A 144179-nucleotide genomic window follows, 5' to 3' on the forward strand; every position below is an offset into this window, starting at 1 on the left:
TGTAAGAGCCAGAGGAAACAGGGAGTTGGCTGTGAGCTTGTATCTCCTAGAAATGTCAGAACCCAGGAAGTCTCACCAACATGGCCGCCTAAACACAGTCTGAACAAGGACAACACCAATAGGCAGAGTAACTTGGGTGGGGAAAACCTTATGGCGCCTCTGGCCTACACAAAGAGCTATAGACAACTAAGAAACTCTGAGAATGGGAGAGACTCTTCCCCACAGAAGAGCACACCAATTGGATATGCATTACCAAATGGTCAGCCCTGAGAAAATGTGCACACAAGTAATGCCAATGAGATTGGGCAGGCTGTATTTATGTGTTTAGGAAAATATTTAGGAATATGTGCATGTATATACACACTTATAGATATGCATATCAACAATTAAAGACTAAGAGGTCATAAATTTTAAAAAGAGCAAGAGGGTCAACTGGTTGAGTTTGGAGGGAGGAAAGGGGAAATAATTTAATTATATTTTCAAAAGAGAAAAAAATTAAAATGTAAGGATCACAAGAGAAAAATATTAACTTCTTTTTTGCTTTTGTTTCTGTTTGTTTTGTTTTGTTTTTTGAGACAGGGTCTCTCTGTGTAGCCTTGGCTGTCTTGGACTCACTGTGTAGGCCAGGCTGACCTCAAACTCAGTGATCCACTTGCCCTCTGCTTCCCAAGTGCTGGGATTAAAGCCATGCACCACCACGCCCTGCGGGTATGTATTACTTTTATAAGAAAAAGGGTAAATTATTGAAGACCCCTTTTCTTAATTTTGTTAAATGATTATTCTCATATTGTTTAAGTATGTGCATTATGTTTATGACTCTTATTACTTACAAAGGCTGAATACATTTATATAAAGTTTAAAAAATTATTACACAAATAGTAATCAAGTTAAGCCAGTTTTTGGTTTTAGATTGTAGAAGCTTTCCTCTTTCTGGAAACCAAATCACTGGTGTCAGACTTTACATGCCATCAACAGTCTACCACCAGTGTAGGCTCTGGCCTGCGGGTAACAGGGAATTCCTGCTACCCGTGCCTGGTGGAATAATAGCGAAGTTTATGTTCAGTGTACTCTGGAGTTCCTTGATCTACTCATGGAAAAACTTTAACACTCATGTGTTATGTTGACATATGTCCTTTCTGACATCATTACTTAAAGCATCACAGCTTTTTGCTAATTAGATAAAACTTGTGTGGTGAAACAAGGTGGTTGTATTCTATTGTAATTGTATGTTATAACTTTAAAAGGGGACAGTTTATCATTGGAAAGAAAAATTCATGTTAAAAAATTTTTATAGCGAGTTAGGAAACTAAGCCCATTGTGTAACTCACTTGTAAAGGTATCAGTTGGGGGGGGGGAGGGTGGTCCCCTGTGAGGTCAATTGCTGTGACAAAATCAAATTCAAAGGTCATTTTTATTACCACAGCCTCTGAAGTTTGAGTTTTCCGTAAGCACTACTTTTTAATCTATTTTATTTTGGTTTCTTATGTCTTTATCTCCCTTCTAACTCCCCCAACCCCCACCCCCTCACACCTAGGTAGGAAGGAAAGATTAGAAGGGACATGGGATGTAGACCTCTTTAGACTTAGTTCTTTGGGGGCAATTCCAATTTAGTCCAGCTAACAAGAAAACCAGCAAACAGCCAACAGCAAACACAGCAGCAGAATGAAGCAGAAGCCTTTTTTCTCCTCTGACTGTCTCCTTGAAGTGCTCTCTCTTCTCTCTCCTCTCTCTCTCTCTCTCTCTCTCTCTCTCTCTCTCTCTCTTTCTCTCTCTCTCTCTCTGCTCTGATATTTAAGACCACGCCCATCTCTGAGCTGCAAGAGGCTGTTATCAGTTGTGGACAAAGTAAAAGCAGCCCCATATCCCACACTTGGGATTAAAACAAACACATAACATCACTGGGCTTTGAAGAAACCAAAACTTTCACTACAGTTTTCAATGTGCCAAACTAAGAGTTAAGAGATCAAACATAGAAGGTTTATTGGGGAGTGGGGTTGGAGAGATGGATCAGTGGTTAAGAGTACCAACTGCCCTTCCAGAGGACCCACGTTCAATTCCCAGCACCTACATGGCAGCTCACAACTGTCTGTAGCTCCAAGATCTGACATCCACAGACATATGTGCAGGCAAAACATCATTGCACACAAAATAAAAATAAATAAATTATATTTTAAAAAAAGGTTTATTGAAACATTTTTGCTCCCACCAGGGAGGTGAAAGAAAACTTTTCCTGTTCTGCTAACAACTCTTTTTTTGGCTTTTCGAGACTGGGCTTCTCTGTGTAGCCTTTGCTGTCCTAGACTCACTTTGTAGAGCAGGCTGGCCTCGAACTCACAGCAATTCGCCTGGCTTCCAAGTGCTGAGATTAAAGGCGTGCGCCACCGCACCCAGCTCATCTGCTAACAACTCTTAACCACATTCTTTTTTTTTTTCTAGCCCCACTTCTCCCTGACTGCTTCCTTTAATCTTGCAGTCTCCCACACAAGGGCTCACACTATAGAACTGCCTGAACCATAGCATGGCTTTCACAGTCAACGAGGGTGGAAATTACATGTTATCACACATGAAACACATATCAGAAATCATGTCTATGTTACTTCAGCAAGACAAGAAAGAGGCGATGCCATCATGCCATGTCTTATTTTAAGCAAAGAGGTAAACACTTTCCTACAGGCATGTCCACTTCACTTCTAAGGTGCTGGTGTAAGCTATGGAGAGAAAGTATTCATATTTTCTATTTCTTGCAATAGAGGTGGGCAATAGCTAAGGTGCTGGTGTAAGCTATGGAGAGAACGTATTCATATTTTCTATTTCTTGCAATAGAAGTGGGCAATAGAGGAGATAGAGTTTGGTAGTGACTATTGCCAGCCAACGTGTCTGCATTAGATAGGGACAAATAAAATTGCTGAATCACAGCAGTTCCCATCTCTATACAGAGCACAGACTTTCAGGCTCTGCAGAAGATGGAACAATAGCTAATGCCTAGAGGCAGGCAACTGTGATCCCATCTCTGCTGGAGAACGCCTGATCTTCCAGTTAAGAAAACAATAACTTCTTTGGTGGCTAGCAGAAGAGCCTAAACTTATTAAAAGTAAAGTTGCTCAAAACCTGACACACACATTGGGGTGGTAATGCACTTTCCACAATCCTAGGGAGACACCATTTTTATCACTCATCGAGGAGGCACACAACCACTGTGAAGTGGGGACCAAATTTTGAGATTTAGCGTTTCTTTCAGTGTCAATGATCTTGCTGGTTTATTTTAGAAGGGGGGAAAAAAAAATCCAAAGATAAATCTAAGAGTGGGTATGAAATCTGGCCCAGTCATCAAACAATAGAGTTTTAACGACCTCTGCGTTCCATTTCCCAGGTGTACCGGCAAGAACTAAAAACACCAGCTGTCACCCTGAAAAACTATCTGTTCTGTTCAACATTTCCTTTTTGTTTACCAAGTAAAGGTAAGCTAATAGAAAAAAAAAGTAATTAAAAATAAAACAAAACAAAACACACTGTTATATTTTGTTTTGGAAAAAAAAAAAAAAGAACAAATTCAGGGACTGAAACCTAACTTCTGGATGATGAGACCTGATTGTGAAATCTGTGCACGTTGCAGACTAGCATATTCCCTCCAACTGTATCTTCAGATGTAACAAATAACAAAAGAAGAACGAGAATATTGAAAACAATGCTACTTTTGCCAAAGAGTGGATCTATGCAAAGTGAGGACAAAAAAATCAACACTTTGCCTCCCTCCCTGAGCTCAGAGGGTAAGAACATTATATAAGAGTGGGAGGGTAACCGAAAAGACAGCCTCCAGCGCTAATTAGCAGGCCTTATGATTCACTGAGCTGGCACAACTACTGTTCACCTAATTTCCAACGAAAACAAAATGCTGTTGGCAAGGCATGTCAAAGGCCTAATGACACTTTCAAGTGCACATGGTATAAATAAAGATTTTTTTTTTTTTTAAATAACCATCTACTTGGAATGACTACAGAGGAATCTTGTACTGAACAGTTCCAACTAAGAAGAATTAATTATCTGAAAAGCAAGTGAAAACACGAAAAGGTGAGTTTTGAGTCACAGAAAATCATTTAGGAAATGACTGATATTTCTAAAATTTCTGCTCCTTGTACCATTATCCAAAAGTGAATGCTGAGAGGTAACATCAAAAGTATAAAGAACACGCTGCCAGGAAAAGGAAAGGAATCCTTAGGTTTCAGTAGACAACACTTGATATATCAAACAGTGGTTTTGAACCATAATCTGGCCTGCAAAAACACCAGAATGTTCTGACATTCTATCCCCATGCCTGGCAGGGACAAATGCTGAACACCTGTACTCAAGCCACAGCGCTCTGAGGGGAGAAAGGCTTGATCCCGGGAGCCCCAGACTAGCCTAGACTTCAGTAAAATTCTACGGCAGACGTCTCAACGAGGAAATAAGGGCTGAGCAAGGATGCTTGCAATTGCTGGGAAGAGAGGTGACACCTAATCAGAAACTACACCTCAGTAAGACAGAGCTCCTGCCTGTGGCAGAGGGAAAAGTGGAGAACTTGTTCCCTGCCCCCCAGCCCAAAGCCTGGTTTGCTGTTGGTGCAAACCCCTCTCTGTGTTCCCTGGTTTCTCCATCTGCACGCTCCTGCTGCATACTCAGAGCTGGAAAGATCGCATGCGCTTCCTTCACCACCACCTGTTCCGCGGCACCTTCCGTTTTCCTTTTCCTTTTCTCTGTCCATTTAGAGCGTTTTATTTTTCTTTTAAACCAGATTGTGAAATGCCACTGAACAGGCAATGTTGGCAAAACAATGTTTGTTACAATAAAAATACGTTAGACAATTAAATAGATAACCTTAAAAAACTAAGCAAAGGGTCAGAAACCAGGTGGATTGAATCTGGAGCCATGTTTTTCTGCACAAGCGAGAACAGGCAAACCTCTAGTGAAGACGATGTCAACCAAAACATCAGACCTACAGAAGAAGCGGTGGGGATGGGGGTTGGTTGGTTTTCACCACGGCGCTTTTCATTTAGCAAAACCTGTGCATGACCTCCCCGCACCCCCTCCGTTGTCTCTCTGTAGAGCCCACTTTGTTCACAGAAGCTCTCCTTAGGACCCCAGGTCTCCACTCCCCACAGACTTCCCAGTGTTTGTACTTGGTGCTCCTCTGCCATCAGGAATTTCCACCCACCCTCCTGCTGTGCTTTATTGTGATTATGTAACTTTGTCTCTTTCCAGCTCACAACTTTCCACCCACACCCCACCCCACACCCCCGGTCTTTAATTTCACTAGTGTATCGCTAGTGCCTGTTGCTGGGCCTGCCTGGCAGCTGAGAAGGGTTCCTCAGATACCTGGCGAGTGCGCGGAACCAATACAACTCCTTTTAAACTGTTTGCTCTCAAAAACCGAGTAGCACGTGGATTAGGTAGACTAAGAATATACAATATTTTGGTTCCCTGAGAAACATGTAACCATTTTTTATTTCATTAAAAACAGACCTCAAATCCAACTCTGGAACATTTGATTATATGACACCTATGATGTTTCTGCAACAGCTTTAACCCAGAGTGTCCATTATCCCCTCTAAGCTGTATAGGATAAATGGCATAAAATAGGCCTACAAAATTACACTCTACTTCTAAACAACTATCCCGAATTTGAATATCTGTACCTGTGTTTCTGCTCACTTAATTTAAACTTATTTGCTTCCTCCTGCTCAAACTATAGCACCAGCCAAGGACAATACGTGCTGTAAACTTCCCAGATCTAGCCAATGGACAGGACATTCTTCACAGTTGAGTGAAGAGTAGGGTCTGACTTTCACACAAATTCTGGTGCCCTATTTTTGACCACTTCCCCTGGATGGGGAGGCCTGGTGGCACTCAGAGGAAGGATAGCAGGCTACCAAGAAGAAACTTGATACCCTATGAGCATATACAGGGGGAGGAGGTCCCCCTCAGTCATAGTCATAAGGGAGGGGAGTTAGGGTAAAATGGGAGGGAGGGAGGGAGAAATGGGAGGATACAAGAGATGGGTTAACAATTAAGATGTAATATGAATAAATTAATAAAATATATGAAAAATTATATGCATATGCATTTCTTTTTCTTTTTTTATTATTTTTAAAATCAGGCATGAAATCCTTTGTTTTCTCTTTGCCTAGTTTATACTTTACCCTGAATCTGTAGCATTTTTAGCATATCTTTAAAAAGCAATAGCTTCTGGTTTGGACTAAGGAGCCTAATGAAGAGGCTTTCTCTCTCTGTATCAGGTACCCTGTGGTAGAAGTAAATGATTAAGTGATAAGGTCTCTTGGGAAAACTGCAAGTTGCTCCCATTTGACATAGTGAGAGCAGAGGCTGTGGTTAGCAGGAAGGTTAAAGATTAACATGGCAAGGTCCGAACCACCGAGAAAAAGTAGTAACAGGTCTTAGACTTGGATGTGGAATAACCAGACAGACAGATACGAGGGACAAGGGGTTCTGGGCCAGTGAAAGTAGACCAGCTGCCCCATCCCCCTCTGCCCTGCCCTGGCTAGTTTCTTGTCAACTTGATACAAGTTCAAGTCATTTGAGAAGAAGAAACCACAGCTGAGAACATGCCTCCATCAGACTGGCCTGTATGCAAGCCTGTGGGTCATTTTATTAATTAATAATTGATTCGGGAGAGCACTGCCCACGGGGGGGGGGGGGGGTTATGTCCTCTGGACTGATGGTCCTGTGTAGCTTAAGAAAGCAGGCTTTGAGCAAACCCCTGGGGAGTGAGCCAGAAAGCAGCTCATTCCGTGGCTTTTGTTTCACCTACCTCAAGGTTCATACCTTGGGTTCCTGTCTTGGCTTCCCTCAATAGACTGTGACTCAGGATATCTAAGCCCCAATAAGCCCTTTCAACCCCAACTTGCTTTGGGGCATGGTCTTTATCACAGCAATAGAAACCAAACTAAGACGTTCCCCAAGCCCTTGAGAGACATATATAAACCACTACTGGTTTCTCTTATACTCTTGCTTGGAAGAGTCTGTAAAAGACTAAAAATTTAAAGATTGTTTCCAACAACAACAACAACAACAACAAAAAAACCCTTCAGCTACAAGACCTCAGACTACACCATGGACAAGGAACTAAACGTCAGGGAACTGAGAAAGACTGCAGCTACTTTGGTGGTGGTGATAGAGTTAACGCTGCCACAGTAAAACTACAAGCTGCTCATTTCACTGTGAGCACAAAGGAAGCTTAGTTTAATTAACAGTACTGGAGGTATCTGCAGGGTCAGATGGTATAAACGCTGGCCAAGTGACTAATAGTTACCAGTCGATAACTAACACAGTTGGAGCCAGAGATGAAACAGAAGGTTTCAACCACCTCTACCTGGGTGAGCACCACTTGAACTGCTCCTCAAGGCCCACCTCTCCCTGGTTGGCTGGGTGGGCAGGGCGTGTGTACAGCATCTAGTTCCTGTATTTGCTCAGCCTATGACTGCATAGAGAACGTACCCATTTCATTAGTGACTACTTGAGCTTTTGTCCAGATTCTGCTGTGGCCCTAAGAGAACCCCTAGACAAAGAGTTCCCTGCCACCCCCCCCATCTTTTGGAAGTCCCTCCTACTCTCAGAGATTTCTCTCACTTTCCCTTAATTTATTCCTTTTTTTTTTTTGTAAATCATCTCAATAAAAGTTGAATCCTCCTTGCACAGTGCCATGAGAGGCCACATCTTTGAGTTTCATTGCCTTGAGATGAAGAACCATAGTCAGTGTCCCAGAGTCATCTACCTTTAGTGACTATGGGGTGCCCATCTCTGCTTCATGACAAATGGATTATGAAAGGTTCCGTGGTTCCCAGACCCCACATCAATCCAATTCTGAAACACTTTTCACCCAGCTCAACCCCCAGCCCCATGTGTTAACCTAAGTGCCTTTAAAAAACCTGATGGGATTATAGTAGAGAAAGTTAAGTGTGACAATAAAGGTTTTGAAGTTTCTAAATAAAGGTCTTTTCTTAATAGAGGAACATTAAACTATATTTGCTGGAATTTAGCAAACTGAATCTGGTAGAAGTTAAAATAATGACCTTAAATTCATATGACTTAGTCTACTAAAATGCATTTATGGCTAGGATAAAGACACAAAATGGAAATGAAAAAAATTCCAAAACTATACGCTTGCCCATTTATGCTCTCACTACTGTTTCCAAAGATTTTCCTCCTGTTTCTTTGTGGTGCTGGGAAGGAAACCCGGGGCCTCGTGTACACTAGTTTAATACAATACTACTGAGTGGTACGCCTAGCTTAGCTGTATGCCTAGCTTAGCTGTCTCTTTCAGTTTTCATGTTCACTTACCATTCCTAAAAGCACACAGTTCCAGTTCTGATTTCTCCATGATATTCAAACTCTTTGCTGGCCACATTTTTAGTTAGGTTCTCTGCAGGAAGTTATTATTTACTATATCCCTAATCAAGTACATTAAAAGACGTTTATAAGGCTGGGCATGGTCCCAGCACTTGGGAGGCAGAGGCAGGCAGATAGCTGTGAGTTCAAGGCCAGCTTAGTCTACAAAATGAGTCTAGGGTAGCCAAGGCTACACAGAGAAATGCTGTCGTGAAAAAAAAAAAAAGAAAAGAAAAGAAAAGAAAAAAGCTGTTTATGATGGGCATTAAAGGCAACTTTGTGTGTATGAGTTAATGTTTTCATACTAGACAAATCACCTTTAATTTTTTATTTCATTACATTAAATACTTTTCCCTGTATGTTATAATTGGCCCTCAAACTTTGGGTTCTCTATGTTTAGAAATCCAACTTTATCACCAATCTGCCGCAGTGTAGTCTCATCTTTCAAACATTTTATAGCATATCATAGTGGGTTTCAGTACCACGTGTCTGTAAAGGGACTTTATAATAATTCAAAATTCCATTAAGCCAGGTGGAGCGATGTATGACACCGCAGTTCCAAGTACATGGGAGGCTGGGGCTGGACAGCACTTGATTACGTGAGTTTAAGGCCATGCTGGACCACACAGCAAACTCAACCTCTCAAGTAAGAGTAAAGCCTAACTTTCTAACATTTAAATCCATTTCCTTAAATAACGTTCCGCTATCCTTTAAACTTACCCCACAAGAGTGAGTTGGCCGACTTGGAAGAGTTATACCCAGATTCCTGAAGGAGGAGTTTAGTGGGTAAAACTGGACTTTCTACATAAAGACGTCTTTACCAGGTCAAAGGTCACCACCAATATTTTTTTATACGACACAAGGAAGTTTAAATCAAGAAAAGATTTCTCGAAATGAGGTCAATTTCAGATGAATTCAGGGGTTTTAGCCATTCTACAGAGAATCGAGAAGCCAAACCCTTACAACTGAACAGAATATTCCATTTTTTTCCTCTTCCTGTACCATTAAAAAGTCCTAGAATTGGTCAACAGCCCTGACTCCCAGCTCTGGAGAACACTGATAACACTTTTTATAGAGTTTCATTCTTTCTTTCTGAAGTCCCTTGAAAAACCATGGTGGACAGGAGGATACCTGCCATCGCATTCAAAGAACAGCTGAGTTTGAAAATAGAAAATGAGCCATCTGTTTTGTTTGTTTGTTTGTTCCTTAACTGCGAAGCAAACACATGTAACCTCACACCATGGGTACAGTTAACCCTATTTGAAATAAAGTAGCCCTGCCAGTCTCCACACTTGTCAGCCAGATTCCACCCAAGCCTCCTTTCAGCGTTCCGCCTCTCCAGTGGGGGTTGGGCCGGAAGGGCGAGAAGGGGCGGGACAGGGCGGGGGGCGGAGCAGGTGGGCGAGGGGGCGTGGCTCGGAGGAGGCGGAGACAGTATGGCCGTGCCCAGAGCTTGGAGGACCTAAGAGGCGCGGCCGGGGCCACGCCCCAGGCGGGAGGGCCGCTCTGTGCGCGCCCGCTCTATGATGCTTGCGCGCGTCCCCCGCGCGCCGCGCTGCGGGCGGGGCGGGTCTCCGGGATTCCAAGGGCTCGGTTACGGAAGAAGCGCAGAGCCGGCTGGGGAGGGGGCTGGATGCGCGCGCACCCGGGGGGAGGCCGCTGCTGCCCGGAGCAGGAGGAGGGGGAGAGCGCGGCGGGCGGCAGCGGCGCTGGCGGCGACTCCGCCATAGAGCAGGGGGGCCAGGGCAGCGCGCTCGCTCCTTCCCCGGTGAGCGGCGTGCGCAGGGAAGGCGCTCGGGGCGGCGGCCGTGGCCGGGGGCGGTGGAAGCAGGCGGCCCGGGGCGGCGGCGTCTGTGGCCGTGGCCGTGGCCGTGGCCGGGGTCGGGGCCGTGGCCGGGGCCGGGGCCGGGGCCGCGGCCGTCCCCAGAGTGGCGGCAGCGGCCTTGGCGGCGACGGCGGCGCGGGCGGCTGCGGCGTCGGCAGCGGTGGCGGCGTCGCCCCCCGGCGTGATCCTGTCCCTTTCCCGTCGGGGAGCTCGGGGCCGGGGCCCAGGGGACCCCGGGCCACGGAGAGCGGGAAGAGGATGGACTGCCCGGCCCTCCCCCCCGGATGGAAGAAGGAGGAAGTGATCCGAAAATCAGGGCTCAGTGCTGGCAAGAGCGATGTCTACTATTTCAGGTACCTCTCTGAGGGTGCGGGGGTGAGGCGCTGTGTCAGGTCGGGGTCGGGGTCAAGAGCCGGCCAAGGGCAGGGGTTTGCTGTATGTGAGCAGAGTCCTGGAGGTCTGTGACAAGGACCGGGCAAAGTGGTGTAGGGGGTGGGGGGTAATGAAGCCCTTGGCAGAGGTTAGACCTGAGTGGAATGAGGGGGCACAAGTATCTGCAAGGTAAGAACACATTCAGGAGAAGACTTCCGGGAAAATGGTGTGCCAGGAAAGGGTTAATGGGAGGTTTGGTTAGTCAGTCCGTGAAAGGGTTAAAAGAAGGTGTAATTCATCGAAACTATAAAACCCAGTCACTGTTGGCGCCTGTCCCAGCATGTCCCAGATTCATCATCAGAAGTGCATTTAGGCTTGCACTCGTGGAAGAATTAGCCATCTACAGGAACAGAGTTTCAGTTAACTTTGTAGGATCCAGGGAGGTTTCACACAAGTAGGCATTTGTAACTCCAGAAACTGGAACGCTTTAGCCCAGCAGTACATTTTTTTTTTCTTTTTTGACAACGGAAGTTGTCAGGCTCCTAGGCCAGCATTTATTCCCCAGTGACCATGTGGCAATGTCTGGAGACTTGTGCTTCTCACCTGGGGAAGAGGGTGCTGTTGGCTTCTGGTTGAGCAAAGGCCAGAGGTGCTGCTGCTGCTGCTGTAGTTCGTAAGCAGCCCGTGCAGTAGTTAATTATCTTTCCCCAAGTGTCAACCAGGACTCAAGTTAAAATAAACGTGAAATGTTTCAAGGCTTTTCGCTTGGATGTGATCTTGCAGTACTGTGTTTATGCTGCTCACGTTCTTCATTCGTGATCGGTGACGACAAGCTCGGGAAAGGGTCAGTGGCCATTGATATCAGTGGGAGTATAAACAAACGGACTAAATGTACCTCTAGGACTTCCCATTCACAGGACGGCACAAACATGTCATATGCAGTAGTTTGGAGGTCCCTGCTTGTGGATAGATCGAATAATTCTCAGCCTGTGTAATATCTGAGTAAAATTTGGGACCTAGTTGTTAGTCATTCAAAAGTTGGAATAATGTGAAAGATTTCCTATTGGTCCTTGGACGAGGCAGGGGAAATGTGCATACTATTTTCAATTCATATATGAATATATTTAAGTTGAAAAGTTAAAAAGTTGTTACAAGCACATGCACCAAAATGAATGTAGTTACTGCTGGTATAGATGTAAATATGAACACAATGCTTTCCCCTCCTTAGTTCTGTTGGTCACACTTAGGGCTTGGTGCATCTGCAGGCCAGCAGCATCCCCAGATGCTGAACCCATCCTTGCTGGCTGCTGGAATGATTGGTTGACTCACTTTCAGCTCTTGAAGTAAAAAAAAAAAAAAAAGTGTGGCATTCCAACTCATATTTTCACTTTGTTTGAGACAACTTATTTTCAGTGATGGGGGTTGAATCAACTCCTTGTACTCACTGAGCAAGTGCTACAAACTGTGTCATATCCTCCCCCCCCACACCCCCCCCCCCATACAATTTTGTGACTAGAGCCCTAAGTTTGCTGGCTTTGAATTTGCCTTGAGCTCATGATGTTCTCGCTCAGTCCCCTGTGTAGGTGGGATTACCGCCAGGCCTGGCTGGGAACGGCTGTGTGAAAACTGTGAAGGTGATGGTGTGTGTTCAGCTCAGTGCTACGATGGTGCTAAGAATAAAATGCTGCTACTCCCAGGCCCATTGCTTTCATTTAGAGCCACTCACGAGGCTTCCTCACTTTACATTCCATTTTACTGCTATTGCTTCTCAGTAGGCAGTCTGCATAGGCTTTGCCTGAACTGCTTCTGATGTCCTGGAGGCAGATACATTGATGTATTTGACAAGGGTGTGTGTGTGTGTGTGTGTGTGTGTGTGTTGTGTGTGTGTGTGTTGTGTGTGTGTGTGTGTGTGTGTTTGAATCCCTTGCAGACTAGCTCCATCCCCAGTTGAGCACTGTGGGATTTGTATTTCATTGCTTATGGATCTTGGCTTGGGATACGGTTTGTTTGGTTTTGGAGTGCTGTATTTATTCCAACCAACTTCGCATTATAGCAAAGCTTGTGCTCTACTTTTTCTGGATATGTAGCTGGAAAAGCTATTGATTGAAAACTGGGTGTGGTTGCACATGCCTGTCGTCTTAGGGACTCGGGAAATAAAGGGACAAGATCACTTGAGCCTGGGGTTTGAGCCAGCCTGGCCAATGCAATTAGACTCTTGTTTGTAGAAATACAGCATTAGAGGCTGGGGAGGTGGTTGGGCAGGTAAAGGTGTTTGCTGTCAAGCCCCATGACTTGAGTTTAATTCCTAGAACCCACGTGCTGTAAGGAGAGGACTGATAAGGTCCTCTCACCTAGTCATGCTGTGCATACTGTCCACTGTACATGCACACCAAATAATAAATGCATATATGTAAAAAAATTAGAAACCAAAAAAATTTAAACTTTTAATTGTTTTTAGGTTTTTTTTTTTTTTTTTGAGACAGGGTTTCTCTGTGTGACTTTGGCTCTCCTGAAACTTTCTTTGTAGATCAGGCTGGCCTTGAACTGACAGAGATCTGCCTGCCTCTGCCTCCTAGTGCTGGTATTAAAGGCGGCAGCCACCATGCTCAGTTTAAAATTTAAAAATAAAATAAGCAGAGCTTAGGACTGGTGTAGAGCTCTTGTTTAGCATTTATCATTATTGTTATTGTTGTTGAAATGGAGTCTCACCATGTACACCAGGCTGGTCTTGTACTCTCAAAGGTCTACTGTTTCCGCCTCCCAAGAACTGGGATTAAAGGCCTAAGCCACCAGTAAAACATCTTTTATGCAATGTATGTCTGTGTGGTGTGTGTATGTATGTATGTGTGTATGGAGGCCTCAGACTGTATGAGGTTTCTTCTTCCATATGTAGTGAGAGTTTCTGCCAGAACCTGTCCCTTCAGAGCTAGTCCCTTCATCTGGGGTAGCTAGAGCTAGCCCCTTCATCTGGTGTAGCCAGAGCTAGCCCCTTCATCTGGTGTAGCTAGCTTTTCACCGTTTGCTGAGACTCAGCCAGGACAGTTGCCTCCTGCGTGGACCCTAGGGATTAGAGGATAGTCCTCTCACCTGTCTTCAAGTTCCCCACGTTCTGAGCTGTGTCCTCAGACTTTGCCTGGCATCTCCAGGCTCCGCACTGGATCCAGCACTACAAGACAAAAGTAGACAAAAAGAAACTAGTCACGCTGCACAGAACTCCCTTCTGTTCAGGGTCACATTTTCCTGCTTGTTGAGAGTAGAGTTGCCTTTTTTTTTTTTTAAAACAAATTTAAATATTAATGATTCTTGGTAGATAATCCCAGTTCAACCAGTTGAAAACCAACTTTCTGTACAAATTCATCTCTAGGAAGGTCATTGAGCAATATAGTGACAATTACATCTTTTTGTAGACACTACAGTATCATTTCTTGTACTTTAAAATCGAAAGGACATATAGAACAGGTGTGCCACACTTGCCTATTTAGGGCTACAAGGAGAGCTTTCTGTGGCTTGTTAGCTTCTCTCAGGGTAATAGTTCCAATGTAGAGCTGCTGGCACCCTGCTGTGACCCTCCTCTGACTGGCTTTGCTCTGAATCACTAAGGAAGCACAAAGTACTTTGTGAAGCTTGCAGTGTATTTTTCTCTTCGATTTGTGATAGTGATTTTCTGTGATGGATTACGGCGTGTAACTGTGTAACTGTGTTCAGATTCCTTTTCAGACTCAGTTTTAGACATCATGCTCCTTACTGTACTTGCCTTTAAATCAGAAGCCCACAAAGCCGTATCCGTTAGCGGCAGGCTAAGGTGACCGCTCCTGTGGTAATGTGAACACCTGTGCCCAGCCATTCACACAGACTCTAGTAATGGTAACCCCGAATTAGCCCGCTCCTGGGGAGATTAATTTAAACTAAACCATGCCTATTAACAGAGGGTGTGCCTGACACTTATTAATTGGGCTGAAATTAAACACACAGGGAAAGCCTTAGGTTTGGTAGAATATGTTTTGGCTCTATCCTGAAACTGCCAGAGTTGTAACAGAAGCACCTCTGGTTGCCAGTTAAGCACTATAATTATGCCTTCTGTCAGGATTACTGAGATAGTGCTGTGGCAGTTCATATCTTATCATCTGAAGCAGGTTTAAAAGAAGGGTGGGGTCTGTTAAACTATAGGGTCCATTGGTACAGTTTCTGAAAAAAATTTATTGCCACATTTGCATCCATAAAACAGTATTTGTATATTTATTTATTTATTTATTTTTACTGGCCTTGACCTTGTCATTTCCAGTATTTGGCTTTTTGTGTAACACTTGCTGGTTATACTTTCCTCTTCATAGGATTCTTTAGGAGCTCGATTTCTCTTGGCTTTTCTTTTCTTTCCTTTTTTTTTTCCTGTGCAGCCTTGTTGGGCCTGGTATTTGCCTGCCATATAATCCCAGGCTAGCTTTGAACTCATGAAAGTCCCTCTATTTATATTCCAGGTGTAGGAATTGCAGGCACAACCTACCTACCATGGCTGGCTTCACTTTCTTGAACTAGAAAGAACAGGGCTCAGATGTTGAAGCCCATAAATTCACAAGTGATCTTAGCAGCAGTAGGAGTCTCCACAGGAGGCAGCTAGGTAGAAGGTTCGAACTGGAGATGGTTCTCCAGCTCTTGGGCTTCCCAGGAGGCACTGTGAGCATGCCACAGCATCCTCCAGGCTTGTTTGCCCACTCATTGGTGGGGTCTGATTGTCACATGTACCTCATAATATTTGGCACAGAGATTAATACTGTCCTTGCTCAGGTAACCAGATAGGCCCCACATTCAGTAAGGAGTGGCCTATGGGTTTAATTTTGCTCACAATTCCAGGGATGTAATCCCTCACAGCTGGGAAGGCATTACTGTAGTCGTAGCCCAGGTTATTACCCTGGACCCAGCCTTCACTATTTGAAGCAAATTAATATGTTTATTTAATTCATAAATAACTACTTCAGTAGGCTGCTTGTGGAGATAAGATTTAAACGTGGAAATTCTGTCACCACACAGAGCTCAGTATTGCAGATGTAGAAGAGAAGTCGGCAGTCAGGTCATGATTATTTTCCTGTCACAGCTGTGCTTTTGCCAAGCATTCAGAGAAGGGAAACACTTCTTTTCCTAAGCGTTGTAGGGGACTTAGTACAGGATACTAAGGAAAGTAGGAGTCTCCAGAGGAGATTTTGGAGATTGGAGCATTGCGTTATGGTCCAGGTAAAAAGATGAGTCATTTAAGAAATTCGTTATAGAATGAATCAACCAACTTGGTTGGAACAAAGGTCACTAGGTTAGAGAAATAGTTGAAAGGTTAAAGGGAGCCAGGCTAAAATAAAAAAAGCCTCAAATGCAGAGCTAAGGCATTTGACTCTTCTGCTAATGGGAGGGAAGTCCACCAAAAGCTATTATGTTTATTTTTAATTCTATTTTAAACTTACATAAAACATAAAAATTATCTAACATATTATGTTAACTAATATATATTATAAACATATTTTATATAACATATGCTACATTATATACACATATATGTATATAAATACATACATACATATATTCATATTCTAAGAACTAAATTTACATTCAGGGCTTTTAAGGAGGAGCTAGCTGCATTTGGTGTGCAGTTTCAGGAAGAGCACTTGGCTCCTTTAGAATGCAGAGCCAGACAGCAGATCAGTCTGTCACATGACCTGACGTGATTAAGACCATTTTGGCTGTGGTCATGTGCAGGTTGTGTTCAAAGATGATTATTTAGTAACTGGTCAGACATCAAGGTAGAAATAATATACATGGGTAATAAAAACCCACTGGAGCATATTGGACAGAGGCTTTTGAATGTGCATGGTAGGATCGCTTACATTACAGGGGAGCGGGGGTGTTGTGAGGAATCGACCTGAGTCATTCTCCTGCCAATGCACACTGGTTTTTGAAGAAGGGGTGTGCAGTTTTAAAAAGTTGATTTGGTAGTTTCCTGCTGACAGGGCTTGTATTGAAGTACAAAAAGATAATTCTAATTTTACAACTTAGCCTCAGATAAAATTTAAAAGTTGTATTTAATGTTAAGGAACTCCTTTTTTAAAAAAATATATATTCAAACTTAATATAAAGGGGTAAAGAAACAATTTAAAAAGTTTAAAAAGTTAGAGAGATGGCTCAGTGGTTATGAGCACTGGCTGCGCCTCCAGAGGACTTGAAGTTTCATTCTTAACATCCTCATGGTGACTTACAGTTGTCTGTAACTCTAGTTGCAAGAGACACAATGTCACTGCACACATGTAGTACTCGGACATACATTGAGGCAAAATGTCCATACAAGTAAAATGTCCATAAAGTAAAAAAAAAAGTATTTTTTTTTTAAAGAAGTTGGGGTTTTGGCTAGTTTGAACCTTTCCAGTGTTAAAGTACATAGATTTTTTTTTTCCCCCTGCGTGAGCGTTCTTTTTAATTCCTCTTACAGATCTTCCTGATAGTGATGGGCAGTGCTGTACTTCTGAGCATGTTCTTTATCAGTGTTACTAGCCCTCTGCCTTCTGAGGTGCCACTGTCCCTCACAGGTTGCTGCATCTCAGTCCACTGTAGTGGCTGCTACACTCAGAGCCCTGTCAGAAACTGGCTTGAGGAAATCTTGTCATCAGGATGTGCCCTGTGGTAGTGAAGAGCTTCACACATATAGCTCAGGGAGGCTGCCAGTGAGCTCACAATGCGGTAACAATGTAAGCAGAGCTAAGTGTTCTGGTGTGGCAGGTGCAGCTTTTAACTTTTCTTTTACATATTGTTTCTTTTGGGTAATTATGTTAAGATTCCTTAAGGTGGAGTTAGGTTTAGCCGTCACTTTAATCAGTTTGACAGACATTAAAGGAGACTCAAGAGATGAAATGCCATCATATGAACTGAGAAGTTCAACCCATGACTTTGATGTCTATTTAAATAGTGGGTAAGAGAAATTAAAGGCATGATTGCAAGCTAGTTCAGGCATAGGGGCAGTTGACAGGGAATTTTCCTATGTGGTCGAAACTGAAAGAGTATTGCATTACTGGATTAGCTTCAGTTAGAGCAAGCTGAGAATGACTAATAGTATTCACAGTCTGCTAGTGGTAAGAAAGCAACACGGCAAGCCTACGTTATGAATTGATACTTGGAGAATGTAAGTTTAGTTGGCATTCTAGAGTAAAGCTTAGTTGCTTTGCAGGTCCTGGTTTTTCTGAGATGGGGACCACTAGCAGCCATCTTGGAGGGCAGATGGGAATGCAGTCAAGTGCGCAGTGCTCAGCCAGACCCTGCCGGGGTCAGTCGCTACTGAGCAGATGGTGCCAATCTCAGGAGTCCATTTCCTACTTTACTGTCTCTTGGGCCTTGTCTTCCAATTGCTTGCCTTTCTGTCCTGCAGAGGAAGGTCTTAACATGTCCTCAGCAGGCAGGTATACTTTCTTGATGCATGTTACAGAAAGGACCTTGGTTTGTCCTGCTATTTTCTGTGGGGCACATATGTGCGAGATAGCTTGCAGAGTCCCATCGCGTGACGGGAGTGAAGCGGAACTTATCGTCACCACTTGGTATTTTGAACATTGAAAATGTCTGCATTTTACTCTTCGTGGATTATATAGTTTAGTGGAGTTTTGTGAGACTTTAAAAAATTATAATTAACAGTTGATACTTGCTTTTTAAAAAATTAACGTTGGAGGTGTTTTAAATCATGTTACTCTAGGCGTACACTGATGCAGTCAGAATTGCTCCTTCCTGTGCGAGAGGCCGGCACTGGGCCTTGTGCTTGCTGGCCCCACACTGGACACCTGAACTGTGTCTTGGGACTGAGTCCTCAGGTATTTACATCTTCTTGGTCTGAGGAGAGAAGTGTTTAGAGTAAAGCCTCCTGAATGAGTTTTGCTCTGTAGATGAGTGACACTGAGATGATGGCATATTTTCAAGGCGACTTAGCACATAAAGAAATAATACCTCTTGCACACTCAATTTTGAAATGTATTGGTTCTTTCCCAAATGACTTTGTTATTATTTCAGCCACATGCTAAGCACACTGGTGCTTATCTTTTTGGTAAAAGTTACCGCCCGAATATTTTCAAGTTCTGGAAAGTCAGTTGAAACAAAGTCCATATAGAGCTTAACTTTTTATTCCATCAAAAAGATCTTTAGGAGGAAATCTGATTAAGAATTTTTATTTTATTTTGTGGAAAGAAATTTTCTTGTTCATTATCCTGTACTGGAGTTTTTTCCCCCCCAACATAATATTTTTATTGATTCTTTGGGAATTTCACATCATATACCCCTATAACATTTGCTTCCCTTTTCTGTCCATCCCCGCTCCTCCCCCTGCCCTTGTGACCCTTCCACCCCAGAAAAACAAAAGTCCAATTTGTGCTGTCTGTATATTCACCGGAGCATGGTCCAACTCTTAGTGGCCTGCCCCTTAAAGAGAGCTGAGTCCGTCCCCACCCGCACTCCTGCTGGAAGCCATGCTTTGTGGAGAGCTACACTCCAGCATCCTATCACAGCTTTTAAAAGTTCTCTTCCGTGGCTTCCTGTTTAGGCTGTTACTATTTGAGGGTGGGGGATGTTGAGGTGGGGTTATTCCAAGTCTTTCTGAACTGTGTGTCTGAAGTCATTGGTATCATTGCCAAAGTAACATATTTGCTTTCCTCTTGTGGATAGATGCTAGGTTAGCATCCTGCAACTGAGCTATATCACCCGCACTCTTTACTTCCTCAAAACTACCCAGACTGGGCTTGAACTCTCTCTTGCTTCAGCCTCCAGGTAGCTAAGATCACAGCACGTATTTCCAGGCCTAGCATCCTCCCTCCCTCCCTTCCTCTCCTCATTCCCTTATTTACTCCATGTTTTTTATCAGTCACATGAGTATTTGATTATAGGAGATACGTGAGTATTCTAGCTTAATTAAAACTGTGATCATATAAATGACTGAGCAGTATAAGTTTTGTAACTTTTCAAATTAACTTGAGTGATTTAATAAGACATGTAGTAAAACTGACTAAACATGAAAAATTTAAAGTTTTATCCCAGCGTGCTTACAAAAGAAAATTACATTCTTTTTCAATTGATAAGACTTGTGTTGTCAGAAAGTTACTTTGTTCAGTGACCTTTGTGAGTTTTAGAAAAAGGAGTTTATAATATTTGGTTGTTGAAAATATATAGGAATTGAGGAAACATACAGGAATTGTAATGAAATAAAATTTTAGAGGATTCTACAATTATTTTTAATTTGGATTGGAGAATAACAAGGCTACCTAAAGGGTGTGGCAGTCTAGGTGGACTTGGAGGATTTAATAACTCATTGACAGGTTTATCCCACCTCGAAAGATAGACTGCGAGGAATCAAAGGTACATGGCATATTTCAGTCACTGAGTTTGGAATTCAGGATATCAAAGTTGACAGGGAAAAGTCTAGAAACAGTATTTTTAGTTGTGCTTTTGATGACTTACTAAGGAGTAGAAGCCATTTTGTCAGGTTTGGGGACTCTGAGCATATAGAATTTGAACTTAATGCTGGATGGGTAGCTGGGGGATGTGGGGACAGAGGGACTGTTAGTGTCCTTCTGTCTTGGAGCATTAGGTACTACATAGGCAGGGATGCCACTGGTGAAGATGGAGTAACTGATGGAGTCCAGGCAGGGAGAGAAGCGGGGAGCGTGTGCTTGGAAGTGGTGATCAAATGCTGGCCAGTGTTGGGAGTAACCTGATGGCTTGTTTTCCAATATAAGTTACAATTCGATGTGAGGCATTCTGTGTGTGATCCTATCTTTCTTCCCAGAGTGGATTTTGGTTTTGGCTACATAATTTATTCTCTTATGATCTGGTTAATGGTGGTTGTTATTGTCAACTGTTGGATGAGTATTTTATACTTTGAATTGTGTTCCAAGAATGCTTACTTAAGTCATGGGATTGGAAAAAACAAATGTAGATAGGTCTCCCAGCTGTCTAGAATTTGCAATTACAGGATACCCTAGTATGTGACAGATGACATGTGCCGCTCTTCAGCCTTGAGCCTAAAGTTACTTCCATTCACAGTAATGTTTTATTATTTTGTTTCCTGGTGTCTTTAAAATTCTTTGTCTGTTGAATTATTTTGGACTTCTGTGACCAGTCAGTGCAAGGTCGTAGTCTCTCAGAGATACTCTCTAGGATTCCCAGGGACTCTTCTGCAGACACAGCCACAGTTTGCTCTAGCATATTTGGCTGAAAAAAAAAATTGCTAGAAAAGACTTTCAGGAAATTTTCCCTAAAAGCAACTTACAGATTAGTGACACAAAAAGCCTTTTAAGGAAGGTCTCTGCAGTCCTGGCATATTTATAATTTTGCATCTTTGGTAGCTTTTATTATAAGAAGTAAATTGTTTATTTATCTGGCTTTGTTTTCGCGTAGCCCAGGCTAATCTGGAAGTAGCCTTGTGGTTGAAGCTGACCTTGTGCTGGGATCACAGGCCTGGCCTGTGTCCTCACAGCTGGCTGAGAAGAAATTATTTTTGATAGACTTATTTTATTTGATTTTTTTCTCTCTTTAGATCTCTATGATTTTTTTATTTTTATTTTTAATTAATTAATTAATTTATTTATTTTGAGACAGGTAGCTTTGGCTGTCCTGGACTCGCTTTGTAGACCAAGCTGGTTTTGAACTCACAGTGATCCACCTGCCTCTGCCTCCCGAGTGCTGGGATTAAAGGCTTGCACCACCACTGCCCTGCTGATTTTTTTTTTTTTTTTTTAATTTTACATTTCCCTCTTTCCTCCTTCCAAACCTCCTATATACTCCTCTCTGTTCTCCTTCAAATCTGTGGCCTCTTTTGTCATTAGTTGTTATTGTATTCATATACGTACATGTATATACATATGTGTTTCTAAATATAACCTCAGATGATAGCCTACCTTAGTTTGTCAAAGCAAAAGTCATGTCAGAATTGAACAAATAGGTTCACAGTATTAATACTTGTTTTTCATTTCAGTTGTTTTAGTAGGAAATATTTACATGTCAAAGTTTGAGAGTTTCATTTTTCCTATTATAAGTCTGTTATAAGCCTGTGTCACATTATGTGGATTCCAAATGCATAAGTTTTAAGTTAGCTACTGACTTTAAAAGCTTCTGAGCTGTTGGCATTGTATGCAAACCAGTGGTTTCAAAAGACAGTGTGGAAAGAAGTTGGTGAGAATGAAGACTAGCAGGGAGTGTTCGGTTCTGTGTGTGTGGCTGTGCTCAGTCCTCTAGCAGGTACCTCGGTGAGTGTTAGCAGGGTAATCTGCAGCAGCATGTGCAGTGCTCCAGTGTGCACGTACGAGAGAGCTGTATTAAATAGACATTATCTCTTTCTGCAGAAAGCTAAGAAGTTCTTTCAAGAATTGTGATAATTCCGAAATTAAAACCAAACCCATACAATTATAATTTCTAACAATCGAGACCAGACATTACTGTTCAAAAGGTTGTATAGGGATCTATTTAGAAAAGCTATGTAGGGGCTATTATTATTTCCTTTTCTACAATCAAACTTGTTTTCTTCTAGCCCAAGTGGTAAGAAGTTCAGAAGTAAACCACAGCTCGCAAGATACCTGGGAAATGCCGTTGACCTCAGCAGTTTTGACTTCAGAACTGGCAAGATGATGCCCAGTAAACTACAGAAGAACAAACAGAGACTGCGGAATGACCCTCTCAATCAGAACAAGGTTGGTAAATGTACTTAGGCATCGACTGGCACTTTGCAAGCTCTCCCGAGTGATTTATGTTGTGACTGTGCCATGGAGATCTTGGTTGTCCAAGCGTCTCTCTCCACTAGAGCCTTTTAAAATTTATAAGTGGGTCTTTATTTTTCTATATTTGGAAGTACTCGCACAGAGAAAGTTAAGTAACTGTGCATGTCAGTATCTCATTAGGATAGCTTTTTCTTTCCTTTTGTCTAAAAAGAGATAACTTTACCTCGTAGTGTATAATTGCGTAGTAATTTTTAAGTTTAGAATTTGAGGAGGGGCAGTGTAACTTTGACTTTGATGTTGATGACACAACTTAACAGACAGAATCATTCTCATCCTCACCGTTTTCACTAGCCCTTAATTTTCTTGAGCCTCTTGCCTGATTATAGCACTATAAGTCACAGTTGACTGTGTTAATTTGCCTTGATTGAAGCTTTAGAATCTTTACCAAACCAAACAAAAACAAAACAAAGCTGCTTTCTTCCAAGGACACCTGGAAAGTGTGAACACAGAACACGCATTGAGTTGCCTGCTTCCTCAGAGTAGATTACCACCATAGTGCTGAGTCAGGAGCTGAGGTAGAAGTCACCACTGCAGATGTCTATGGCAGTGATTTTAATGCCTTTGTTATCAGTTGTTACAAGTTTTCCATTCCTATACATTTTAGGAGTCTGTGTTTGTGTGTTGCTATCACCACACCAATCTTGTGAAAACAGAGTGAAAAGTAGAGACATTTCTTAGGTTTTGACTGATGGGACCCTCCAGACCCTCAGGGTACAGTTCATTCAGGAGGCAGCTGCGCTTGGGGAACTTGGCTGTGCTGGGTCTTAGCTGATACAGTAATAGACAACTTCCTTAGCTTCTGGTGGGCCTTTGTAGAACCCTGTAATAAAACGTCTCACATAGCATAGCATTATCATGAAAACGTGGGAATTAACATAAAAACACTTAGCAAGATGTTTGCCCATGCTATTTATTCTGTCTCTCTCCCTCTCCTTGTCCCCCTCCCCTTCCCCCTGTCCACCAGTCTACTCTGCTGAGCATTGTGTCCAGTGTAGGATGCCTTCTGGCTCAAGTGCTTTTTCTCCTTCTCTTCATCCCTGCCCCAGACCCACACGCGCACACATGCGTGCGCGCACACACACGTCTACATATAAATGTGTATATATGACAATTAAAGTTTTCTAAAACTGCTACTTTAAAACACTAAGCACAGTGCTACTGTTATAATAATGATGGAAGTGTTACTGCAGCATATTTGGTATAAAGCGGGTTTATTATGGGAAAGGGGGAGGGGGAGAGGAGGGTATCTATGACAAACAGACAGAGACAGAGGTACAGAGACGGAGAGAAACTGAGAGACAATAAGAGAGAGCTGGGGAGGTTTGCAAGGTCCTCTTATCAGGCACACACCTGGTGGCCATGGCAGATGATGACATCAGAATTGCTAGGACCATGAAAGGCAGGCTAGTGGGACTGCCTGTAGGCTCTAACAGCCGCCTGAATACCCTACGGAAGGACTTAAATATTTATGAAATGAAGAGAATGCTTTTAAATTACCCTGTTGTTCCCAGAATCACAGTTTAGCCTCATTTACTGTAATTTGAAGCTTTACTTCCTGACAGTTACGGTTCATTAAAAACCAAACACTAATGCGTCTCTAGTTTGTGTGCATCTTTCTGCTCTAGCTGCTCTGGACCACTCATCACCCTGCAGCATGGCATGCGCTTTCAAGATCTGCTTGCTTCTGTGCTGTTTCCTCTGCTTGGAATGTGCTTCCCCCTCCCCCTCCATCTGGTGACGTCCTCTGCTGAGGCTCAGCTCCACTGCCTGCATAGCTCGGAATCCTGTCCCTTCTTCCTTAAGGATTGCTGGGCTTTGCCCTTGTGTTTGTGGCTGTGCTTCAGCTAGACTGTGCGCTCCTTGAGAGCAGGCCTCTCTTCCTTTTGTTTTTGTTTTGTTTTTTGTTTTGTATAGTTGCCCAAAACCTTGCACATAGGAGCCTATTAAATAAATACTACTTTCCTGTCCACCTGATTCTACAAGTCAATAGTGGTAACGCGTTTGTTTAATAAAGTCATACAACACACGTTTGGAAGTGCCTTTCATTTCTGTTGTTTTCTGACAGTCTGTATGTAGTTTTGCTGCTTGGTCTTACCTTGACCTGATTTTTGTTTTAGGTAAGTAGCTACAATGTGGAGTTGTTGCAATTTTAAAAGCAGGCTCGCTTTAGAAGTAACACTGTCGTCACAAACAGAAAAGAATATTTGTCATGTACTTAACTGATGTTGTTTTTCATGATAGTATTGTATAAAAAAAAGCTGGGAAGTGCCAAGTGTCTGGCCGAAATTTCTAAATGTAGCAAGCTTGTCTAAAGTTAAAAAAATTTAAAAAAATAAAAGTTTTAACAAGTAAGGGTTTAATCAGGAGTGGCCAGCTGTAACTTGATCTTGATGTGTGTCTTCTATATTATTGCTAATGAGTGCTCTTTTCGTGTGTAATGGAAAAGACTCCTTTGGAGATCTTTGTAGAGTGGCTTCTGATTACCTTCCAGAGTTGGTAGGGTGGTGTGGGCATCGGTTTGGATTAACATGCATTGCAGTTTTTCTGCTTGTTTCTGCTTTTTTTTTTTTTTTTTCAAATTTAGTCTTAATTTAACCCCCCAAATTGACTGCATTCTTGATTTAATTACACTTTATTGATTATTCTTACCACTGCTATAATTATTTGTAGTCACCCTTATCCATCTCTCAAGGTGATAGAATAGAATTGAAATACCAAGTAGGTTACTGAAGATCTCACTAGGGTCAATGGGGACAGGTGGCTCAGAATACCAAGAAAGTATGTAATAGTATAGCTAGCTAGGCTGTGGTGAAGTCAGAGCAGTTTTATTACAGTGGAACATTATGGGATGGGATTCTGGTAGCTATGGCCACACATATGGCTTATATGTTTGTGTATGCCTGGTGCCTACCCTGATGCTCAACTCTAGAATGAAAAGGCAAAACCTTAACTTCAAATGCAGATATATTTCAAGATTTCAGAGTTAGGGTTTGACGTTTTAAGGGGGCAGTAGAGACAAGATTGTAGTAATTTTGGGTGGGTGCTGCCAAGTCTGAAGATCTGAGTTCCATTCCCAGGACCCATGTAAAGGTAGAGAAAGAGGGGATATGCATGCACTTAAACCGCGGCGCGTGCGCACACACAAACACAGACACACACACACGCCTGCATGCAGAGTGGGAAGAAAAAGAGAGAACAAATATAAAAAATTAAAAGAAAAACCATTTTTACAATTTAACTGGAGATATTCTAGGACGAGCTACCTTAGGTTGTGAATTCAAAGCATATTTAGGGAATGTAGGAAGTTTGCTTCTATTAAAAATGATACATTAAACTGAATTCCTAATTCAAATGCCCTGTCAGCCTGGAAGTAGGCAGGTTAGTTGGGCTGTTTTAATCCAGAAAAACAATGGGCCTAAATAATGCTGTGAGACAAGTTATGGAAAGAGGCGAATCAAGAGAAATTAGTAGATTTAGGTGCCTGCTGGTCACAGGCAAAGAGAATTGATGCTTTCTAAAATTGTGGCTTTGGCACTGCTGTAGTTTGGATAGTTTATCCCCTAGAGGTTCTTGTCTGGAGACTCGGCCCACAGTACTGTGGCTTTGGATGGGGTGGCCCAGTGGAAAGTGATTAAGTCACAGGGTCTCACGTTTGTGGAGCCTGTAGTTTTTTTTCATAGGCATTCCTACAGTAGTGGCTTGTTCTAAGATCAAGCTTGGGCCTTCCCTGTTTTCTGGCTTCTCTGAATTGCTAGCTAAATAAGCCCTTTTAAAGTTGTTCTAGCCCAGGGTATTTTTGCTAAGCAACAAAAATTGAGCAAGTCAGTCACGTGTGTGTGTGTGTGTGTCTGTGTGTGTGTGTGTGTGTGTGTGTGTGTGTGGTTGTGCACTGGTGACCAGGGAAGAACCTGTGGGATTGGGGAGAAGCTGATGGAGTTAAGGCAGTTGTGTCTCTTAGGTTCCCAAAAGAGGATCCTGTGGACTCTCATGGGTTCATCAGTTGGGAATCCCCACCCCAGTGTAGGACACGAAGGAAAGTCACACGTGGGACCCTGTGACTTAATTACTTTCAACTGGGCTACCCCATCCAAAGCCACAGTGCAGTGCAAATGAGATGAATAAAAACTCCTATGGAAAACTGAAAAGAAAGAATCGAGAAAATGCAGTTTTACAGAAGCATAGAAAATGTTTTTCCTAATGCTATGGAGAAATCACCAGGTGTAAGCCTGATGATCTGAGTCTAATTTCTGTAACTTCCATAAAGATGAAAAGAGAGAACTGAGTTGTCTTGTCTTTCACTCATGCGCCCTGACACAAGCACCTCCCTCCCACCCCCCACCCCTGAAGAGCTCGGGGTGTAGCTCAGTGGTAGAATGAACCTAGCAATCGTTTCTTTTCTATTTCTCAACTGGATCAGACACTCTTTTCCATGACAATAGTTTTGGTACTGATCTTATAAATTGAATTTAATTATATTATTTTCCTTTAGTACTTTTAAGTTCAAGATTGAAATTAAGACAACTCAGGCTAGGGCTGAACAGTGTAGGGCCAAATGTGTAATGACATTTTGTCTCCAGTTAGCTTTTTTGACAGGATTTTTAAAGTCTGGGCAAGCATGATTCTAAATTTGAGAATACTGAGGAGGAAGTCCCAGGAGATTGCATTTGAGGGGGATGGTAAGGTAATTCACAGATTAAAACACTAGTGTCATGCAATGAGCTAAGTGATGCACAGGCGAGTGAGTGATGTTTTAGGCTGAATGATGCTGAGAGCTGGTTTCTCTGTTGGTAATGTTTAGACTTGAGTTCTGAATGACAGGTGGCCATTCCTCAAAAACTTGAGAGAAAAGCATTCTATGCAGAAGAAAGCCAGTGCAAAGTCTTAAGGAAAGATGTACTCAGTATGTGAGACCAAGAAGGCCAGGGGCTTAGAGCTGAGTGAGTGGCGAGTGGTACAGAGCTGAGGATAAGGAAGTTGACGAGCCTATTCCTGGCAGATACCAGCACAGGGGATGTGCAGAGTAATGTTTTAAGGTCCTTGCAGGAAGTCCCAGGCTGGGTGTAGTTACACACGGAGAACATACTGTAGAGGAGTAAAGAGCAGAAGTAGAAGCCAGGGGTCTGAGTTGGAAGCTGTTAAGACTATTGTACAGACAGGTGATGGCGACTTAGGTAGTGTTTGTTTAATGAGTAAAAGAAAATAGGAGGTACCAAAGGGAACCGGTCAGTGTGTATTGTCCAAAGAATTTATGGTTTTCTGTTATGAACAGAAATATCCTCAACACGTGGGTAAAGGTATTTATTCTAGTGAATGAAGTTGTTTTAGTAGCATTCCATCTAGAAGGCTAATTCAAGACATGTGCTTAAAAATTTGGGTAGATTAATATTGTTAAAATAATAACTAAAAAACCCCAAATTGTAAGCTTGCTGATGAGAGCAGTTTGTTCCCTATAGTGTTATGTTCATCCAACTTTTGGGGAACCACATGTATCCCCTGTGGCAGAAACCTCTGAGAGCGCCTGGATTTAACTCACACTGACAGTGGAGGCAGATTTGAGGACATGGTTATGTGTGCCCTCGCATTCACATGATCTTATTTGGGATCTCATTTCTGCTAATTATTTTCCTAAATTTTATAGGTCCTCAAGTGTTAGCCCAATTTTGTACCTAGAATCTGAGGTGGTCATGTCATACAGAAAGCATTTGTGTGTGTGGCTGCTTCCACAGTTCACCCAATGATGCACGCACACACCAGACAGCAGCTTACAGTTCCTGGAGCTGGAGTTACAGGTGTTGTAAACTATCTGACCTGGGCGCTGGGAACTGGACTTGGGTCGTGCAAGAGCAGTACTCATTCTTAATTGCTGTGCCATCTCTGCATCTCTGTTTTGTGTGGGTGCATGTGTATGTTAGTGTGCATGTGTGCCTGCCTACCTGACTGCCTACATGAGTTTATGGGCACCATATGTATGCAAGAGCCCAGAGAGGTCAGAAGAGAGCATTGAATCACCTGGAACTGGAGTTACAAGTGTTTGTGAGTCATCATATGGATGCTGGGAACTGAGCCTGGGTTTTGTAAAAGTAATGAGTGCTCTTAGCCACAGAGCCATCTTTATAGACCCTGTCAGGAGGCAGAGGCAGGCGGATCATGTTCAAGGCTAGCCTGGTCTATTTCAAAGCGAGTCCAGGACAGCCAAGGCTGCACACAGAAACCCTGTCTTGAAAAACAAAAACAAACAAAAAACATAAACAAAAACAAAACCTCCACCTATGATGGATTACTAGACAATTTGCATTGTTTGTGTTTGATTTTGTGGTGTTTGAAATTGCTACTCCTGATTTCATTCAGGCACAGCCAAGATACAGGTGTTCTCCTGGGAAACCTTAAAAGGTTGCATTTCTACATTTTGATAGCATGCTCAGTATTGTGTTAATGAAAAAAAAAAGGCTGCTGTTTATTCAGAATTTATTTGCCAAGACAATTACAAGCTATTTTGCTGATTGTTCCTCACTTCCCTGCCTTCCAGAATGTGAGCTGTAAGGCAGGGATTGTTCTTAAATGATGGTTTCAGCTCCTGGTTAGTACCTAGTATATAGTAGACACACAGCCTTTAGTCAGTAACTGGCTAAAAACTGTCGTAGTGTCACTATCACGCACCATTTTCTTTGATCTCTGTAAGAGTCTTGTGCAGTAATTGTCCTCATTAACCTATAAGGAAATTTACCTTAGTGATACTGAGTCTTTGCTTCCCAGTTGGACTGTAAATATCTCTGGAGCATATTGTATATTCAAAGCTACAGAGTTAAAATGGCACATGAGTAATGCTTTACAGTGTCAGTTGTGCATGAACACTTGGGGTAAGTAGAACAGAAGTCCTTACTCTGTAATGTGAAATTTTAATGTGAAAAGTTACCAATTTGAAAGTAAACCTCTATGCTTTGGTTATGGAATCTGTACACGGTTGAACTGTCATTCATAGAGCTTTTCTCAAAACTTAACTGACAAGGCTGGAGATGGCTCCAGGCTTAAGAGAAGCTCCTGCTCTTGTAGGGGACAGGGTTTGTTTCCTAACACCGCCAAGGTGCCTCACAACCACTTGTGACTGCTGGTCCAGGAGACCTGATACCCTCTTTAGGCCTTCTGCAGGCATTCTACTCATGTGATGTGTACATGTGCATGCAGGCCAAACCATTCATACACGCACAGTGAAAGATGAAAATCTGCTGGGATTGGAGAGATAGCTCCAGGTTGAGAGCACTGACTGCTCTTCCAGAGGTCCTGAGTTCAATTCGCAGCAACCACGTGGTGGCTCATAACCCTCTAAATCGAGATCTGGTGCCCTCTTCTGGCATGCGTACATGTACGCAGGACACTTTCTACATAATAAATAAATTAATTAAAAAGAAAAGAAAGTGATACTTAGAGTCTAAGTCACTATGCTATAGGATACATAAATTGTACATGCCATCTATCTGTAAGACTTGTGGTGTTTGGTGTCAAACCCAGGCCTTTATATATGCTGTGCCAGCACTTGGACAATGAGTCACATCCTGACTCTCCACGGAGCATGGAAAGGACCCATTCCAGCACACTTTGCCGTTTCATTGACTGTGTATACTTTCCTTCGGGAGATCATGGAGATAGCTGTGATTTTTTTTCCCCCCACATTTCCCTTTATCACTAAAATTTCGTTTTAGAGACAAACCTACATCTCCTCTGCAGTAGTACTAAATACTGGTATTAAATAGTGTGTTTTCGATAAAGGAACAGTTGGAAATACAGGATTGAGAAATGAACACTTGGTAACAATTTCCACAAATAAAGTGCTGTGCTTTGAACAAAATCTAGGGAACTTTATGTAACTGTCTACTGATTATTAAGGCTTTTTTTTGCATGGTTTTCTGTGACATTTTAACACAATCTCTTTTAAAAGCAGTTCAGAGTCTGAGTCACATAAATGAACTCATTCTGCCCGTTCATGTGACTGCGACATTTCAGTGCCACCTCATCTGTAAAAGAGGGAACAAGAATAAAATTGATGTTAGCAACCAGTAATACTTATTTAAGAACATGAAGCTATTTAAAAATTCTTTCAGCCAGGCATGGTTGTTTGTGCCTATAATCCAGTTACTTGGAGGGTGAGATAGGAGGATCATTTGAGTTAATCAGTAATATAGCAGGAACCTATTTCAAAAACAAGATGAAGAAAATACCCCGCCCCTTGCTCTTGAGCTGAAATTAAGTACGTTTAGTAGTTATGTTAACATTTTAGTATACTATTTTGGGCAAGTCATTTTATTTTTTTAAAAAAACAATTGTGAGCTTTATATGGTCACACAAAGTTGAAAAAACCCTAAATATTAATATGGATAAAGTACTGTTCATTAATATTAACAGCAGTGATTAAATATCAGTAAAGTTTTTCAAGTCTGAAATTGGAAATAACTTTAGAAATGAATCTTTTTATTCTAAAGGAGCATATGAATGTAGGCCGCTGAAGTGCTTGCTCATGGATGAAGGGTTGGTAGCGCTACAGTAGACTGTCACAGCGCGACTAAGCATGTCTGCTGACAGTTGCTTTGTAATAATCTGCAGTAAGTAAAATACAAACTGATGGCAGTGCTGTAGTGCAGAGAGCTGCATGTGTTTTCAAAATTCTGACAGCGTAGGGATGTAAACTACTGGCAGATGCCGGCTTATGAAATGCACTTACATCACTCTTGTTCTAGAGCCAGTGTGGGTTACTGAAGTGTTCCATGATATTGAGACCCCATTGTCCTATCCCCTCCCTTGTCACCTTTACTGTGTGGACTTAACTCTTACGTCACAGGCATCTGTGGAAGGTCTTTGAAGAAAGTAAAAGAAAAAGAAAATGCTTATTTAACAAGACATAGTTTTAGAATTTTAAAGTTTATGAGCTTATTCTAGGTCTGGGCTGGTTTATAATATTTCAGTGAATTTGTTGGTTTAGTTTGTAATGTAAAGGAACTTCACTTTTTCATATTTAAAAAGAGGATTTTGACCCGGGCAGTGGTGGCGCACGCCTTTAATCCCAGCACTTGGGAGGCAGAGGCAGGCGGATCGCTGTGAGTTCAAGGCCAGCCTGGTCTACAAAGTGAGTCCAGGACAGCCAGGTCTACACAGAGAAACCCTGTCTCGAAAACCCCCCCCAAAAAAAAAAAAAAAAAAAAGGATTTTGATTTTAGGAGCAGCTCTAATTGTGCTTTCTGCCGAGGTGATTGTCTTTAATGCCCTAGGTTGTGGCAGATGCCAGTGGCTTAGGAAAACTCAGGTAATGAGTAGCATGAATCAAGTGACTGGCAGTCCCTAGGGGACAGTGGTTGTTGTGTGAGCTCTGGGAAGCCAGTCATTCTACTCTGCATATTGCCCATGAAAATGCTGCAGGATACAGTCAACTGTCAAGTCTGTTAACTAGCTGAGCAAAGTGTTAAAAGAGGCTTGAGTGAAATAAAGAGAAGAATGATGAAATACATTTGTCAATATCTCTTACTCTGTGCAGTTGTCCCTTAAGAGATGGCTCAGCGGTTAAGAGCACTGGCTGCTCTACCAGAGTTCCTGAGTTCAATTCTCAGCAACCACATAGTGGCTCACAACCATCTATACTGGGATCTGATGCTGCATGCAGATACTGTTTGTACATAAATACATCTTAAGAAAAATAAAGAATTAGGCTAGGATTCTCTTAAGATTGAATGGAATGAACTATCTCACTAGACAGAGGAACCTAACAATGTCTTGAATATTTTAGCAAACCTCTAATTTTTCTTTATTGATCTAAGAGCATAAATTTATACAGAAACACCAACCTTAGCATTTTTAACACTAGTAATTTCATATGTTTCATACTTCCGGTCCTTGTGGATTCACGACTCATTGTGAAGAGTCTACTTGGTCCTTTGTAGCGTGAGTCTCAGGCTTGAATATGCTTGCTTATATAGACATTTGCAATCACTTCTATGCCTACTGATGCCATACTTGTTCCCGTATTAGCAAAGCATATTGTTCTTTTATTTTCCCCCCCAGTTATTTTGCAGACAGGATTTCTCTATGTAGTCTTGGCTATCCTGTACTGAATTTGTTTGTTTTGTGAATTTTCAAGACACGGTTTTGCTGTGTAGCCTTGACTGTCCTGGAATCAGTTTGTAGAGCAGGCTGGCCTTGAACTCACATCGATCCACCTACCTCTGCCTCCTGAATGCTGGGATTAAAGGTGTGCACCATCACACCTGGTTTCCTGGACTGAATTTGTAGACCAGGCTGGCCTTGAACTCACAGAGATCCACCTGCCTCTGCTCCCCAAGTGCTGAGATGAAAGGCTGTGCCACAGCTCTTTTATTAAAGAACATAAATGTTAACCAAACAAGATATTGTTTAGTGGCACAATAAATGGCAGCAGTTGTCCTTCTCAAGAATTGGGTTAGGATTCTTTATGACTGAACTTTGATCTTGGGTTGGATGACTTCATTTAGGGCCTCAGATGTTCTAAATGTTGGAAGCCAGACATGTTTGATTCTCTGTAGGCATCATAGTGTAACTAGGGGAATTTTAAAGCATGCACACCCCTAGTACCCCTAGTACCTTTAATCCCAGTGCTAGGGAGCAGCCAGGAGGATCATGGGTTCTTTCTGGTTGGTGTAGCCAAATTACTAAACTTCAGGTTTGGTGAGACACATTGTCTATAAAAGTAAGGTGGAGAGAGGAAGACGCTTTATACCAACCCTTGACCTCTATACATAGGTACACATATGCATACATATCCACACCAAATGTGCATGGGCAAGCACATGCACGCACACACAACCACACACTTCTGCGCCTCATTAAAAAACATTCTGTGTATGCACATTTGTTCATGTGTGTTCATGTGTGTGTGTGGCTTTTCCTGTTTCATGGCACATGTGTGGGAATCAGAGGACAATTTGTGGGATTAAATTCTCTCCTTCCATCATGGAGCTTTGAGGGATTGCACTCAGACCATCAGGCTTGGCCACAAGCTTCTTTATCCACTGAGCTGTCTTGCTGGCTCAAGCTGAATAGTTTTAAAGGTAGCATCCTTAGGTGATTATTTTACAGCCTGTTCCTTGACTTTAATTACAAAGATAAAGCTGAGTGGTAGAAACTAGTATTGTGATAGTTTTTTGAGATAAATTTATCGGGGATAAGCACATCCATTGGGGAAAATTTCATAGCAAAGAATGACTGTGCACAGTACACACAGAAGAGGAGACAAGACAGGCTTATTTATAATGGATCTAAATGTTATTGAAGCTGTCGTAACTGCCAGGTGATGCTGACCTGCTAAGCTTGCTAATATTATTTAAACAGTGACTACAGACTCCATGTTTGTACGACCCATATAGTTAGTACAAATGTGCATTGTCCAGGAATGCCAGAGGACACCTTGCACCTCTAGTGGGCAGCGGTGACTAAGGAGTCATGCCTGTTACCCAGGTAGGGTCAGTCGACCATTTCTCCACTTTTCAGTTTTTGCGAGAAGCTAGAAGAATGGATTTTATATGCAGACTCCACACTTAATCTACTAAAGGCCCCTGAAAACCGACAGCATACATGCACAGTTAGGCTGGGACTACCTCTGTCCATCAGTAATCTATGTTTAGAGTAATGTTTCTCCAAGAGTGGGCATCAGCATCATTCACCATTGGAGACAATGCAAATTCCCTGGCTCCACTTAAGGCCTCCCAGATCAGAAGCTCAGGAGATGAGGCTCAGTCATCCTCTGCTAACAAGCTTGGGTGATTTCCATGTGTACTTGGATTTGAGACCTACTCTCTGGTAGTATGGAACGTATTACAATTCTGCATAGAGACAGTAAAGACATAAGCTTGTCTAGTTTAAGTTCTTGAGTTGATCTCTATGTAGAAATGTAGGCATGGATTATTCTCAGTATATGGCTTGTTTGCATCTTGCCAGGATCAAAATAATGATTAAATTTTTATCTTTCATTGGGTATTGCAACTGGAGCTAACAGTAGTTCTGTTTTACAATTTGACCTCACTAAAACACATCTAACATTCTATTTACTGGATGATTCAAATTTGACAAATGTGTTACATAGGTCTCCAGATTTTTATTTTTAAGTCTTGCTGAAAGCATAAGGTGTGATAGGTAACAGAAATAAAGGCTGTCAGGCTGGGTGCATGCTCATCACAGGCAGCCTGAGCTACAGTTTCTGTTCCAGCCTGGGCCATCTGGGGGACACTCTGTCTCTACAGAGTGATTATCCCTTATACATACACTTGCCATCAGAAGTGGCGTGGCTGTGTTTTCCCTTAGAATTTGGAATATTTCCACATATGTAATTAGGTGGGCCTTGCTTGGTGGTCAGACTCAAGTGAGTACATACAATCTGTAGGTTTTGGTAAGTGTACACCTTATACATATATACATGTATGCATGTGTATATACATATATGTATACAGTTTTATGCACTACTTTTTAGGGGACTTTGCTTGTTTGCACCCTGTTCTATGAGATCATGTGTGAAACTTGCCATTTTTATCATCAAAGCTCAATTTTTGATGTTTTAATTTAGACATGTCTCCTAATTTTATCAACACCTTCTAAATTGAATTTTGTTTGATGGAATCAGTAATTTAGTGTGCTTTTATGTTGAGTATGGTCTCACTGCTAATCAAGTTAAGTTTTAATGCTCATATGTTTAATGTTAATTTGTCCGTATTCTTAGAATGCAGAAATAATTGTTATCTTTCTTCTCAGATACACTCCCTTAAATGTCCTTAATACTGAATATCATACAAAGAAAAGTATACATTAGTTATGAAAAAAATAAAGTGCTTAATGTTAGTAATGAAAAAACTTATACATAATAAGGTGCTTAAAATGGAATTTTAGAGAGACTGGGGATGGCTCAGCAGGTAAGAATCCATATTGCAAGGCAGGTGCCGTGGCACATGCCTGTAATCCCAGTCCTCAGGGAGGCAGAGGCAGGCTCAGTGCGTTCAAGGCCAGCCTGGTCTACAAAGCTACACAAAGAAACCCTGTCTCAAGAACAACAACAACAACAACAACAAAAAAAAAAAAAAAAAAAAAAAAAGGAAAAAAAAAAATAAGGAAAAAGGAATCCATATTGCTCTTGCAGAGAACCTGAGCTCAGTTCTCAGCACGATCGTCTGTAACACTAGTTCCAGGGGATCTCAATGCTTCTTCTGGCCTTTTCATGCTCTTACACACATGTGGTGCACATATGTACACTCAGGCATATACATACACAAAATGTTTTGTTGTTTTAAAATTGTGCCCTTTGAATAATGTGCTGGCACAGAATGAGAGCTGCAATAATCTTATTTAAAGTCATGGATTTTGAGTTTAAAAGATATTGATCCAATTTCATTTAAGTACAATATTAATGAAAACACATTTCTTTTTACAGGGTAAACCAGACTTGAACACAACCTTGCCAATTAGACAAACTGCATCAATTTTCAAGCAACCCGTAACCAAAGTCACAAACCACCCGAACAATAAAGTGAAGTCAGACCCACAGCGGATGAATGAACAACCACGTCAGGTAAGGAGCTACTTTGTCTTTCAGTCATATTTTCTAGATATTCTGGTATTTTTGCCAGGAGTTATGCAAGTAAATTCTGGTTATATTGGATTACATTTGGAAAAAGTTTTATGTCCAGGCCTATTCTAAAGAATGACAACAATAATACAAGACTTAATAAAAAAATTTAAAAGCTAATTTAAATGAATCTAACTAATATTTTTGGTAACAGTCTTATCTTTCTGTGCTATGATATACTTCAGGCTTGGTTGTACTAATCTTAGTCTTTGAAGATTAGTTTTCTAGCAATAGGATTAACTAGAAGGATGAGTCATGAAGCCTGTGTTGTGTGTGGTTTGAAAATGTTTTCTATTATTTGGAAATTGCTTCTTTCCCCCTTTGGTTCTGACTTCTAATTTCAAGGGCTCTATCCCAAACCTTCTCAAAAACAGAACTCGGTGCACTTTGCCAGTATGAGTCTATTACTGTGAGTTCCATTTTTATATAAGGTCAATGCATTTTTCTCTTTCTCATTTCTTCAATTTATATCCAGCAGACACTTTTCTCAGTATTATCTGAAAGGCCTCCCTGCTGCTTAACAAGACCACACAGCCAGGGAGTGAGACCCTACACCCTTCCAGACTGCCCTGCCAACTCCCTCCCTCATGTAGTCAGAAGTTAGGGCTCTATGAATTACAGTGACAACTGGAGTGAGGAGGTGGAGGGAGAGACACTGTGTGTTCTCTCTTTTCTCTGTTTCTTCCCACTTTTGCGTTCGAAGCCCTGATTGGCCTACAGCGAGTGTCACCCTGATTGGCCTACAGCGAGTGTCACCCTGATTGGCCTACAGCGAGTGTCTTCTGCTTGAATGCTCTCTACTCCATCTTTTCATTCGGATTTGATTTTCACTAGTCCTTCAAGTGTTTCATCTCCAAACTTCACATAGGACTGGGCCAAATCTCTCAGACATTTGCTCTAGAAGAAACTACAGAAAGAAATTCAGTTCCCACATCTTCTGTAGTGTTTTTTCCTCTTCAGGTGAGCCAGGAAAACAGAAGATGTTTGGAGCCACATTGGATCAGCATCTTGCTATAGATGTCTCAAGATTTGAAGTTCTAAACTTGCTTTACTGTTGGTCCCCAAGAGATTCAACAGGGGCCATGTAAGTGTATCACATCAAGTATAAAAGATGCATACCTGCATGTGCCATTAGGTTCTTGTCAACACATAGGTTTTCTTTGGGTCATTCAGCTTTCTGTGTGAGGCTTTCTTCTTGTTTTACCTCCATGTTGAGGATGAGTGCACGACCGCTGGCGATTGTAGTGTGCTCAGTTACCTCAACACGGGAGGGCATTCTGCTGACCTGACCTCTGCCTGCCTTTGTCAAGCTGTTCTCTGGTTACATTTTTCAAGGATAAGCTGTGTAGTCCTGAATATCTGTCCTCTGGCTTTTTGATGTTTTAAAAATTGCTTCCTTACATAGGTTTTTATTACTTGAAAAATTTGAAAGTTGTAATTGAGTAAAATGCTCCCCAAATCTTAAAAGACAGGTAGAATATAACCTCTGATGATACCATTTACACTGGAAATTTGAGTTGTCTTGTTGAGAACAGGTATTATTTAATAGAGTCTATCCTTATCTTTTTTTTTTTTTTTTTTTTTTTGCTAGACATTCTCAATATTGTATAAACTTATGTGCTTTACTTAAAGATTAACTGATTGACAAGTTTTGGCCCTTTTAACAGTAATTTTATTATATCCTGGACCTGACTCCAGTCACAGATTATAAAGGCTGTGGTAACTGTATGGTACTGGACATATAGGGACAGTAACTCACAGGTTCAAACAGGAAATGGTCAGAGTGGCTCCTCTTCATTCTTTGTTTTGTTGAATAGTTTTGATTTTTCTGTCTTTTATTGTGGTTTATGGACTTATTCTCAAATGAAAAATGTGTGTTACTTCTCTGTCTCTTGTCAAAGAATTTTAGAATCATTCTAACACAAGTCTTTTGAAGGCTTACTCTTTGTTTTAGTTGGTGTAGACAGGTGGTATTATAATTAGTTAGCAGGTTATGTCTGTAAACATTGTTTTCTTATTATTCTCCTGTAACCTGGCAGTATCTTTAGGATGTTTTGCTTACATTAAGACAGTTGAATTTCCCTCCTAATTGTCTTCAGTCTAAGAGCTTAAAAAACATTGGAGTGGTGTATCATCAATTGGAAGGCAATAAAGAGGACATCCTTATGATTGTGTTTAGTTTAGATACAGTTTGTTAATAAAATTATGCTGTTTTAATTATGTTTTGGCATCTATATGGCAGATCAACCATTTTTGAATAGATGGTTGATGAAAATATATGCGGACAAAAATAATTCTAGTTTTGCTGTTTATATTTAGATTCAGTAACGTAAGCCAGCAGTATAAATTGCCCATTACTTAATTTGGCAGTTATTTTTATTAGGCAGTGATGAATTAGACAACAAGGAAGGTTCCCATAGGTAACAGATATTTTTATTCTTTAAATATATCATTCTGTTTTATTAAGGTATTTATGTTATTGGTGTGAGCAATGAACTTTAGGCCTAGAGTGGAACTGAGGTTTCTGGATTTTAATTTAGGATCCACCTTTGGTAGGTTTGAAGTGATAAAAGTTAGCAGTCCTGTCTTTACTAACAGCTTATGCTCAAGTCATTATAGACTTGTTTAGTATGAATTCTGTAAACTGTAAATTATGACATTATATGGCTTGAGTCTTTACTCTTTAAAATGTTTTATCTTTAAATATGTCAACTAGCATATTTCAAGAGGGAATTAAAGCAGAATTAATATAAAACACAGTTATTTCTGCATAAATTAAGATGGTAAGGTAGAAATAGAATGTATTGACCTTGGATGTAAGAGAGTAAGTAGCTGTCATTTTTATATTTATTTTATCTATTTATTTTATATTCAGTAGCAGCATGTTTGCTGTGGTCATTTCATTAGATTGAAAAGATAGTAACTCCCAGTGAGAAGGTTATTGCAGTGCCTTACTTAGCTAGATATATAAGACACATTCAAGTTTTTAAAAAACTGCCTGGGGCTGGAGACATGGCTCAGAGGTGAAGAGCACTGTTTGCTCCTCCAGAGGACCTGAGTTCAATTCTCAGCCACCACATGGTGGCTCATGACCATCTATAATGTGATATGATGCCCTCTTCTGGCCTGCAAGGGTACATGCAGATACATACATAAAATAAACAAATCTTTAAAACCAAACCAAACCAAAACAGCAAACTAACTGAATTGTGATTTTTTAACAAGGCTGACTTTGCTAGTTATTAATTTGAATATGTGGATGACTCACTCTTTTGAGTCTTATTTCTTTAATATTCTTATCTTTGATGCATTTTCTTTGTGCATTTCTTTTATCTTCAGATTGAAGAAGTTTCAGTTTGGAGTTTTATTTCTTTTTAGTTGTGAAATTAACAGGGCTGATGCTCCTTCAGTTTTTTTTTTTCCCGAGACAAGGTTTCTCTGTGTAGCCTTGGGTGTCCTGGACTCACTCTGTAGCCCAGGATGGCCTCAAACTCACAGCGATCCTCCTGCCTCTGCCTCCCGAGCGCTAGGATTAAAGGCGTGCGCCACTCCTGCCTGGCCTGATTGCTTCTCTTAAAGAATAGCCATGTTTTTCTATAGGAGCTCCTGTTTGGAGCCAGTGACTCAAGTGTACACTTACGTCTCTTACTTGATCTCTCTCTCTTTTTTGCTTTTTTTTTATTTGTTTTGTTTGTTTTGTTTTTCTAGTCCTTGTTCAAAAGTATATAGAACTTTTTCTTTACTCCCTCCCGGAAGCCAGTCAACCTTTTTTTTTTCCCTTAAGAAATATTTGTTTGAATTATATAAGGGAGGCAGAGGCAGGGGGATTGCTGTGACTCGGAGGCCAGCCTGGTCTACAAAGCAAGTTCAGGACAGCCAAGGCTGACACAGAGCGACCCTGTTTTGAAAAACAAAAACAACAAAAACAAAAAACAACCTAACCAAAAAAAGGAGAAATTAGAATAAAAGAAAGATAAATTTTAAAAAGCAATGACATTCAGAGTTGTATATGAAAGGTTATGAAGTGTTTCAGTGTTCGGTCGTTGTAACGCAGAGGTTGACTATCCGTTGCAGGCGCTCTAACACCGCGCCCTCTGCAGCCTCCCAGCCACGGCTGCTATAGTTTCATCACAGTGCTTTTATGACTGAGGAATAGACCATCAATCATATGAAGTATATTATATTCCTTACCTTTTCTCCAGACAGAAAAATTGGCTGCCTGGACAGAGAACCCAGATGACATGTTCTGTATGAGTTAGAAGTGTTACTCTAGGGAATTTGGGGAAGATGTCTTACACAAAGTGCTGGATAAGTAGTGTAGCCCGGTGCTATGAGTGTTCAAGAAGAGTGAGGCTGCTCTAGCGAGGGAGTTTGGGGTGAGCTTTGAAAAGCTAGAGGGCTTTGAAGATTGAGTGGGACAGCCTGCAGCAGCAAAGGGAAGGGGGGTGCATTAGCAACAGGTACAGAACAAGTAGGAAAGTTAGTTAGAAATTAGGGGTGTGTGTGTGTGTGTGTGTGTGTGTGTGTGTGTGTGTGTGTGTATGTGTGTGCGCGCACGCACATGTGCACATGTTTATTTACTTTTGCAGGACTAGGGTACACATTCAGGGCCATGCATGTGCTAGGCAAGTACTCAACCACTGGCTATATCACTAACCCAGAAATGAGCTGTTTTTTAAAAAATAAGAAATAGCAGAAGCTGTAAGTAGTTCATGCTATTGGGGATTCCTTAAATGTTGACCTTTAGAAGTTTCAAATATGTTTATAGTTTGTGTTCTCTATAAGAGAAAGACATTTGGGGTAGACAAGAATTATGCATAGTTTCTTTAATGCAATCTCTATTTTTTTAATATTTAAAATACTTGCTTTTAATACTATAGTACGTTTTGGAAAGCACAATAGTGACCATATATTTGTGTGCTTTAAAAAGTTTCATGTAACACCACACACATATTTGGGTTTTATTTGATGCCTTCCTATAATTTTTAAATTAACTATACTGTATGTTGTGCTAACAATTGTAAGTTATACTTGCTTATAATTTTCCTAGCTGCTGCCCAGTTAAGATAGTGTCCAGAGTGCTTTTGTACATAGTAAGTCTCATCCTTTGTGTTACAATGGTTTCCTGGGCTAAATTCTCGGAGATATAATTAGCAGGAATTTGTGATTTTGCTACATGCCATCAAATTGATTTCAACAGAGTTGTACCAGAGTAAAAGACTTTCCTTCAGCAAGTTAAGCTCCTCAGTTTCATTTTGTCTTCTGTGGTATTGCATGTTACTTATAAAGGTGTTTCCTTTTAAATTTATATTTATTTGAATACTTGTGAAGTTGAATGGTGAGGCATCTGTGTATCCTTTTATAAGAACTCTTAGAATATTTTGACTGTATTGTCGGTTGTTATTAGCTGGAACTGGACTTGACCTTACCTGCTGTGGTATAAGCTATTCCGGTGACTTTCTTAGAGTCCTCACTCAGTAAGTAGACTGTCATCTGCCCCTTGCATCAAACTATATAATCTGGCTTCTTCCACAAAGCATTTAAATATGTTCAAATTATGTACTAAGAACATTCACTTTGCCTTGCATGCCCTTTTCAGCATTTATTCTTTCTTCTCTTTAGCCAAACTTTTGTATGGTGTCTATACATTTGCAATTTATCTGTTACTGATTTATTTAAATCTATAAAATAGAGCTTTTGCTCTGCTGCTTAAATTGATCTTACTATGCTTACTGAAAATGTTTGTTAAGTTAAAATGATGAAATAGTCTCTTTAATTTACTTTCTGATCTGCTCTAGTATTAGGCCCGGTCACTGTCCCTGTCTCTGACGGCTCTGTGTGTGTATTGGCGGGGTGGGAGTGGGGGTTGGTTCTTGGTCAGTATTTGCCTTTTCCATCCCTCCCTTCTGTTCCGACTGAGCTTCAGACGCTTGGGCTCCCAGGGTATGCCATGCACCCTTCATTGTGAGTAGCCCTCCATGGATGCTTTCTTTTCTTCTCATGGCTCCCACCTCATGTGTATGTGTTATCTTTATTTTTATTTATTTTATGTATACTTATGTTATAATCCCAAATCTGTATCTTTTTCCTGAGCTTCACTTGTTTGCCTCAGTCCATGTGGAAGTATCATAAGCTCTTCTGAGTCACCTTGTTCCACTCTGTGCTGTCAGACCTGCCAGTTCCTGTCTGTGCCTCATTGCACTAAAGCACTAGTGTTCACCTGGTTCTGGGAAGGCAGATATCCCAAGTGAGCCGTAAGGCTCCTCACTGCCCAGCGGAGTCTTACTGGCCTCACCCCAACACTTGCTGGTTAGAAATTATCACTCTTCTCACCACCTACCAGGAAGCGTTCAGCAGTTCATTGCCTGGTGAGTCACTTTACAACAAAACTGAACAAGTCAAATGTGTTTCCAGAGAAGTTTTGAGTAAAGTAGGCAGTGCAGTTGAAGGCTGTCTGGGCACATTCCCAGTGGAAAACAAAGCCCTCTGCTACACAGTAAGAAAATAGACGCTTGGAAGGCAGAGACGGAAATTGGGAATTTAGGGATTTAAAAAAAGAACCTCTAAAAGAAAAGAAATAATAACCTCTTGGCTAAGTGTAGTGGCACATACCTTTAATCCCCAGCATTCCAGAGGCAGAGGCACATGGATCTTTGTGAGTTCAAAGCCAGCCTAGTCTATATAGTGAGCTCCTGGACAGCCAGGGCTATGTAGCGATACCTTGTGTCAAAACACAAAAACAAGATCCAAAAAAAAAAAAACCAAAACAAAACAAAACAAAAAAACCCAAAGAACCTCTTAGTACTAAAATGTCTGTCTACATTATAGCCCCCACTTAGTTAAAACAAACACAAAGACCCAATCAATAAGATATCGCACAGAACAGAGCAGAGAGCAGTAGTTACTGAAACCCAGGTAGGAATGCTACAGACCATTACTCCCTGTGCCCTGAGGATCTGAGCTGAACGTAAACAGCAGGAAATGCTTCCTTCCTTTATTCCTGCTCACACAGTTACAGTTTCATGTCTCTCTGCTTTCTGTCTCATTCCCTTCGGTTCATTCTTCATACTCATCTTAGTTAGGGTTCTGTTGCTGTGATGAAACGCCATGACAAAATTAACTTGGGGAGGGAAGGGGTTATTTCATTTTACACTTCCATGTCACTCTTCATCACTGAAAAAAGTCAGGGCAGGAACCTGGAGGCAGGAGCCAATATAGAGGCCATGGAGGATGCTGCTTACTGGCTTGCTCCCCATGGCTTGCTCAGTTGCTTTCTTACAGAAGTCAGGACTGCCTGTCCAGTGAGCAGGACCCTCCCATAGCAATCATTAATCAAGAAGATGGTTGTCAGTCTTGCTCATAGCTCAGTCATACAGAGGCACTTTCTCAGTTGAGAGTCCCTCCAGAACACTTGACCAGGACAAGTTCTTCATGACTTTTGAGACAACATGGCCAGCGACTAATGACAACAGACGACTTTAAACTTCTGCTTCTTCTGCCTTCACCTCACTATGGGTGTGCATCATATGCTTGCTGCTTGGATTGAGCCCAGGTTTTTGTGCATGCAGGTGAAGTGTTCTATCAACTGATCTAGATCCCCAGCCTCCAACGCACTTTGCCCCAAATTACATTTAATTAATAGTTAGTCAGTCTGGGGACACATGCACCGTGGGGTTTGTGTGGGTGTCAGAGGATGTCTTGCAGGAGTAGGTGCTTTCCTTCCACCATGCTGGGTCCATGGGATGAGCTCAGATTGTTGAGTTTGAGACGGTGCCTTTACCTACTGCGCTATTTCCCCACAGCTTTTCCTGATTTTCTTTTTGGTTACTGTTCTTGCCTTTCTTCTTTTGTCCTACACTCAGGTAACACTGAAAACTTGGTTTTCAGTTTTCTGAGTGTACTGCACAGTCCTTTCACTCTTATATACCTTGATTATATTTTACACATTTCTTCCTTACCTTCAGCTAACTAGTGTAGAATGATCCTAGAAATCTACATTTCCAAGCTGTTTTATCTGATCTGGAAGCCTGTGATTCATCAAGTGTGGATTTACAGACCTGCCTCAGTGTTTTCTCTCCCCCCCACCCTTTTTTTTGATTGTTACCACAGTTTCCATGTCAGTAATCCATGTAGATATTTTGAATTAATTGGACGGGACTCCTTAAATCATTTATTGAGACATTAATATGAGCCACACACTTTCCTAAACAATGGGTGTATTACAGTGGACAAGACAATGTGCCTGCTGTCCTGGAGCTGACCATAGAGTGTGACAGTGAGGTAGAAAACACGTATGTAGTGTACAGTGTTGTGAATCAGCTGAATGAAAAACAGGAGCAAGAGAGTACATGCTCTTTAAAAGTAGGGTTGGAGGGATGGTTCAGTGCCTGAGAGCACTTGCTGCTGTCCCAAGGGACCAGCATTCACTTCTCAGTCCTCACTTGGCAACTCATAACCATCAGTAACTCTAGTTCCTGAGGATCCCGTTTCTTCTTCTGGCCTCAGGGGGAGCTAGGCGTAGAAGTGGCAACACATCTGTACACATTAAATTAAAAAAATGTAGAGGAATATGGGGAGAACATTCTAGATAGAGCTCTTTATGTAGCTGTTGTGCTCAGTATAAAGTTGGCTTATGCCTAGATGATCATTGTGATAGGAAGTTAGGACATAAATGACAAAGCCATGAGATAATTAATAAGATTTATTGACTGAGGTCAGCTGCTTTTGTGTGAAGAGACAAATGCTACCAATAGGAATATAGAATTACTAAAGAATGGCTCAGTATTAATACTAAAATAGGAAGCTGGGTATTAAAATATTTGTAATCTCTATTAGTAATCTCCGTAATCACTGGAGGTCTGCAGAGTGAAAGGTGGTGTTTAGAACTCAAGCGAGAAAACCAGTTTTGAAATATTAACCTATTTTTCTTTATGGAGGCAAGGGTTGCACTTGAAACATTTTATGTACATTAAAAATGAAGGTATTTATAAGTTCCTCACTAACCCCCTACTGTTTATATTCCCAGTGTCTTATAAGACATGATTATAGCTGGACTTTTGGCTACTTTATTGGGTTCTTTTTCCTATCTCTCTACATCACCCCTGTCCCTTCCAACCCCCAAACACTTAAGTAGCAAAGTGTGCATGGGAACACAGGGAAGTCAGCATTGGGGGATAGAGGGTGAGGGGGAATGGGGGGCCGTGGGCAGGACGGACACACGCCTAGCAGCAGCTGGTGCAATAAACCTTTTGCTGAATTCTTAAAACAGAATATTCATCCCTCTGTCTCTTGCTGTTTCCTCTACAATATTTGTAATCAGATTCCCCATTGTGCCTAGCTGCAAGTCGGGGAGCCACTTGTAACCAAACTTTTTGGATATTTATTGGGTTCCTTTTTCTCCTTCCTACACCATGTCTATCCCTTCCAACCCCCGCCCCCCAACCCCTAGGTAGGAGAGAAAGAAGGTTGGAGGGGAGGAGGCATCGGTACTGTTGCGCTACCTCCTGCTGATTGGGGGACCAAGTTCTGTGGGGCAAATGCTCTTCATCTTCAGTAGATCTCCAGCCAGCAACCAGGAACCCAGCAAACCCCAACAGGAGCAGGAGCAAACAGCAACAGCAGAGGGAGCAGCCTCCTCTCTTGGGGCTCTTGCATTGGTATACCCTCTGAAGAGTCCCCAGAATTTCTACTGTAAGATAGCTTCAGCTGGCAAAATTATGCCCCTGCTTAGAGCATGAGGTAAATCATAGTCAGCTGCTGTGGACACTCTGAATGGAGCAGCCCTGTATCCCACACTTGGGATGAAAAAAAAAATCTATGTTTTTAAAACAAGACAAAATTCTCACTACACATGACGACTTCAGTGAGAATGTCCAAGATTTCCCTCCCAGTATTGGAGAGTGAATCTCAGAGCTTTGTACTTGTCTGGTTAGTGGCCCACTATTGAGCAAATCTATGATGACATTAACAGAATTTCTCAAAATAACTGAAACAGAGATACAAAATATTAGGAGTGTCATAAACTGTTTCCCATCAAGAGCTACTCCTGCCTCTCATGTCTCTTCTCAGAAGCCTTTGTATGTAGTTCCTGTCCTTCCCTTTATAGTTGCCTCTGTGTGTAAAAATGAAGCTCTTGTTGGAGCTCCCCCAATGGTAGATTGACACAGGTCTCTCCTCTGCTGCTGTGCTTCCGTGGCTGCATCATGGTGTTAGGGAAATGGGTGAATTAATAGTCATGGTTTGCCTTCTTAGGACCGAAGCACTCACGGGCAAGCCGTGTCCCATTATCACTGCTGCTCTCACCTGTAATTATCGTTGTTTTGTAGCCTTCACAGTAGACCAGAGTTTCTACATAATTATAATCTTCAGATCGTCTGCCACCTGCCTACTAGTTGTGTTTTTTGTTGGGTTCTCTGGAGTTGTCTTTGCTTTTGCTGCAGCTGAGTTATTCCTGGGATGTGCTGTGGGCTTTCTTCTGGTGAACTTCTGTGTTTGTGTCTGCATTTCCATCTTTTTCTTAGGATGCTCCTTTATTTAATAATCAAGCCTTCAGGGGCTTTCTAGGAAAATATGGTGGGAGATGAGGTTTTTGAAAACTTGCATATTAGAAATGACTTTATTTTATTTCGACACACTCATTTTTTGCTGATGGGAGTCTTGGTTGAAAAAATTACTTTCCTCGGCATTCTAAGGCCTTTGCCTTATAGTCCTGCAGCTTCAGGTCTGGTGGAGTGGCCATACTCTCATAGCTTGCTTGCTCTTCTGACTGTTTTGTATATGGTTTTTAAGGAATTCATTCAAAAAGTAAGTATACATGTATAATATATACTTATGCATGTGTTTTATATGTGAGAGATGGAGAGATGGAGACAGGCAGGCATGGTGGTGCATGCCTGTAACCCCAGGCTGTTGCAAGAATACAGAGAATCTAACACCAGTTTGGTTGCATGATAAGACTCTCCCTGCCTCAAAAAGCAAAACCAAAAGAAGGGCCTGTGTGTTTCTCATGTATTTTCATTCATTCTGGGCCTGGGTAGGAGTCATAAGTGATTCCTGCCTTTTGTTGGGGAGCATTTCTTCAATCTTCTCTTTCAGAGTTCTCTTCTTTCTTGAATCGCCCAAGTTTTTATCTTTCTGTGTATAAGTTGGCTTCTTAGAATTTTCCTCTAATTTGTCTTTTTTTTTTTTTTTTTTTTTTTTACATCCTTCATTTTGTTGTTCCTTTACTTTCCTCTTACTGGCAACTGTTACAGTGCTTCAAGGGATTATTCTAGCATGTATTTTTAATGTTGGGTTTAAACCAGAGCAGAGCTGTTGGGTCCATAGAATGTGTATGCTCAGCTGTATGGATGCCACTGAACAGTGTTCTCAGTGATGGTACGCACACACATCCATAAAAATGTGCAGTTCATATCAAGTCTCTGTTTACACTCAGTGTTGTTAGTCCTCAGAATTATAAACATTTCAATGTGTACTTGTGTTTTTTTCTTGTTTGTTTGTTTTTTATGGTTCTAGCATGTGCATTTTCTTGGTAAGTAGTGTCACTAATAACCAGTTTTGTGGTTTGCCCATGTGGATAATCCTTTCTGATGTCATACCTCTTCAAGGCTTTTCACTTCTTTATTACTTATGTGTGTGTCATGCTATGGCTAGCCTGTGTCACACTATGAGCTTGGCAGCAAGTACCTTTCCCCACTGACCGTCCATCTCATTGACACCTCTGCAAGTTTTTATTCATTCTTAAAATGGACTATTTTCCCTCATTGATGAGAAGAGTTCCTTACATATATCTGGATATATGTCCTAACATTTCCTTCAAGTTTGTAGATTACCTCTCTAGTCTTTTAAGATCGTTTTTTGAAAAATATGTGCTCATAACTTCAAGAAAATTGAGGGGTGGGCTAAGACTAGGCGGGTGAGACACCTGTGTGCTGATGGTACCCTAGCTTCTGATGTGGTAGCAGTGAGCCAGTGCTTATTTGTTACACTTCAGTCACTTGGTTTTTTTTCTTGAGAACTTTTGGTTTACTTGAAGGTTATCAGTGCAGCCCTTCAGGTCATCTTCCAAAAGCTTGCTTTACATTTAGATCTACGATCTACCAAGAATTGACCTTGTGTTTCATATAAGGTGGATTTACTTCTCAATATAAGGACATCAAACTGACACAGCACCATTTTTAAAAAGAAAATATTTTCCCACTGCTCTCCTTTGACATCTTTGTTGTAGATGAAATACGTGTGTAGGTGGAAAGCAGCTTTTGGAGCTCCTTGTTCATTCATCATGCCTGGCAATTTTCCATAGGGACCTCACTCGGGTCTTTGTGCTTGCCAGGCAAGCAGCTTACTGACTGGGCTATCTCCCCAGCCCCATGGATTCCTTTGTTCTATTCTTTTGGTCTGTTTGTACATATGAACCTATATGGGGCTCTCTGCTCTATTCTGCTGCTCTGTCAGTTCCTTCCTGATCCTGTAGCACCATGATTACCATCTTCATGAGAACTCTTGCTCTATGGCAGTGCAAGTCTTGGAACTTTGCTGTTCTACTTCAAGATGATCTTTATGTTTCTTCCTTCCTTCTGTGCTGTGGATTAAACCTGGGGAGAGGTTAGCACTGTGGATGCTGGTCACATTTCATAGTCATTTTAGGATGAGTCTTTCAGATGATTGGTGACTATATGGTACTCTGTGTGTGTAGATTAAAGTCTTCATTGCAGACTTCAGAGGAACCACTGCAGCAGGTAGCTACTCGTCTTTCATCTTCATTCACCCTCACGTTTCCCTTTATTTTTGTTCCTCAGTCTTTTTTTCAAAGACCAAATTGTTATTGTTTATTCAGCCTTAACATGAGGGCATATTATTGGTTTTTTTTTTTTTTTTTTTCAGCTACACGAATCAAGCTTTGCTTTGTTTGCATCACGAGTTTCTCATTATTACCTAGTCCTTTCTTCCTGGAACACCATGAGAAGATATGGGGAGGTTTAAGTTTGTTTTTCAGCCTCTACAGGCCATGGCATTCAAGTTGTCTTAGCTGGCTATAACCGGGCAGCTCAGATGTTAAGTGGAACTGATTTTAAACATAACAGTTTAAGCACTGGAGAGTGAGCTCTTTCTAGACAGAATTCCTAATTTAGTGTCTTATGTGTTTAACTTTTCAAGTGAATGCAAAGTATACATTTTCCTGAGTTTTGCTTTAGTCTATAAGTATGTGACAAGACCTTGTTATTTCTTTTTTTTTCTCTTCTCTCTCTCTCTCTCTCTCTCTCTCTCTCTCTCTCTCTCTCTCTCTCGCCTTTTTTGGTTTTTCAAGACAGGGTTTCTCTGTGTACCTTGGCTGTTGTGGACTCACTTTATAGACCTTGAATTCACAGAGATCCACCTGCCTCTGCTCCTGAACATTTAAGGCAATCATTCTACCACTGAGCCACAGAAGCAGTCCTGGAAAGTTTTCTACCACCAAGCTACCCTAGTTTCAGGATCCTTTATTCTCTGATTAGTCTTAGTAAATGCCTTATGAAATGAACACATTATAAAAAAATTCTCAGCAAGTTGGTAAAAAGTTGTAATATCAAAGAACTTCCTTATAGTTTTTCAATGTTCTGATAACTTATGATAGAAGTGACAATTATTAGTGTTTGTAGTGTAGTAGTAAAAATATACCTAAGAGAGAATTTCCCTAATACATGTGTTTAATGCTGCACCAGAACTTAAAAATTTAGCTGCCAAATTAGCCCTCTTTCTCACCTTCCTCATCACATCTTCCTTTGATTAACAGACTCATCTGTGGATATTTGCAGGCCAATGATATAAGAACATCTGTGCTGTATTTCATGTTGCTATGTGAGCAATTATGTGTTAACATGTGCTTGACTCAGTTAAAGATTGCAGGCTAAATCTATTAAAAAGTGAGATTTTAAGATAACTTGTTTCTCCTGTTTGATAAAATATTGCACCTTTCTCCTTGCCTGCTTTAAAAGTTATGTCCTATTTTCTATGGATTTAAATGTTTTATTGGAATACTATTTACAATCTTTCTTCTTTGATAATGACTATTAGGTGTTTTAATACACTGCTTATCAGAGTAGAGAATACTGGAGCATACATAGAACCATCCTAAAGGCAGACCTTTCTAAGTCCCCTAACAGCAGGTAGTGGTGACAGAGGAGTTGAGCAGAGGGTTGTTGAGACAAGCATTCTGTTTGGAATTAGAAGGTTCTCTGATCTTGAGCAAAGTCAGTGTAAATGTAAAAGCAGGGAGGGGCACAGCCTGGGTTAGAAGGAACAGAAAGCGTGGCAGGTGGCGAGTGAGAAGGCCTGCTCTTCCAGGAATGAAGACGAAAGGAAAACGCCCAAGAAGAGGGAGGGAGATGACAACACCTAGCTTGTGATGCTGAAAACAAACAGAAAGCAAGAGTCTCGAGATAGTTTTAGAAGACCTTTGCTTAGCTTCATTCCCTAATGAAGCATATTTCTGAGTGTTGAGTTAATTTTTAGTCTAATGGAGACTGTTTTCAAAAGGGAATACGTATTCTAAGATGACCAGTGAGTCACTCCTGCATGGCTGAATTTGAGGGGCTGCTTTTCTGTGGTTTTTTAGTTAGAAGAGCCCAGGTTACTGATGGCTGCACCGCCAGGCATGGTGGTGCACGCCTTTAATCCCAGCACTTGGGAGGCAGAGGCAGGTGGAATGCTGCGAGTTCAAGGCCAGCCTGGCCTACAAAGTGAGTCCAGGACAGTCAAGGCTACATAGAGAAACCCTTTCTCAAACCTCCCTTCCCAAATAACCCAAAAACTGATGGCTGTACCTAAGGATTTATGTAAATTAGCATGTTCAAGACTAGCTTGTCTGTTCTGCTCTATTACTGTGTCTGTACTTGGACACCAGAAGTCGCTCTAGATGACTGGAGTAAGCGTGAGAGCACTGCAGTCGGTCGCATGCTCTGTGCTGCTGTGGAGAGCGTGAGAGCACTGTGGTCACACGCTCTGTGCTGCTGTGGATAGAACTCCTTCGAAAGTCTATGCTCGTGGGACACTCTGATGTGTGTGCCATGGCTTTAAATGTTTCAGACATACACAACTCCACATCTTTAAAAAAAGAACCAATCTTAGAATGGTTCTGAGGTCTCAGAACATTATTTAATCTAGTGTGTTTAACTATTAATAATTAGTAATAATTAATCATTGCTGTTTATAGCCATAATTTTAGTCAGAAATAGACTGAATTTCAACTTTTAAAAATATTTTTATTAAAATTTTTATGCAAAATATTTTGATCATGTCTTCCCCTCTGCAAAGTTCTCCAGGGTCCTCACCACCTCTCTACCAACCTAACTTTATCTTCTTTTCTCTCTCTCTCTTTCAAAAACAAAACAAAACAACAGGAAATAAAAACAAAACAAAAAAAATCTACAAGAAACACAAAAAACAAAATCTAATCAAGTGGGCAAAAGACCAGTAAGACAGAAACTGCCAAAATCAAGCAAAATGAAACAAAAAATCCATAGAAGTTTGAGTTTTCTGTCACTTCGGGCCTGTGCTGTCTTACTCATGCTGACTGGCCCATCGTTGCCTAGTTTTCTGGCACTGCACAAAGAGGCAGCCAGCTCAGACACTTAGGTGGGGCTACAGGCCAGGAAGGGATGAGCTGGGACAGGGGCTTCCTGCGGAGGTGGGTGTTCAGGCTGCCCTTGCTGTCTTTGGTCTGAGCTCTGGCTTCCCTTGTGGTAAATACCTTGCCTTTCTGTTCTCTCTTTGGACCAGAACTTTTCATCCTAAACCAGTTTGTTTTCTCTCTTCCTCTCTGACAGTCAGGGATGTCTGGCTAGGTTCTGACATTTTTTGGTTGTTAGAAATGGCATGATGCCCTAGGCACCCAAAGGCTGCTAAAGATACACCATCGTTCTTACTGTAGACCCTCAGAGTTGAGGAGGGCCTTGCTGGTCAAACCTGTTGACTTCAGCACAAAGCCTCTCTGCTCCCTGCTTCTCTCTTGCCTGTTGTTGCAGACCCAAGCTCAGCCCTCCTGAGGTTTCTCTGAGGGCTTTACCATCACCACAATGTAGAAATAAACAGACTAAAAATAACAAGAAATTACAGTTTGGGGAGCTCTTAATTAAAAGCTGTCTATACCATCCACTGGACTTGAAATAGAAGAGGAGTCAGATCTTTTGTAGGCCTGAGTTCATTTTGGCCATTGATAGGCTGCCAGTGGTCTTACAAGGCCACAGTAACAAACAGTGTCTATGCTGCAAAGCAAAGCCCTCACCAGCCACAAGTGTCCAAAGCAGGGCTTCCCAAGTCTGGCTGCTTGGACAGCTGCCATGACCTTTAGCATCATGGTTGGTCCTACACTCCTTGGGGCCTATGGTGCCATCCCATTTCTAACAACCAAGAGAGGTCTCTTCCTAATGCATGTGCCCTAAGCTTTCCCCTTCCTACCCACATGGCTCAGCTGTGCAGAACCTAGCAGTGGCCTCTTTTTGCTAACCCCTTGGGTTATTATATCAAGGAGCTGGTATGTGTATGAGAGTTTACTGCATAGTCCTGACAGTGGCTTTCTGTAGTTGTTTCGAAAGATTTGCAGGATGAGTTTACATTACAGCATGTCCCTGAGTACTGCTGCCCAGCACAGAGCATCCTCTCTGTTCCCATCCATCCACCAGTGCCCTCGACCACTGCCCACCGGCCTTGTGCACAGCTGCAGGGGCCCTGTGCTTGGAGTTGCCCCTTATTAGAAGGAAGAGGCCTGTGTCTGGTTTGAGGTTATTCTCTTGGTGCCTTGGGTTTCGTAGTCCATTTTAAATAAGGGGCTTCATGGTTTTGTTTCCTTGAGGCCTGGAGATTAGGTCCCTGGTACTACTGAAAGCATTGCCAGTCAACACTGCGCCCAGATGGAAGCAGGTCCGCTTGTGTGAGAGAGAAGAGGAAGAAGTTGAGGACACCTGAAGTAGCAAGAGACACCCCACCCCCCGAGAAAATTCGGGAGACAAGGACAGATTCTTTAGCATGTGCTAAGGCTCAGTTGTTAATGCCCTTCACAATTTTGTCTTGTTTCTTTCTCCTTTCTAATTTTTAATGAAATGACAGACTGCTAATTTTTGATCCACTTTTGCTATCAAGCATACTAGTGAACTGGTAGTTGCTATGCGTTGGACTTGTTCAGTAAACCTCATTGAATTGCTATAGCCATTTGAGATTGTTTTTATTACTGATTTATTTCATAAGGAACGAAACCAATACTCATAGAGGGAGAGCTGCCAAATTCATAAAGTCGCTGACAAACCAAAGCTTAGGCTATGCATTGGTCTGAGTCTTAAGGCTCACTCCTTCTCACTTGGCCACTTTTTTCTTTTTCTTTTTCTTTCTTTTGCTTTGTTTTTTTTGAGACAGGGTTACTCTGTGTAGCCTTGGCTTTCGTAGACTCGCTTTGTAGACAGGCTGGCCTCGAACTCACATTGATCCTCCTGCCCCTGCCTCCCAAGTGCTGGAATTAAAGGTATGCGCCACCATGCCTGGCAAGAGTTAGATATTTTTATCTTAATCTCCTAATCGACTTCAAGATGACATGGTCCTGAGTAATGATGGAAGGTATTTTTATGCCACGTGAAGTTTTAAAAAAACTATACAGATACAAATTGTAGATGTAAATAATGGTGGTATATTTGGTACAGATTCTTTCCGCCATAGTTATGAGAAATAGGTGTTGGCATAGGTAGTCTAGAACAGTATTGCTACAGAATAAAACTGGAAGCTCTCAGTTACATGTGCCTGGAGAGTCACCCTTTCTCTCCATTACTGTATGAAATATTTGCTCATCTACATTATCAGCACCATGTTCCTGGAAATATTTTCTTAAAGGAAGAGTCTCATTTTAAAATTCCCATCCTCTGAAAATTTTGCTGATTTAAGTGGTTGCCATTTGCATCTGGGCCTAAGAAAGCTTATTTGTAGAGACTATAAATAATAATTTTAAAAAAATCATATGAACTATCCAGAGAACAGTTTGCTGTCTCCCTAAGACTCCAGCAGTTCTAGCTAAAGCTATCATTCACCTGGGCCTCTTTGTTCTGCATAAGAAAAGGCCAGACATGAGACACACTTGCACAGTATCTGTGTGCAGGCTCCGTAAGTGGATCCTGTACTTTAACTTGAAAGCTAACTTGGTAGCTTTCTTAACAGGGTAACTGTCATCCGCCTTGGCTGTCACAAAGGAGAGTCCACAGCTTGTGCTGCTTTGGTCCAGTGGGAGCTGGGCACTAAGGCCTCCTCCTGCTTTCTTGTTTAGTTACCCTAGCCCGATCTTAATTCTAGCTGCATTGCCCACTCCTCGTTCAGGCTCTCCAAGCCTCAGTTTCTTTATCTATAAATGTGAATATATAGCTAATTTCCAAAACTGTGCAGCAAAGAGTGACTAAGTTCGTCACAAAGCATTTGGCAGAGGCTGGGCCTGTGGGTGGCTAAGCGGTAGTTGTCATCTGTTGTTATGTCTCCTGTGCCACTGAGACCCTGGGACTGAGGATAGTTGTGCTGCTACAGGCGGACTTCGGGAGAGCCTTTCTCTCTTCCTGTACATTTTCTAGCGCCACCACTTAAAGGCCTTCCCCAGTTCTCCAGTATCGAGATTGATTTCCGTCATCATTACAGTCCCTGTCATCTCCCTTGCTTTGCTTGTTCGTACCAGGTGGAGCTCCTGTGCCAGTACAAGACACCCCAGTACAAGAGACCCCAGTACATGACACCCCAGCACATGACACCTCAGCACATGACACCCCAGCACATGATACCCCAGCACATGACACCCCAGCATATGACACCCCAGCACATGACACCCCAGCACATGACACCCCAGCATATGACACCCCAGCACATGACACCCCAGCATATGACACCCCAGCACATGACACCTCAGCACCTACCAAAGTACCGCTACCTTTTCCTTGTCAACCACCCCTCTGTGCTACAGCCTGCACAACTTTGGGACTTACCTGGCTGAGACAGTCAGGAATGGAGAAACAATAGACACTTATGGAAAAGCTGGCACAGGGTTGGGGATGTGCTCCGATGGAGACACCAGCAACCCAGAAATTCAGTGTTTATCATACACATCTGAATGAGGAGGTGGGTTAGCTAATCTTGGTAGGGGAGGTCTCTGTAGGGAAGCAGTCTTAGGCTGCAGCCTTCTGAGATGAAGCTGTGGTTGGTTCTTTCTGCACACACTGTCAACATTAGTACTCGCAGCAGTGGAAGGCCTTGCCATTCCCCTGAGCCTGCCCTGGGGAAAGCCTTGACATTCCCATGGGTCTGAGGGGTAGCAGTCCTTGACATGGTCACCAGCTTGTCAGCAATACCCGTTCACTCAGGGCTTGTCTACTCGCCACGTTTCCGACTTTCTCCAAGAGTACAAATGTGTTCAGAGGATGAGCTAATGCTCTCAGGGTGAGGGAGGGTATAATGACAACATGTTAGGAACTCAGCTTCTGGAGCTCCAGAGTTGTATGTGGTCGTGAGTTTTCTTGTGATTCCGGTTTCTTCCTCACCCTCTTGGCGCTCTTCACAAGGCAAGTTAATACATCCTTCAAATCAAGCCAAACTCCAGCAGTTAAAAAGCAAGACTACAGATGGATTTTGAATTAGTTTTGCTTTCAGTAAGCGTATATAGTGGTTCATCTCATAAAAGAAACCACTTTTGTGTGCCCTGCTGGGAGGCCAGGGTAAATAACGTGCAGGCAGCTCTGCTCAACCAGTGCCCTAAAGTATATACTAAGCTAAGAGCTGAGAGAAGGGCTGGAGAGATGGCTCAGTGGTTAAGAGCACTGACTGATCTTCCAGAGGTCCTGAGATCAGTTCCCAGTAACCACATGCTGGCTCACAACCATTTGTAATGTGATCTGATGCCTTCTTCTGGCCTGCAGGTATACATGCACTGAATACATACTGAGTGAATAAATCTTAAAAAAAAAAAAAAAAAAAAAAAAGAGCCGAGAGAAGGCACAGTGAGGTACAGGCCTGGCAGTAACTTTTTTCAAAGACAAGACTGTCTGTTGCTGACATCTTGGGCTTTTACATGATGTTTAACTCCCATCGATGTTCCTCTCATGATCAGGTAGTTTACTTGGCCAGCCATCGCTGAGACCATTGGCCTTAGAAGATGACATTCATGTGGAGCCATCTGATTTTTCTAGAATTCTGGAGAGTGACAAGTAGATCTAGAGGCACTTAGAGGACTTAGATGGTAAAGGGACTTAATAGCCCAAGTTGATAGTGCATTGATTTTAGGACCCAATCCAGTTATTAAATCACTATTTCTTTTAAGTATTATACTTTTTGATCATTTGGTATCAGAGCAGGCAACAAGACTGGGTTGAGAAAATAATTGAATTAGGCAGGTAAAATAAGACTGTCATGTTAAAATTGATGACAATGATAGTGTTTACAAAGTGTTCTTGGGGAGCCTAGGTAGCTGTGGTAAAATGGGGGCTCCTGTGGTAGTTTTGTTAATTTGAAACAGTCTAATATCATCTGGAGGAGAGTCTCCAGGAAGACTTGTCTGCATCTAGTTTTCTAGACACCTGTGTACATGTCTGTGGAGGATTGTCTTGATTATATTAATTGATGTGGGAAGATGTAGCCCACAGTGGGCAACACCATTCCTTTGGCTTGGTTGTCCTGAACTGTATATTAAGAGTGGAGAAGGTAAGCTAAATCAGACGAATGCGTACATTCACTCCCTCTTTGTTCTTCAGTGTGGTGTGGCCAACTTCTTCAAGCTCCTGCCTTGACTTTCCCTGAAATAAAGGGCTGTAACATGGAATTGCAGACTACATTTAATTGGATTTTATTTCCTTTAATTATTAAAAATAATAGCTATGGTATTTTAAACAAAGTTAACATTTTCCTGCCAAGGAGTAAATAGAACTCAGAAAGGATTTCTCGGGACGTTTATGGTAATCAACATACTTTTACTGAACTCTCTATACCTCTGTCTTCCTAGTATTTATTGACCTGCTTATATTAGCTACATATTGCACCAAGGATACTGCTTTGTACGCAGACATAAGACATGGAACTATAGTAACTATGTATCAAAGGTCTTTAGAGTACTCTGGGTGGTTATTCTTGGTGATAGTTTTGAGGTTATTATAAACACAACAACATATTATTCTGTCATAAGGAGAATTATACTACCATATCTTTTCATGTATCTGATGGGCAGCTATCTGATACTTTACATAGTAAGCTACCCAAAGCCCTAAAATTATCTAAAATTTGCTAAAAGTGAGTACAGAAGTTTTGTGGCTACTGTATGGTAGGTGCTTGACATCTATTATCTTTCTTGTTCTTCTCTGCAATCTTGTGTGATGGCATTGCCCCTTATCTGTATGGGGGAACTGAAGCTTTTGAAGGGTAAAACATGGCCAGGCTGGAGTCTCACAGGTGGAGGTGGGCTGTGGAATTTCCACGTGGGTTCATCATGTGTCTTTCACAGCTTCAGTTCTGTTGCTTCCATTGTTATTCATTACACAAATTGTTTTTCTTTTTTTTTTTTTTAAAGATTTATTTGTTTATTTTTATTATGTATACAGATTTCATTATAGATGGTTGTGAGCCACCATGTGGTTGCTGGGAATTGAACTCATGATCTTTGGAAGAGCAGTCAGGGCTCTTAACCTCTGAGCCATCTCTCCAGCCCACAAATTGTTTTTCAGTGCCAATTGTGTAACATGTCCTGTTGTGTAGGATTAAAGGAAGGAAGAGGGTCCTATAGAATCTTTCCTCTTTCCTTGTCTGCAGTAAATAGTGTGTAGATAAAAAAATAAACAAGATAAGAGCCACTGTTGTTGGTGCATCCGTAAGACAAGGGCAGTGTGTTGTAGAGACTCAGAGGAGATGCTTCATGGATGGGCCATTCAGTGAGCCTTAGCCGCTATCGGGAGAAAGGCCGACAATGCATGAAAGTGCACAGAGCCAAAGTGTGCTGTTGGTGTTGACAGGGAGAACCTTTAGTGCTCACTAACGGCCAGAATGATGATCTGGGACTGCCAAGTGGTTGGGTGACCCAGGGACTCGTGCAGCAGAGAGAAGTGGGCCATGGCTGATATTAAGATGTTTGGTAAAAATTTCTATCAATAAGTTTAGTATTTACCCCCTAAAGTGTACTAAAAGGCTAAGTACATAAATGTCTTAGAAAAAGCATGTTTTCATAAAGATATTGAATATTATTTTTTCCTCTCTGCTAAATTTTAACACTGGCATTTTATACTAAATGAATTTTAAAAAATTTAAGTTATACCTTATGAACAATTATTTATAGCTTATAAAACACAACAATGTAATGTAACAATTGAGTTTGGAAAATGACAACAGCACTTTTTGTGTAGTGTCATCTGTGGAGTTCTGATGTGTTGGAAGAGTTCTTGTGTGGAGTTTAGCCTAGCTCCCTGTAAGGAAGCATCAGAAAACTCCAAGAAGCCATTGAAGTAACATTTCAGCACTCAGCACCACCTCTGGATACCTTGCCTGCTTGTCTCAAGAATGTGTCTATTAACAGTGCTATTTTTGCCTTACAGCTTTTCTGGGAGAAGAGGCTGCAAGGACTTAGTGCATCAGATGTAACAGAACAAATTATAAAAACCATGGAGCTACCTAAAGGTCTTCAAGGTATCACGTAAGCTTAGTTGAATAGATATTCGTTAAGTGCCTACTGTGTGCCAGGCGCTGAACTTGGATACTGTGCATTTGTAATTGACCTGTTCCAGTAGGCCTTTGCTTTGTGGGACCATGTGCTTCGCTGGATGGCATGCTTCTTACATTATAAACCAAGGGAAAACATGTGCCATAGCGATGCTTCTTTGTAGTATGTCAAATTCAGCTTTTCTTTTTCTTCTCTGTGAAATACTTGGCTCTAGGTTATCCTTGTCATCTTTTTAACAATTCACTTTAAAGCCTGATTGCAGTCCCCATTCCTCCTGTCCTCCTGGCCCCACCGTCACACACCTTCCCCTTATTCTCTGAGAAGGGCAGGCCCCCCATGCATACTAACCCACCCTGGCACATCAAGTTGCAGCAGGGCTAGGCACATTTTCTCCCACTGATGCCAGACAAGGGAGCCCAGCTATGTGAAAGGGATCTGAAGGCAGGCAACAGAGTCAGAGACAGTCTGCTCTAATTTCTAGGGGACCCACATGAAATACAGGTGCTCATCTGCTGCATCTATGTAGAGGGCCTAGGTCCAGCCCATGCGTGCTCTTTGGTTGGTGGTTCAGTCTCTGTGAGCCCCCACGGGCCCAGGTCAGTTGACTCTGTAGGTCTTCCTGTGGTGTCCTTGAGCACGCAGGCGCCTTCAGTCCTTCCTCCCACTCTTCCACAAGAATCCCTGAGCTCCACCTATTGTTTGGCTGTGGGCCTCTGCATCTGTTTCCATCAGCTGCTGGATGAAGCCTCTCAGAGGACAGTTACGCGAGGCTCCTGTCTGCAATCACAGCAGAGCGTCATGGTGTCAGGGGTTGGCTCTCTCCCACGGGGTGGTTCTCAAGTTGGGCCAGCCATGGGTTGGCCATTCCCTCCATCTCTGCTCCATCTTTATCCCTGTACCTCTTATATAGACAGGACAGATTTTGGGTGGAAGATTTTGTGGGTGGGTTAGTGTCCCCCTTCTTCTACTGAAAGTCTTTGCTGGCTGCAGGAGGCGGCCTCTTCAGCCTGCATATCCCAGTCTGGTAGAAGCTGCACCTAGGGCCACCCACATAGATGCCCAGAAGCCCAGCCTTGTCATCTTTAACCCGTATGCTGCTTTAGCACGGACTCCAGATGGACAAAAGGGTTCCCAAATTTCCTGTTTACAGCAGCGTCTTACCCAGCATTGTCTTGTTCTTATCTTCATACACTCCACGCTGTCCTGCCTTTCTGCCACTGCTGCTTGCTGTTGCGGCAGGAGTACACACTTTGCTCCATGGTCCAGCCTATTGGGATGTGGGGTAGTGGGCTCAGTGACCAGTCTACCTGTCATTTTATGCTTCATTCAAGAGTTGCACTGTGTTTCAAGTATTAGAATTTCAGTCTTCAATCTTGACTTAATGTGGATTTCTCAGTAATCTTCCAAATGTACAGTTGGCCTGTTATCTCATTCTTGTATATTCTTAGAATTTATTGCTTTGAATAAATTCAGAAGTTTGATCAGTTCACTTAAAATTTGCTGTGGCTTGAGGCCCCCACAAGCATGAGGTTATAGGAATTGGACTGTTTTTGGTTATTTGATATCTCAGAATAAAGATGAAAATCATAGAGATTGGAAAGGTTTATTAAAGCTATAGGAGGAGATCTATCCAGACCATGTTATCAGAGATAACTGAGTATAGCATAGTGATCTTATAGGGTCTTAAATTATTTAAGTAGTTGACCTTTCTTGAGAAAATGAACATAACTTTTCAGAAGTCTGGACTTAAGAAACGTAATTTACAATTGAAGTTTTGTTTACTGCTTAATGTCAATCTTTTGGTGTGCAGTAGCTGTTAATGTGTATGTGCTACCCTTTGTTGCTTTGGTGGGTATCAGGTCACCTGTGTGATCCTAATTGAACAGAAGAATACTGGTTATTTTAGTCTGTGGTAGGTGTGCTCGCACAGGGGTCTTTTTCTCTCAATACCATCCTTTCTCCTTGCAGGAGTTGGTCCAGGAAGTAATGATGAGACCCTTCTGTCTGCCGTGGCCAGTGCTTTGCACACAAGCTCTGCACCAATCACAGGCCAAGTCTCTGCGGCTGTGGAAAAGAACCCTGCTGTTTGGCTTAACACATCTCAACCCCTCTGCAAAGCTTTCATTGTTACAGATGAAGACATTAGGTATGGCATTTTAACATAACTTTGAACATCTCAGTTTTGCCTGTAGATAAATTTTTATGAAAGCCATTAAGTTCAGTGCCACAGCTAGTACAGTTGATTATCCTGTATTCAAACTTAACGCCAAGTTCAACACCTGAAGCCTTTTGAGGTCTGATGGGATTCTTTAAGGGAACTGCTTGATGCCATAAAAACCTTGGTTCATGTGTTAAGCTATTAAAATGCCATGGAAATTATCTTCATATTCGGTATATAAAGTGTATGTGAAGCATAAGTGAATTCTGTGTTCAGCCTTAAGTCCCATAACTAAGGTATCTTTGTATATATGCAAATCCTCCAAAAGAACAACAACAACAACAAAAAAGAGGGGGTAGGGGAAGATTAAAAAAACAGCTTATCTATAAGGGATGACATCTATCAGAAATCATATTTTGGGTTTTACGAGGTGTGTTGGTTAGCTTTATGCTAACTTGACGCAAGGCAGAGTCATCTAAGAGGAGGGGATCGCAGCTGGCACTGTCTCATAAGATCTGATGGAAGCGCGTGCAGCTCACTCTGGGCAGTGCCGTCCCTGGGCTGGAGGTCCTCGGTGCTATATGAAAACAGAATGAGCACTCCATGAGGACAGGCCTGTAAGCAGCACCTGTCCATGGCCTCTGCATCTGCTTCCTGCCTCCAGATTCCTGTTCTGCCTGACGAGTTCCTGCCCCAACTTCGTTTGATGGTGAACTGTGATATGGAATTGTAAGCCAAGTAAACCCTTTTGTTCCCAAGTTGCTTTTGGTCATGATATTTCATCACAGCAATAGAAACCCTAAGACACCAGAGCTTTTCTGAAATTAATGGAATGTAATAACGATCTTTGTAAGAAAACTGTTCTTGAAAATAAGCCTTGTATCAGAGTGACCGCCACAGGCATGCCGTCCTCCGATTAGTCGTATCCTCCATGCAGCAGCTTTACAGCCGTGCCTCTGGAACTCTGCTCTGATGAGCCCTTCATCCTTCAGGCCTTTTATGCAGTTTCTTTTTAGCTTTGGTTTGCCTTTTGTAGAGCTTGAATTGAAACCCAGGCCTCTAGCATTCAAAGCACACAACCACAACCCTTTCACTATGCTGTTGTGATTATTCCTGCTTTGGTTTGTCTGCAAACCAACCTTTGTTTAAAGTAGATAATAGATAGCCTTGCTGGCTTAAGGCTCAGTTGCATTTTAAAGTTCAATTTACTTATCATGACTATGTTTATTCATTCAGACTCAGTTTAGAGGTTCCCTTATATATGCTTTAAAGATTTAAAGTTGTTCCAGACACACACACGCACACGCAGACGCACACGCACACACGCACGCACACACGCACACGCACACGCACACGCACACATGCATACTCATAAAGTAGAGCAAGACGGGAAGCGAGTGAGAAAGGCAGAGCAAAGAGGCAGGCAGAATCAGGACTAAGAGAGGACATAGTAAATCTGTGAATGTCTTTCATTCATCCTAAGGCTGGGCCACAAAGCAGCTGCCTAGCAACAATAGGAAAAGGAAAATCTGGCTCAGATTCCAATACTCTGAAGCATAAACAAACTGGTACTTCAGAGAGGTAACACATTGAATTGTGAGATCACACAGGAATTGTTTTCTGGGACTTTTGACCTGTGGTACCATTACATTGGAGTAATGATAATGATGCTCAGTATATTAGATTGCTTACAAAACAAAACAAAACAAAATGTGGTGGTTGGTATGTATGTGTACTTCACTCTTTCTGTTTGAATCAGTTTTCCTGGAGTATCATTCCTAGATGGAACCAGCAGATGGCAGTTTGGAATCATCCAATTTAAAGTAGTTCTCTGTTTGTATTTGTTTTCATCTAAATCCATAAAAAGTTGTTATGGAAATGTCCCTAAATGTATGAGTCCAGCTAGGCTTATTGGAAAACCCTTCTTGGGCTTTAAAATAATCTCTTTTGAAATCATAGAAAACAGTTCAAGGTTGTATTCATATGCTTTGGCTTCCTGGAATTTGCAATCAACTTTGTTTTTGAAGAATTAAAAAAAAAATCAAAGCAAGAGATGAGGTTGCTCTCTGGATCATTGTGACCTTGAGGAAGAAAATTGCCTGGGAAACAAGCATTTTTCTTTCTTGGTATGAGCACAGAAATAGCAAATAGGATTTTCACCAAGTTGTTCTGGGTTCGGACTGGAAATGCCAAATAGTGTCAGTGCTAGACCTTTCGATTGTAGAGGAAATTATCTCAATGCTGGCCCTGGATTTGGGTTACCTGTCTAACAGATTGCCCTTTGGTGGAATTAGTGCAACAGGAATTATAAAGAAGAGTTCCTTGTAGAAATGTACAGATTCCTAACACGTGACCATGAGTGAAATTGCTGTCCTTCTCTAGCTGGCATTTGCTTCTGAAAAGTTCCTAAGGCTCTCGTTCTTGCACAGGGGCCTGCGGGTCTTCTCTGTTATTCTAGTGGTAGCACATGTGCTTCCCAAGTGAGCACTTGGTTCAGAATCTCAGCATTAAGTATATCTCTTTAGCATGCTAGACAATATTTTTATTCATGGGTGTAATGGTTTTCTGATACTTAGTGACATTCTTATAAACTGTAGCTTAAGTCTTTCACAAGCTCACATTCCTGTGGTGTGGGCCTGGACTCACTTATCCTCACTAGCCTGAAATCAGTAGTTTCTGGACCACTGAAGCATGGGAGTCTGATTTCAAGTTCAGACACCTGATAGGAAATGCACTGTGTGCTGCAGCGCTGAGACCCCTGTCCTCCTACAGACTGCTGGACAAGGGCTGATCTATGTGTACAGGTGACACGCAGTTCTCTACAGCCAGGCTTCTGCGTGCCCTCACATTTTGTCTTTCAGGGCCCTTCTTATTGGGTTAGGCTCACTAGATTCAGCTTCCTTTTGGCTAATTATTGATTCTGTGATTAGTAACTATAGAGTAATATCCCATCCACCATATCTACAAATGTCACCTACCCTTACTGGGAGAAATTACACAGGAGAATGCACTGGATGTGGAGGACAGTTGGAGAACAGAATGGATTTGCTACACCTACAGCAGGCACATTTGTTGCATAGAGAAAAGTGGTCATGTTCACAGGAAAAGAAACTCAGCGGCAGACATGAGCGCTCAAGTAGACATCTTCACAAGGTGTGGTGTGCTCCGCCCCCGCCCTCCTCAAAGGTCATGCCAGACATTTGTACCTCTTGATTTGTCATTAGGGTGAGACTGCCAATGTGACTAATAGGTCATTTGGCATAAATTTCAAGTCACTGGGCCAGAGAGGAGACAGACTAAGTAAGAAAGTTTTCTTCTTCTATACGCTGGTCCATTACATGGACTTTGTTGCACCCCAGTTTCATTTGATATGAAGAAAATTGTAGAGGTCAGATTGACTCTGTACTAGTTCCTGCCTGCCTGTTTGAGACTTCTTTTAGGAACTGGAAGTCTGTTGTTAGTAACCCTTTGTTCTATTTCTTTTAATAAAGGAAGGTAAAGTGTTTCCATGACTACACAGGGCCTATTACCTTCCTTATGTGACACTTAGTATCATCAGGCCAGGGTTTTAGAACAAAAGGGACTCCACAGGTGGCTGATTCCCCAGGAATCCGATGGAGTCCTCCAGGAGCGTATCCTCTGCCTTTCTGTGCCCCAGGTTTGGGCAGTGCTGCCTTCTGTCTTCACTGTTGGGAGGGAAAGGTAGTTTTTCTTCTGTACAGCCTCCAAGTCTCCTTCAGCAGCAGCTCCTTCATCTGCTCTGCGTCCATCCTTACCAGGCCTTGTCTGCTCACCCACCTGGCCGTGGCCTGCTCTCTATGTGGAGCTGGCCCACTCACCTCTTCCTCTGCCTCTCTTTCTTGCTCTGGCCTCCTCGTTTGCTTCTGGAAGTCCCTTTCTCTCTTGCTTTCTCAGAAAGCTGCTCTCATCTTCCCCCCATGTGCTTCACAGAGGTGTAGAACATTCTCGTAGCCTCTTTATCCTTGGTTTTGTTTTTTATCTAATGGTTTAGGGCTTTCTTTATGATGTGTAATTTTTGTCACTTTTGAGGTCACATTGCAGTCACCAAGCTAGAGAAGCTCATGGTATGATCTTGCCTACTCAGCTCATCTCACTTGGAGAGATGCTCTGTGGTCTTTGTCCCCAGTGGCCTCAGTGGTCCTGGCTCCTCTGTGCAGACCTGGTTTCGCAGTGCTGCTCTCTTGACTCAGCCAGAGAGCACACATGCCACACCTCAGCTTCACCTCCAAGTTGTTCTCCCTCGCTTTTCCATGCGATCTCCCGCTCATATCCACCTTCCTATGTTGTTTCTACTTATTTTTCTTAATAACACTTAATCTTCACATACTTGAAAGTCTTGAAGTTGAGGAAAAGACCAGTGAAGTTCATTTGTTCTTTCCAGAATCTCTTGAGAAAAAAGATAAGATCCTTTGCAGAGATGTTCTTTAATTCCTTTTTCTGGTGAGATTTAGCACTGCTTGGTTCATGTGTGTAGAGCAGCATTTGGGAGGTTTAAGGAGAAGGAAGTGATCTTTTCTAAGTGATTCCTGGGTGGGGAGGGCTGTCAGAGTAGTTTCATTTTTGTTATGTACTGGATTTTCAGTTTCATTTCCTTCTGTTCTTGAAAAGGAAACAGGAAGAACGAGTCCAACAAGTACGCAAGAAGCTGGAGGAAGCACTTATGGCAGACATCCTATCCCGGGCTGCTGACACGGAGGAGATGGACATTGACATGGACAGTGGAGATGACGCTTAAGAATATGATCAGGTAAGCAGTCGCAGCTGCAGCCACAGAGAGGCCGCCTGAAGGAGATTGCTTTCATGTTGTGGCCTGCTCAACACTCAGCAATGCAGTTGTTCCCCCATGGGTCCTGCATGTGCCCATCTCTGTCTTTAAGGACCCATAAGCTATCACATCTGTCTTAATTCTGTGAGGGCATTCTTGCCACAGTATCCACCTAGAAGGGATCCTTTGGTCTACTTCATATGGTTTTAATCAATGGCAGAAAATGGCTTGGGTATCGTGAAAGAAATCAGAGGAAAGAGAAAAGGACTCTTGGTTCAGGAGGAATGGCTGGCCAGTTTGCCTTCTGGGGGATGCCGTGCCCTCCTTGGGATTATGGCATAAGATAAGCAAAATCCTACCCTTTATTCTTCATACCGGACATTAGATATAGACAGAGCAGGAAGAACATTGACATGTAGATCATGAACTTATCTTCAAGATGCAAATGCGGGCCCTGGTGCGTGCGTGCGTGCGTGCGTGCGTGTGTGTGTGTGTGTGTGTGTGTGTGCGCGCGCGTGTGTGTGTGTGTGTGTGCGTGTGCGTGTGTGTGTGCGCGCGCGCGCGCGCGCGCACGCGCACGCGCATGTGTGTGTGTGTATGTGTGTGTGTGTGTTTGTTTGTTTTACTGAATGCTCACACTCTGTCACTTTGATGTGGCTTCATCCTTCCGGTCCGCTCTCTTGTCTACTGGCAAGATCTGCTTTACTTCCTGCTACACATATGCCAGTGACTTGTTCCCTCTGAAACCAAATCTCAGAGGGAGAGACCGAGCAAAACATGACACAAAAGGTCAACAAAGCTGCACTGTGGAAGTGACGTTCCCCTTGGTCCTGAAAGACGAGTAGAATTGAGTCCAGTTGAGCACAGGTAAAGTGGCGTAGTGAGAAGAGTCAACAGAGAGGAGGAGGGTGTCCTTTTTCAGAGAAACAATGAGGGATGGGAACGTAGTGTTCATGTTGCCTTGGGAGCAGTGGGCAGCGCAGCTGATCAGGGAGGCCTGTGCGTCATGGTGCAGGACTTGGAGCTTGCTCGTAATGCCTTTTAGAGGGTAAGTGGCATGATCAGATGTGTTTATCTGGCTTGGTGTAGAGAAAGCATGAAAGCAGGGTGACTAGTTGGATTGTTGCCTTGGCAGTCTAGTCAGGGACAGTGGTGGCTTTCAGACAGTGATGGGAGATGAGCAGGGAAGGGTAGATCTGAGATATGTTTTGTGGGAAGTGAGCTTGAGATAGTATGGGAGAGTCAGGTCTCCGCTGGAGCTGCTGACTGGAGTCCTGTTCGACAGGAGCAGAGCACAGGGAGGGAGTGGAGGGAAGATGGGTTTAATTGTTGACATTACCTTTCCTTTCCTTGAGTGCCTCTTTTTACTTAATAGTGCCCCATACCATGAGGATGCTGCAACCCAGCATTACATATAGTGTCTGCTGGTTATAGGTCCACTGAGAGCAATGCCACCCAGTCATGGAACTTCCAAACCGTAAAGACTGTGTAGATCCACTTTAGTCCGATTTTAAGTAGTTTATTTTTTCACTGAGGACAGGGAGACGCTGTTGACATTGTGGACTTTATCTTCCTAGAGGAAAGGATGGCCTGCAGGAACCTGATGAGTTCATTCAGTATGCATTATGTCTGTCAGAGAGAAGCCTGGAGCATGTCCCTTTGATCTGAGGCCCTAGCCACACTGCCTCTTGAGCGGCTGAGGGAGTCTGCATGGTTGCTGATCATGTCACCCCATCTGTGCCATCATGTCAAGATGTATTCTGTGATGGCACCTCTTCTGTCAGTTATTTTTTCCCTCCTCTTTGAGAATTTACTTCTAGCTGGGCATGATGGTGTGCACTTTGAATCCCAGCCCTTGGGAGGCAGAGGTAGGCGGATCTCTGTGACTTGGAGACGAGCTTGCTGTACAGAGCGAGTCCAGGGCAGCCTTGGCTTCCTTGGTGACTGACTACCTTCTAGATTGCTCAGAGGCAGCACACAGACAGCAGTGTTCAACCGCCCTCCATCTATGTGTAGGAGCTGGCACCTGCTCAAAGCCTTAAGCAATGATTAGAATTTTAATTAGTTCTTAAGAATGACCATTATTTTGACATGCTCAGTAGGAACATATGCACATTATATTGCGACCTCAAGAAGGCATTGTTAGACTAAGCCAGTAGACTTGTAGCTTATGGGATACTTAGAATACTTCTTAATTATTAAAATTACATTCATATAGTCTGCTTACTTAGCCTACATGCACCTGAAGTCCTAAAGAACCTGGGGCATGGCTACACACTCTGAGTAGATGTTCATCCTTATGTGTAGAGTAGCTAGCACTCCAGTTTAAAGCTAGGTAAGGGGTGGGGATGGCCAACTTCACATGGCTTATAACAAATTGTCTCTGAGTCTTCTAAGCTTTGACAGCCTCCTCATGTTAGTGTTCTTTCTAATGTTCTGTGTATGCAAGAATGGTGTGCATTTGTGTACTTATTTAGTTCATTAAATAACATGCCAAAGTCTTCTATATTACGTACATTTTACAGTTATAGATAAGTACTGAAGTATCAAGCATTTTGGGGATGATTGTGAAAAGGAGATAACAACAAAAGCAAATGCGTTGACGCCTGCGGCTGTGAATGAGCATACAAATTGTGAATAAGATACAGATTGTTCAGTTTGCAGTTGCACAGTATCATCTTCCTTTGGTGATCAGGAAGAAGCCTCGGGCACATCTACAAATGCCGTGAAGTCAGATCAGTCGTTGTGAAGCACAAGATACAATTACTACGTTGAATTTTCTCAAGATATGTTTGGGTTTGGCTGTGGCCTGTTAGGATGTTTTATTTATATGCCCCACGAATTTCCTTTTCATTTTTTTTTGGAGTTAATTGTACAGCAGAAACAGTGCATAGGCTATAACATGTATATGATTCTGTGACAGCAAGCGGTATAATAAATGCCATCAGACTGACATACAGGCGCTTGAAGGATCTAGTGACTTGACAGTGTTCAGCCATCTCTGCTCGCCTGGAGCTCAGAGCTCTACCAGACTGCACGGATGGGTTTCTCAGTGCCGCTCGCGGACCTTTCACCTAAGAAGTCTTTGTTCTTCTTCCTTTTGTCTTCACAGGTAACTTTCGACTGACCTTCCCCAAGAGCAAATTGCTAGAAATGGAATTAGAACATTTCCACCAGGTTCCGCCTGTAAGAAAAAGTGTACCTGAGCACATAGAGCTTTTTAATAGCACTAACCAATGCCTTTCTAGATGTATTTTTGATGTATATATCTATTGTTCCAAATAATGTTTATTTTGAGTCCTAGGACTTAAAATTAGTCTTTTATAATATCAAACAGGACCCTTAAGATTAAGTGGAGCTTTTGATGCCAGGTGCAATCTACTGGAAATGTAGCACTTCGTGAGATATTTGTTCCCCCCACAGTTTTAATATAAGCAGATCAGGAGTACCAAATAAGTTTCCCAACTAAAGATTATTATGACTTCACTGTATATAAACAGATTTTTATACTTTATTGAAAGAAGATACCTGTACATTCTTCCATCATCACTGTAAAGACAAATAAATGATTATATTCACAGACTGATTCAAATTTCTTCTGTTAAAGAACACATACCACAATAGCCCCTGGACAGCATTCCTGATCCATGTTCAACTTTGATCCTGGGCCTTAGCTTGGAAGTAGAGGTGGTGGGAAATAGCTGGTGTACTGCAGTGTGCCAGCAGGCTTCTCTTGATGGGATTGTTGTGTCACTGGAAGCTTCACACCGCTCCTAGCATACAGTCTTCTTCTCTTAGCTGTGACTAGTGCTTTGGATAGTATACACAAGTAAGGCTCTCCTTTCCCTGTCACGTGAGTCAGGCACACACGGCCCCTCATGGGTGCTGCTGAAGCTGCAGTTGTTTTGCCTGGAGTGTCTTCCCTTTCTGAGGTCCACCTGCTGAGCAAGTCAGCAGAGCACACCAGCGACTTTCTCACTGCGAGGGGCAGCCTCTAAGATGTGGCGTCATGAACAGAGTGAATATTGGCAGTAGCTGGTACCTTTGCTTTGGCTGCAAGCTCTAAGCCTAACTTTATTACCACTGAAACTGCTTGATATTTATTTACTAAAACTGTCATTAAATATTTTGGTGAGTTTTTAAATTAAAACATACTTAAATTGATCAGAGCCAACAACAAGAGGGAGTGGCTATAAGCAAATGAAAGGAAATAATGAAAAAAATGGAGCCAAAAACGTTGCTTTATAGGTACAGTTTATGTGTTTATGTACTGGACCTGTGCTGCATCTGTGCTCATCTTAAGTGAGTCTCTACATCAGGCCTCAGCACCTAAAAAAAGAACAAAATAAAATTAGGCCCAAACTAATGTGTTCAAGGCGAGGTTGTGACCATATGCATTCATGCCACCTGTACCCTTTATTCCCAGTATCTCCAGCATCCTGCGCAAGGTTGTCAAAGCTGTGCATGTGACTGGCTGTGCTCTAGTTTTGGAACTTTATGGCCAAACCCCAAAAGTGCTTCTTGGAGCATCTGACCTGATAACATTTTTATATCTGAGCCTCCAGTTTTATTGGGCAGATCTGCAGGCTCTGAGAGTGGCTGCTGGAGAATCCACGCTAGGGCCCATCAGAGTGCCTCAGGTGGAGTTTCTTGGCCTTAGCATCTCTTAAAGAGCCAGTACTACTGTTAGAATGGCTTTCCAAAATTTGTTCTTCTTCTGTCCAAAGCCTAAGACTCTTCACTTGTGGCCATGGCTTGGGACCATACGTCTTGGCAGCCATACTCTTTTTACAGAACAATCCAAACCATTGTACAAACTTTTGTACACAAACTGATGGTGTACACACTGCAAAGCTTTAGTGGTTTTTTTTCTTATATACTTTGCTCAGGTAGAAAACCAAGTGTGAAAGCCATTAAAAAGCGCGATGTCTTAGTGACCATCGCCTGAGGCCGGGATGTCCCCAGTATATCTACAGGACATGCCCAAAATCAAATTCATTTCATCACCACAAAGCCACCATCATCTTGGATTCTTCATCTTGGGTCAGAGTTGATGTCAGCTGGACAAGGCAGACAGACAGGAATGATGGCAAATGCTGCTCATCCTCTTGCTTGCAGCATCTGTTTGTCAGTCCTGTTAGAGCCTCTGAGTTAACCACACCCCTAAGGCCCTTCCTCCCACAACCGCTTGCTTCACAGGTTCCGTCCTCCCTCCCTCTGGGCTTCGGAGTAGCTTCCTTTTTCTCAGCTGTTCACTGTTCCTCTTGCTATTCTTCCATTCATTTTTTCTTTCACCCTAGCTATCCTCCAAAGAAACAGCAGTGGTCACCTCCCTTCCCTGTTCCGAATTCCCCCTCCCCTTTAAGTGCAGCTTCTAAAGTCAGAGCGGGAATCCTGCAGCTAGCGAGCCCATGTCTCATCCTAGTCTTTGCGCTGTGTGACCTGTCAGGGCCCTCAGTCTCCTTGAGCTTTTTTTCTTCCTTGGTGAAACAGGAATAACAATACCTACCTCATAGAGTTGTGAGGATTCTGTGACGTGCAGTTTGCACGTGCCTTGCACAGTGCCTGGCACTTATTGGTTGCACTCAGGAGAGTGCTGTCATCGTCATCTGCATTGCTTTCCAGAGGCATTTGTATATCTCTCTGACTGTATTTTGTAGCTTTTCTTTCAGTGTCCTGTTTCCTTGTAGAGATCTTTATTTAATTTGTCGATTCTTTGTCTCTTTAGTAAGCTCCAGGAGAGCAAGACTGTTTCCTGGTATAGCCCCAGCACTTAGCCTTCTGCTCATAGTCAGACACATAGTAAGCACCCAGTCTCTGTTTCAGAAAAGAAAAATGGAAGAATGGTCAAAACACTCTTTATGATTTCATATCCGTAGCTCCATCCTGCTACTGTTCCCCTTGCCTTTCACTTTAAGAAAAGCCACACCACTTGCTCCTGTTGTACCCTTTGCCTGCCCATCTACATGTCGAGTTCCTGGTCATGGGTAAGTGCCAGCTCAGTAGCTACCTCGTCTGTGCTGTTGCCCCCATGTGCCCAGGCAGATGCCCTTTGCCTTGTCCAGGTTCTCACTGTACTTTGTAAAAACCTCCGTGGAGGTGACTTAGGACAGTGTGAAAGGTGTTTTGCATGTCTGTCTCTGTACTGCACTGTAAACCAGCGCCCAGGGGCCTGAAACAACGCCTGGAACCTGCTTGTCAATAAGTATCCGTTGAATGAATTTGTGAGTGAATAAAGACTCATGCAGTTGGAAAACGTGTTTTATCAAGACAGAGTGCCTGATGGCTTCCAGGATTTTTGTTTGCTTCCTCAAAGCATTATGTAATCTCTTTGAATGTAATATTGTTTAAATTTTAAAAATAGTACAAGTTTAATATAGATCTTCATAAATGATTGCAAAAGATATCAGAAGCTTTGTGGTCTTTCAAATGCTATAGAGTTCAAAATAAATATTTGCACTATTTCCATGGTGAACGCTATGAGGAAATCTACAGCAATAAATTTTGAAGCTTTAAAAAGCATTTGTGTAAATCATCTTCAATGACGGAATCTGTGAAGGATGGCTCTGGCTTCCCAGACACAAAGGACTTTAGACTGGGTTGCAGGGCTCCAGAGGTTTCAGGGCACGGCTCTTACACCCCTCCGCCTCTAAAGCAGTTGCTTAGTCCTTCTGCTATTGTGCCTGGGGACACAGAGGACTGCCTGGGACCTCCAGACCCAGAAGAGATTGCTGTGACCTCATGACACCCCTGCCTCCAGGCTGACAGCAGGACTGTCCTGCTTACTGTCATCACCGGCATGGGTATGTATATGACACCCTCCCCCCACCACAGTACATTTTGGTTGTCCCCAGGACGCACAGGAGGGAAATCTGAAAGTCATATTGGGGTGTGCCAAGAGGAGCTGCAGGGCTGGTCACAGAAAGTCTGAGACCAATGAAGAAAAAGTAATTTGTACAGAGTATACACTCTTTTGTAATAATTGTCTTGTAGTATTTAAAGAAGTGATAAGTTAAAAAAAATTTTTTTTCTTACATTTATATAGTATTTTACAACTTAACATTTTCACTACCGTCAGCATCATCTTTGAATATTTAACTATATAGCAGGTGCATATTTTTATTCCCATTTAAGTGTTACGGAATCTAAGATCCAGACACATAAATGGTTTATGGAAGTTAACATGGCTCAGGGAGTGAATTTGATACAGCAGTCTGTTTCCGGAAGCAGTTGCCATGCTCAGGCCTCCAGCTCTCTGTGACAGAGAGTAACACAGTAGTTGGGAGTACGGCATGCCTGGTACCTGAAAGCTAACGCCAGGCAGGGGACTCTGTTTTTGCTGCTTTGTGTGACTCCTTTTAACAGAAGAATCTTTTATAAGGATGGTTTCTTACCTAAGCACAGTTCTCCCATCACAGCATGTAGGGGATTATTTTTATGCAGGGTTTAGAGTATTTCTGATCTTTTATTTCCAGGTTTTGCCAGTTCTTTTAGTTGTTTGAGCAAAATGTAACTGAACCATGAGCTCCAATAAAAGAATATTTAAGTTGGGTGTTCATGTAGGGCGTGTGCTAACTCAGCCACTGAGAGTAGAACTATTTGACTCAACATTTATTTTCATCCTAATCTTTTTGGGATTTTTGATATTAAAGTGTTTTACATGATTACAAATACAAGTTGTAAGTAAACCCAAGTTTTTGGGACATATGCTTTTATTTTTGAAAGGAAGTTAAAGCAATTTAAGTCCACTGTCCTCACAAAGAGTTTGCTTTTGTATCTGGAGTTAAGGAGCTGCCCACATGTTGCCATAACATGCATACTTCTGTGACTGTGTCTTTCTGAGGCCATTTCTGTCACTTCTGTGGAATTCTCAACAGGGAATAAAACACAATGAGCTGTCAAGGGTTGGCCCAGGAACAATCAAGGTTTGGCTAGTGATTTTACTCAGTTCACACAGAGTCATTTGAAGCTTAATTTCTCCCTTAATTCAGTGGATGAATGCTGCAAGCATATCTCTGTTTCCCACATGGTGAAATATTTTATGAACGGTAGCAATTTCTTCCTTCTAAACAAAATGAAACAGCTAAATTAAAAACCAAACCCCAAAAAGCCCCAGGTGATTTCAAGGGGTTGGGGGTTGCTTTTTGGCAGAGTAACCTTGATCTTTGTTGACTGAATGTATGTTCCTTCTACTGAGAGAGACTGGAAGTCAGGGTGGATAATTTAGGCAACTATCAAAGTGATAGTAAGGCACAGTGTGACTTAAAAAAAGACTTCAGTCCAACAACTAGCTGTATGAAAACGGAGACGTTAGGAGCTTGAGAGAAAACCTACACTTAACACGTGATAGAATGTGCAATTGATGATGAGAATTAACTTCATTTTTAAGAATTAAATTATTGTTAGTGTATCTGTCCGTCTGCCTGTTCATGTGTTGTGTGTGTTGTGCACACATGTGCATGTGTATGCATGCTCGTCCACTCGTAACCAAGAAGCTATGTATAATTGATACCTGCTTGCAAAGAAAAAAAATTAGTTTTCTTCAATGGAGTCTCACTGGGTATATTAACCACCCTTTAGGGTGGGCTCCACGCCCAGGAATAGATTGTCTCAAATTGCTTTGTTTGGGCATATTTTGTTTTTCAGTTTTTCGCCTGTATATTTTGGTTTCAGTTTTTCAAGGGTGTTTATTTGTGTCTCTCTCTATCTCGGGTTATTTTTGTTAATTTTCTGCATGAGGAGGATCTGGGGAAAGGGAAAGCATGATCAGAATATATTGTATGAAAAACATTTTTTCAATAAGAAAGTCAAGTGTGTGTGTGTGTGTGTGTGTGTGTGCGTGGCGCATGCACATGAGTGCATGTGTGTGTGCATGTGTGCGCACACGTGTGCATGCATACATGAGTGCATGTGTGTGCATGTGTGCACACATGAGTGCATGTGGGTGTGTATTTGTGTGTGTGAGTGCATGTGTGTACATGAGTGTGTATGCTCATTCGTTCAGGCACCTATGTTTCTGGGTGATTGTCATGGTGTATATATGGAGGCCAGAGTAAAACTTTTATGATTTTGTTCTCTGCTTCCATGATGGGCTCTAGGAGTCTTGTTTGGCTAACACTTTTTCCTGGTGGCCTCCGTTGCATCTTCTAAAGCTCCCTTCTTTCCCTCCTGGCACACTAATTACTGGGTCACTTGATATGATGGCAAACATGAGGAAACCGCAGCATTGTGGCTATAAGAAAAACCAAAACCATTAATGTGACTAGAATGTTGTCACTGCTGTAAGAAGGGGATGGATTAGTCACCTAGCACTGAGACACAAACTGCAGGAAGAAACACTATTACTCAGTGAGTTAAAAACAAAAAAACCCAAAAAAAACCCTCTGCTTCCTGGCACTCCAGAGTCACTCAGTGAACTGCCGCTGTGTCAGTTTCCCACCACTGGGGCAAAATATCTGAAATGATCAGTTTACAAGCTGGAGGGGCTTACTTTGCCTCGCCTTCCTGCTCCTGGAGGTCTCAGCTCTTGGGCCTCTGTTGTTGGGACATGTATGTACGGTGGGGAGGGGGCAAGTGGTAAGGAGATTGTCTTTTTCATAATGGCTGGGAAAGAGAAGGGGGTCAGGATGCAGAGGTCCCCTTCAAGGGTCACACCTCCAGGCACTTGAATTCTACCTGTCACCTTTGAAAGGTGCCACCTCCTCCACAGCACTCTGCGCTGGAGAGCAGGGTTTACCATACAGATTTGCAGAGGACACTTAATCAAACTGCAACAGTAACAATCTTTGTCCTTCTGATAGTTTAGAAACTTAAACTCCTTATAATCTTTTGCCATATTCTTAAAGTCAGTAGATAAGAGGAGACCCAGCCAGTGTTGAAGATGGAAGATAATTCTGGCTACTCAGACATGTCTCCTGATTCAGAATCTCTGACCTTCAGAGAAGAAAAATATAAACTTAACAACTACAGCATTTTAAAACACACGATTACTTAGTACTCTTTAATTCAAATGTGCTAAACTAAACTTAGCTCCTATTGCTAAATGAAGACAGAAACAGCTCATCTTTTCCATGTGACCATAAAGAAAATGAGCACAAATGGTCCGCAGGAGCCCTTGTTCTCAGCGATCTTACGTCTTTGCACCAATCCTAACGTTCCGCTTTTTGTTCGCTAAGTAATTATTGCACGGATACAAGCCTTAAGGTTTTCTTAAGAAAGCAGGAGCTAACTGTCAGGTGAATTTAAGGTTCAGGTTTGCACTCTAATCATCACAGGAAAGCTAACTGTCATGACGGCACACTGTTCACAGTGGCTGCTCACCAGCAGGACTTTGTTAAGCTTTGCTGGACTGCTGCCATACATTATCCACACCTCTGCCTCCTCTTTGTCTTCATTCCCTATTCCTTCTTTCTTCTTTCTTTTCATCTATCTATCTATCTATCTATCTATCTATCTATCTATCTATCTATCGTTTTCTTGAGACAGAGCTTTTCTGTGGAACCCTGACTGATCTGGCACATACTCTATAAACCAGGCTGGTCTTGAACTCACAGAGGTCCACCTGCCTCTGCCTCCCAGGTGCTAGGATTAAAGGCGTGCTCCACCACTGCCCTGCTAGCTTCCTGTTTTTCTAGTCTTTGTCCCATTCTACATTGCCAGCACATCTTTCCCATACAATCTTTACACTGTCTACTGCCCTGGCTCATACTTCGGCTTTCATCCCTTTGTGCCAGCACTGAATTCCTTGGACACCTTGCTGTGCCCTCCCTTTTCGTATATCTTATTGTCTGACATTGGGTAACACACCTTCTGCTAAACTAGTCCCCTAGAAAGGGCTTTGGAATTACCCTTGATGGCTGAGGTTAATCATGGGTGTGATATGGCGGTTGGAGAGTTGACCACAACACCTGTTTCCATCTTCTCTCTTGAGTAGCTTAACTGTTCTTTTCTGCCACATTTTCCTCACCACTGTGCTTCCATATGTCAGCATTTATTTGTAGAAGTAAAGCTCTTTTTTTGCTCTATCCAGCCCCTGTATTTTCTTTAATCCCAAGGGCACTGCATTTCTTTTCAAATGGTTTGTCAAATGCCTTCCCCCCCAACCCCCACCCCGCTCCTTTTCAGCAACATGCGTCTGCCTGACACATTGTGTGTGACAACATTTTGCCAGATATCCAAGTGTTTCTCCTGTGAAATACATTGTAAATCCCTATAGGACTTGGCATTTGAACTCTTTTTTTTTTTTAAACAGTGATAGATTTTTTTTTTTTTTTTTTTTTTTTTTTTTTTTTTTTTTTTTTGATTCTGATCAAACCTCGTTTATTGAAAAATTTCACAGGGTTTTTTTTTCTAAAACAATTTTTTTTTAAAAAATTTTTAATTAATTTATTCTAGGCATTTGAACTCTTAAAGGTACAGGCCTGCGTAAGAGCATCTTCACTTTGTCACCAACTACAAGCCCAGGGAATTTTCCAGAGGCAGTGCAAGCTGAGACTTTGCTGTACAAATGGAAAGTTCTCCACTAAGAGAGATCACGCTCATAGTGGCAGTGTATTGGTTAGAGTGCAGCTTGACACCCACCGAAGAGGCTCACAGGGGAGCATCTGTGAGGGTTGGGGGACCTCCACTATCCTCTGTGAGAATCACTGCTCACTCTTTACAGGAGAGATCATACAGGACAGTGTGAACCAGGAGAAGTTACTTGAGCTGTGGTGTTGCAGTGTTTCCTCACTGGGGATTCACTGTGTAGGCACCGTTGATGGGCTAATTGCTCATGTGGTTGGATTTTGGTTGCGGATTGACTGTTAATCACAGACCCCAGAGCCCCATCCACCATAAGGTGGGTAGTTTGTATTTCTCAAGTGGCCAATGATGACACTGTTACTCCGAGGTATAGTTGGCTTATTCTAAAATTCATTGTGATCAGTCTCTACACTCCCCACCCCCCAAACATACACTGCCAAGAAGTCAATAACAAAGCCACAGCCCTTTCTTTGGGCAAGGCACATTTTTAGATAAGGATTTTGGTAGCAGATGCTAACTTGGCTATTTCTCGGGACTTCATCAGGATTTTGTTGATAATAAAATTAATACTTAGATATTAATCTTCCCAGTGATCACATAAAAAGTGCAAGGATTGTTTACTTTTTTTTTTTTATCACTAATTAATATGAGATTAACCCATGATCATTTTCTCTTTTCTTTCTTTCTTTTTTTTTTTTTTTTCATTTTCTCTTTTCTTAATCTGGAACAAATGAATGGTTTGATAATAAGCATCCAGGCCAGAGGATCTCACACACACACACACACACACACACACACACACACACACACACACACACACACACACACACACTTTACCCCCTGGTAAAGAGCAGCAATGTTCCTCGTTTAGCTTCAGCAATAATAATTACCACAGCAATTACTAACACAGGTATTTCCTATATCACAGCTTTTAAATCCAAACATTTTCCATATTGTATTAGCATTTTCTTGATTGTAATCTTAGGACTACTTAAAGAGATAAGAGCATTCAGGACAGGAAGACAAATGTTCACATGTGCCATTTATATAATGTGGGAAGCCAGAGGTTCTGAAGTCAGCAGAGAAGCCAGAATTAATCACTCTCTCCCTCTCTCTCCTTCTTCCTACCTATTGCCCTAGAAAATTCTCTAATTTCCTTTAAAACATACAATACAGTTTGGGACCTATAACTATAAAATAATTCTAAATTTTAATCTAAAATAGTGACTCTTAATCTAGGGCACAAGTTCCCTCCCTCTGAGGGGAGGGTGAGCAACATCCAAATATTTCATTGTTATTACATTTGCGGGGGGAGGGGGGAGGAAGGGTGAGGCTCTTTATTGCCTCATTGAGAGAAAAGAGGCCCGACATGCTGCTGGGAATTCCGGAATGAATGAGGAAGGCCTGACAAATGTCAGTTAAGATGAACCCCTGTTCCAAAGACAGTGCTTTATTAAAGGCTACATGGTAATGTCTGAGCTTTTTATTTCGTCTTTATAAACATTACTCTCTGCAGGTGTACAGGGGTATGTGAGTGCAGGGCTCTACAATCCTCCTGCATACCTAAGGGGCAAAGAACCACTCGACTTTTACAAATGCATATTTACTTTTAGAATTATAGACTGGAATTCAGGGGGTTTGGTGCTCAGTTCTGAGTGCCGGTAAGTAGTTATTTTTTCGACACTCTGACGGCACAGAGCTGTTCACTCCTCTCCAGACACTCCTCATACAGTTTTGTCTACCCACTTCTTATTTCTTGGACCAGTCCAACTTCCTGTTTTACACCCCACCTCATGTCACTTAAATGGAATCAGGCTGTGTATACGTATGTATGTATGTATGTGGCTTTTTTTACTCAACATGATATATTTAAAATAGCTAATGTGTTAGAAGTTCACTTTGTTCATCTGTTAAAAGTCATTACTATCTTTTGTCTTGCCACAACTAACACATTAGCACATTCTAGATTTGTTTAGTGTTATTGGGATCAAACAAAGGAAAAGCTGATGTCCTGAAATGCTCCAGATTCATTGCAAGTCAACTACACAGTGAGCAAGGCAGTTTAACGATTCTACATTTTGCTTTATTGTTGCTTTTGTTCCCCTCAATTTATCCTGAGGATCGTGTGAGAGACAGTCATGAGAACAGGAAATAACTATAAACAAAATACACATCCCAGCATTGTGGCCAGGGACAGAAACTGTCACTCAGTTACTGAGTGAAAGGACTTGTGACGGGACCATTTGCAGATATGTAGATTGTGTCTCGAAACATCCTGAGGGCAGACACTCTAGGATGTTGGGTAAGCATGACTGATGCATCCCACAGAGGTTGGCGCTTAGAGTGTGGCTGGGGAGGGCAGAGAGAAGACGGGCAGGCTGGGTGATCCACAAGTCTAAGGACTTCTCTTTCCTTTTCCAAGCCTTTCCATGTGCACTGACCTTCCTCTTGTCCTTGTCTCAGATTCTTCCTAGCTCTTTCATCCTGAAATACAACAATCTGACCAATACTTTATAATCTGTTCTGCATTAAAGTCTGATTCCTTCTTACTTTTGCATTTCATGTCCCTAATAGTCTGTAGCTGATATCTGGGCATTGATTACAATCCCTTGGGGGTAGGTGTTTCTCATGCCGTTTTTTTTTATTGCTCTGATAAATGCCATGACCAAGTACAAGTTGAGGAGGAAATGGTTCCTGCTTTCTTTCAGTGTATTGCTTACAGTTGATCCTCATAGGAAGCCTAGTCAAGAACTCAAGTCAGAAAGCTGGAGCGAAAACCACAGGAAGCTGGGTGCGGTGGCACTTGGGGAGGCAGAGGCAGGGGGATCTCTATGAGTTTGAGGCCAGCCCGGTCTATAAAGTGAGTCCAGGACAGCCAAGGCTACACAGAGAAACCCTGTCTTGAAAAAAAAAACCAATAAAATAAATAAAACCAAAGATGAATGCTGCTTACTTGCGTGCTTGTTTACTCGTCAGTTGCCCTTTTGTATGTCCCTGGACTACTTGCTCAGGGAAGACACTGCTCAGATTACATCTATGACAAGTCAAGACAATCCCTTGCAGGTGCAGCCGTAGGTCAATTCAATCAGACCAATCTTCCAACCAAGTCAGCCCCTAGCCCCTAATGGCTTTGGGCTGTGGAAAGTTGATGGTTATAACTAGGTAGAACAATGCTTCATGTACTCTTACTTCTACCACGTCCCACGCTGTCTCATTCTCATATGACTATGATGACAAATCTTTACTCTCCAAAGTTCTTTTTATGTGTCAGGGTCTGGTTATGCTGTCCAGGATGCCCATGAACTCACGACGAATCCTTCCTTCCGCTTTGTCTCCACAATGGTAAGATTACACAGTTTTAGGCCACCATCCCTGAATCACCCCAAGTTCTCAGCCCAGAGGAGACTGAAATGGACAGTAAACAGGTGTTTGAATTTTCAAGTGAGTGGCAAATAAATATCATCAGAGTCTTTTCTCTGGACTTTAGGTTGTGTTGCATAAAATAAGCAAGTCATAAAAGTCCACGGAGTCCATGACTATTTTGACCTGTTAAATGACAGGGATACAATGTCACAGCAAGATTGTTAGAAGCAGCAAGGGAAGGGGCTAGTAGGGAGTTAGTATTTAATAAACATAAAGTATTAGCTCAGGAAGATAAAAGATTCTGCATGTAGAGAGGGGTGCAGGTTGCTGCTGCAGTTGGGATATAGTCTGTCCTCCTCAGGACAAATGTTAGAGGCCTAGTACCCCATGAGTGCTATTGAGAAGTGGCAGAAGCATTGATTTGAGGGGCTCAGTAGAAGGTTGTGCCACTGGTAGGGGGGGAGGTTCTTAAAGGTGATAGTTGGAGTGTACTGGCAGGTTTTGTGTGTCAACATGACATAAACTAGAGTCATCAGAGAGGAAGGAACCTCAGTTGAGGAAATGCTTCCATGAGATCCAGCTGTCAGGCATTTTCTCAATTAGTGATCAATGGGGGAGGGCCCAGCCCATGGTGGGTGGTGCCATCCCTGTCCTGGTGGTCCTGGGTTCTATAAAAAAGGAGGCTGAACAAGTCGTGGGTAGCAGGGCAATATGCAAAAGTCCTCCACAGCTTCTGTGTTGGCTCCTGCCTCTGGGTTCCTGTCCTGTTTAAGTTCCTGCCCTGGTCTCCTTCAGTGACGAACAGCAATATGGAAGCATAAGCTAAAAAAAAAAAAAAACCTCTTTCCTCCCCAACTGGAGTTTTGGTCATGGTGTTTTGTCACAGCAATGAAAAGCCTAACCAAGACCGGGAGCCATCTCCTTCCCTGTTTCGCAGCCACTGTAAAGTGCCAGCTTGCTTTGCCAGGTATTCCTTGTCTTGCAATGGAGCCAAATGGCTGTACACTGAGCTCTGAGCCATGAGCCAAAAGAAAACCTTTCTCTTTATCACTTGGCTTATTTTAGGCGTTTGTTATCAACCAGCTGTACAATGCGTGACTGTACCTATGCCTGATGAAGTGTATGCACCTAAATGAATAAATCAATGACTTTTATTTATACACGCATTCCTATAATCTTAAAAACTAGAAGCTTAAAAAAGAGTGTCAGAGACTTATTACTGTCTCTAACCTAATTCACCTTAGCATAAGAATGCTGGGGTCCCAGACCAGGGCCTTGTGCTTGCTAGGCATGTCCTCTGCCACTCAGCTAAAGCCCCAACCCTAAATGACCTTTTTTTTTTTTGCTATCTCAGGGCTTCATCAGTTGTGTTTAGAAGTTCTTGGTAGTAAGTAAATGGTGGTAGGTGGGCCCAGCGCCCAGCCATCTGCTGTCCCATAGACACGAGGGCTAGACGCAAGTCATCCGGCATCTTCTGAATGAGCTGAGAAAGGGTGTTTGGCTTCTCTTACTTTGTGTTCACTCTCCAGATAGATCCCTGCTTATTGTTGCCACCTGAGGAACTTACAAGCCCTGGGGGCACATCCTTCATTGCATATATTTCAGGGGTAATTTCTTATCCTTCTGCAATGACAAGCCAGCTTCTTGGTCTTCCTGGGTGGTTGAGGATGGAGGTATGGCTAACAAAGAAGGAACAAACAATGCTGAACTTCAGTTGTTTTCTCTAAGGTGATCCTAAGTAATGGGAAATTGTCAGGCTGGACTTGAAAATGCAATATAACTGAGTTCAAAAAAAAAAAAATATACAACTACTTTGAGAACTTTGCATGAAGCTACAAAGGAGAGAAAGGGACATTAATAGTGCAGGGTCACCACTGTGATGTCATTAAAATGCGTATTGAAAAAGGGCAGTGACCTCTGCAGTGAATGAGCCTCCCTGCCTGGGATGAGACTCACATCAAATGCACCCAGGCTAGACATTGCCCTCTTTCCTGTTTCTGCTCTAGTGCACATCTGTTTCCATGGCCAAGGCTCCTCAGATGTGACTGAGCTGTAGAACTTCCAAAGACTAGCTCACAGTGTTAGAATAGTGCCAAAAATCTATATAATCTCAGCTGAAACTCACAGTGACCCCAAAGAGTTAATACTCTTCTGTTTTTTTGCAGACACAAGTCCTAGTCCCCTGGAGCCGCACAGGTGGCAGGCAAGGTGGCAAGGGCTTGAACCTAGGCAGCCTGGTGCCAGAGTCCGTCTTCACTTTTCTGTTATATCTGGGTGGTTCCGAGTAGCTGTGTCCCAAAAATACTCACTTGGGGGAGTTGCTGTAGTCTTAGAGAAAAGTGGGGAGAGAGGGGAAGAGAAAGAGGGAGAGAGGGAAGAAGAGGGAGAGAGAGGGAGGAGAAGGAGGGAGAGAGGAGGCCTTCTTGGCAACATTGTTGTGGAATTCGATAACAGAAAGGATGGGACCTCTAGTCAGCAGAAATGGAGACTGAGAGGAGGGGGTCTAGGGATGGGAAAGGATGCAAACAGTGAGAAAATATGACTTGGCATGGAAAGATTCTTTTTTATTTAGTCTTTGAGAGATTCACACCCAATGTGTTATGACCGTATCCACTCTGGACTCCCCAACTCCACTTCCTTTAGGGAAACCTAACACATTTTCATTCTATCTTATTCTTGTTTATACAGACACAGATACAGACACACAGACACACACACACACACACACACACACACACACACACACACACACACACACACACCTTTCACTGTGTCTTAGGTGGTGCCTGTGTGCACTTGAGTGTGGAGCCACCTACTGGAGCATGGGCAAGCTGGCAACACCCCCAAAGGATAATAATTCGCCCTTTCATAGCTGCCGTAAGTTAGCAAGCTCTCCTCAGCTTCTAATTATTTAAAAAACATTGATATTTTTAAACAAAAACTTGTGTCAAAGCTTGAAAGAAAATAGGAATAACATATCTATGATGCAAGGTGCCCTATTTATGGAATTTGGAAGATATGATTTTTTTCGTCATGCAATCTTTACTACAGTGGCTTGCTTTATTTCTTCAGTGCTTCACTTGTTCTTGTCTTTGGTCAGAGAAGTCTCATTACCTCCCCCCCCCTTTTTTTTCCTCCTAGCTGTCAGATAAGTCTTGTTTTAGATGGGCCAAGCTGAGGTAATGACCCAGGCAGGACAAATGGGACACTTCCCAGACTCTTGAGAATAAGTCATCAATTTCATATCTTCCCTGGATGTTGTATTCTTTCCTAGAATAATGTTAAAAAGTAAAAGCAAGCTGGTTTCGGAATTGGTTTTGTATGGAGGAGAATTTAAGGTGAGCATTGCAAATACATTCATCCACGTCCACTAAATACTTAAAATGAAATATGCTTCATGAGTCAGGGGAAAAGGCACTGTGCAGGTTTGAACACAACCTTGGTGTGTGGATCTGTTGAGATTTACCTCTCGGTAAGACAGCTGAGTCTTTGGCAGTGTTCACAAGCAAGTGACTCTTGCTTCTAATGGAGTACCACAAAGCTGCTCTCTCGCTCCATTCCTCTCGTCTCGTCTTCCTCCCCACCTGCCCATCAGCTCTGCAGCATGATAAGCTCCATTTCAAGATGTGTTCTCAGAAAGGGAAGGCAACAAGGCTTTCTCTGAGGTCGGGGGCTGTGGTTTCCTGAGGCAAAGTGGTGGTACCATGCATGTTCTGTACAGGGAAAGAACTCTGTTTCTGGCCAGACTTCACAAGTGTTTTGACAAAGGCCCACTGCTGTTTCTCCCAAACAGAAATAACTACATCTGTATTACTTATGCTTGTGAGCTCTTGCCTATGAAAAATTTTTCTGTTACACAGTTGTATAAAGTCTGGCCACAAAAAGGTCTGTATTTATTACTAGTTCACTGGGATACTCATAAGTATCACAGCTATAATATTTTAGGTGCTTCAAAGGAAGTAGCATTTTAAAAAGAAAGTTTTAAAGTAGAATTCATGATAGCAATTGATAGAATTCGCTGCTTCATCCTGGCTTTTTGATAGCTTGGCCTCAAGTACCAAGGCAAGAGCTTTTTTCTTTTTCCTCCTGCCATTCCAAGACTGTAGTGACCATTTGCACGGTGTCTGCTACTGTGTGTACTAATTGCCTAGAGGTTCTAGAAAAGAGGCTTGCACTATAGGCACTTGCCACTTTGCAGTTATGAGTGCTAGGATTCCAAGCTCACCAGGTCAGCGGGATGGCTCTGAGGCCTCTCCTCGGGTCACATGTGGCCTTCTTCTCCTCATGTGTTCTCACATGGAATTTCCTCTAATGCTGTGTCTCAAGTGCTCTCTTGCTAAGGATAAAGGTAAGGTTAACACTCCCCAATGACTTGTTTGATTATTCTAGCTTAATACAGACACATTCCTTAGATGATGGTGGCTTGGAACCTCAGGGTGTTCAATTTTGGCAAGCCAGTCCAGCTTTTAATATTCTACATACTCGATAGCATATCTTGTGATATTGGAATTTGTTCTCAAGTTCATCGTGTTAGCATATTTTCACTGTACATATAATTTTAATGTATGCAAGGGTTTTTAACTAGAGGTTTCAGGTTCCATAGACATACTAAAAATGCATGCAAAGACTTACTGTGTTCTACTTTGAGCCTGCATTTCTATCACACTCTTCAAGGATGCAGGCCTTAATGGTCAATTGCCATGGTTTGAACATGGTTTGGACTCCTCAGCAATTCACAGTGGAGTTTAATCTTCATTGTGAGGGATTAACAGGATGGAAACAGAAACTGGCTATGGTGGTCAGAGATGAGACCCTTGGCAATAGATTCTGATTAGACAAGGTCATCAGGATAGAGACCCCTTTATGAGAAGAGAGAAATAAGCTGATGCACACACAATGCATCTGCCATCTCCCCTCACACACAGATCTTTTTCACGATGCAATAACCCCAAAGTGTCTTTATAAGGGTCAGTGCCATACCATTTTAGCTTTCACGTGTGAGCTAAATAAACATTGTTTTCTTTTTCAGTTGTCTGTCTAAGGCATTTGATTACAGTAACAGAATCTAGACTAATGTGCTTTTAGAGGTGTTTTTTTTTTTTTTTTTGGTGTGTGTGCATGTGTGTGTGCATGTGCACAAGTGCATGTGTGCATGTCACAATGCCTTCCCTGGAGAAGAATATGCTTTCTGTGCAATCATGAGGTAAACCATGTAATAATCAGGGGGCAGTAGCGCATGCTTATGATCTCTGCCCCAGTCTATTAGAGAGAGGAAGCTACCCAGGGTGCTGTGGCCATTTAGCAGAGCCACCCTCTATTAGCTCCAGGACAGTGAGCAACACTATTAAAAAAACCAAAAAAAAAAAAAAAAAAAAAAAAAAAAAAAAAAAAAAAAAAACCCAAACCAAAACAAAACAAACAAACAAACAAAAAAACCCCAAAAAACAAGGTGGCTGACTCTTGAGAAACAATACCTGAAGTTATCCTTTGGCTTCAACATGAATGTACGTATGTACATGTGTGTGTACCTGTGTGCGTATGTGCACCTGTAGATACAAGGACATGTGCACATGTGTATATACACATACATTAGCACTTCAGTGTCTCTGTATTTAGCATACCTATATACAGCATTGTACATATTTTACAATGTACCAGATTCTATTTTAAATATCTTTCAAATAGGAACTAACTTGCTGTTCTAGGGCAGCTGTGGTAGAAATATTTGCAGATGGAAATGGATGCCCACAAAAGTTAAAAAACCTAGACAACAAAGTTGGTAAATAGCAGAGAGAGACCACTAATTACTAATCTCAACAGACTCTTCTTTCTCATCTCATGTATGAGAACACAGTTGTGTTATTTTCATCCATGAAATCAATGCTCTTCATAGTGGTTTACATAACTTACATTTTTACCCACAGCTTCTATTCAAAACCAACATGAAAGCCTTGGCAGCACAGGCATATCGCCTTTGCTGTTAGAATTTGTACTCTCCACCTCCACTCTGTCAATAACTTTGTTTTGTATAATCACACTCCTTAAATTAAACCCATCTGTCTGACTAGAAAGTATGGAAAATGGCAATTGCTTCTGAACTGAATACAAACCATTAATACTTCCACAATACAAATAACAATCTTCAACACTTTTTCAGGTTTTCTCTTATGCCAGGACTATTTTATATTGACCCACTACTTTGAAGGGGATCAAAAGACATTCTTGGAAAATTTATTTTCCCTTACACTTTGGAAGATCATTGCCTCTCTCTACCTGTAGTGGTCTCTCTCTCTCTCTCTCTCTCTCTCTCTCTCTCTCTCTCTCTCTCTCTCTCTCTCTCCTTTCTTCCCTCCTACCATCCTTTCTCTGTGTCTATAGAAAACAATTGTGCCTAGACATTTTTTTCCTGTCATGATTCTTAGAGGTTAAGAACACTGCCTGCTCTTCCAAAGGTCCTGACTTCAAGTCCCAGCCACCACATGGTGACTCACAACTATGTATAATGAGAGCTGGTGCCCTCTTCTGGCATGTAGGCACATATCCATTGTATACATAATAAAAATTAATTTAAATAGGAGTAAGACCTTTATCTATGTTGCTTTTCCATTGTACTGGTGTTATGAGTAATCTAAAGATGATAACAGCACACTGAAAATATATGCAGATGTATGAAAGGGACTTGGAAAGGGGCTTGAGCGTCCTTAGAGTCTGGTATCTTTGGGGATTCTGGAACCAGTCTTTCTTGGATGCTGACAGTATAGTACTGTCATAAAGACTTTTAAAATACACTGCTCTGTCATTGCTAGATTAAAGGCTGACATTAAAGGAGTAATTCCACCTGCAGAGGGCTGGGGTGGCGTCACGAAGCTCATAGGTTGCTCTCCCTGTGTTTACTTTACCTCGAATGCCAGGCAGAGCAAGAAGCACCTTAATCCCCTGAATTAAAGGGTTCCCAACTAATGAAACACAAACAAAAAGCAAGTCTAAATTCTTTATGAAATTTGAAGAAATTTGCATTCTACTAGTTTTTCAAAAATTATTCATGTAGCCATGAAATCTTACAATTTCATAATTAGTGTTTATTCAAATACCTTTTTGAAGCTATAGGTGTGGGCGAACAGTGTCCTTTAAGGCATGGTGTTAGCTTTCTGTTTATCTGGAGACTGTAGTAGGGCTCCTGAAGCCAATGGCAGTGGGAGTGCCTTAAAGAGAAGGCTGCCAACAGTGAGATGGATCACTTGATAGGGCTTACATTTATGGGTATCTTTTGTTTAGGTTCTTGGCATGCTTCCTGAATGACGAGTGAAGGTGGAAATTGAAATATTTTGTGAATAATTATAATCCTCTTTGACTCTGACATCCTAATGGGCACAGGATGGTGTGTGAGCAAACTCCTCATCTATGGAAATTGTCAATCCAGTTATTTCAGCTAACTCATCCATTAAGTCGGATCGCTTCCCAATCAATGCCTAGGTCATTACTGGTAAGCATGACCTGAAGTTACTGATCAATTGTGCTTGGGCCAATGTCAAAGGCACAACTGTGATTCCACAAAGTAGGCAACTGGCTAAGCATGGGCATTATTTAGTTACATCCTATGTTTAAAAAATTTTTTTTTGGTATGAAATCAAATGGCTGCACTCCATATCACCCTTTCTCCTTTGTGGGTACTTATTTTGAAAACGAAGAATATTTGGCCATGTGTATACCGGTTTTAAATTGCTTCACACAGAGTGCACAGGGAGGGAGCGATTTTCCTGGGATTTATTTCTCAGGCTCAACAATTTTCAGTGGCCATCCTTTGCAGAGTCTAGCTGGGTTTCAGATGCTAGTGATTACCACTGCGGAGGAGGAGCGTGTGTTAGAGCAGCTGCGTCCTGGGAATATTATTGCTAACTACCCAGAGGGAAATTGATCAGGAGTCTCATTGGCACTCTTGCATGCTCACACAAAGACAGTCTGGGAAGAAGGAGCCCAGGCACCATCCGGCTTCTCCCACTGACCCCAGGAACTCTCTGTGGCACTTGGCCTCAGTTTAAGGAGTATCATCTACCCAATTTTAATCAGGTATCCCTGACCCAAGGGCTAGAGGCACAAGCAAATCCACTTTAAATCCAGGAATGTTTCAGAAGAACAGGACTTCTTCAGGGAGGTTGGCAAGCTTAAGACTAATAGACTGTGGGCGTGATGTTTAGGGAGTGTGTCTTTGAAATATTTGCTACTGATAAAGATGATTGGAAGTTTAGACCCTAGGCCCCAAACCCTTCAGATCTTTTATTGCTCTGCCATAAGAATCTTAAACCCTCACAGTGACCTTGAAAATGTACCCCAGTATAGTATTGCTCCTGTGTCTCTCGAGTACAGCAAGAATTCAGCGCACCCAGATGATCCGTATGTGTTCTTTCCTCCATGTTCTCTTTGCGCGGGGACAGATGCCTGGGTGGTCTGGGTGGCCTGCGTGTTCAAAATCAAGAGTTTACATGTTTCATCACGATCACTGGGAAGTCTTGATGTGTTGTCTCCCACCCCTGCCCCCAATTCAGTAGCAACGATACAGCTTACTTGCCTGCACAGTGTCATGTTTCAATTGCAAGTGGTATCTGGGCATTTTGGTGACTCTGTGCCCTCTTGTCCAAAAAGAAAACAAACAAACAACAAAAACAAAAAACAATCAACCAAACAAAAACCAAACAAACCACAAAAACAAAAACAAAAAAATCAAGCAAGATGGCAGATGACAACTCAGGCTACCTATGCTTCATGTAGGACCCTGACTTTGAGTATTGGGAGGGTTCTGAGTGGTTGGCAGCTGTCCAGGGGCCTCAGCTGTTACAGAGGGCCGGAAATCAAGGAAACACATTGGAAATGCAAGTGCTTGTTTTGGTTTGTCCGACTAATACTACAGCAGGCTTAACTGCTGGTGTTCAGGAGATGAGAAGGTCATAAAGTTTACTTCTATTAACTTGATTTTAATGCGAGTACGTTGGTAAGATGGGAGAATGGGGAAATAGAAGGATCCAGAGGGTCCTAGAAACCTACAAGAAGAACATTATGAGGGGCAGATCTGGGCCCAGGGGTTCTGCTCAAACTATGGCACCATCCAAGGACAATAACGTGCAGTAAACTTCGAACCCCTATCCAGATCTAGCCAATGGACAGGACATTCTTCACAGTTGAGTGGAGAGTGGGGTCTGACTTTCACATGAAGTCTGGTGCCCCATATTTGACCACATCCCATGGATGGGGAGGCCTGGTGGCACTCAGAGGAAGAATAGCAGGCTACCAAGAAGAGACCTGATACCCTATGAGTGTATACAGGGGGAGGAGGTCCCCCTCAGTCACAGTCATAGGGGAGAGGAGTAAGGGGAAAATGGGAGGGAGGGAGGAATGGGAGGATACAAAGGATGGGATAACAATTGGGATGTATTATGAATAAATTAATAAAATATATTTTAAAAAAAGATTGGGCTTTGCTCCGTTTTCTACCGTCCACACCTGCCCCGATTGCAGGAAAGTCAAGCAACCCTACCTGTTTTTATATTTTCCTATTTTCTCCTTGCCCAAGAGCCATAGCACACTGCAAATGAAAGGAAGAGCCGCTAGGGGTCAGTGCCGCGTAAAAAATGGCAGCACTGGGCGTTAGTACCGGATCCTTAATGTTTCCGTCATAGCTTTGTCCCTGTTTGATTCTAATGAGGGAACTGTCCTATTACTTCACGCTGAGCCTGGCTTCTGAAGCAATCCCCTTGATGCCCGTTTCACTTTAATATAAGTTTAAACATTTGCAATCAAAGGCAGCTCTAATTTGAAATTTAGGACTGGCAGTGATGTTTTCAAATACGATGCTTTTCACCTTTTCTGTTTGAACGTAGAAGGCTGACCCCTCCCACTATTCTTTCAAAGCTTCGTGGCAGGGTGACAGGGAGAGAGGCCTGCTGTCACTTCGCCTCCCTTTATCTGCCTCCTCCTTCTATGTCTTTTTAGAGAATAAAAGTCCTTGGTTTGAGGCTGCGCCCGTCCTTTTGATTGCGTTATGCCCTTCATCCTTTGTCTTTCGATTTTGAAAATTCCCTAACTTCTTTCATGATCCTATCAAAGATCAATTAAGATTGAGGTCTGGTGGGACTGGTGTGGGGAATGTATGAAAAAAGGAGAAAAAAAGTCCAGGACATGCTAAGAAGGCAGGAAATTGAGATCCCTGGGCTACCTTGGCAACATGTTAAATAACACACTGGGAATTTCGGGAGGGTAATTCTCTAACCCCACTGGGCTCATTTTAACTGCTCTCCTTTACCACATTAACCCCTCAATAGCACTCACCGCCACCATGGAGATAACTCTCAGTAACACCACAGGTGCCCCAAAGCCAGCACCCCTTTTCACACTGGGATCTCCCTATAGGTCTGGCACCTCTGGGATAGTAGTACTTTGTGATCTGTGTCTGTACTGCTGCCTCTCGTTGCCTTGTTTTCTGTACAACCTTGTAACTCTGGGAGGTCACATCTGCCAGTCTTCTGCAACATTGTGACCTAGAAGAGGTCTGGAATCTTGCTTTGGGGTCTTGAGTAGACAAAACCAATTACTAAAAGTTGGCCCGATGGTTCATACTTTGCTCTCAGTCTCTGTGCTGGTTAGTGTTGTACTCTTGACACAAACTAGGGTCATCTAGGAAGAGGGGACTATATAGGAGTCTGATGTAACACCTTTTTTTTTTTTTTTAAGCATTTCACCTTTAAAAATATAATTTTATATGTAAGATGATATATAAAATTATTAGAGGCATTTCCTACCTAACACCTTTGCCATCTTCAGCAACCAAATATTTTTAGGGCTCCACAGCCAGAAAAGGCATTCTCACTTTACTTATTTTTTTGTATTTATTTATTTTTTTTTGAGATAGGCTTTCTCTGTGTACCCTGGCTGTCCTGGAACTCACTCTGTAGACCAGGCTGGCCTCGAACTCAGAGATCCACCTGCCTCTGCCTCCTGAGTGCTGAGATTAAAGGCGTGCACCGCCACTGCCAGGGTCCTTTTACTTTCTTTCAGAACATATCCTGACATATTCTGTCAGACATTGTGATGGTGCCTTGTGCTGCTGTTGGCCACTGCAGTTGGTACCAATTTCTGTTCTTGACATCTGAAGCTTGTCATCCTAGCTCTTTAGTGCCCTGCAGCTATTGCCCTGTTCAAACACAATGAGACTGCCAGAACAACTTCATGTCTGGGTTCCTTGATGTGACAGTACCATGCTGTATTGGGAAATGATGTGAGGGCCATCATTCTCCCAGCTGTATGTCACATCTCCTTGGCTCCAGGGCAGTTTCTTTTGTTCCTAAAGCAACACTGAATATCAATCTTCTAGGTTTTATACGGAGCCCTTAGCTTTGTATGACCTTAAGACTCTAGCCTACCGGGATAGAGAGCAGTTTAAGTGAAATAAACTGTCATACCTTAAAATGTCTCTGTTTAGGCCAGTGGTTCTCAACCTGTGGTCCTGACTCCCTTTGGGTGGAATGACGTTTTCCCAGGGGTTGCATATCAGATACCCTGCATATCAGATGTTTACATTATGATTCATAACAGTACCAAAATCACAGTTGTGAAATAGCAACAAAAATAGCTTTATGGTTGGTGGTCAGCACAAGATGAGGAACTGTATTAAAGGGGTGCAGTGTCCAGAAGGCTGAGAACAGCTGCCCCACACTATTCTAAGACCCTGTTATGAGACTGAGTATTTGAGCCTAATGGCTTTTCGTGGATGAATTTTGATCAAGGATTTTTCCCTTTCTTCCATCTTGCATATCTTGTATATCTGGAGAGCTGGCCACTGTCCTGAAAGACATGCGTAGATGTGACTCTCCAGCACGAACTTGACATGCAGTAAGATGGAGTCACACTCCTTCCTAGTTCCATAACAGGGGCCCTCAAGTTGAGGGTAAAGACGGTAAAGCTCTGTTGTAAGAAATAGGATAGGAGTTACCAAGAAGAGACTTGATACCCTATGAGCATATACAGGGGGAGGAAATCCCCCTCAGGAACAGTCATAGGAGAGGGGAGTAAGGGGAAAATGGGAGGGGGGAAGAATGGGAGGATACAAGGGATGGGATAACCATTGAGATGTAACAAGACTAAATTAATACAAAATTAAAAAAAAAAAAAAAGAAGTTAAAAGCCACAGGGGGGGGGGGGGAAGAAAAAGAAAAAAAAAAAAAAAAAAAGAAAAGAAAAAAAAAAAAAAAAAAAAAAAAAAAAAAAAAGGATAGGATAGGAAGCCCGAAATGCCAGTGCTTTCCTTCTGCCAAGCGTGGACTCTCATGTTGCTCAAAACGTTCATAGGTTACATACCACAGACAGGAACTCACGTTAACAAAAATGTAACAGAAAACTTCATTCTTGTGTCCTTTTCTTTGATATTTAGAAACATCTAGAGGATGTTAATACATAGGAGCAGCAGCTAACCTAAACACGTGAGCATATTATTATAGTAACATTACTTGTTCTTTCCGTTGTAGAGGCTCTATGGGTTTAGCAAGAGTATCTATTGTTGAGAATGATTTTAGATGTCCTAGTTTCCTTTGATGCATAAGATGGCTACCATAAGAAAACATTTTTTTGTAAAAAGATTTTTATCTAAGTAATTTATTCAAATTACAACTCAATTGTTATCCCCTCACTTGTATCATAAGAAAATTTTAAGAAATATATGTATATGTATATGTAATTCATCTGCAAGAAGTTTTGTTTTCATTATTTTGGTGAGAGATGTACCTGGAACAAGAATTCTGATACACTGACTTTTTTCCACTTCAGAATTATTTTTTTCCCCAGCCTGCAGGAGAGCTATCTGCAATTTCTAAGTAGCAATATTTTGACTCTGAGTATCCTTTTTGCTGACTGATTTCTATTGATTGGAAGCTAAATCCCGGTGAACGTATGGCTGATTTGTAGAGTTCTCTAAATCATTGACGAGGGAAACCTTAAAATAGCAACGTGAGGTACAAGGCACTACAGACCACTGTTTACCTCCTGAGAAACGCGAGGTGCAGAGATTCTTCTGAGGCCCAGATAAAGGGAAGTTCTTCTCATCCTTTTGTTTGTGCTATAGCTTTAAAAAAAAAAAAAAAAGAATTGGTGTACTGGCATATCTAAAATTTTCTAGTCAGCATGCATTTCTAAAAATATAGAATTAGGTTTAATAGTTTCAAAGTCGATAAGAGTGCTTAGAGCGTGGATCTCCTGGGGCTTGTATGCTCCCCTCGCTCCAGTTCAAAAGGAAACTTTACATACTCAGCGCCCGACTATTTGTTCCTAAGACATCTCGAGAGAAGAGGAGCCAGAGTGCTGCATTAATGTCGAGAGCGGGAGCGTGCGTGGCGCGGCTCAGTGGAACACCCTTGCATGAGATCAAAGCTGAAACCTTTGGCCATTTCCCACATGCCCTGCTTTTTTCATTACGTTTTGAAACATAAAGACTAAGCCGGGAATCCACATAGTAGTTCATCCAAGATGGCGGCGCTGGAGACTAAGTCAGGAATCCAATGGTGTTGGTAGGTGATTCCATGCTCTAAACACAGCCTTTCCAGCAACTCAAGTTGCTGATAAACTACACAGTACACGTGCTGGAATTTATGTCAGCCACTTAACCTTAGGTACTTGATGCTCACAGTATGATCTGCGGACCAGATTCCTAGGCTTCAATTCCTAGGAGCACCCAGACACACGGAACTCCATGCTTTATCCCGACTGCCTAGATCGGTGTGCATCTTAATGAAATTTATGCGTTGCTTAACTTAATCTACATATTCATAAAACTAGGCTTCTCTGGAGCAGATTTGGCTTCCTTGCTTATCCAGCCACCTCTGGAATACTTGTGTAACCAGTGTAAGTTTACCCCAAACGAGAACTATGGATCTCTTGAGCCTAGTGACTAAACTGACAAGAAAGCATGCCAGGATAGTGTGATTTCTCAACCATGGCTTCGGTTTTTAAAACATAAAATATGACATGCAGTTTGCCTTTTATTACCCAAACATGACAAAACTCCAACTTTACAGGCTGTAAAATGAGCCTGTGATTATTCACATTATAAAAGAGTGTCTGCTTTAGAGGAAAAATTTCTAACTTATTTCTTTAAATTGCCCTGGGGTACATTTGAAATAGAATTTGACTCAAATGTTGATTCACAATCCAATTTTTGAGATGGCATATAATATATAAATTGAGACATTATTGCACAGATACTAGTTTGGGGCCCTCTATTAATGCATTTATGAAAGAGCTCTTGACCACCCTCATTTATTTCTCTTACTTTATTTTAAGTTCTCTAAGTCTACGCTCTAGAATCACTTCTTTCTATTCATCGACCGGCAGATTTAACTATTGCTTCACGTCACCACGAAACCAAAGACTTTGGATTAACAGTGGAGATGCCTAAGGATAAAATCAAGAGAAACGACCCTTCAGCCTATAGTAATGGTGCTATTATGCTTGATTTGAGTTGTTAGAATCCTTGTAGACAGTGGGACAATGCTAAAGGCAGTGGATCTGGTGCTACAGAACACAGGGCAACAGTACGTAAATGGGTCTGGAGTCCCAGATATCAGCTAGGACTGCTGGCCCACAATGGAAGAACTGCTTGTTTCAGTGGATCCTCTGGACGCCTCGGCCCCTCTCTCTATGGATATCTTGGGTACACGCGTTTCTATAGTACACACTGTTTTCTTATTGCTCTCCTAAGGGTTGTGGAAGGCGAGGGCTTGGTTTTTTGTCGTATGATGTACCTAGCATTTAGTACCTCATAGGATTCCACATAAGCTTGCTGGAAGATTTAGGGATATAATTACCATCCTTTCAGAAAGGTCAAGGGGACTTATGTTTGAGCATACTAGCTACAAAAAGCCAGCCAGACACAAATCTGTTATTTCGTTTCACAGATGGAGCAGTAACGTGGTTCAATAAAAGTATCAGATAACCACAAGTAACATTCCTTTTTACCTGTGAAACTGTGGCTACATTTGACATAAATGACCGAAGTACCAATGGTACAGAGAGGGGAGGAAGAAGAGGGAAATAAAGGGGAAAGAGAACAGAGCCATGGCTGATCCACTGTTTCTGTTTCCGGCTAGGCTACGCAGAGCTTGTTGCTTATCCCAGAGGCTGGTTCTCTTTGTGAAGCAAATCACTTCTTGGCCAGTATAAAGAGAGCCTCTTCTCTCTCTGTCTCTCTCTGTCTCTGTCTCTCTCTATCTCTCTCTCCACTCTTTTCCCCCTATTTTGTTTTCCATTCTCTACATAAGCCTACTTAAATTTAAATTTTGCAATTATCCTTAGGTATATGCAAACACTATTGAACTGTGCACTCTTCAACAATTAACATCACCATCTTATTTTTTAATTCATATAATTTCAGTTGATATTTCCAATGTTTAACAATTTCCTCTCAAGGAAGGGGTTTAAAGTTTACCTCCTGTATTGTCCTTGGCTAGTGCCTTAGTTTGAGCGGGACCCCTGGGCCCAAATCTGCCTATCATATTGTTCTACTTGTAGATTTCTAGGACCCTCTGTATCCTTTTATTTTGCTATTCTCCCATGCGTCTCTCATTTAGAGTCCCAGTGGGATGTCCTCCCCTCTGTCCCAGTTTCCTGGTAAGTGAAGGCTTTCGTGGGACATGCCCCTTGGGCTAGTATGCAGATATAAGTGAGTATATACCATTTGATTCTTTCTGCTTCTGGGTTAACTCACTCATTATGATCATTTCTAGCTCAATCCATTTATCCACAAATTTCGGGAATTCCTTGTTTTTAATAGCTGAGTAGTATTCCATAGTGTATATGTACCACAGTTTCTTTATCCACTCTTCTACTGAGGGACACTTAGGCTGTTTCCATGTTCTGGCTATTATGAATAAGGCTGCTATGAACATGGTTGAGCAAATTTTCTTGTTGTGTGCTGGAGCATCTTCTGGGTATATTCCAAGGAGTGGAATAGCTGGGTCTTGAGGAAGCCCTATTCCCATTTTTCTGAGATAGCACCAGATAGATTTCCAAAGTGGCTGTACTAGTTTGCATTCCCACCAGCAATGAAGGAGTGTTCCTCTCTCCGCACATCCTCGCCAGCATGTGGTGTCGCTTGAGTTTTTGATCTTAGCCATTCTGATGGGTGTAAGATGGAAACCCCTTCCCAGATCTAGCCAATGGTCAGAATATTCTCCACAGTGGAGTGGAGAGTGTGATATGACTTTCTCACATACTATGGTGCCTCACATTTGACCATGTCCCCTGGAGGGGGAGACCTGGTGGCACTCAGAGGAAGGACAGCAGGTAGCCAAGAAGAGACTTGATACCCTATGAGCACATACAGGGGGAAGAGGTACCCTATGAGAATATATAGGGGGAGGTAATCCCCCTCAGGGACAGTCATAGGGGAGGGGAATAATGGGAAAATGGGGGGGGGGGGAGGAATGGGAGGATACAAGGGATGGGATAAACATTGAGATGTAACAAGAATAAATTAAAAAAAAAAAGAATAGATCATGTATACACCAAGGTGCTTGTGACATGCCACAAGGTTTAATTTCATAGAAGTTTTTCAAAAACTCAAGTATTTCCTTTCTAAACACAGAGATTAAAATCTATCAGTTTAAAAAAAAAACAATTTTCTCTCAAAACATGTTTTCTCCCTTCAATATTCCCCATGCAATAATTGCCAATTGCAGAAGACTAAAGATCTTGGAAATTATTATTGATGTTTTCAGTTCACTGACACCAAGCATGAGTTACACAGTAAGCACTTTCTTTCCAGTGCAGCCATTTCCATTGCTATTGACTCTCCTTCTTCCATCTCTTTTCAATTCTCCAGAGATCTAGGATGCTATTTGGAAGACACACCCTGCCTAGCATAAATTGATGACTTCCATTTCTCATATTTTCAAAAGTTCTGAGTAACTGGGAGCTGGATGAGTTTTATTCTACACGTAGTGTTGCCAACTTAAGGTAAAGACACAGACTTTATATTAGGCCTTTTGAAGCATTAAGCTTTGTTGCTTTAATAATGTTGTGAATTCTATGGTAAAAATAAAACAAAAATATATCATTGTAGAAAAAAGTCCGTATGCTCATATCTGATCTAGCTCTCCCTTTGGACCCAGAATTTTCTATTGGATTACAACTTATATTGGTACCTTCCTTGTAGGGCCTTTCTAACAATTTCAAATAAAACTGTTTTTTATTATATGCAAAAAGAAAAAAAAGAAAAAAAGAAAAAAAAAAAAAAAAAAAAAAAAAGAAACTCGCTTGCTCTAACAGCAGAAAAGGTCTGAAAAGCTGGCCTTTCCCCTTATAGATTTTGCTCTGAAACAAGAATCAAAACTACATCTTTTTCATCAAAGTAGGAAAGGACATGCAGAGTTCTCTCAGACAGTTCCAAGCTGCCAACACAGCATTAGGAGGTCCATCTAGAGTCCTGTTCACTGTTAGCTGGTTTTCCCCCTCTAGGCTCTGGACTCCTGCTGATGTTTTATGTTGAGCATATTTGTATGTCTCCTTCATGCTATCTGGAAATAGCCTTTAGTTCACAAATTCAGGGAGGCGCTATTAGTGTTTCATGACCAAACTCATGAATGAAAACCCACGTATGTTTATTATATCCAGCGATGATATAGTAGGGCTCTGTCTGAAACTCGTAGTTCTTTCTTACTAAGAAAATGAACAGTGAAAATAAGGAAAAGGGTCCTGTGCCTGTCTGGTCTTCTGTTACGTCAAGTGTGGTCATCCTTTAGGGAGCCTCTTAACCCTAACCCTATACAACTATGTGTACAGTGGTGGCTCCAAACCTGTGGGTCATGACCCCTTTCGGCAAACCTCTATCTTCTAAAATTTTTATACTACAATTCATAACAGTAGCAAATTACACTTACAAAGCAGTGATGAAAATAATTTTATGGTTGGGGTCAGCACAGCATTAGGAAGGTTGAGAGAACCACTGCCCTAGAGGTTTATTTCATTCTATCATTGCTTAGTAGACAGAAATACTAATTTTTCTTTTCATAAAGAAGAAAAGTATTCTTTTACCTTACATCTCTAGGGTTTTAGAAGTAGAACTGACGACAAAAAGAATTTGAAAAGACATGTCATAGAAGAAAAAACAAACAAACAAAACATGATGCATTGAGCTAGTGTAAGCAATGGCCCAGGAGTACCAGATTTCTTATGAATGGGACAGAATGGAAAGTTAAGATACTTAGAATTACATAGCAAGCACTGCCCCTGCCTGCCTTTCAAGTTAGAAAACAGCTGGGACTATCCAAAAAAAAAACCTATCTTGGACTACCCAATTTATTTTAGCATCTATTTTTTTTTTCCAATTTTTAAGAATTTACAACCACATTTAACTCAGCTTTTGAGAGATAAAATATATACTGGCCTGACTCCCTGGAGTCCCTCTGTGCTTAGAAGAAGATGCATGGGTTGTTTATGATTGGATACACTTTAACCTAAGGCTGAAAAGGGAAAGTGAGCTTTCAACACAGGCAACTGAGTCCTTGGCCTATTTCCTCCACTCTAAGGCTTTCCAAGCTTCCTGATGCCTTGGACACCTGTATTCCATGGTAACCCTGGATACATTTATATGTAGTTATTGCAAGTGTGACTAAAATAATTATGAAATGTAGTTCAAGTAGCTGACACGTAATAAAACAGCCCATCTCTAATCTTTTATTGGCTGTTTTAATGCTATAAGCACACTCTTGAAGGGCATAGGAAGCAAAGGTATTGATTTGTGCTCCATTTGGGGTAGGTTAGACTTTAGTTGTATTGACAGCTGCTCATCCCCTGGGAGCTTGTTTAAGGAATAAACACATCTCCTCTCTAGGTTAGATGGGCCTTCCTCCAGAGGGATCCCACTAAGAGCAAACATGGACGGATTTCTCCGGCTCATGCTTTACATTAGAAAAGATTAGCACTAGTCAGTTGAGGATGCTGCTGTGATTTCCTTTGCACTATGGGGTCATTGGGATTATCCAGTAACTCTGGCTCATCAATCCAAATTCAGATTAGAATCTCCTGGCTAAGGAGACAGAAGAAACTGTTAATGGTGGTCCTTCAGCATCTACCAGCTGGTGTAAGATTATTGCATTAGATTATATTGTCGGTCTCAATACTCAGATTGTTTCCAGCCAGGACACTGATTACTGTAGAGAGGGATCTTCTTGGAAATATTTGTCAAAGGAAAAATAACATAATGGAACATTGAAGGGCATACAGACAGGCTTGATTCACCAAAAAGTCAAGGAGCAAAATACAGCATCAGCACATTGGATATTAATCGCTCTTTCTTGGGAATTCTAGGTTTATTTTTAACATTTATAGCAAATTGTGGCTATCCTTTCATAGAGTTAAAATCTGCATGATTAATGGCTGCTTAGTATTCTATTATGTACTAGGTTTTTTTTGTAGTTTTTTTTTTTGTTTTTTTGTTTTTTTGTTTTTTTTTTTGTTGTTGTTGTTCTGCTGTAACAGCGGGAACCCCTATATGAGGAGGAAGGCTCATGGCAGGAAGAGCAGAGCAGCTCACACCATGGCAGAGTAGAGTGACAGCAGAAAGAAGGGACTCCGCTGATTCTCTTTTATTCCAGTCAGGCCTTCAGCTCATTGGATGATGTCACTCACTTTAGGGTGACAGTTCTTACTTCCATTACGTCCTCATAGACAGACCCAGAAGTGTGCCTCTGTCTCCTAGGTGATTCTAAACCTACTCAAGATGACAATGGAGATGCACCAGCACGTTATTATTTTTTTTCTCTCCTTGTGTTAGGTATAAGCTATCCTTATACCTGTCCCTACTCTTTTTTTTTTTTTTTTTGGTTTTTTGAGACAGAGTTTCTCAGTGTAGCCTTGGCTGGGCTGGACTCACTTTGTAGACTAGGCTGGCCTCAAACTCACAGTGATCTGCCTGCCTCTGCCTCCCAAGTGCTGGGATTACAGGCGTGCACCACCATGCCCGGCGCCTGTCCCTACTCTCTTCCTCCACCCAAATCAACTTTCAGGAAGTGTTCAGAGTCATAGTTAACAGGTTGATCTTGTTAATTTCTTGAGCAAAAGTAACATAATGAAAACTGCCTTCATACTCTCCTATCTCCACACCTTAGTACGGCTGAGACCTGAATGCCTGTGAAAGGATCCAAGATTCTTGAACTAACTCTGATGAAATGATTACCTAGTCCTGGGAGACGTAGCTCACTGTCCCATTTTTCTCATCCCTCTTTAACCTCTTTCCCTCCTGCCTACACTATCATCCCAACCAGCACACTCTTGAGGGAGGGCGGTGGAGGCACGATGCTTAGACGTTCAAATATACCAAGCTGCATGGGAGTTTGAGATGAGCTTGGGCTAGAGGCTCTGTCTCAAGGGAAAAAAGAAAAAAGGACAGGCTGAGGAGATATCTCAGTTGGTGACATACTAGCTCTGAAAGGAAGAGGAACTGAGTTCTATCCCTAGGACACATAAAACAGAAAGACATGGTGACACACAACGGTAATACCAGTGTTGAAGAGGTAGAAACAGATGCATCCCTGCAGCTTACTGGCCGGCCAGCCTAGTCTAAGGAGCAAGCCCGAGGCCTCAGTGACAAACCCTGTCTAAATTATTAGAAAAAGAAAAAGGAAAGAAAATGGTTTCTAATTTTAATTTTTATTTTTATTAGTGATTTTAAAAATTTAACATTTTTGAGTATTTCCTACATGAGTACATTGTGTTTACTTCATTTCAACCTGTTCATCATCTCCTCTAACTCCTTGTGTGTGCTATAGCAATCCTTCTGCAATTTATGACCTATTTTATAATAATTATTATAGTTTTATACACACACACACAGACACGCACACACACACACACAGAGAGAGAGAGAGAGAGAGAGAGAGAGAGAGAGAGAGAGAGAGAGAGAGAGAGAGAGAAAGAGAGAGAGAGAGAGAGAGAGAGAGAGAAAGAGAGAGAGAGAGAGAGAGAAAGAGAGAGAGAGAGAGAGAGAGAGAGAGAAAGAGAGAGAGAGAGAGAGAGAGAGAGAGAGATATCTTGCCGAGTCCATTTTCTATTGCTCCTGTGTACCTGTATTTAGAGTAAGGCCACTTGGGATTAGATCATTTATCAGGGGACTCCTGTCTGGAGAAAACTAACTCCCCCCTCTCTCAGCAGCCATTGATTGCCCATAGCTCATCTCCCAGGGAAGTGGCCATGTGAAATTTTTCCTAGCCATGTTGGCATGCCAACTAGTTTTGTCATTTATGCAGGTCTTACTTAGGCAGCCATATTTTGAGATTTCATAGGTGTAGCAATCCTGTCATGCCTAGAAGACACTACCTTGCAGCTGGAGTCCTGGTCTTCTGGCTCTTACGGTCTCTCTACCCCATCTTCTGCAAGGTTAAGTGTAAGGGTTATGCTGCATAGAGATGTACCAAATGGGGTTACTCACCCCATGGTAACTCACCTGCATTTTGACCAGTTTGGGATCTGTTTAGTAGTCTTTATCTACTTCAAAATGAAGCTTCTTTAGTGAGAAATGAGAGATAAACTTATCTGTGGGTATAAAGATATGTACTTAGAATACAGTTATAAGTGGTGTGATTTAGAAACACAGCAGTAGTAGGTTATCCTTTGGTATCTATGGCCTCTCTAGCTACAGGTAGTTGCATCCTTGCACAGTACCAGGCATTAGTTACCTCCTACTGAGTGAGTCTTAAGTCCAGTTAGAGAGTTGCTAGTTATCCCCAAGACAATAATGCCACACTGCATCACTGCGGACATCTTTCTGGGTGGGTCGTTGCTGTGATTTGATTATTTTTCCTTTGGCACCTTGCACAGCTGTTCCTGATACTATGAGAACTAATCCCCAGGTAGGGGGATTTCTCTAACTCCCTTGCCTGAGGCGTGTAGTATCCTCAGCAACAGGCTCATACCTTCAAATTCTAGGAGGCAACACAAGACAAAGACTTGTTTTGGGAATCTCTTGGATCTGTCTGACCAAAAGGTCAGAGGGACGTGTGCTTTGCCTAGCATTTCTGTTAGGTTATGGCTCCTGAGGAAAACATTATTACTACATGTGGTATAACTCTGTTTAAGTATATATGTATATAGGGTGTAATTTTAAGTGACATTATAAGATAATACATTATGATATTAGTGATATTTCTCTCCTCCTTCTTCCTTAGTAAAATGCCTCCTCCCATTTTCCCTCTTTATAGCACCTGTACCCTACTAACCCCTCTCTGGAGGCCCTCCTCTCCCTGTCTGAATGGCATCTTTCCACTTCCTCCAGCAGCATTTGTCTTTCTGGATCTATACCTCATCCAGTATAGTAATTTTCAGTTCCATCCATTTACCTGTAATTGCCATATTTTTCTCTTTCTTTCCAGTTGAGTGGAAATCCCACTGTGTATCGGTACCTCATTTCTTTAGCTGTCCATTCACCGGCGGATATCCTCAGCAGCTTCCATTTCCCAGCTATTGTGACTAGAGCAGACACGAACATGGCTGGCCCAGTGTCTGTGGAGTAGAATGTTGAGGCCTTGGGCGTATGCCAACAAATGGTGTAGCTGGGTCAGAGGGCGGATCTCTTTCGCTCCTTTGTGAGGATTCTCCACGCAGATCTCCAGAGTGGCCGTACCAGTCCGTACTCCTATCAACAGTGAGTGGGGACCCCCTTACCCCCAAGTTGTAAGGAATTTTACAATTTTGGCTCTTATGTTTAAGTTAATTTTGAGTTATCTTTCACAAATGACTTGAGGGTGAAGTCTGTGTTTGCTTTTGTAGTTGTGAACATCTAGTTCCAGCCCTACTTATTGACAGGGATTTTTTTCACCTATATAGTTATTTTGCATTCCTGTCACAAATCATTTATCTGTAATTTAAGGTCTTCATTCTGGACAGTAGATCCTCTTCCATTGAGAAAAATGTGTGCACATGTATGTATCCGTGCAGGCAGGCATAATGCATATAATATCAGTTTTATTGGTATTACTTGAGGATTATAGTCCTGAAGTAAGTCTTATGATTGGAAGCTATGAGTCTTTCAGAGACTTTTCCCCTTTGAAGAATGTTTTGGGTATTATCTTTTTTGTTTCATTTTGTTTTTGAGACAGTGTTTCTGTGTTTCTCTGTATCCCTGGTTGTCCTGGAACTTGCCGTGCAGACCGGGCTGGCCTTGAACTCAGAGATCCACCTGCCTCTGCCTCTGGAGTGCTGGATATTATCTTAAAATGTTTTCCCGTTTATTTATTTATTTATTTATTTATTTATTTATTTATTTATTTATTGTGTGTGTGTGTGTCTAATTCAGAAGTCAGAGAACAATTTGTGGGAACTGGCTTCCTCTTTCCACCCTGTGTGTCTGGGGTGTCAAATTCAAGTTGTCAGACCTGTGACACGTTCTATTATCTCTGGAGCCGTCTCTTCAGCCCCTGTTTTGGCTGCTCTTCTCATTGTTTAATTGACTTAGGGTTTCTGTCTTGAATCGCTCTTTGTGAAAGACTGACTCTCTTCTGGGTTCAGAGAATGATCTGAAGAGAACTTGTGATTTAGGATCCAATACTTGTCTCTTATCGACCCTTGTGATGAAAATAATCAAGACCAGGCAAGATTGTTCAGAGGGGAAAAAAAAGTAGATTCTAGCTACTGCAGTGAGCAAGATTGCTTAGGATAGCAAAGGCATGGACTGAAAAGCAGCAGGACCTACAATTGTAAGCCCAGACTGACTCAACAGGAAGGGTGAGCGGGGACTGCAGAGGTGGCACAGCAGGTAAAAGTACTTATTGTTCGTGCAGATGACCCAGTCCCAAGTCCCACCCCTATATGGTGGCTCACACCCATCCACAGCTCCAGTTCCACAGGATTCAACATCTTCTGGCCTCTAGGACACTGCATGAATGTGGTGCGCAGCCATACACGCATACAAAACACCCACACACAAAATAATAAAGTGAAATAAAATAAAGGATGAGTGTCTCTCTGGAAATACAACATTTCCTTGGTGTATACAAAAGGGTATAAAGGCTTATCTTAAGTAAAGATGAATTTATTAAACATTAAAAGTAAAATACAGCCAAGTATAATACGAAACTAATGAATTCAGAATGTGCATTCCAGGACTGAATCTTAGAGTCATAATGTATTGGCTGTTTAACTGATTATATTTAAAGCAAAACCCAAGAAGCGTAAAAAATATAACTAAAAAATCATTGTGAGCAGGATGGATGAGGCACCTTTGAGTCAATCACAGCGCTTTGAAGCAGACAAATGAGAAATGGCTAGGAAGCAGGTTCACGTTTGGGCATTCAGTGGTGGTCAGATTTCTGGGGTTTGAAATCTGCTCCCTTGCCAGCAGCCCTCGTGCTCACCATGCCCCCTCCCACCCGTGAGGAGCATTTGTAGGACATTCACAGACCCTCCATTTTGCATATCAGGGGCTCATCCCTCATTTTCCTTTCTAGTTAAAGTATATTTCTCTAGAAAAAGATCACTTTTTGAAATAAGTACACGGTTACTTTTAAATTGATTGGATCACACTAAAATATATCTATTTTGTACAAATAGCTTGCAATGGTCATAATATAATTAATACAGTGACACATGTATATATGATACAAAATATCTGTATTAGAAATGTGTGCTCAACTTTACCAAAAGAGAAACATACCCACCAAGCCAGCCACCAACCCTTTGACTTACAATGGTTTCCTGCCTGCTAGGGCACATATGCTAGGGTAATGGTGACACAAAGCTTGTGGGAGTAAAGCAACAAATATCTGATTTGACTTAAGACTCATGCCATAAGATGTACTCCATACCTGATACTGCTTGGGTGACCAAGAACCAGAGACTACATAGTTTGGTAAAGCTGAATACTGCTGGAAAAAACAAAGCAGTGACTGAAGAATGACTTCAAATGGCATTCTGCTATGCTCATAGATCAGTGCCTTGCTCAGCCTTCATCAGCGAGGCTTTCTCCTGCAGCAGATGGGAACAAATACAAAGATCCAGAGCCAGACAGTATACAGAGAGTGAGAGACCTTGGAACACTCAGCCCTAAATGAGATGTCTCCACAAAAAAAAAAAAAAAAAAAAAAAAAAAAAAAAAAAAAAAAAAAAAAAAAAAAAAAAAATCCCTCCACTCAGGGTTCAGGGAACCCCAAGGAGGAGGAAGAGGAGGAAAGAAAATAAGAGCCAGAGGGGATGGAGGTCACCAAGAGAACAGGCCATACAAATCAACATTATCAAGGCTCATGTGGATTCATAGGGCTTGAGGCAGCAGGCATAGGGTCTACACAGGTCTATACCAGGTATATACCTCTGCATACATATTATGGCTCCCAGTGTAGTGTTTTTAGGGCACTCCTGAGTGTGTGAATGAGTGAGTGTCTGACTCTTATCTCCGGGGGGCGGGGGTTTCTTCTACTTCTGTTTTTTTTTTGTCTTGTCCAACTTTTTGTTTTATCTTACGATATTTTCTTTTTCTTTTTCTTTTTTTGGTTTTTTGAGACAGGATTTCTCTGTGTAGCCTTGGCCATCCTGGACTAAATTTGTAGACCAGGCTGGCCTTGAACTCACAGCGATCTGCCTGCCTCTGCCTCCCAAGTGCTGGGATTAAAGGCGTGCGCCACCACGCCCGGCTTTTTCGATATTTTCTTTGTGAATTATCTCTTAGAAGCATGCTCTTTTCTAATGGGAGACTTACAGGGAGTGGATCCAGATGGAAGGGGAAGTTGGGAGGAACTGGAAAGAGTAGCAGAGGGGAAACTCACCAATATATACCATGTGAGAAATGAATCTATTTTCAACAAAAAGGGGAAAACGTATGCTCAATACTACTTCCACGAAAGTGGCGACTAACAGGTTTTATTCTGTCTCAGGGCATTTAGTCTTGAGTTTCCTTGTGCACTGCTTCCTGAATTTTCATACACATCCTGATGATCTTAATCCAGTTACTTGGCTATTTCTCTTGGTTTCAGGTCCTCAACAGTTGAGCTTTTTTTTTTCAAGGTGCTAATTTCTGCCTTTGGAAGTTGACTGTGGCATCTCCACCATTGCCTGGCTCCCTTCCTATCCCTTTGCTCAGGATGAGCAGGACTTAGAAAGATTTCCTTTCCCTACTGCGTCCTTCTTTCCCCTTTACCTTAGGCTTTTGCAAGCGTTTTGGATACTCGCTAATCTCAAGGCACCAGTGGTTCTCAACTTGTGGGTCACGACCCCTTTGTTGTTGCACATCATATATTCTGCATAGAGATATTTACATTACAATTCATACCCATAGGAAAATTACCATTATGAAGTAGGAACAAAATAATTTTATGCTTGGGGGTCAGCACAACATGAGGAACTGTATTAAAGGGACGCAGCACTAGGAAGGCTGAGAACCATGGCTCTGGAGCTTACTTCTGACTTTTAAAATATTTTGTCAAAATGTGTCCGTATGCCTAGTGTTCTTGTATGCTAATGACATTGTTTTGACCCAGAACTTCACAGTGGGAAGGGTGCTGGTCAGGAGTGGAGGAGATGTGTGCACAACAGCTCATCTATGGAAGTAGATTTGTGGTCATTCTTCACAGTCCTTTTCTTAGACGTTAAAAGCACTTGCACATTATTATAGTTAGTCAAGAAAGACATTTTCTTCCAATGGTACCTATACTTGGACGGTTGTTGGGAGAATGTAAATTGATGGCAGGAAAGAGGGAGCTTTACTTTTACAAATGTCTATTTAACAAAACTTTAGTGGGCATATGCCATTTCAACTACCACTGCTCAAGGCTATTCTTGATTTTAAAAGCAATCTTTTAAAATTTACAGACTTATTGGCTACAGTATAATTTAACACATTTACATAATATTTGATCATCAAATAATTAGAAATACCCTTTTTTCCTTTTCTTTACTTTTTTTTTTTTTTTTTTTTAATGAAACACAAGTCTCACTATATAGCTCTGTCTGTCCTGGAACTTGATGTATGGATCAAGCTGCCTTGCATTTATGGAGGTCACCTGCTTCTGTCTCCCAAGTGCTTAAAGTAAAGGTGTGTGCCACCAAGTCATCTTAAACATATTTTTTTACAAAAATAAAATAATCACGCGTGCTTATGAAGCACAGTGTGACACATATCTGCAACATGAACTGATCACACCAGGCTAGTTACTTTGTCATTACAGTACTTAGGTGGCTTTAAACACCACGCTTGGTTATTCTGAAAATGGGTAAAACATGGCTATTACTTCTTGTGAGACAGTGTCTCATATGTAGTGAAGTCTGGCCTCAGATTTACCCTCCTACTGCAGATGCTCAGGTTCTGGGATCACAGGAATGTGCTCCCAGCTTCTTAGCGACAGTTTTCTGAGGGACTCTCACTAGGTAGTCTGTGCCGCCCTCGGCACTCACTGTGTATCTTAGCCTCTCAAGCACTGAGATTACAGGTGAAGGTCACTGGGCTCAGCCACTGTGTCACCCCCTATTCTACAGAAACTCAAACTTAGCACTTCTAATTTTGAGCACCCCGATCTCTAATTTTGTACTGACTTCTCTTCAATAATAAGTGAATTTACGAAAAGACTAGAAGAAAGCATAGCAGAAACACTTCATAATAGTACAGGCAATGAGTTTTTTCCATGGGAAAGACCACTCCAAACATAGATAATAAAAACTAAAATAGACAAATAGATTTATTTCAACCTAAGATGTTTTTGCACAGCAAAGGAGCCAATCAATCAGCCAACTAAAGACAACTTACAGAATGGAAAAAAAAAAGGTAAACTATCTGACAGATTAATATTCAGGACATATAACGATCTAAGAATACTGAAATGACAAATCAACCCCAATTTACAAGTGGGAAAAGATGTGAAGAGAGTGAGAGCTCTCTTCTTCCATATCATCTCTTTCTGGGCCCAAGCTGAGCTGGGAGTTTCTCTGTGTACCCTTTTACTCAGTCTGCCTAAGCATCCTCATCCTATGTCCACCATTACAGGCCCAGGTACATGCAAAAGATGCAACTATTTGCTTTCTTAGTTCATCTAACTCAGGACTCTCTGCACCCCCTCTTTCATTCATTATTGCACATCTCCCGCACCCCCTACCCCTGGCCCTGTTGTATCATGTGACTGTGGTCCAGCCTGTGGAGCCACATTCATATACATTTTCAGAGAATGAGACTGGCCCCCTGTCCGGTGCTGCCTTTCCACTCCCAGCCCCGTCTTGGAGCTTCAACAGGGGAATCGCTGGGATACCCATCACCAAAGCATCCACCACACCAGTTAAAGAGATAGATTTGGACTCGACCCCAGTCTCATGGGGTGACTAATCAGCACAAAGTATCCAAAAGACTGAATTGCTCACTCATCCGGCCTGACATCAGATCAACCAAGTTTGAGCAAGGACTCGACCACAAATTAACTTCCGTTCAATACACTAGAGTCTCGTTTTAGACACACAGTCAACAAAATGCCACCTTGGGCTTGAAGGGAAGACCTTATTGATGAAGACACCATACACTTTAGACACAGAACTTAGAGAAATTGAGAAGGGACAGACCTAAATGCGTCCTCCTTGAGGACTAAGCTCTTATGGTATCTGAAAAAGCCGGGCAAGCTGCCAAGGGACAAGGGCAAACCAGTAGTCCTACCCAGCTGTAAAACCTGTGAGCCATAATGATTGTCTTGGCAAGATATATCCCCATGGTGTGGTAGTGGCGTTTTCATTTTGTGGGCAACAAACAGCTATATACTTGGATTTAAGGCCTACTCAACAGGCAGGAATTCATGCCTGGTGTAGAAACATAAGTAGTTACCCATGCCTCAGCAGCTGCAGACCCCGGAGGAGAACGTACCACTACTACTGCTTTCCTTAATAGACACAGCTTCTAACTGTCCTCCAAATACTTACCCTTGTACCCACAGATACATACATTTATCACCTCTCATTAAGCATGTGTCTTTTTGTAGAAGACAGAGGCCGCTAAACAGACCTACAGTTTGTCACAATGAAGAGAATAAGTGACTATGGGGTTGCCCAGCCCCAGTTGATACATCTATAACACAAGTCCTTTGTTTTAGGCCCAGGGAATTTCAAAGAAGAGGAGGTGGCAAGCTTGTAAGAGCCAGCACAGAACACTTGCTGCTGTGAGACAGTGTCTGTTGGACATGTCGGCCAGGGTTGCTACATCCGTGGAAGCTCAATTAGTGAAACAAGACCAGCTTAGCAACCATGCTAGTCAACATGCCAAGGAGGGAGGGGCAGAATTCCAAAGGCCCAATTCTAGATGAAGAGCTAAAGGCAGTCAGTGGCTGCTGTGAGGGGTACATCAGTTTTTTTCTAGGGGTTATCCTCCCTCCTGGCTGGTTATCCAATCTCAGATGGTCAATCATACCCAAAGTATGTAAGGACAACATTAAACGAACTCGGTAGGTTGTCTTTGTGTGTACATATATGCAACAATGGTGGTGACGGGGAGCTTATGAATTTGAGAGGGTGCAGGGGTCATGGGAGGAGTTGGGAGGGGGAGAAGGGTGGAAATGATATAAATAGACTGCTCACACATATCCTCAAAAATATCAAATAGGAAATAGATGAAGAGATAGTTTTCAAAAGAATACATTTAAACAGGTAATAAAGGTACGAGAAAACATTCAACTCTCAGCTGCTAGTAATGTTCAGCTGCTAGTAAAATGCAATCTAAAACTGTGACGATCTAGTCCTGCTTTTTAATGAGGACAGCGGGCTCTGTCTTGTCAATTCTGAAAACCTATCTTTGAGTTCATGCACTGTAACCCGGCGATTAAACCATAGAAATTTATCAGTGGTATTGAACCACTCTGAAATGTTAACCGTGCCTGTTGAAAAAAAAGAAATCTTCCTTCCTAACTTTCATAATTTTCTGTAATGAGACTTGTTAAATTAGAAACCATCAAGCACCATTGAAAAAGCGAGTGCTGTAGAGCACAGTGCTTGGAAAGATCTAGTACCCAGTCACCACTGGCTGCACTGAATGGCACCATAAGCTATTAGGCCCGAGTTATTGGATGACTTTATAACATCTACCTGTGATAGTTAACACTGACTGTCAACCTAACAGATGAAGTAAGTGTGAGACTAGTGTCTGGGCATGCTTGTGAAGGCGTGTCTAGATTATATTCATTGAGGTAGGAAGATGCTCTCCCATGCCCCTCGCCCCCCCACCCCCACCCCCATTGTGAGAAGTACCATCCTGTTGGCTAGGGCACTGGACTGAATAAAATGAGAAAATGAGCTGAGCACAAACATTCCCTTTTCTCTCTGCTTCTTGGTGGATGCAATGTGGCCAGCTGCTGTGCACTCCAGCTGTTGTGCGCTCCAGCTGCTGTGAGCTCAAGTTGCCAGGACTTCCCTGTCAGGATGGATTGCACTCTCAGACTGTGACTCAGAATAGACCCTTTCCCCTGAAGTCACTGTAGTCAGGCTATTCAATCACAGCTGTTTGGGGGAATAATCTGATGTATTTTGATGCTAATTACAGCTTGCTGTCTGACCCACCTTTTGCTTAATAAAAAGCCATCCCACCTGGGCAGGGCAGGAGATAGGTGGGGAGGAGAGAGAAAGGAATTCTGGGAAGAAGAAAGACAGCCAAGAGGAGAGAAGGAGAGAGACCTGAAGTGAAGAGAGGAAGGCCACCATGGGTTAGCTGGAACAGAAGCACATGGCCAGCGTGGATGAATAATTCGGCCCAGATGAAGAACATTAGCAAGTATTTGGGATTATGGATGGGAGGTAGCTTGATAGAAGTTATTGGAAGCTGATGGCATGGGATTGAGACAGGGATCTCATGCCTGCCACATTATGGGAGGTAGTTTAGAGGACTGATATCTGCCCTGCCCTAGGTTAACCAAGGCTATTTTAAAATATAACAGGTGTCTGTGTCTTAAATGATGGCCAGCTGGGCCTACAGGTAATACAGATAATTAAAAAAAAAAAAAAAAAAAAAAAACCAATACACAGCAAAAGAAAAAGTAATTAAGAGGGTCTTAGACCAAGACTTCTGTGTTCTCCCTTTTGTCATTTATATAGTGGCTATTTTCAACAGCAAATATTCTGTGAACATCTATTTTACATGTAGCGGATAAAATTATAAGTGGTGGAGATAGAGCAGACAAAAATATTCACCTGTTTAGAACTTACCTTCTATTTTATCCACTGCCTGTGGAAATTAAGTGAGTTAAGACATGCAGGGCCCTTAGAACAAAGACTGGCATATTTCATACTTCATAAACATAAACTACTATTATCATTATAAATGCTATATTTTTAAAACAAGAAGAGGAGAACTTAGCAATAAATAAACAACTTAAATATTTACAAGAAAACATGTTAATCTAAGATCTTCTTTTATTGGAGATGTATTGGCGCCTAATTTATACAATGTCTTTCTGACATATTAATCCAGTTACTTTGTGATCTGCACACCTAGTGACGGGGGGGGGGGGGGGGGGGAGGGAACTGCAGTGGTCTATCCTTTTTCCTCTGGTTATAACATAAGCTCATGGATTCGGGCATTTCAGTGAAAAGCCTCCCTCATACTCAAGCTGGTGCCATTGGATTCTAATCCAGTTCATGCTGTCCACACACTCCTTACACTTCGAATGGTGTCTGTTTCACTTTATTATTCATATATGTAGACTACCTCAAGGGAGAGGAAAAACAACAACAACAACAACAACAATAAACAACAACAACTAAAATGTCTGCCTTTGGACCACCAGTCAGCATGCACTTCCCTGTGTGCTGGCTACTGTGCTAGACGATTTATCTCCAGAAACATGAGTGTAAATATTTTCTTGCAGGCTCAGAGTTAAATGTAAGTGCCTTGAAGCTTCTTAGACAATTACTTGTTAAATATTTAAAGAAGGAGAGAGGGAGGGGGAGGAGAAGAAAACCATCATTCATTTTTTCTCCTCTTTGGCAACTTTCCTGGCATACAGATTAATTGAAAACATTAGATTTTTGTTTGTTTGTTTTTATCCCTTTGACTCAAATCCCGTGATAGAATTCTAGGCAATTTTAAAAGCAATTTGAGCCTTGAGGATCAGGCTGTTAATATTTAGGGTTGCGCTCTTCGTTGTGGGTATGGCCACCACTGTAGCTGAAGTAAGTTTCCGCCCCCTCTTTTAAGAAGAAAAACCTTAAGCTCTGCCTACAAGAGAATGAGATCATAAAGGAGCAAATGGGGCTGTGTAGTTTATCAGCACAGCCTTCTTAAAAAATACCCTTCTTTAACAAGCACTTGCCACGCTTCTGGCTATGTTCCCTTCTGTCATATTTAGTGAAGAAATTTATAAGACAAACAACTAAGCACCTTGATGTTTTGCCCCAGGCTCCCCATCTGTCAGGCACAGATCTCAACAAAGGTCGGCATTACTGTTTAGCTTAGAATTTTGTTTAAGACTATGAACGGAATTACTAAAAATGCATCTTTAAACAAGTCAGAGGCGGGACTGTGCTGCTGGCATATGTGGGAATCAGGAAGTCGCCGGATGGCAGGTAGCTTTAGCTTTGCTCCAGCACTTGAGCACTGCGGAGTCCGACAAACCATTTAACTGTCATGCTTGATCACTGAAGAGAATACATCAGTTGGAAGGTAGTTTTATGTGAAAATAACCCACAAGTTCAAAAGAAAGGAAGCCATCTATGTGTTTAACAGACAGCTGTGGGGCATCTGACCTAGAGACAGAAATCCCCCCCTTTCTGTGTCCCTTCATATGTTATCTTACTTCCTGGGAAAATTCAGTAACAGTGCATTAATGATCCATTCACCAGGCTGATTCTATTTGCTGTCTATTGTGAGCAGCAATGAACGTGGACAAATAGATATCTCTGTAATAGGATACCGCTCTACAGCTATAGGAGCTCAGAAGGGCTGGATGATGTGGTAGATCTGTTTCTAGATTTTTGAGGAAGCTTCCCACTGATTTGCATAGTAGCGGAGTCACTGTGCTCTCACTAGCAGAAAATAAGGTCCCTCTTCTCCTGTACCTTTACAAGCATATGTTATCACCTCTTTTACTAGTGTTGGCTATTCTAACGGGGGGGGGGGGGGTGGGGGGGATGGGGGCAAGATGAAATCGCAAAGTAGTTTTCATTTGCATCTCTCCGATGGCCAAGGATACTGAAAACCATTTAAACATTTCTTAGCCATTTGAATCTCTTCTTTTGAGAACGTTCTGCTCATTTCCATCACCCATATTTCAGTGGGGTTGTTTGTTTTCTTGTTTTTTAAAAAAGGTTTATTTCTTTTGTACATTTTAGACACTAACCTCTGTCAGTTATATATCTGACAAAGATTTTTTCATTCTTTGTGCTGCTTCTTTACTGGGTTGATCGTTTCTTTTGTTGTTCAGAAGTATTCTAGTTTCATGAGATCTCATTTGTAGGGTTTTGATTTTATTTCCTACACTACTAGAATCCTATTCAGAAACTCCTTGCCTGTTGCCTATATGTAGAAGAATACAACCAAATTTTTTCTCTAGCAGTTTCAGAATGGGTAAAATGTGGTACATACACACAGTGGAGTTTTAAAAAGAAAAAAAAAAAACACAAAATAAAATGTATAAGAAAATGAATGGAACTTAAAAAAAGATCAACCCGAGGAAGGCAAGTAACCAAGACTCAGACAGACAACTGCCTCATGTTCTCGGTCATGTGTGAGTCATTAAATTTGAGGGCTTAATTTGGAGTACCTGTAGAGGTCAGAAAATGACCAAGGGGCAACTTTAGAACAGTACACAATGATTTTTATGGGAGGAAGGGTGGATAGTATGAGACAGGTGGTATGAAGGGTCAAAAGTTTTAAGTGGAGGAAAAGGATGGGAGGATAAGGCAGAAGAGGAAATAACTAACATTAAGGGTGTTGGAAAAAGCAGTATAGGAATCTACTACTTATAAGGTTACATATATATGTACATATATATATATATGTACATATGTAGATATTTTATAGAATTTCCCCTTATTGGGGGATTATGCTTTCATATACTATAGAATATCAGACAAAATGACCAGTGTCAGGCGCGTGGTGCGTCCCTTTGAGTTTTTGGTCAGGGAATCCAATATAGGCTAAGACAATATGGGCTAGAACCATTGCTCTTGACCACCCACCAGAACTTGATGATAAACTCTATTGCTGAAGATACCACACACTTGGACCACAGAGCCAAATCAAGCTGGTACTGACCTGAATGAATAGTTTTGTAGAATCAGAAAATGCTGTGCCTGATGCTGAGGAAGAAAACCCAGTAATAGTCTTATATAAGCTATGAATCCTGTGTACTATAACCACAACCATTCTGACAAGATATGCGCATCGGTGAAATAATGGTATGAAGGTCTTGGAGGTAACAAAGCGTTCTTTGATTCTACAGGGTGGAACACATGTCTGATATTGAAAACCCGTGGCCGTGGCTGGAGAATGCATAAACTTTATGGAGAATCTACTGCTACTATCTGCTAAGTGGGCACAGTATCGAACTATTTTCTAAATATTTACCTTTATACCCACAGATTAAGGAAGCCCTCAGTTTACTATAAATTTTAATTCACTCTTTGAGCATTTCATACAATGTGTTTAGAACCTATTCTCCCTCCTCAACTTTTTCCCCTAACCATCTGTGGTGGGTTGAATAGGAGTGGCCCCATAGACTCATGTGTTTGAACGCTTGGCCCATAGGGAGTGGCACTATTGGGAGTTGTGACCTTTTTTGGAGTAGGTGTGGCCCTTTTGGAGGAAGTGTGTCATTGTGGGAACAGGCTTTGAGTTCCCGGATGCTCAAGCTAGACCGATTGTGGAAATCTTCAGCTGCCTGTAGATCAGGTTGTAGAATTCTTAGTTCCCTCTCCAGCACCATGTCTGCCTGCATGCTGCCATCCTTTTTGCCATGATGAAGATAAACTAAACCTCTGACACTGTAAGCCAGCCCCAATCAAATGCTTTCCTACATAAGAGTTGCTGTGGTCCTGTTGTCTCTTCACAGCAATAGAAACCCTAACTATGACGCCATCCCTCTCAACATCTTCATCCCTTCCCAATCAACTTTGAGAGTGTGTCTTCCTTACTTTCCCTTTTTCCCTATGGAGTCTGATTTGTGTTGGTCAGAACACCTTGAGAGTGGGGCTTGCTTTTGTGTATGGTCAGCCTACCAGAGGTCGTATCATCAAAACAAAATAACAAAAAGAAAAAACAAGCCCTTACTCTCTCTCCCTCAGCAATTATCAAATGCTAATATCTCCTCAGGCAATATTGGGGTTACTTACGTACCCTGCACTTTCATGTTTGGAATTTTGTCTGGCTGGGGCTTGCACAGGTCTCGTTTATGCTGTTACAATCAGTGTGAGTTCAAGTGTTTCTTCTCTGTTGTGCCTGGAAAACACTTTCCTTAAAGATACCCACCATCTCTGGTTGTTATCAATTTTTAACCTTCTCTTCTAAAAAATCCCTGATTCTTGGGGTGAGATATAGATATCTGGTTCAGAGCACAGCCTTCTCCAGTCCTTTGTGTGTGTATCTGTGTGTGTGGTGTGTGTGTGTGTATTCGTGTGGTGTACGTGTGTTAATTCCTATCTATTGCAAGGAGAAGCTGGAGAAGCTTCTGTTTTACAGTGGACATCACTTAAAAATATGGAGAATAAGTACCTGTGGAGTGGCCAGCTGTAAATAGAACATCTGCATCATATGTGCTCTTCTCAAGGCTCAGAGAACATAGCAGAAGATGGAATAGAAGGATGTAAAAGCCAGAGGTTGGGGAAGATTTCTGCTAACTAGTGTCTTCTGGATGTGGTAGGGTCGCTGCTCTTGTGGACTCACAGAAGCCTGCCCAAAGCCTGGGAAAGTTCAGGCTAGTCAGAATTCCTGCATGGATCTTAAATCACTCATGAAAGCCCACACCTAAATAAGGAATTATTGGTAGCTGAAGGCTGCCAGGTAGGGAGGGTCAATTTTCTTCAGGGTGTAGCCCCAAGAGGTCACCCCTACACCCAAGCCATACAGGTGCTACCAAGTGGACCCTGGGACATATACAGAAAGAAATCATGAAGAAGTTGGGAGAAAAACATGGTGTGAGAGGGTCTAGGAGGAGTCTGATGAGGGGGAGTTGAGGATTCACATGATCAAAATACATTGTATAGCCAGGCGGTGGTAGTGCACATCTTTAATCACAGCAACTGGGAGGCAGAGGCTGGCAAATCTCTGAGTTCAAGGCTGGCCTGCTCTACAAAGTGAGTGCCAGGACAGCCAGGGCTACACAGAGAAACTCTGTCTTGAAAATAAAAAACCACCACCACCAAACCCAAACCCACTGTATATGTGTTTGGCGTTATCAGTCAATCAATCAATCAATCAATCAATCAATCAATCAAAACGTATCAAAAAGAAAAGGTGAATGGTATAGAATGTCTCAGATTCTCACTTCCAAATTGGGAAGAAGAATCTTTTCTATTGCTTCCAAATGTTGACCAAAGGGATGCTTTCATTTTTTAATAAAAGGTTGAGAAAACTAGAAGAGCCCTGTGCAAGGGCTGCTAACTTATTCTGGAAAGCATGGTGGCTGTGTCAAGAATGGTACAAAGAAAAGACTCCATAGAGAGCAGAAAAATGATGGCTGCAAGTTAGTGTAACCTATTTACTGTCACGTGGACCACAGTAGGAATTATTTTTAAATTAACATTTTCAGTTTTGGTATTAATCATGTCAAATAAGAGTGGTGCATGTCATTGTTAGAAGTAAGAATATACAATATTGTAATAATAGTACAATTTGTAAGTTACAAACTGGCAATTGTATATGTATTTACATACAGACATATACATATATACACACATAGATATATTTTGTGTATAGAATCCTATACTTCATTATGATCTTTTACCCAATGGTGAGGTCTGTCTGTCTGTCTGTCTATCTATCTATCTATCTATCTATCTATCTATCTACCTATCATCTATGTGGTCCACATGGTGACATGGCTTAATGCTGCCATAGCTGTCCTAGTTTGTGTAAAAATAATATATTATGTTTTTACAACAACAAAATTGCCTAACTCTGCATTCTTCAGAATGTATCCCTACTGTCTCTGATGCCCAAGTATCTCCATTTTTATATGTATACATGCATGTATATATGAGTGTAGTACAGAAGCAATACATTTTTATATATAGTTATATTTAGTCTGCATGTGGAATCGGTAAGGTTATTATTTCATGAGCAAGTCAACTGAGAGTAGTTCAACATGACTTGCCCATTTATTGGATTCCAGTGTGTGGGACTGCTGGAATAGTGTCATCTTTAGTTGTGTCTCTGCTTCGTGCTGTAGTTGAGTAGGAGTTATTCATTTTCTATCTTTCTTGGTTTTTGATGATTTTTATTGACATATGGCATGTATACTATGTAGAGAAAAGTGGATAGTATGAACGTTCACAAAAAGAACACAATTATGACACCGACACCCTGAACACACATACAGCGCCTTAGAGGCCCAGCCATGCTTCTTTCCAGGCATTGAGTAACCCCGTCTCTGCTCTTCAGGGCACCTGCTCATTGTCCTAACTTCTGCCATAATTGATTATACTCTAATGAAATGGTAAAGTTTGTAAAACTTTATTTTTTTGAGAGGAAATATAAGAGATTATATATAAAAAAAGAGATTATCAGCATTTCTGTAGTGGCTGGAGTCTCCACATTTGATAGTTTTAATTGACTCCCTCAGATGAGATGGTTTGTTCTTCCTTGATGGGTTGAGAAGGACAGCTTTGAGATAAAGATGAATATATACCTGTCACCTGATTTGGAGTTCTGTTTGAACAGGTTAATTAATCAGACTACAGTGATGAAATATTGCTACTTTCAGGAATCCTTGCAGGTGGTGCTAAATTATAGTCTAGTCCTGATGTTTATGAATAACTCATAATAAATAAATAGGCTTAGCATTTTTACAGAGTGACTAATAGAGTCTGGCTTATTCCTGTGGGCTGATTTAATGTGTTCAATCAGCTGCCAGGAATTGGAGCCAGGGAAGCGCCACAAGCGAACAGTGCAGAAGAGGTGCTAAGGGGAAATAGCATTTTGTTCCTAAAGCATAAACCCCCTCAGACCTTGTAGATAGTCTGTACATAGACCTCATTGACTTGGATAAGTCATCCTTGTCTTCTGGTCCATTCGTTTGCTTAGCAACTGGGCAACTTCACTTTTTAATGTTTCCACCATTAAGAAGAAGTCTCAAAACATTATGTTAGGCTTTAAGTTTCCATATCTATGAAATGAGGGTGTTGATAAGACTGTACTCAGAGAACTGTAACCCACCTAAAGTACTTGAAACAGAACTCGGTGCATATTAAGGTCTAACTATTTGTGCGCATTCAGCACCTAGAGATGGAAAGACATATAGGTAGATCAGTTGACTAAATATAGCCCATGCCAGTCCCACCACATGCAATGTTGGAATCCTAAGCTCTATGTGATGTGATAGCATTAGGACGTAGGGCTCTGAAGGTAGCTTGGTCATGAGGTTGGAGTTCTCATAAATGCGATTAGTGCCTGTATCAAAGGATCCCAGGGGCCATTCTCACCGTTTTGGCATGTATAGTTACACCAAGACAATGGCCATCTTCAATCTAGAAGAATCTAACCAGAACTGGAGCACGTTGACTCCTGTTTTGCTTCTAGTGTCTATAATGCCAAGGAACATATTTCTTTAATGCATCAGCACCCAGTTGTCAGTGCATCATCACAGCAGCACAAACTGACTAAGACATGCAGAGTAACTGGCTGCCCATGTATGCTCTTTGAAAGGCTTAGGAGTTCTATCTTATTTATTTTTACATGCAGAGCCTCAGCTATGTAGGCAGAGATATCAACTCAACCCACTTTTTGTCTCTCCTTTTATTTTTTCTATTACTTCTCCTTCCTAGGTCTTTCCTCTGTTCTTTCACCTTAGGGAGGTTGGTAATACTCTCAGATTCAATACTGGTGTATTTTCTGCCTATTCCTAAACATGTTTACCATTATCTATGAGGGAATTTCAGTAGAATGGTCTGTAGATGCTATAATCTGGAAATGTCTAGACTTCATCATTTACTCTCGTTCATCTAGAATAGTTTTCATGCATGTGTCACAAACATATAATGCCACCCAGGGGCAATTCAGTGATAAATACTATGACACAGTCTTTCCTTTGTGGAGATGTTGCAGTGGAATGACCAGCTTAGGCAAGGAAAGAACCACAGAACCAAGAGGTCTGCGATGGGAAAATGTGTGATGCTCATGAGACAATTAATTAAAGTGGACTTAAGTCAAGAGGGAGTATTTCCTCATGGATGTCATTTGCATGGTGATCATGACACAATTAATTAATCCAGACTTAGGTCACAAGGGAGCTCTTCTTAAAGAAGTCATTTATTTTTATTTTTAAGTTAAGATACATTATATAAAAGCATTTAATTTTTGCATTTTCCCACATATAGAGTATTTGATCATACCTGCCCCACCCTCTGTGATTCAAAGAAACTAAATGAAGTTTTCCAGAAAAACTATAGGAAGTACTAGTGGTCCTCAGATTAAAACATAGATTTACATTAGAATTTCCATGTCTCCTGTTCTCCACACCCCTTCAGAAAGGCTGCTGGCACACACACCTATGAGTACACGGGTATAGAACAGAAGCAACGCTTATATTTGGAGGAACAAATACATCCTAGACCATTTTGAAGCATTTGACACATTTTGGCTCATTTAATCTTTACCAGTGAATGAGTGAATAAACGAATGAATGAATCCTAGGTTCTCATTATTTTCCGGGAGAGAAAACAGAGGTGCAACAGGGTAAGGCCCTTCATCCATGTTTATCTGAAAAGTAAAGGAGAAGAGTGGACTCATTTTAGGGATGCACCAGAGAATAAACATCCACCTGGCTTTTCCAACCATCGTGCTGTGTGCGCCTGCGCCAGCTCACTCCTTCTTACCCCTTCGCTGTTGTCATGCAGCTTGTCTTACTCCTGTCTGGCTTTCCAACCACGTTAAGCTTCCATCCTTGAGCCTTCTGGACAGTCTCCTCCTAGTCCTAGCATACTATTTTTACAAAACGACTTAGCTATCTAACCTGTTCTCCTGTGCGCAGACTCAAGCTCGGAGCTCTTACTTTGGCACCTCTGACCTTCCTTCACTGCTTCATGGTCTGTGGGCCTCTGGGTCCTATTCCTATGCCTTCACCCATGATGCCTCGGATTCGTCTCAAGTTTCCTTCAAATTCACAATGGCTCTCTTGCATTTCTGGACTTGCAAAGAGTTTTTTCTTTTATGTTCAAATTCTCTTTTTGCTGGATTTGCGCTTATTTCTGCTTTCCTAGCCCCCGCCTCTTCTAAGTCTTGATGAGGGGTTTTGCTCCGTGTTCTCCCAGCAGACTCTGCATAGACTCCCAGCAGTATATACATATCAAGTCGCTTCCTGCACTCTAGTGAACTTTCTTGTCTTTCTGTGTCACTAGACAGAACTCTCTGTTGGTAAGCATGGCCCCTATTTATTTGTTTATTTTGCCTCTTGAGTCCATTGCCTGGCCCCAATAGCCATGCTCTGTAAATGATTGATGAAACAATAAACGGAAGGATGCCATATATAGAAAGGAAAGCTTGGAGGCAGTAAGACTGAAAGTAGCTAGGGTATGCTGATGGAAGGAGGGGTGTGTAAGTGGTAGAACAGGAGGCTCTCTTTGAGGAGTTGGTGGAAGTTAGCAAAGGATAGGATACAGCTATATGTCAGCAAATGAAGTGATCCAGTGCTCTAGAGACTCCTATGAGCTCTATTCGGGATTTCAGAGTCCCTATCAGCTATGATTTTTGTAACCCATATGACATCATCCAAGGTGGTTAACAATAAAAATATCTGTCCTTGAGTTTTCTTTATCTCTTTTTTCTTTTTAAAATTAAAACCTATTGAGACTTTAGGCGAGAGTAACATGGAAGAATAAGGAAATAGTAGGACCCACAGGGTCCTGGAAACCTACAGGAAGAACTTTATGACAGGCAGATCTGGGTCCTGGGGTCCTCCTCAAACTAAGGCTCCAGCCAAGGAGAATATAGGCATTAAACTTCGAACCCCTACGAAGACCTAGCTGACGATCATGATATTCTCCACCGTTGAGTGGAGAGTGAGATCTGACTCTCACATGAACTCTGGTGCCCCTTTTCTGACCACGTCCCCTGGATGGGGAGGCCTGGCGGCACTCAGAGGAAGGATAGGAAGTTACCAAGAAGAGACTCGATATTCTAAGAGCATATATAGGGGAGGAGGTCTCCCTCAATCACAGACATAGCGGAGGGGAGAAGGGGGGAAGTGGGAGGGAGGGAAGAATGGGAGGAAACAGGGAAAGGGCTAACAATCAAGATGTAATATGAATAAAATAATAAAATGAAAAAAAATTAAAAGAGCTTCCTGGATGGATACAGTGTAGGCTTTATTAAAAGTAACAACAAGGAAACCAAAGTCTGGGGCATACTGACATGGGTACCACAGAGATGATGATGTTAAACTCACAGGCATTGGTTTTTTTCATAGCCACAGCGACTGTTAGTCCAGAATCAAGATGGCAGCCTGATCCCAGGGCAACCTGTAAAGGAGAATGCTTCTTTGCTTCATCTCCCCGGGCACTGACAGTTTTCCATTTTCCCTGTTTTGTTGCTGTGTTACTCCAGCCTCTGCCCCTGTCATCACCTGCTCATTGTCCTGAGTGTCTATGTCTTCCTATGGCCATCTCTCTTCATGTTCTTTTCTTCATACGAGGACAGTTGGTATATTAGATTCAGCCTACTTTGCACTCCAGGATAGCTGTACCTTAACTAACCCTGTCTTTGACCATCTGGCTTTCATCCTAAGGTACTATGTTTTCAGCATATTTTCGGAGACACATTTATAAACTTTTTTTCCTACTTCTCAGAGATAGTCAGTAGGTTACTATTATAAAGGAAAAGTTTCCACTGTCTGTTTCTCAGCCCTCAGCTCTATTTTAGTACATAGTTATGCATTTTTAATAAAATGGAATGCTACTGTGTACTGTTACAAATGGTGGCTGTTCTTAAGTTGATGATCTAAAAGTGATTAACTTTTCGTTTCCTTTGTTACATTTTGAACTCTTGTTTTCTGCCTTACTTACTGTCACTTTCAGCTATTATATCTTAAATGTGATCTGGTAATGCTCTTCTGAATTGCAGAGTATATTTTCTGATTATTAAGGGAACTTGCTGTGTTTCCTGTAGAGACAGAAAGTAGAAAAAAAAAAGAGATCTAAAAAGACTCATTTCATTATACATAATCCATGTAAGCATGTTTTATGGAGGCTTCTGTTCTACTTGATATTCAGACACGTGGGCCAGGCTGAGTTCCTACTATCTGCCCCAGCAGAAGAGGGCTGAGGTCAAGTGCAGCCTCTCCAATTTGAATCCTCGATTAGAATCAATGAGCTGTGTGTCTAATGAAAGGCTCTGTCTACAAGCTCATTTGTTCAGAGGAACTTTCCCCTAACCTTTCTTTCCCCTTCCTAATACAAATATCTGCAAGGGGCTGCAGAAAAGGGGAGCTTTGCTGTTTAAGCATAAGCTTGATAATCATGCGAGCAGGCTAAAGTAAAACGAGACGTAGAGGAAAAGAAAGGCTATGATCTAATCTTTGCTTTTCATCGCTTCCTTCTGCTTTCCTTTTCCTGGTTTTTAAGGAAGACTGAAGCAGATCCTGGTATTTTCAGAAACAGGAACATGGTTGGAGCCTTAAAGAATGGCATTCACGTTTATGATGGGGGGGAATGACTGAATGGGACCAGTCCAGCTGAGCTAATGGAAAATTGATCCCCCAATGATCAGGTGTATAATCCGCCAGCAGCAGGGGTTCAGCTCTGAACGGTTTACAGAAAGAGAGTGACAATCACTAAAGTAGGAGGATTTGTGAAATATCAGCCCCGGGCATTGTGCCACAAATATTTTTTTTCCCGCCACCCACGAAGACGTCTGATAACATGAAATTATATAATTCTTGAAGGGAGGCTATTGAAGGACATGCTGAAAATACAAGGTTGGTCTGTACTCGATATATGCAAGGTCACTATTGTCAGTCAGAAAAAAAACCTGTGCTAGTCTAGGGTCCTCAGTCAGCTAGCACAGAATAGGTCGTGAGGTGTGAAGTGGTATTGGGGCACAGAGACCAAGAGCAAGAAGGAATTTAACTACAAAGGGTTCCAAATGAGTGAGCATCGCGAGACAAGCAAAAAGCTGTCTTAAGGGCTTATAATAGAGACGAGAGAAGATATGGCCCCAAGACAGGAGGTGTAATGAATGCTATACATAGGCAAAGAAAATCCAGGACACCAAAATTTGCATCTGAATGTTGTTATTTACAGAGTAGGAGTCAATGGATGGGACAGTGCCTCAGTTTCTTTGTCTGTGAAATGGGGGTGACAGGAGAACCTACCCCCAAATGTTTATGACATCATGTCATAATGAACACAGCGTACTTAACACTGACCTTAACAGTACAGTACTTACTCTAGAGGAAATATTCTCAGCACTGGCATAGAACCTGCAGCGTTACAAGTTAGAATTCTTGTCACAATTCTCCATGAGTGTTTTCTTTTCAGAGGTGAAGAAATGGAACCTTACACATGTTAAGTAAAACAGAACCTTACAAATGCTCCAGACAGTTTTTAGGATCTAGCAAGACTTAACGTTTGAATTGAACCATAAGTCTCTCCATGGCTCAGGGCAGTTAGTGCCTTGAGTGAGTGGCTACTACCAACTTGCAGCGTTCGCAGGATGAATCTGTCACCTGAGAAGTATACAAATATACAAATGATTCAATGAGAAGAACCTTCAGGAAGCAAAACAAAACAAAACAAAGCAAAAAACAAAAATAAAGAAGGGAGAAGATATCAAGCCAACATGATGTGGTTTTAAGGAAGTTGGTTAGTCCATAGAGGAGAGAGAGTCACAAGAAAGTCAAGTCAAGCCCCGCAGCACCCCTTCTTGCATCACTGGCTTTCCCTATGCACCCACAGACTCACTCTCTGGTCCTGGACTGTTTCCACTTCTACCCTGTTTTGCTTCCTGGGTGATGTGTCTTTGATTCAATTAGTCAGTGTCCACAGAATGAGTGAGCTTCCAATCGTCCTGGCACCTAGGTAGATATCAGCCTAGTATAGAAGAGCATCCAGATGGGGTCGTAGTATACTTAATTTATGCTCCTAATAATACAGTACTGTAAAGTATGTGGCTTATAAAAAACAAAAGGAAACAAATTTCTCACAGTTCTTCGGCCCACACTGTTACTGCTGTGTAGTTCACAGGTCTCTATCTTTTTATTGTGTTCTCAGATCTTCTGGGTATCTAATCTAAAACACTTACCCCATCCATGAGGGCCCAGATCTCATAACCTAATCTATCTCCAAAGGCCCCACTTTGCAGGTTTGCATGTAAACTTGTGACCTCTCGGTAGACGCAAACACTCAGGCCATACCAGGCGCCAGTCACCCAAACCTGCGGTCATAAAGTTAGGCCAGTGAGTGCAGTGTAAAGCCAGCTGTGTTGCTTGAAGAATCTTGTGGCTTGTAGAGACATTTGCCACGTGCGAATCAGAGTCCTAGTTAGAACAAAAAGTGCTCATTTTCACTCAGTGCAAGAGACAGTGTACAATGAGAGAATAATGTGTGAGGCTATTGCCAAAAAATTATAACCAAATCTGGTGAGGGCAGGTGTGGAGGCGAGGACCACGGCTTACCTCTCTCTGACCCTGAGACTGCTGTGACAATCTATATAGTCATAAGGACCATGGGAACTGGAGGGAGAAGTTGACCTACCACATACACTTTGAGAAGGGTAGGATTTCTTTAGGGATTCATAAATATCGCCACTAGCAGATGGTAAAGGAAACTTGAATGCATGTAGTGCTAGCCTTAAATGGTACCAAGTTCTGGATGAGAGTGGTGCATAAGGCAAAATTCCAGCTGTAGGTCTGCAGTGCAACCACTGCCCAAGCCTTGCTACGTCTGGGAAACAGGTGTCTTGGCTATAAAATATGGAGGTCTTTTCTGCTCTAAAACCCATCCTGTTTCGTTGGCATTCATACCGACACCACTCTAGCATAGTTTCCACCCAAATTAGGTTTGGCATTCCCTGTGTGCTTCACCAGTGATACATGATGCGTTTGTTCTTTATTCTTTTGTGGTTTACTTAGAGAAAAAAAATCAATGGAAAGCTTTATGAAATTGGTTTTAAATAACACATGTTTCATTAGAGATAGATGGTCATGATGTAGAAGCATTCTAAGTTAGGGAGTGAGAAAGCTCAAGAGACTCACTGGAATCTCTGCTTGCAGGTCAGGCCTAGCTATCACCAACCCAGAGGTCAAATCCCGGAATTGAGTATGGATGGCCACTTGATGGCGCTATTGTTAAGTGGGACTTAGATGACGGCTTTGCCTCAGGATTCTACAGGCACAGTGCCACCATCTGGCTTGTTAGTGAACTTCAGCAGCTCCGCGTCATTAATGACCATAGTGGCAAGCTCCGTGATTTTCCCTTTTGTAGTTTATCTATTATAGCTCCGTGCTTGCTATGTTTGTAGCTCACTGAGCCGAATGGATTTCTTGGACCCGTTGACCTTCGATGGTTGGGGAGTTCTTAGAGCTTCAGTAGAGGAGAAATAGACGTTTGCAAACACTACTGTAAACAGTTTGGGGGCCTAGGGTTCAGGTTTTTGTGAGCCACTCGCTCAGTTAAAATGTACTTAGTCTATTTCAATCTCACCATTTTTCAACGACAGGAATTAAAACAGTGTTTGCTTATATACCAAGTGTAATTTTAGAGAAAAAAATATGCTGCTATAAAATGGGTCATCCTCTACACTGCATAGCCTGCCCGTAGCTGAGCAAAGACAATTGTTTACTAGTGCCCACATTCTGTGGGTTCCTCTACGACACAACTCCTTGTAAGGCTTTCTTTGCCAATTACCTTGGATATAAGACCAATCCATGAGGTCAATTACTGCTATCCCATTAAATTCACCTCTATGTTTGCCCACAGGAGACTAGATTTTTTTAAAAGGCCTATCTTCCAAAATGCCAGGGGTTTCTTAGCTGCATGGCTTATGGATTGGGAGAGTAAATATAGTCCAGACCCATCCTTCCTGAGCACGTCTTCACGTGCTCAGGAGCCTGGGGTTTTGGAGGGTACTTATTGCCATAACAACCTCTTCTGCCATTTCTTGGCTTAACCTATAACAACGCATTTAAAGAATCAGAGGAGCCCAATTGCAACCCTTTGAATAGGAAATGGAAAAAATAAGAAAGAAAACATACTAGGAATATTGTTTGCTTTATGCTTTCACATAGCATTTCTCTTAACCACGCACTCAAATGTATTAACTTAACTGGTACATTTCCTATAGATTTATACAAAAGCTGCACTCTTACAAGAGAAAGGATTCCATTAGAATTCAGAACAAAATTTCTGCTGTCAATGTTTAATAATAGTCACAACAGAAGGGAGCAAATGATTTGTTAATTACTAGTGGGAGACAAATGGCTCATTATTGCCTTCCACGAAAAACTGAGAACACTCCTCAAAGAAAAACTCAATCCGGAAGCCATTATTAGCTGCTTGAAGAGAACACAGGGAAAAACTCACTCCATCCATCAGACAACTAACCAGAAACCCGATTATATATGTATTAGGCTGAAGAAATGGAGAGGCCAAGGAGCTTAATTTTATTCCAAAGCAGGACCTGAGCGATCATGTTTGAACACCTGGGATCTGACAGGTGAATTCCAGGATGACGTTGCCAGCACTCAGGAAAGCTCATTACTCACTTCCTATGTGTCTGAATATTAATTTTCATGGTGTTCTTACTACTGCTTAGCCTGGGATTGAAGATGGAATGTGGATATTGTACAAGTCGTACAGAGCATTGGAGGACCCAGATGCCACATGAAAATCCTGGCCAGGTAGCGTTGAGCATCTGATTCTTCAAGAACATCAGGCTTGGAAGCACTCCAATGTCTCCAGGAGAAAACTGAGACCCAGATAAGAGTAATGGGTTCATCGAAGAGTCTGATGGAGAAAGGGCGCAGAGAAGAAATCGTATTAATTTCCCCTAATCACAGACTTCAGGCACCCTCAGCTGCATCTTCTCTTTCTATTTCTCCATGACATCTCTGGTTTATCCCGTAGCTTCCCAGGCTCTCTCAGTTATTAACAACTGCAGTCCTATCTAGGCCAATTAGAGTCTTCAGTCTTTGTGTAACTTAATGGCTAATCAGCTCTTTACCTCCAAGCCTGGGCCGGGCATGTCTCTGAGGATGTGGGAAGAAGAGAGGGTGTACCTGCCCTGCCTCCTCCTCCTTGTCTTCTCTACATCCTGGAGACATCAGGAAGAGTTGGGCATGCTTTATGATTCAGCATGGGATTGTATGTAGTCCCAGGTGGGTACCCTGTTCCTCAGTCTCTCTGGCAGGTATCCAAATGCTGGCTCCTTCCTGGCAAATTTGCGAGTTCACTGGAAGACTTAAGGAGTATTTTAGTTAGTCTTACTGTTGTTGGGATGAAACACCATGACCAAAACCAACTAGGAGATAAAGGGTTTAGTTGGTTTACATACCCTGGATCACAGTCCATTGAGGGAAATCAAGGCAGGAACTCAAATAATATAGAAACCTGGAGGCAGGAGCTGATGCAAAGGCCATGGAGGGAAACTACTTACTGGCTTGTTTCTTGTGGCTTGTTCAGCCTGTTCTCTTATAGAATCCAGGGCTACCAGCCCAGGGGTGTCCCTTCCCATAAAGGGCTGTGCCCTCCCCCATCAATTACTAATTAAGAAAATGCCCCACTGGTTGGTCTGATCAAACCTTCTGGAGGCATTTTCTCAGTTGAGGTTCCTTTCCCTCAGGTGACTCCAGCTTGTGTTAAGTTGACATAAAACTAGCCTGGGCGTTTAGCAGTGGCCCATTCTTCATCATGCACCATTAGCACATTTAGCCTGGAGGGCTGGCATCTGAGTGGGGCCTAATGTCCAGTGCTTTTTGGATGGGGAACCAATACGATTGCTCCAGCTGGAAATTACCTAATGTGTCCACCTTGTCCATGCAGCATTCTCCACTGTGGTTTGGCTAACCCTTGGGATTTTTTTTTTTTAACCTTTCAGATAAATGAGGCTTATTAATCAGTCTGGAGGTACATGGATACTGTACCAGGAAACCAATGTGATACTTCTTTTAAAAAGTACAGGGAGATTTCTGGCTCCAAGTCCTGTAACTCAGGGTTCTTGGGACTTTCTTCTCTTTCCACCTCCTAACCTTGTTGCTAGGCAGACTTAAGTAATCCAACACAACCTAAGGTATGCCATCAAAGGGCCTAGAAGGAACAAGTCAGGAGAAACACAAAACTGAAATGTGCCACTGGCCCAAGTGATTTACAACTTCTTAACTGTATGACTACTGTCTTCCTCTAGCCATGAGCTCAGTCTTGCCAGTCCATCTGTTTCAGATGCCAGGTTTCTCTGTACTGCACATGATTTATTACTGCTGGCAATATATGCACTGCAGTAAGGAACAAAATGTAATGGGCTGTGTTGGCAAACTGCATGGCTCTGACTGTCCCACTTAAGGATTTCTAATATTCAGTGCAATGGTCTTCTGGTCACATGAGGAGCTTTAATTTCAGTTTACAGGATGCATTTTCTCATATATGTAAAGAGTCATTTGCTAATTGTATAAAACTCAAACGTATCCCCAAGTTTCCAGGCCAAGCGGAAAAAGCACAGTTTCCCATTTTTCAAATGTATCCATAGAAAGAATTTGGCAAACAAGATGATGTATTTACACCTAACATTATCAAATATTATAAAGACATAGTTGTGAAACATCTTTCTAGAAAATGTAGAGGTTATGATGAGTATTTATACAAAATTCTATTGTACTTTTTCCAATTTGGATTTTTGATTTTAAATTGGCCTTTTAACTTAATCTTAAATAATTTTCAATGGAGACTATATTGAAGCAACAATTCATGGGAATTGGATATACCAATGTTTAAAGTAGGCTATGCAAATTATTAACAGAGGCTACATAATTAACCTCTTGTAGCTATCTCATATATAAGATGCAGATCACAATTGCTACCTCACAGAATAGCTTTGGACATTATTCAGAAAGCTAGGAGGGATGCTTAGGGCAGAGAAAACAACCAGAGCTTCATCCAGCCGTCCCACATGTCTGGTGTAGACCAGGCTGCTATGCTGACCCCTTGCTTGCCCTGCAATCTGTTCTCTTTGTAGTTTCTACCACCACAGAGCTAGAATCCACACCCTCTTTTTTAGTCTACTGCAGTCATGTGACTGACATGGGCAAGTGGCATATTCATGGAGGCTGGAAAAAGCACTTCTCTTTTCTTTTGCTCTCTAGAGCCTCTGTGTTCTTGCTTTCCTTCATGAGAACTGCCGGAGGGTGATATGAGGAGGAGCCAGGCTACACTGTCATCTCATCAGAAGTCTAATGTCCTAGAATACATGATCTGCAGCTGATGGCAGGACACAGTGTGAGCCCAGCTTGGACCAGCCTATCTCATTTACCATGATGTTTGCAAGTTAATGCTGATTGCCCTAGACCACTGCTTCTTCTTGGCTTAGTTTGGTAGGCAGCTCAGAGTGGCAACAAATAACAGTATAGCCATGAATATGTTTTGGGTTGAATTATTTAGCTTCTGATGAGTATATGCCCCATCTTTCTAGCCCGAACCATACCTCGTTTCCTCCTTAAGGTCCTCAGGAAATGCTTCCTACCAAATCATAGTGTATTTTTTTTTCCGTTAATAGAACGAACTAGGAACTTATCACATACACTTGCATTTCACTTTCATCTTTAATTTCGAATTCATTCTTTGAAACTTTCATGCATATATACTATTAAGTTGGCTTTAATGTCAACTTGCCACAAATTAGAATCCCTTGAGTAGCGAGCCTTAGCTGGAGAACTACTCTGATTGCCCCAATTAGTATAGGAGGGTCTGTTCCCACTGTGGGCAGCAGGTTTCTGGTAGCAGTCCTGGGCAAAGGGTGCGGCAGAAAGATTATCCTCTGCTGCTGATCTCTTTGTTCTTGACAGGGGAAACCTGCCCAGGCCTCCATTGTGGGTTGAGGACCAGTGGCCCTCCAGGAACGTCCAGTTATTATTATTTTTAACCTTTATTCTTTTCTCATACATTCCATCCCGACTGCAGTTTCTCCTCCCTACATACTTCCCAGTCCCTCTTCAACCTCCCTTCTCCCTGAGATTCTCTTTTTATCCATTCTCAAAAAAAAAAAACCCCACCCCCCCAAAACAAAACAAACAAGCAAAACCAAGCCTTAAAGGAATATCCACCAGACACAGCATAACAAGTTGCAAAAAGACCAGGCACAAGCAAAGGCCGGACATAGCAACCCAATAGGAGGAAAAAGGTTCCAAGTGCAGGCAAAAGAGTCAGAGACACCTCCCACTCCCATTCCCACTCTCACTCCCACTCAGGAGTTCCACAAGAATATCAAGCTAACAACCATAAGGTATATGTAGAAGACCTAGCTCAGACCAATACAGGGTCCATGGTTTTCTATTCTGCTTCTGTGAGCATCTAGGAGTCAACCCTGATTAATGGATTCTGTGGTTCATGTTGTAGGTGGTGTCCTCTATCCCTCTGGCTCCTGCAATCCTTCCTCCCCATCATCTGTGGGGTTCCCATGGCTCTGTGATGTGTTTGGCTGTGGGTTTCTATATCTTCACCCTTCTGATGACAACTGGTCCAGGCACCAATCTATGAGCATAGCAGAATATCATTAGGGATCATTTCATTGACTTTTTTTTTTGTCAGTTGTTTGGTTATATACTGGGCCTCTGTGCCATCCAATGATCATTCTGTATTGAGTTATTTAGTGTACAGAGCTTCTGTATTTTTAGTAGTTTCTATTGCTGTTGATGCTTAGCATTAACCCATTGTGTTCAGATAGAATGCAGGCTTATTTTAATTTTTCTATCTGTTGAGATTTGCTTTGTGTGGTAGTTGATTTTGGGTAAAATTCCAAGAGCTGTTGAGAAGAGTTTCCATTCTTCAGTGCTTGGGTAGAATGTTCTGTAGATATTTGTTAGAGCCACTTGATTTGTGATGTCACTTAGCTTCAGTTGTTTTGATTTTGTTTCTGTTATGATAACCTGTCTATTGGTAAGAGTGGGGCATTGAAGTCATCCATTAAAACTATACTGGGGTTACTATGTTGTTTCAGATTGAGTAATATTTCTTTTATGAATAAAGTATTGATGAGTCTCCTACTAAAGGGAATTTAGCTCTCTGAGCAGATCTGATACTGTGTTGTTTTACATGTGGTGCAGAACTGACTGCTAGCTTTTTTTCTTTCATATTTTCTTTGAATGTTTCTGTTAGTATCTTTTCTGCCTTGCATGAATATTTATTCTATTTCTCACCTTTCAAGTTCTTAAATCTTGATTCTTTCCTCTTGGCATCAAGTGCTAGTACCTTGCTTTCCATATTGTCAGTGTAAATAAACATATTTAACATTTACCAAGTACTTATTGCATGCTAGATAATATGATTGACAAATACTAGCTCACTATGACCATTATCTAGATGCTATTGTTAACTCATTAAAAATTTTTTTTAAAAATTAATTTATTCTTGTTACATCTCAATGTTTATCCCATCCCTTGATCCTCTCATTCTTCTCTCCCTCCCATTTTCCCCTTATTCCCCTCCCCTATGACTGTTCCTGAGGGGGATTACCTCCCCCTCTATATGCTCATAGGGTATCAAGTCTCTTCTTGGCAACCTGCTGTCCTTAACTCATTTTTTTTGGTATAAAAAATGAAGAAAATAATTGCATTATATAAGTTCTATAAAGTTTCTATATATTTTGATTCATGTTTTGAAAAATAGCTCACAAAACATTGATTCTCTGTTTTCATCCACAGTCTACCAACAAGGGAACCTGAGCTCTATGAGAGGTGTTCTGTAACAGGGTTGAGTCAGGTCACTAAGTAGGCACCTTTGTACTATGGAAAGAGTCACAGGTGCAGCAGTACATAAAAGAGAAGGAAAACATTAGCAGGAAAGAGGCTCCTTATTTAGTTCATTATTTCCCAAATTAATATGTACAGAATAAAGTCTTTTGTGCTTCATACAATGAAATGAATCTTCTATGTTATATGTCTGACAAATATATTGTTTGATAAGATGGTAAATGTGATTGATTTTAAAGCAAACATGAAATGTGTGATGGTTAATATTGCTCATCAGACAGATGTGGCATTGCCTAGGAGATAAACTTTCGGACAGGCCTGTTAGAGAGTTTCGAGACTGGATTTAATTGAATTTGTAAGACCTGTAGGGAGTGAGTGCAGAGCTGAATGAATGTGTATTGTTTGACAGGAGCTGGCCTTGTCAAGGACCAATGTCTTATAGCTGCGGGAAATTGGCAAAACCCTTCCCTCACATGAGGCTTAGGAAGGCAAAGCCTTACTTTGGCCCAAGTACAGGTGTTTATAATGATTGACCAATGTGTGTGCAAAAACTACTGACTGTAGATTTCTTTTCCCAGCTGGTTAAAGCATGAATCCGCTTGCCCACAGACACTTCCTACCCTCACAGGCTGACTACCCTTGCTTGTCTGTACACAATAAATGTGCTGAGGCTCCAGGTCATTGAGGTAGTTGCTGTCACTCCATCAAAGCTCACACAGCCAACCTGACCTCTGTTTTCCTATCCATGATGCTGTGGGTTTGTTTTTCTTTTCTTCTTTTACTACCCGAGTCAGGCATCCAAACCTACCACATGGAGCATGGCAAAGACCTACCTGAAACGTGGGCAGCACCATTCCATCATGTAGGCTAGGCACCGAGACTACATAAACAATAGAAATGCTGAGCACCCATCACTCTCTGTGGGTGCAGCAGGACCAGTTGCCCTATGCCATTGCAATCTGACACAAACATGGCTGGCTCTACCCTCAAACTGCTCCTTCCTTTCTTTGACAATGGTTTTTGTCAGACATTTTGAAATAGCAACAAGAAAAGCAAGTAATGTCATGCACCTTAAAAATGTTTTATTCTACTTAAAAGATGTCTCCTTGGGATGCTCCTCACTCATTTTAGTGATGCTACACATCTTCAGACAGTTTCCTCAGATTTTTCTCTGAGATTCTCCCCACGTCCAAAAAAACAAAAACAAAACAAAACAAACAAACAAACAAACAAAAAAAAACAAACAAAAAAACAAACCAATGAGGAGCATTGGTCTTAGGACTTTTGGATCACACCTTGCTTCTGACTCATGGGAGTGACTATGAACTTGTGCCCCAGGTTGTTTGCTGGAATTGGTACTGAATGCACTCATATCATAGCTGAAGCTTAGAGAAAGCATGTGGCTTCTTGTCTGAATGATGGTGATGAGAGGCAAGGCATTGGGCAGCGTGACAAGTTGACATTGCTGTCCCCTAAGACGCCATAGCCCTCAGGCTTCCTGATTCCTTGACTCTCTTTGGCCACCTCCACCGGTTTCCGAGTTCCTAAAATCATAAGTTCTTGGCTTTGTCCCATTCTTGGTCTGTATCCTCTGTATACCAAATTTTTCTCATCCCAAGTTGGTGCAACTAGTCATTTCTGAAATGGGTACAAGGATGATGTCTTAGTCCATTTTCTATTGCTCTATCAAAATATATAAATTTGAGAACTTATTAAAAAAAGACTTATGTAGTACACAGTTCTGTAACTCTACGAACATGGTGCCAATATTAGCTTGGCTCCTAGTAAGACCCTGTGTCATCTTGTGGTAGAAAAATGAAAGATGCCACGTGTATACAGAGGAACTTGTGGGAGTAAAGGAGGCCTGGTGAGAGTGCTGGGCATTCGTTTTAACAAAATCTACTCTAGTCACAAGAAAACTAGTTTAGCTCCATGAGACTGAGTCCTTTCTCAGGAAAACCGAACTCAGTTTGTCAAGAAAGATATTAGTCTATTCATTAGAATGGTGCTATCATAACTACCCTTTAAAAGGTCCTATTTTCTCCTCATAGAGAGACAAATAATTTAGAGTATGAATTTTAGCAAGGACGAACTACATCCAAACTACAACAAGGAAGAAAGAAGGAGACATTTTCTGTAATTTCCAAGTTTCTTTATGGACAGATTGTTAGAAAATTTTATTTGCTGGGCATGGTGGTGCATGCCTTTAATTTCAGCACTCGGGAGGCAGAGGCTGGTGGATCTCTGTGAGTTCGATGACAGCCTGGTCTACAAAGCAAATCCAGAACAGCCAGGGCTACACAGAGAAACTCTGTCTCAAAAAACCAAGAAAAGAAAAAAATTTACTTAAATTAGGGATATGGGATGAGAACATTTGAAGGCTACAGACTCTAAAGTGTGTCTTAAATACCATGATGGCATTAACTGTTACTAACCTAAAAAACACAAGCACCACAGCCACAAGGACCGGGTCTCTGCTGACACAAATTCAGTATATTGTTATTACAAGTCTGTGCATTTTATTCCCAAATACACACTATGATGAAAAATTCATAGAAATGTGTTTTGCAGAGACAAAAGCACAAGAAAAGAGGGCAGGATCTCAAAGCCAGATCAAAAGGACGTTTAAGTCAATTGCATCTGTGACCTTATCTGTATGTAAGCATCTCTGAGTGGTGACTCACCAGACAGAGGCTTTTTATTTTGGTTTAGTGTTAAATGATATATGGCTGAATGTGGCTGTAAAATTATTATTTTTTTTTTTTTGATGACGGTTACTACATTGCAAGTCATAATGAACCTGTGTTTTGGCAAGCAGAATTAGAGGATTTGTCTATGTGATTATGAGAGAACTCTAACAAATCCTGAAGATATATAGAAGTTAGCAATGTGTACATTTTATGCTGTTTTTCAGGAACATGTTTATTTCTGTTCAAAGGGGAAAAAAATCTAAATAACATGGGCCAAATGAGGGCCGATTAGGTGTTTTCTCTGTCTGTGGTAGAAATGGCTTCTCTACCTGTGTCTCACGTGTTTCATGTTCTGTTACAAAACTAAGCTATTAGTAAGGGAGAGAGAGTGTGAAAGAAAAATTCTTCCAAATTACGGTTCACAGTTGGAAAGGGTAAGCACTTAATTGTTAATGACAATAACACCATTACTGCTTTGCCTGAAAAACAGATGTAGGTTTGAAGGTATCATGAATGCTATGATAAAAAGAAACGGAGAATGTGCCAGTATTCTGATTCAAACTCACACCTTCTGTGTGAAATGTCAAGGTCATATATCAAGTCTGTTGTGTCCTTTAAAGTGTGTGTGTGTGTGTGTTAACAAAATCTGGTCAGGAACGGTACTGTCTGTCTTGGCTTTACCCAGAGGTTGACATTCCTATTTGTATTATTTTAATTCTGACTTTTCTTTATTATTATTATTTTTAAGGCTTCAAATGTATTTTAGTAAGTTGATGCTGGAGTATGGCTCCATTTGTCAGAGAAATTTAAAATTGAAGGTGTCAGGAACAAATCTTAGTTCACCAATAAAAATGCACAGCATAACTATCTAAGATAGACAAGGCTAAGAGCTACTGCCAGACCTTCTACACAGCAACCCTGTTCCCAAGATTGCACCAGGCCTATCGAGAAAAGCTGTGAACAGCAACATCGTAGACACAGAAGGTCACTCATTCTTGGGCAATCCTCATCCAAGAAAAAGATGGAGGCAAAGTAACACAAGAATTTTTAAAAAAAGATATACTGGATGAAAACCTCTAAGAGAAAATGTCTTCCTTAGGATATGAAGGGGTCACATATGATACACAACAGACCTGTATGTATGGTTCTCCAGGCCCTCACCAATCAGCATACTTCAGGAATGCACCAGACAGACTTGATAAATCAATATACCATACTTTGATTTGTTAAGAATACCACCCCTCCCTTGCCCTCTGCCTCCAAGCATACTCCCCAGAGCAGTACAGGCAGGGAAGACCTATCTATTGGGAAGAATCCATAACACTTTTCCAGGGTAGAGTCCTGGCTAGTCCAAAAAGGCCTCTTCTTTTAAAGGTTGCGGCAAACTAGACACTGCAACTTGATTTAATAATGGCGCCATTTATTTGGAGCAAATTCAGCTCCTGGAGCTAGACGGTTGAATGCAGGAGGGGTTCCATTAATTGCTCCAATTCCTTCCGTTGTAGCAGCTTGGCCGAAACGTTCAGTTGTTGGTGGGGTCAATCCCAGGGTTCCATCTGGCATCATAGAGGCAGGTCCTGGAGGAGCTGGAGTACCAGTTGGCACAGGAGCAGGGAACATGGCGCCTTTATGGTTCATGCCCATAGTGCCTCCCATGGCCATTTGGCCCATCAGTATCTCTCATTCTCTTGCATCAGGGAAGGTTCCCATGAGTCCTTCCTGATGTCGTCACATCATTTCTTCTTGTCGCATTTCTTCCTCACGGCGCCTGAGCGCCTCTTCCTGCCTGAGCTCTAGCTGCTTTCGTTTCTGAACCTCTCAGTTATGCAGCTCCTCCATTCTCCGGAGCTCTTCTTGACGCCTCATCACACCCTGCCTCGTTAGCATAACCTGGTGCTCAGGGTGTGCTGCCTCCGTCTCCATTTCCAGCTTCTCATGAGCCTCCTTGATGTTTCGGTCCTCTTGCTCCTGCTGTTGCTTCTCCATCTCAATGAGTGCTGCTGTTGCTTCTCCATCTCAATGAGTGCTGCTGTTGCTTCTCCATCTCAATGAGTGCTGCTGTTGCTTCTCCATCTCAATGAGTGCCTTCCAGCGCATGGCATACTCATGTTCAAAGGACCCAGGCTGTGCAAGTCTGGGTGGCTGTTCTCGCTCCTTGTGAAATTGCTGGTTTTTTGTTTTTTGTTTTTTGTTTTGTTTTTTTTAATAACCAGCTTCTCTGGAAGTCCCTCTTCAACATCTAACTGGTCCATAAGCTCCACAGTCACAGGCTGAGGAAATGTGGTTAGCAAGAAGGACCCTTCACTGGAACTGTCTAGAGCTTTCCGAGCAGCTGGCTTCCCTGAGAACCAGACAATGCCTTTCCCAGAGGGCCTTCCTTAGTCATCCACAATGACCATAGCCCTCTCCACCTGACCAAACACAGAAAAGGCTTCTTCCCCCAGTTCGCTGAGCATGTATTTAGGAAGGCTGCAGACTGTAAGGAATGCACTATGACAAGCAAAGCGCATGCGTGGCTGCTTTCCATGGAGTGACGTATTGTTTGTCCAGTTCCACTTTGGCAATTTCTGCTAGGGTTCCTGTTTTCAAACGAATAAGGCCAAAGCTTTATCCTTAAGAATGAAACCTTCGCCTGGTTTCCCGTACATCTCACAAAGTTTCCTTAGCTCCTCCTCAGTGATGTCAGGGGGTGAAGGTCTTCTGTCTTGGTTTCCTAAAATTCTTTAGGTCAGTAGTCAAGTCTTCATTCTGGCTGCTCTGCTGTTGACTGTTGGTAGGCACTGGTGAGGGTGGTTGCTGCGGCTATGGCTACGGTTGCGGCTGCAGCTGCAGCTGCGGCTGTGGCTGCGGCTAAAACTGCGGCTTATGCTGCTGATGGTGATCCTGATGGCATTTCCTGGGAGAATGGTTCTGCTTCTCCAGCTTAAAGGCTTTATTGCTCTGCATTTCTGCACCCTTGACTTCGATTTGGATCCAGGAAAGTTCCTGTCTCCCAGTTCTCTCTAACCTCGCCTCCCTCTGCCCACAGTTCTTTATTCAGAGTAATGGCGATTTTGCATTGCCTCCACCATCCCGAGAAATGAGCCCAGGTTTTTATTTTTGATATATTTTCAAGTTACAGAAATGTTGCAAAGAGGTATGTATCTTTCCAGACTCAATCTTTGTCAGTTTTTTACATTCATTTTCTCCTTCTAGCTCTTTCTAGAAATAGGTATATACATTATCACTATCTGTTTCCTTGAACCATTTGAGTGTTACGTTTTAGATGCATGGCCAGTTTGTTGAAAACACATTGGAGACTGTTTACTGCAGAGAGAATCATACATCATTAGTGTATGGTCCAAATCAACAGCTATACCCAGGCACTTTACAGCCTGACTTACAGAGCCCACTTCAGATTTCCACATTTCATTTAGTCATATAGTTGCCTTAGCTATTATAATCCTGATTATTTTAAAAATAAAAAAATTAAAGTAAAGCAGTATTGCTGTTGACAGTGCTTTGATATGGGTTCATCTGATGCTTCCTCTGAGTAAGACTGTGTATTTGCAGGGAACACTTTAAAATTGTTTAACATGTTGCCTTGAGTTATTTCATGTTGCAGCATTTCAATAGACACACAGTGTCACTTTAGTAGGATATTAACTCGCATTGGTCAGTTAGGAAGGGACCCTCTACATTTCTCTCCTGTAAAGGTCATTGCAAAGGATGTTACATGTTAGGAAGTAAGTGACAACAGATTGGATTCCACTACAAATGACAAGTGGATCACGGCACACTCGTGGGTTCCTGGTTTACGATCGGTTACCATCATTGTGTATTTTGATGCTGAATTAGTTCAGCCAGGAGACTCTCCTCCTTGAAGCTGGTGTCCCTGTCCTTTTGACATGACTCAAGATTCCTAGAGCAGCTCTAAACCTTACCCCACAAAAGCATGTTACAGTCTCCTTTTACTCTTTGTCTAAGACCACACGTCAGCCATCTCTGCACGTCTTCCTTTCCTTTGCATGTCGAACGGCTTTCAAACACCGGGGTGTGGATACTAGAAATACTGTCATTAGTGGGAAGCCATCGTGTAGTTTGCTTTGTTCTAGAATCAGCAGTAGCAGTGGCACTTGGAAACCTAGTAGAGTGATGCTCAGGTGCTTACAGACTTAGGGAGTCAGACACCAAGATGGGAGGGGGAAACAATAATATGAGTTTTGGGTGACTGCTCAGGTAGAAAACTGCCTCTGTCATCTTCTCATTTGGAAAGCTGCTAACCTGTACTCCTGGCATACTCAGGTAATCAAGTTTATTCTGTCTCAAGTCTCTGATGGGGCTGAAGACCGGATAGTTTAGTTTTACAGTTAATCTTAGTTGTTCAGGGGTTAAGATGTTTTTAGGTCTAGACAGATGTCTTAAGTTGATAATGACAAGAGATGATAGATATTGATTTACATTCACAATTTTATATGCGCCAAGACAGCATTAACAGGGACTTGCTTACAGTTTGAGAGGATTAGTCCATAATCATCATGGTGGGGAGCATGGTAGCAGGCAGGCAGGCAGGGCAATGTAGCATTAGCTGAGAGTTGACATCTTATCTGCAAAAGGAAGGCAGAGAGCTCAACAAGGCCACACCCCCTAATCCTTCCTAAGTAGTTCACAATCTGGGAACTAAATGTTCAAATATACAATCCTATGGGGCCATTTTCATTCAAACCACCATGACAAGTGCTATGGAAGGCCACTAGAGATCATGAGGCTGAGTAACAAAAAACATGGGGCTTCCCAAACATTCAGGTATTGGACCAGTGATATGCGTCACAGCTAGGAATGAATTAACCATTCTGAGATGGTCTTAGAGTATCCAAAAAGGGAGGAAAGGCTGAAGTTCTCCATTTTGAGATTTGTACAATTTATATCACCTTTAAATGTTTGTTACACGTAGATGCAAGTATTGATGGTTCTATTTATTGTGCTCAGTTTTCTTCCAATCTCTCTCTTCTTCCCAGGGAATTGTTTAAATGATTTATAGAGCTTATAACTACCAGTTTCTCTAAATTAATGAATTATATTTTAAAATGAATTGAAAGATACAGGACTTCAGTTTTTCAAAATTTTCATTTTTATTAGCTCTTTGAGAGTTTTATACAATTTTTAAAAATTTATTGATTGAATCTTATGAAATATTTATTATTAATTTTTATGTTTTGAGACAATAACATAATTCCATTTTCCTCTTCTATTTCCTTCCTTCAAGCCCTCCCATATATTCTTTCTTGCTTTCTTTCAAATACAAGGCCACTTTAAAATGTTTGGTCAAGGCTTCCTGGATCTTCCCATTTCCCCTTCAGCCTGTCTTTTGTTGTTGTCCATATTCTTGTCATGTTTGGGCAGTCACGGGGCTGAGACATAATGAGTGCAGCTTCTGACTTTACTAGGAGACACACTTTCACAGCAAACTCACCGTTTCTTTGGCTCCTAAAATCTTTCTGTCCCCACTTCCACAGTTTACTTTCCTTCTCCCACCTCTACCTAGATCCACCTCACTTTCCTTTGTGTCTTTTTTTTTTTTTTAATCCTTCAAGACCAATTTGTCCTACCCAAATATTCTTGGATGTGTGGTCTTCCACTGGAGAGTATTCAGCTTGCCTGGGGCTTACACACTTAGAGGAAATGCTTTTACCCCTCGCCCAGCAACTAGCAATTGTCCAAAGTTTGCAAGATAGGGGTGGGAATATGTGCCTCTCTCTCTTCTCTCTCCTGCCATTTGGTCTGGTTTTGGCTTGTACAGGACTTGTTCATGTGGTCCCAATCACTTTGAGTTTATATGTGTGTGAACTCATGTCTGCCCTCCTGTGTCCAAGAGACACTGCTTTCTTGTGTTCCTTTGCATCATGTTCTTACGCTCTTTCCACACTATCCTCTGCAATGATATCTGAGTGCTCCCTCCCTCCTTCCCTCACTCCTCTCTCCTCCCGCCTTCCCTCCTTCTCTGTGTCTGTGTATGTAGTACATATGCTCTCTCTAGGGATGAACAATTTTTGGTCTCTTATTCTCTGCACATATTTTTCATTGCGTTCATCATCATCTTTTGCAAATAGAAGCTCCTCAGATGAGAGATAAATCACCATGAGTCAGTTTAGTATCATGTCCGTTTAGTTGACTAGTACCAGGTTGTCTCCTAGGTCTCATGACTTGTCTGGCGAGAGGTTCTCAGCTCCTTCTAGACAGCAGAGGTTAACTCATAAAAAGCCCAGTGCCAAGAATTGATTGTGGAGTTGTTGGCCAGTAGCATACCGTGAACTCCCAAGCACTACAAGCTTGTTTACTCCTTAGAACTTGATGGTATAATCCCATTTCTGAAGCCAGCCTTTTTACTGTTGTATATGTATTATAGATAATGATGCGTTTCCTAAAGACATTTTTATATAAGTATATCACGTACTTTGACCTGTTATACCCCTTCTCCCTCCAGCAAGTCCCTTTTCTTAACTGATAGTCTCAAATTTTATTTTCACATCACATATATTCATAACATCACAATCTATAGTATGTATCTATATAAAATCTGGATTCCACAAATGATAGAAATCATTCCATATTTATCCTTGAGAGTCTAACTTATTTCACCTAATACCATGATATGCAGTATTATTCACCTTCTTGAAGATGATATGATTTTGTTTTTTTATTACTGAATAAGGTTCAATAAGTAGTAGTTATTTGATTTTTTTATATTAGAAGCTTTTGTATTGCTCATATCAAATAAAACATTAATGCACACTAGTGTTATAGCTTACTAACTCATGACATATTCTTTGCTTGCTTAGTCAAGAGAGACAAATTTCATGGCGTATTCATACTTAATGAAAAAATACAGATACATGGGCATACAGTACACACACACACACACACACACACACACACACACACACACACGTTGATTTATAGACTGAGATTTCTATTGTCTCCTCGAGTTTATATTTTTGGTTAAGTTATTTGCTACACCAGGAAGCTATAGCATTATTGTAATACTTTAAACTATTTAATAAATATAATTAAAGTTTGTTCCTTTCAAAATTTATTTATGAAACACAATGGCTGAGCATTCAACCTTAGTTGTCAGGAAGTTCAGATTTATAGTTCTTGCTTCCTACCATCCTGAGTTTTCCTAAATTTATGCTTTCCTTTGGCAATAATTCACATCTACCTGCAGAGAATATATGGTATCTCTCTCTGCAAAACATATTTCTAAAAGTACCCATAGAGTGGACGGACTATTTGACTTACTGATGTTACTGGGATCATGGTCCATTGGTACATTTCTTAACTCATTTGCACTTTGCTGATCACCAATAACTTTACATTAATATAAGGTTTAGTGCAGTATCCTTTAGGGTTACTTTTATTATTTGTAAAACGTGCAGTGCTATAAATATTGTCATGTTTGGAGGACAATAACTTAGTGAGATTCAGCTTTCTTCATAAACAAATTTTACTTGCAAACTGTATTGGCCACAACTTCAGTCCCCATGCTTACCTACATTTTTCTTCATAAATAAGCTTTCTTACGGTTCTGTAATATATATGCATATATATTAATACAATATATAATATATAAATATATACATACATTAAGCTATAATTTAAAGAAACAAACCACTATAAGTTCTGGAGTTTTATTTGAGAGCTTTAAATTTTGTTACCAAATTGTTTGATACTTATGATATCTTATTTTTCAAAATTGAAATGGAGTGGTATTAGAGACAAGATATGAATATTATCAGCCACCTCAATTTTTGATGTAGTCTCCATCTTTTCCCCTCTGTGTAGCCTTGGCTGTCTGGGCTCACTTTGTAGACCAGGCTGACCTCGAACTCACACAAATTCTCCTGCCTCTGCTTCCCAGAGTGCTGGGATTATAGGCGTGCTCCACTGCACATAGTTCCATTTTTGTCCAAGGTGTTAAGTTTCAACATTACTCTGGGAAGGAACAAAATATTTAAACCATACTACGTTTTTCCCCCCTAGAAATCAATTTATGGGGGAAGGTCTTGAACATTCTAGATTTGGGGATTTGGATAGCTCAGCCTACACTGAGTACTTTAGTTGCTATAAGTTAATTGATTAGAGAATTGCTTAGAAATCTGAGAGCGTATACATGGTTATCCTGTCAAATACGACAGAAAACAGCACTTACTGTGAAGCAGAAACAAACAAATGAACAAACCAAACCAGGTAGATCACAAGAGGATGAATTCAAGATCGATGAAGTTTTTGCTTTTGTCTGAGGTATTTATCAGGATGCTTAAAGTTGAGAACCCTTTTACTCAAACTAGAGGAGAAATAGTAATGATAATTTTTTTTTGCTGGTGGTGTGGGGGAGCCAATGCAATTACTAGTCTTCATTATAGAGAGAAACTTTCCATGACATTCTGAAAGGTAACACAGGGCTCAGTGGAACAGCTGGTGAGGCACAAGCTTGTAGTGGCTTCCACAATTTGGCCATCGCTGACTCTTGCCTTTGTGCAACCAAAACCAGATGGCAGTACTGTTCTCCTCACAGATGCAGCTCACTATTCGCTTGCTGATGATGGATGGGGTCTTCCTTGGTGCCTGAAGCTGCCTTTGGAGGTAGCATATTGTATGGATCTAGATCCTTCTGTGTGCCTATCATGATCTCGCTCTTTAGCCTGGTGGTCTGCCTGCCTGTTATCAGTAGGATCACTACTTCGAAGTCATGGAGCTTGTTTGCAGCTGTGTCATGGGTCCTATGAGTCCTCAGAGTACCTACTAGGTGAAGTAACCTTGAAGCTATTTCACCAGAGACAAGCAGATGCACTTCCGGGAACTGGTAATGATAATTTTTAGGAAACATATTTTTCTGATACTTCTGATGACTGAAGGAAGATCACTTTATGGGGGATTGAT

General features: G+C 41.8%; 1 protein-coding gene and 1 pseudogene across 1 annotated transcript; one reads left to right on the forward strand and one right to left on the reverse strand.

Annotated features, from left to right (window-relative positions):
* The first annotated feature begins 9997 nt into the window (after nt 1-9997).
* Mbd2 (methyl-CpG binding domain protein 2) lies at nt 9998-69191 on the forward strand. The gene is made up of 7 exons (XM_051163578.1): nt 9998-10557; nt 22107-22266; nt 35786-35923; nt 58543-58633; nt 60636-60813; nt 65455-65593; nt 68724-69191. The coding sequence occupies exons 1-6, from the start codon at nt 10013-10015 to the stop codon at nt 65579-65581; spliced, it is 1239 nt and encodes a 412-aa protein (XP_051019535.1). The 5' UTR covers nt 9998-10012; the 3' UTR covers nt 65582-65593; nt 68724-69191.
* A 67473-nt stretch (nt 69192-136664) lies between these two features.
* On the reverse strand, nt 136665-138206 carry LOC127204419 (non-POU domain-containing octamer-binding protein-like; annotated as a pseudogene).
* Nucleotides 138207-144179: the final 5973 nt, after the last annotated feature.

Source organism: Acomys russatus, chromosome 20 (genome assembly GCF_903995435.1).
Source record: "Acomys russatus chromosome 20, mAcoRus1.1, whole genome shotgun sequence".
NCBI classification, from domain to species: domain Eukaryota; kingdom Metazoa; phylum Chordata; class Mammalia; order Rodentia; family Muridae; genus Acomys; species Acomys russatus.

Excerpts from the sequence above, each read along its gene's own strand:
- Mbd2 (XM_051163578.1), top strand. The coding sequence starts at position 10,013 with ATGCGCGCGCACCCGGGGGGAGGCCGCTGCTGCCCGGAGCAGGAGGAG. Across the intron at positions 35,924-58,542 it reads TGAATGAACAACCACGTCAG|CTTTTCTGGGAGAAGAGGCT; the intron begins GTAAGGAGCTAC and ends TTTGCCTTACAG. Across the intron at positions 60,814-65,454 it reads GTTACAGATGAAGACATTAG|GAAACAGGAAGAACGAGTCC; the intron begins GTATGGCATTTT and ends GTTCTTGAAAAG.